The sequence below is a fragment of the Notamacropus eugenii genome, chromosome 1 (assembly GCF_028372415.1).
Source record: "Notamacropus eugenii isolate mMacEug1 chromosome 1, mMacEug1.pri_v2, whole genome shotgun sequence".
Classification (NCBI taxonomy): domain Eukaryota; kingdom Metazoa; phylum Chordata; class Mammalia; order Diprotodontia; family Macropodidae; genus Notamacropus; species Notamacropus eugenii.
The window spans coordinates 433,287,867-433,432,045 of NC_092872.1; the positions used below are offsets into that span (position 1 = coordinate 433,287,867).

Below are 144,179 nucleotides of genomic sequence, written 5' to 3' on the forward strand. Positions count from 1 at the left end.
ATCGAATTCCCCGGGCACAGGAGAAAGGAGGAGAGGGTAGACTCTTCTGGGGAGGCAACTTCTAAGGAGACTAGGAGGCACACGTAGTTCTAGGGTAGGGGGAATAAAGCCTGTGCATACAGACTAGAGGCAAAAGAAAGGTCAAGCTGGGGAGCCAGGGAATGGGAGTAGTTCCTGAGGATGGCAATAGGGAGGAGAGATGAAGGCCAGGACCCTCTCCCACTGATATCCAGTTGTATAATCTTGTCTATCTGTTCATAACCCTAAACACTCCTACTTTTTCTTCCTTCCTTCCTTCCTTCCTTCCTTCCTTCCTTCCTTCCTTCCTTCCTTCCTTCCTTCCTTCCTTCCTTCCTTCCTTCTTTCCCTTCTTTCTTTCTTTCCCTTCCTTCTTTTCTTTTTTTCTTTACTTCTGATCATTTGAAAAATGTCTCATACTACTAGCCCCACCTTGTGCTCTTAAGAGAAAGATTCCAATCTCAGCTCTGCCATTAACTGACAAGTCATTTATCCTTTATGACCCTCAGTTTCCTTCTCTGTATAATTGAGGGCATGAACCAAATTGCTCCCAGGATTATCATTCTATGTTCTTTATTTGAATATCTCATCTAGATCTGGAATTCTATGTTCTGTGGTCTAAGGCCCTTCCTAGTTCTAACAACCTATATTTTAAGGTTCCTGCTAGACTTGAAATTTCAGGATTCTGAGGTTTTGGGATTATTTCATTCTGACCTCATCTTCCTTGTATCATTCAGCCTTTTAGGACGTTCTGTGTAATTTGTGGAACCCTGGAGTGTCTGGTGGGAGAGATACCAAGACATTCTGAAGGCTCTTCCTAAGACCTCATGTAGTATTGCGCAGGGTAGAGTTTTGGGACATGATGTCAGGACTCTTGGAATGATAATACTTCTGCTCCTTTTGCTTCCTGTTAGGCCAGTCCACTCTCCATCCCTCCATCTAAAAACCATCTTTGAGAATCAATAGACATTTTTAGAGGACATTGTTTATGTCCTGAGATTTCACTGAGGACTAAAGGCTGGCTATTTCTCATTGTAATTGTGACTGTGGTCTTGGTTTTCTTTCCGGAGGCTAGACCTTATTATGGGGCAAAATTGCCTTCTCATCTTTATATTCTTCTTTTCCTTATGAGACAGATGGTCACGATACTGAGTAGCAACAGTGCTTTCAGCCCCAGGAAGACAGTCACAAAGAAGAAAATGAAAATCCCTGGATCTTCTGGACATTGGAGAGGTGAGACTGAGCCAAGGGATAAGAGGATCCATTAGATGAGATAAGTAAGAGGAATAAAGATAGGTTGAGGAGTGAGTAAGTGGAAATAAGTTGATGCAAAATCCTTCCAGGTCTTCTACTCTCCCCATCTAAGCCATGTGATCAGCTTAACCCCTGAGTTCCTATAGAATTTCAACAGGAAGAGATCATAGGATCATTGCATCATGCATCATGCTTCTAGATTTGTCATGGCCCTCAGGATTATCTAGGTCAGTCCTCCAATTTTACAAATAAGAGTGCTGAGGCCCAGAGTGGTTAGTGTGATGCCCAAGGTTACTCAGCTAGTTAATGACAGAGCTGATTGTAAAGCTTGTTGTCTGGCTCCAAGTGCAGGGCTCTTATACCTATACTTTGAAGCTCCCCAAGGACTTGGGTTTGAGTTCCAGCTCTGCTACTTTCTACTTGTGTGACCTTTGGAAGATAACATAGCCTCTCTGGGCCCCAGTTTCATCAGCTATAAAATGAGGAAGTTTTATCTAGATAGGCCCTATGAATCCTTCCAGCTCCAAGTCTATGATCCTATTAATTGCTCTCCCCATCTCAGGGCTCTCTCCTTCTGAACCATCTTGCGGGAAATTTCTTCTTAATGTGTCATCCTGATCCTGGTCCCCCTCTACTAAAAAGCTCACCATTGTCTACAGAAAAAAATCCAAATTGCCTTTCATTCCAGACCTTTCATGTTCCAGTCTTATCTTCCATTACTTCCACTCTTTTGCACTATATTGCACCCAGCACAATCTCCTTATTCCATTTTGTGCACTTCCCACCTCCTGATATTTGACCATATTCTGTTACTATTTAGGATACTGTACCGACCTCTCTCCACCTGTCCAAATGTTCCCCATCTTCAAATCTTACTTCCTCCAGGAAACCTTTCTTGACCATCCCAGTCTTCATCCAGTGAACTCTGTCTTCTGTAGTTCTGTCAATATAATTCATTTGCCCTTAATAGGTACCTGCATTACTTAACCTACAGTTGTAAATTTCTTCATGTACTTAAATATTTTCTCTCCAACTAGACTGAGCACTCCCTGAATATATGCTTTCAGGATGTTGTTGTTGAGTTGTTTCAGTCTTGTACAACTCTCTGTGACCTTGTTTGGGGTTTTCCTGGAAACGATAATGGAATGGTTTGTCATTTCCTTCTCCAGCTCATTTTACAGATGAGGAAACTGACAGTGTTAAGTGATTTGCCCAGGGCCATATGTAAGTATCTGAAGCTAGATTTGAACTCAGGAAGATGAGTCTTCCTGACTCCAGGCCCAGCCTTCTGTCCACTGTGCCACCTTGCTGCTCCATTTTTGAAATGGGAGGGAGTAATCTTGTCTAATCTGTATATGAAAAGGAATCTTCTCTATGGTATCATCAGAAAGTGATCACTCAACCTCTCTTTGAAGATTTCTAGTGTTGAGTGAGGGAGTTCCATCCAGTGCAATGATTCTGCACCCTCTCCCTCCAGACCCAAATGGGTCAGGCATGTAAGTACTACTCAATGTAGCCTTTCAGAGAGAGAGAGAGGGAATGGACTTGTGTGTCTTACATGCTTCACATTCAGCCTAGGGATGGATCATCTGAAGAGTGGCTGGGAGAAAAGAATTCCTAAGAGCCAGGGTCTGGGGGATATGAGACTAGAGAACTCAGAGGTCATAGTAGAAGATAGGATTAAGAACTGGAAGGGACTTTAGAGATCATCTAAGCCAACCTCCAACCCTCAATTAATTTGACAGATGATGAAACTGAGGCTTCGAGAGTTGCTTTACCCAAGGTCACATAAGTAGGTAGTAGCAGAGCTGGGACTGGACTCCAGGTCCTCTGAATCCAATCCAGTACTCTCTTCAGTACACCATGAGGCCTTTACCTGCTTTGTACTCACCAACAGAGAGCCTGGTGCCTAATCCAGACTTAGACTCTACATAACTCCTACTATTTTGGTGGAACTTTACACAGTAGTAGACCCCATCATCCTGGGTGGTGATGTTGCTGATAAGAATGGTCATGTTCCTATGTGAGTTGGTTCACTCTCTGTGCTCTGGCAGAGGTGTGGTCTTTGTCATTGTATATAAGCTGTAGGCCCATTCCTTTTCCTTTGAACCACTTGGTAGGCCCATCAAATACATCATTGATCAGCACACAGGGCAATATTGCTGAACTTCCTTGAATCACTTCCAGTGGGCCCCAGGGTTGCTCCACCTCAAGTTCTTTCTGGGATTTTGTACCTGGGAAGGAGAATAGTTCACAAGGGATGATAAAATGGGAGAAGACAGGAACACCCTGGCATTTATGCAATGAAAGAACTTCAGTTAGTATTCAGGAGACTTAGGTTCTAGTCTGGACTCTAATAGTTACCATTTGGAGATGTAGAACCTCACTAAGGAGACAGTGGACTCCAATAAAGGGATGGGGCCATTTGATTCTAGAAGTGGCTATGCTACTATCCAATAGTGATTAAGTTTACTCCCACTCCCAGATCTGATTACTCCCCTTTCTAATTATAGTAGTGCAATTTTCCCAAAGTCTAGGAAGAAGAAGAGGCATTGAAGAAGGGGGAGGAAGAAAGGAAGGAGATCTTTATTTTAGGTACTAGAAAGATAATTTGGTAACTGTTGGAAATATACTTGATACTAATAATGTATCAAGGAAAATTTATTACAGTAGAGTTCAGAGGAGTTGAACACTTTGGCCAAAGCTAGCCCCCACCCTCTTTTCAGGAGGAGGGAGCACTGACTACAGAAGTGAGATGAGCTTTAAACCATTAGTTCAAGACAGATCTTCCCACCAAGAGATGGATTGGGCCATTCTCCATTAGGTCACCATCTTCTCTACATGCCCATTACATAAGTCCCCTTAGTATGATCCCACTTCCCAAACATGCTCTAACATAGGACTCATGATCAGAAAATGGAGGGATAATTTTATGTGGGGTGTGTCAACTTATATACATGAGGTTCATTAAGTAAGCGCAGTGAAGAAAAGCCTTCTCTGGGTTATTTTAGGTCATTTTTCTTGGCTAATTCCAGCTAGCTGTAGATTTGCTTCCTTTATCAAAAACTTTGTAATTTTCTGAAGGCCACTGTCTGTCTTTTGATTGGTTGAGTCCACCTGCAGTCTGCTGGCCTCCTTATTATCTAACTTATTCTCAATGACTTCATCAATTAACAATAATTTATTGTGGAATAGTAACTAAAGAGATGGAGTTGGAAATTTGATGCAGCTTTAAGACTTATGGACATGTGGAGTAACAATAAAAAGCCCATTTACATCTGGGTCTAGTTTTACTCCTCTGTGAAATGGGGTAGGGGATAGGGCGGTAATACTTAATCTATCTACTCTTTGCAAGGTAATGTGGCATAGTGTTTTGACTGAGCTGCCTGAATGGGGACCCAGCTAGCTGAGTAACTCAGCTCATCCTGTCCCTTCTGTCCCCCCCTTCCTTCTCCTCTCCAAAGGAAGGTAAATTTGGATGGCTCTGACTCCCAGTTAACTTGGGGTTTAGGGGCCAGATTTCTTTGTTTTTTTTCTTTTTTCTGCTGATTTGTTATCCAAAGAAATCTGGCCCACTATCTCTAACTCTGCAGGTAAACTCGAAAAAAACCCAACCCATTTCCTAGTCACAGGAGGGAAGGAGAGGGTTGTTGCCGGCCCATTTTTCCCAATTTCCAACAAACCATAATGTCTCTCATGCCTTGGCTCTGTAACCAGTTGTATCAATTTTGCCATTTGTGACGTTGAGCTCTTTTAACCAATCGTAACTTGTTCCCTGCCTACAAAGTCCTGTTCTTTGTTTTGTAGTCCTCCCAACTATAAAAAAATCTGTACCCCTCATTTAGAGTCTTAGCTTTGCTGAGGAAGCTGAGATCCTATTTATGGTAAATTCATGCTTTACTAATAAATGGATCATACTCAGAACTTTGTGCCTCATTTTACATTATTTTCACTGTAACAATACCAGACTCCCAGAGTTGTGGCGTATAAAGCATTTGGTAAACTTTAAAGCACTTGTCCACTTTTTTTCGTTATCTTCCTTTTTAGACTCATTTCCTACTGACTACAAACATACCCATGTTTCCCCTATAGTAGAAAAACCCTCACTTGATCCATCCCTGCTAACTATTGCCTTTTTTCTCATTGGCCCTTTATAGCTAAACTCCTGGGAAAGCCTGTCTGAAAAAGGTGCCTCCACGATCCCCTCCCTCTTCTCTTAATCCCTTACAGTCTAGCTTCTGACCTTATCATTCACCAAAAACTGCTCTCCCCAAAATTGTTAATGATCCAGTGGCCTTTCCTCAATTCTCATTCTCCTTGACCTCTCTGTATGTTTGGACACTGTTGATTACTCCTACCTTCCCTAGCTTTTCAGGTCTGTATTCTTTCCTGGTTTTCTTCATTCTTATCTGACTGCTCCTTCTCTGTCTTCTTTGCTGGATCCTCATCTAGATCATGCCCTCTAACTGTAGGTGTCCCTCAGGGTTCTAAACTGGGCCTTCTTCTTTTCTCCCTCTGTACTATTTCATTTGGCAATCTCATCAGCTCCCATAGATTTATTTACCATTTCTATACTGCTGATTCTCAAATCTGCCTTTTTTGGTCCAATCTCTCTGCTAACCTCCAATCTTACATGTACAAATGCCTTTCAGACATTTCAAACTGCATGTCCAGTAGGTGTCTTAAACTGAATATGTTAAGACCAGAAATCACTATCTTTCCCCCTAAACCCTCTTCCCCCTTCCCTGAAACCTTCCCTATTACTGTGGAGGGCAACAGCGTCACATCCTAGTGGTCATTCTGAATTCCTCATTATTTCTCACCTTCATATCCACATTGTTGCCAAGGCCTGTAATTTTACCTTTGCAACATCTCTTGAATAAGCCCCCTTCACTTCTTTGTCACCATCCCCTAGGCCCTCATCACTGGTGGGTCTGTTTGTCTCAAGTCTCTCCTCACCCCAATCCATCTTTCATTCAGCCACCAAAGTGATTATCCTAAAAAGTAGGTTCAATTATGTCAAACCCCTCCCCTCCCCTTCTTTCCCCCCCCCCCCCAATAAACTCCAATGGCTCCCTATTGCCTTCAGGATCAAATGCAAAATCTTCTGCTTGATATTTCAAGCCCTTTATAACCTAAATCCCTCCTCCCTTTCTAGTATCCTTACACCTTACTTCTCACTATGTACACTTTGATCCAATGACACTGGACCCCTTGCTGACTCCAGCTTTTGGTTCTAGGCATTTTCTTTGTCTGTCTCCTATTCTTGGAACACTCTCCCTCCTCAACTCTGCCTACTGACTTCTCTAGCTTCCTTTAAGCCCCAAGTAAAACCCCATCTTTTATAAGAAGATTTTTCCAACCTTTTAATCCTAGTGCCTTTTCTCTGTTAATTATTCATTTATCATATATATACAACATATATGTATATATGTACATACACACACATATGCATATATTTGTGTGTATATATGTATATGTATATGTGTGTATATATGTACACACATATATGTATAGCTTGTTCTTATATATTTATTTGCATGTTGTTTCTCCCATTAGATTGTATTCTCTTTGACTGTGTTTTGTCTCTTTTTTATACTAAGCACCTAGCACCATGCCTGGCATATAGTAGACACTTAACAAATATTGATTGATTGAGAGGGTAAATTTTACTACATTAATCCAACTAAGGATTACTTTTTTAGATCCTAATGGATAGTTTCTAGCAGCCAGTCCATCTAGAGGAGATGATGACTGGCATCGTGCATTCTAGACTTCTTGTCTTTTTTCTTTGTATTGGAAACAAAGGTCATCATCTTGAAGACAGGAACTCAGCTTCCAGAAGCCTTCCCTGAGTGCCTGTTGCCTCTCTGCCCCCCAACTTCTACCTAGTTGAGCTTGGTGTTTAGAAAAGAATTCCTGGAGAAGGGAGCAGTCAGAGGCAGGGTTCCTGAGTCTGGTACAGCGGATCTCCTAGGTTGGAATTAGAGAAGAAGGGATGGAGACAGAGACCATGATACTGATATTGGTGGCAGAGTTATAGCTAGGAATTTTTGTGCCTAGGACAACTGTCATACACCTCTTCCTAGGAAAGCTTTCAGAATGGCCAAATCAGGGGGGTGGGGGCAGGGAAATACACTGCCATCTAGGGGAGAGACCTTGGGAACATCTTCAGCCTACGGCGAAGAATCTGGACTACCATGAGGCTGCTGCTGCTGGGTCAGTCCCCTTAAGAAGTGGAAAACCACCACCTAGTAACTTCCTATTTTAAGTGCTAAGGTGGGTGCTAAGGCCCACTGTTTCTTCATTACTGGCATCCCAAAAGCCTGAACTCTGAGAGTTGGGAGTGCTTTGGGGAGGGGGTGAGGGAGTCTTGAATTCCTCACCTGTCTTTCTGGTTCTATTACTTAGGAGCCTGTGCCCACCTCCCATTAGCATTGAGGAGATTGGTGAGCCAGGGTCAGGGCCAGAATGGGGGCAATCTTCTCTCCCTACTTATAGACCAGCCTAGAAATCAATTAACATCCTCCACGCTCTTTTTGACATACCTCAGGGTGTTATTTCTTTTACTGTCCCATCAAGACTTCTCCTTTAGTGATGTTTCTGACAGATTTCCCATTCTACCTAGGACAAAACCATAGATGTGCTACCTTACTTCTGGTTCTGGTGATTCAGGTTACAACTTCCCACAAAAAACTCCAAAACCAAACAAACTTCCCCAAATAAAACAAAGCAAAACAAAATCCTCTGCACCCAGATATACCAAATCCTTTTACAGAGTGGGAAGTGGTAGGAAGAGCACTAGCCTGGGAGTCAGGAGCCCTGGACTTTGGTCTTGGTTCAGACAAGAAATTGTCATTAAATTAAGTTTGGGAAAGAGAAAGGTACTGAGGGGCAGGGAGATATGATAAATATTGCCCAGAGCAGAGCCTTTTCTTCTAGGTCTCTGAGAAAGAACTCCAATGTAATTAAAGCTTTATGGTGAAGGGTACTCCCCCCTCATCCTCACCGCATGGTGGATGATGATTTGGCTACTTCCCTGAGTTCTCCTGAGGCTCAGCATTGTGGTGGGGAAATTGAGAGAAATGGTTTTCTCTTCACTTTCTTCCAAGGATTAGCCAGTCAAGGCCTATCTATAAAGAGGTTGTGAAAGGAAGGTATCCTATCCTGATTCCCTAATCCCAGCCATCCCACCCTGGTACTTAGGGCTGGTCACATGAGCAAAGTGATTTTAGTTCAGTGTCCCACACCTCCCTTTATAAGCCTCTCTCCAATTTACAGTCTCCACAGGATGCCCATTCTCCATATCCAAGATATCTAGAAGAGTGTAGGGTATTAGTTTATAAGGGGCCCCTCACAAAACTGGCAAGAATCAAGGTCCCAGGCTCTGCCAGCTCCCCATTCTTTCTTTATCCCTGAGTTTCAAACTGTCTGCTGTCCTCTGTTTCATCCCAGTCATCTCAGGACTCACCCATGCAAGTTGAGCTAGTAAGTGTGGTCAACAGAATCCAAATCCAGAATTCCAGATGGCATATATTTGGTGGCTCCGACATTTCCCTGAACTCCAAGGGTGGATCTTTTGCTGAAACAAAATAGGGAAGTAGAATGATGTTGAAGTAAGAGCTAAAATTAATCATTCCAGCTTCCTAATTCCAGCAGGGTTGAGACAGAGACAGGGATAATAGCTTAGAAGGTCATCTTCCTCTTTTTCCCAGAAAGCCAACCAACTCACTATGAACTTGGGTAAGTCACTTCTTTCTAATAGGTCACAGTTTCCTCCCCTATATAAAAGGAGGGATTGGACTATGATTTCCGAGGTCTCTTCCAGTTGGCACTCCACATTGCATGTTCTAAGGTCCTTTCCAGATTTATGATTCTAAACACTTGACTCTAGAAGTGGTTGCTGGAATAAATCAAGCCTTCATCTGTATCATTTTCCAATTTCTGAAGAGTAAATGCTCGCACTGAAAATTTAACATTAGGCTCTCTGGAGCTTGTTTGAGCTGACACTGATATCCCTGAATCTGTGTAAATGTTTTATCTCCATTCCCCAGTAGAATAAAAACTCCCTGACCAAAGAGATTGTTTTGTATCATCACTTCTTGCACATGCTAGGCACTTGTTTTTCCTTTCTGAAGAACAATGACATCACAGAGTGCTATTTTGAGTTGTCTGTGAATTGGATTTCAGTGAGATGGAGTTGCTCAAAGTCATCAACCTCACTCTCTCTTCCTGAGTCAACTGAAGTTTGGCAGGACAAAAGTCAGGATGACTGGTGATGACCTGGGATTCAGTAGAAGACCTTGGCATTTTTTGATATCTGACCAAGGTCTAAATGCTCCACAAAGCCTGCTTCAACAGCCTTCATGGCTGTTGGAACAAATTGTTCTTCTCCACCCATTTTGTTGGGAGAACATGCTTGGGGTAGACATCTTTATAACTCACAGAGAGGTTTGCCAATTACTGTTAACCTGATTTAGCCCATCTGCAGAGAAGGTTTACTAGGGTGAGGCTCCTGTGCATGCTACAGATTCTTGGAGCCATAAGTGAAAGTTGGACAACAAAGCTGGATGAACATCTCCGCAAAAGGCTCACACTTAGAGGTGTAAGGCCCAGAAAGGAAAACTGATTTGCTGAAGACCATCGGTAGTCATCACATGACCCTTAAGACCCAAGGACTCCTTTTACTTAATGTGAAGATGAGAAAGGACTCCTGACTGAAAGGACAAACTGGATAGGGGCATTGTGGTGATTGTTGAGACTCAAGTAGAGATATCTGGGGCAAGGGTTCTTAACCAGGGTCCACAGACCACTAGGTCCATGGATAAATTTTGAGGGTGGGATCATTGACCTGAATGGGGAAATTTTACATATGTATTTTAATATAATTGGTTTCCTTTGACATTTTTTTAAGATTTGAATTCCAAATTCTCTTCTTTCTTCTCTCATTGACCCTGGCCCTGAGATAGTGAGCAAGTTGATATAGTTTTTATATAAGCATATTACGTAAAACATTTCCATATTAGTTATTTTGTGGAAGATAGCTCAAACAAAAAGATAGAAAAAAAGAAAGAAAGGAAAAAGTATGCTTTGGTCTGTATTCAGATGCCATTGGTTCTTTCTCTGGAGGTGGATAGCACTTTTCATCATGAGTCCTTTGGGATTTTCTTCGATCATTGTATTGCTGAGACTAGCCAAACCACTCACAGTTGTCCATTGTACAATATTACTGTTACTGTGTACAAGGTTCTCCCGCTTCTGCTCACTTCCTCTGTGTCTGTTCATGTAAGTCTTTCCAGATTTTTCTGAAACCTGTCTGCTCATCATTTCTTTTGGAATAATAGTATTCCATTACAGTCATATACTACAATTTGTTTGGCCATTCCCCAGTTGATGGACATCCCTTTGATGTCTGATTCTTAGCCACTACAAAAAAGAGTTGCTATAAATATTTTTGTACAAATAGGTTTTTTTCCCTTTTTTATCTCTTTGGGGTACAGACCTAGTGTTACTGCTGGATCAAAGGATATACACAGTTTTTTGGCCTTTTGGGCATAGTTCCAAATTGCTCTCCAAAATGATTGGATCAGTTAACAACACCAACAATGCATTAGTGTTCCAATTTTCCCACATCTCTGATATTCGTCATTTTCCTTTTCTGTCATATTAGCCAATCTGATAGGTGTGAGGTGGTATTCAGAGTTGTTTTAATTTGCATTTCCCTAATGAATAGTGATTTAGAACATTTTTATATGACTATTGATAGCTTTGATTTCTTCTTCTGAAAACTACATGTTCATGACCCTTGACCATTTATCACTTGGGGAATGAGTTATATCCTAATAAATTGATTCAGTTCTCTATATATTTGAGAAATGAGGCCTTTATCAGACATATTTGCTACAAAAATTTTCCCCAGTTTTCTGCCTTCCTTCTAATTTTGATTGTATTGGTTTTGTTTGTGCAAAAACTTTTTAATTTTATATAATCAAAATTATCCATTTTCGGTTTCTGTATATATGCTCTGCATATCTTGTTTGGTCATAAATCCTTTCCTTATCCATAAATCTGATAAGTCAATTATTCCATACTCTCTTAATTTGTTTATGATATCACCTTTAATGCCTAAATCATGCACCCAGTTTGACCTTATTTTGGTTTATACTGTGAGATGCTGGTCTATATCTAGTTTATGCCATACTATTTTTCATTTTTCCTAGTAGTTTTTGTCAAATAATGAATTTTTGTCCCAAAAGCTTGCAACTTTGGATTTATCAAACACTAAATTACTAAATATGCAATGTATTATATACCTAATCTATACCACTGATCTCCACTCCATTTCTTAGCCAGTACCAGATTGTTTTAATGACTACTGCTTTATAATACAGTTTGAGATCTGATATAACTAGCCTTTCCCTTGTAATGCATTTTATTTTATGTGTTTAAAAGCATCACTCCAAGGGTTCCATAGGCTTTACCAGACTGCCATGAGTCCATAATGTAAAAAAAAAGTTAAGAGCCTCTGGGATGTCCTGGCTCCATTTACAGAAAAGTCACAGTCTCAGAATCCTAAGCCAAAGAGGCTCCCTGGAGTCTTTGGGCTAGGGATGCACACAGGGCAGGTATTTCAATCTTGATATTAGGCTCTCTCATCCAGGAAGGGGCTCACAAAGAAGACCTCATTACTCACATGAACTTCACTCTAAGTTCTAAGCTCTAAGAATCATCTGACCTAGTCTCCTACCTTCTGATGCTATACTGTATATATGAAGACATTCCCTCAGGGAAGATAGGAATAGTCTTCTACAGAGATCTTTTTTTGGGTGGGGGCAGCGGAAATCTTGATTCCTCTGAGATGCCAATTATTCCTTCCACCTTTCTGTTATCGGTACATTGCCTATCACAAGTTGGGTGTGGAATAAGCCTCTATCAAATACATGACTGATGAGAGCTGCTAAAAGGTTTCATAACATCCAATTTAGTGGGCATTTGGTGGGGTCGGAGTAGGCTAGAGATCTGCTTTGATGATAATTTAATCCTTCAAAAGTTTCAGTGTGCATTTTGGATCTAATATTGACTATCAAGGAGTAACTTTGTGTTAAAGAAAGAAGGAGAAAGTTTCAGGGGAAGAGACATCAACTACATCCTAGAAATCATGAAAATGAAGGAGAGGAAAACTGATTATGAGCTAACATGCTCCTGAGATTCTGAAAGAGCATATTAAAAAAAGTTTTTTTGTATTGACAGTTTTTTTACATCACCTTCATTTCCAAATATAGCCATCCCATCTCTCCTCTCCAAATAGTCACCTTTTATAATGAAAAATAAAAGAGAGAGAAAGAGCAGCTTTAAAAAACCAGCTGAATCTAACAATACAGACAGTATTACAAAAACATTACAACATATACAACATTTATGGGTAGGAAAGCCATAATTCCCTACAAATTAAAAGAGCATATTTTAAAAGCATTCATAGAAAGGAGAGATAGGATACTTCTATAGGGAAAGTAGGTTTAGGAGGAAAGATAAGCTGTCAAGAATGAAATTCTGAAGAAACGGTAGACAGTATTGTAATGAGCTAGGAATCAGGAAGCATTCAGAGATCAAGGTCGATGCAGAAGATTGCACTGGACAATCAGGATACACACACATATATACACATATGTGTATATGCATGCATATTATATTTATTTAGCTAAATATTTCCCAATTACATTAAATTTTTTTGACATACATTTTTTCAAATTTTGAATTCCAAATTCTTTCCCTCCCTCCTGCTCCTTCTTTATCTCTTGAGAATATAAGCAGTATACAGATCATACATGTGAAGTCATGCAAAACATTTCCATATTGGTCATGAACAACTTAGATTTTTGAAAGGCATGTATATTTTTATAATGTGTGTATATATGTATATGTATGCGTTAGAAGCAGCAAGAACAGGTGATGATGCATGGATCAGTACACAATCATGGCAGGGTCTTTTGAGAATGGAGCAGAAGGTGAGAAAGCTAAGCATTTGCTGAGGCTAGTGAAGAAAGCTAAATACAACAAAAAGGGTTTTTTTACATGTTTCTTTTGAAGCTGTTAGACAAGAGAGAAGAATCAAAAAAGTAATGATGCCAATAAGGAGGAGATGAAAAGAAGACAGACTCAACTTATTCAATGGCTTCTGGGTTTTTTTTCCTAGCAAGAAGAGTTCTCTTTGGACAGAAGAGGAGAGAGCAAAATGGCTAAAAGGAAGTTGGAACCCAAGAGAAGTAAGGAGATAAAAAGAGAGCAGTTAGCTGCCTTTGATGAATTGAAGTCACCAGAGCCTATGTTCTAGGTTAGTGGAAAAAAAAAACCCAAGATGATTTTGATTGCTGAGACACTCTAAGTGATCTTTGAAAGCTTATGGAGTGATAGAATATTATTGTGCTGTAAAAAATGATGAGTGGGTTAGTTTTAGAAAAACATGGGAAGATTTGCATGAAATAATTCAGTGAAACGAGCAGAACCAAGAGAATGTTGTATACAGTAACAGCAATATTGTTCAAAGAGTAACTGAATGACTAAGCTATTTTGAATAATATGATCATTCAAATCAACTACAACTTATGAAGGAAAATGTCATCCACCTCCAAAAATGATATATAGAAGTATGCATTGTATGCTTCCACATAGGTATCTATATCACATACTTGCCTTCTATAATTATTGGCAAAATTCTAGAATCTTTTTGTTGGTATTTTGTTTCCTAAGAGGATCAATGACATCACAGGGTAACGTCTAGATTTGCACATGAATTAGATTTAAGTGAGGCAGCGCTGTGTAAAGTCTTCAGCCTTATTCTCTTCCAGAGTCATCAAACTCCATTGGGAAGACACAAGTCAGAATGATTGGGGATGGCCCAGGATACAGTACCTTAGCATCTTGTAGTAATGTAGTTATAAAGGGGCAGTTAGTGAGCATCTAGCAAAAGAGGAGGTGATGGAAAGGAGCAAAACTGGCTTCATTACAGACACTTCAAATCTCACTAACCTCATTTCCTTTTTAACAGGGTTGGCAGAATCACCTGGACAAGAGAATACAAAAGACTTAGGTTTCCTATGTAAATGATATGAGGTGTCACAAAGTTGATGCTGAGCCAGAGTGGGTTGTGATTGGATGAACATAGTGCCAAAATTCTGAAACATGTTGGGAAGAACACATACAGAGACAGAACACCACATACAGAGAGAACCAGAGAGTTAGAAACACAGATAGAAGAGGAGAGAGAGACACACCCACCCACCCACCCACCCACAGAGGAAGGGAGGGAGGGAGGGAGGGAGGGAGGGAGAGAGAGAGAGAGAGAGAGCTGCAAACAATCCCCAGTCCTAGGTAGGAATCTCTACTGTTACAGGCAAGGCACAGAAGCATCTGGTGAAATTTTCTTCCCATCCTGCCTAGTTAGGTTGCTAGGCAGTGTCCAAAATCCCTATACAGGAACACAGTAGATACAAGCTGTCTATGGGAATCAGTGCAAAAGGTACTAGTGACCAAGTTGAGAAGGATAATAGATAACCAGTATTTGGGTGAATTCTACCCTCATTCTCCAGATTGAGAATTGTTCTGAGGATGATGGATCAGATGCTGGATCAGAAGATGCTGGACTCTCAGCAACCCTGATTTTTGAATGTTTGAGTTGAGATAGGGAAAATCTGGAATCTGGGAGGTGATAGCTGTATTTTGGATATTACTGTGTTTTTATTTTTAGTCAGTTTCTTTTTCTGTAAAATGAGTGGGTTGGACTAGATGACCTCTAAGGTTTCTTCCAGATCTAGAAGTTATGAACATCTTATGGTCTTATCTAAGTTAAATGTTTTGCATTTACTACAATATGAACATCTTTTAAGTGCTGAAACTAAATTGGAGGAGTTTCCACTATGTGGGGCTGCCCCATGGGCATACTGAACCTGTGCTCCAATGAGACAACAGGGTTTGTATTGTTGAGACTGTCCACACTACATGCCACAATGGGAAAGTGGCTTTCATCAAGCCCTCACAGTAAAAAATGGAGAGGTTTGGGCTACAAGATATGTATATTTACTGGGATTTGGAACTAGCTGGTTGACTAGACCCCCCCAAAATAGTCCCTCAGGGTTCTGACTTCAAGCTCTCTTCTCTTTTCTCCCTATCCAGCTTAGTAAATGCTTACTGACCGATTGTATTCTCTCTATCCGCCCCCCACTTTGTTGAAGGCCTGAAGTGATAAATGACAGCTCCTCTTTGAGGTCCTCTTCTGTTAATCTGGTAGTTTATATTTTTGTAAATATTCATCCATTTCACTTAGATTTCAGTTTTACTGGCATATATGCTTGGGCAAAATTATTGCTAATTATTGCTTTAATTTTGTTTTCATTGGTGGTACATTTTATCCTTTTTATTTTTGAAACTAGTAATTTGGTTTTCTTCTTTTTAAAGCAAATTAATCAATGGTTTAATCCATTTTATTGTTTTTCTCCATAAAGCTAACTCCTAGTTTTATTTATTAGTTCAATGATTTTCTTATTTTCAATTTTCAGAATTTCCATTTTGGTACTTAATTAGGGATTAAAAATTTTTTTCTAGTTGTTTTTTTCTAGCTGCATGCCCAATTCATTGATCTGCTCTTTCTCTCTTTTACTGATGTATATATTTAAAGATATAAAATTTCCCTGAAGTACTGCTTTGGCTGCATCCCACAAATTTTGGAATGCTGTTTCAGTGTTGTCGTTCTGTTTAATGAAATTATGATAGTTTCTACGATTTGTTCTTTGACCCTTTCATTCTTTTGGGTTAGATGATTTAATTTCCAATTAGCTTTTAATCTATGTTTCCACATATGTAATATGTAATAATTGTAATATATAATTACGGGTGTAATTACATTTGTAATATGTAATGAATTTACATTTATTAAATGTAATTTTTATTGCATCATGGTTTGAAAAAGATACATTTTATATTTCTGCTTTTCTGTATTTGGTTGTGACATTTTTATGCCCTAATACATGGTCAATATGCAAAGGTGCCATGTACAACTGAGAAAAAGGTGTACTCCTTTCTATTCACATTCAAGTTTCTCTAGAGTTCTATCATATCTAGCTTTTCTAAAATTCTATTAACTTCCTTGACTTCTTATTTATTTTATGATTAGGTTTATCTGATTCTGAGAGGGGAAAGTTGAGATCTTCCGCTAGTGTAGTTTTGCTGTCTATTGCCTCTTTTCCTTTAAGAATTTAGATGCTATGCCATTTCATATAAATATATATGTATATATATACATATATGTACACAAACATATATATAATTTAGTATTGATATTACTTCATTGTATATGGCATCTTTTAGCAAAATATAATTTCCCCATTATCTCTTTTCATTAGGTCTATTTTTGCTTTTGCTTTGTCTGAGATCATGACTGCTACTCCTGTCTTTTTTTTAATTTTTATTTTACCTTAGCTGAAGCACAATAGGTTCTGCTCCAGCCCCTTATTTTTGCTCTGTGTATGGCTCTCTGTTTCAAGTATATTTCTTGTAAACAGAATAGTTAGATTCTGTTTTTTAATCTATTCTGCTATTTGCTTCTGATTTATGGATGAGTTTATTCCATTCACATTCAGAGTTATGATTAATATGCATTTCCCACATCTTATTTTTTCTGTTTATCTTTTTCTCTCTCTTTTTACCCTGTTCCTCCTCAAGTCTGTTTTACTTCTGACCAATACCTCCCTTAATACACCTTCCCTTCTATTATTCCCCTTCCCCTTCTGCATACCCCTTCCCTTTTACTTCCCTGCAGGGTAAGATAGATTTTTACAACCAACTGAGTATGTATGTTATTCCCATTTTCAGTCAATTTTAATGAGAGTAAGGTTAAAGCAAGGCCCACTACTCCCTACCCCTGTTATCTTCCCCTCCAGTATAAAAGCTTTCTTTTGCACCTATTTTATGTGAAATAATTCCCCTCATTCTTCCTCTCTTTTCCATTTCCCCCCCAGTGTCACTCTTTCTCACCTGTTAATTTTATTAAAAAAATCATCCCACACAGTTATCTTATACCCTTGTCCTCTGTTTATGTATACTCCTTCTGTCTGCCCTAATAATGATGAAATTAGTACGAGTTATAATTATCATCTTCCCATACAGGAATGTAAACATTTTAACCTTATCAGTTCCCCTATGATTTCTCTTTTATATTTACCTTTTTATACTTCTCTTGAGTCTTGTATTTGAAAGCCAAATTTTCTATTTAGCTCCACTCTTTCAATTGGGAAATGCTTCTTAGGATAATGCTTTATTCAGGAAGATCCTCTATTTCACTGAATGGCCATTCCCTCCCTCCCACTTACCCCCAAAGGATTATACTCAGTTTCGCTGGATAGATTGTAATCCTAACTCCTTTGCTTTATAGAATATCATATTCTAAGTCCTCTGATCTTTTAATGTGAAAGATGCTAAATCTTGTGTGATCCTGACTGTGGCACCATGATATTTGCACTGTTTCTTTCTGGCTGCTTGCAATATTTTTTCCTTGACTCTGGGAACTCTGGAATTTGGCTTTAATATTCCTGGGAGTTTTCATTTTGGGATCTCTTTCAGGAAGTGATGATGGATTCTTTCAATTTCTATTTTACCCTCTGGTTCTATGATATGAAGGCAGTTTTCCTTGATAATTTCTTAAAATATATTATTTAGGCTCTTTTTTGATCAAGGCTTTCAGGTAGTCCAATAATTCTTAAATTATTTCTCCTCAATCCATTTTTCCAGGTGAGTTTTTTTCCCAATGAGGTATTTCACACATTTTCCAATTTTTTGGTATTTTATTGTTTCTTGGTGTCTCATGGATTCATTAGCTTTCACTTGTTCAATTCTAATTCTTAAGGAATTATTTTCTTCAGTCAGTTTTTAAACCTCTTTTATCATTTGACAAACTCTTCTTTTTAAGGTGTTGCTGTCTCCAGTTTTTTTTTGTGCCTCTTTTACTAAGCTGGTGACTATTTTTTCAAAATTTTCTTGCATCACTCCCACTTCTTTTTCCAATTTTTCTTCAACCTCTCCTATTTGATTTTTAAAAATATTTTTTGAGATCTTTTAGGAATTCTTGTTGTGATTGTATCTAATTCACATTTTTTGAGGCTTTATTTGTAGCTGCTTCAACATCATTGTCTTTTTCTGGTTTTGTGTCTTGATCTTTTCTGTTACTATAGTAATTTGTCAGAGTTAGGTTCTTTGTATTCTGCTCATTTTCCCAGCCTATTTCTTGATGTTTAACTTTATGTTAAAGTTGGGCTCTGCTTCCAGGGTAGAGGAGGAATCATCCCAAACTTTAAGCCTTTCTTACTCTGTTTTCTGAGCTAGTTCTAGGGGTCTATAGGTTTTATGTGCTTTCAAGGTGGTATGGTGTAAGGAGAAGTGTGGTGGTCACTGTTCTCCTGTTCTGTACTCTGGTCTTTATGCAGGAAGGGACCTTATTCCCTTGTAGACACCACCACCAGTGTGCTCCTCCTGGCTCTGGGTCTGTGATCAGCTCCTCCTTGCTTCTCTATAGTCTCAAGTGCTATGTCTCCCTTTGAGTCTGGGTCTGTGAACTGGAACTGAATATGGGCAATGCCACAGGGTCCTGATCTCAGCACCAGCACCTGCAATTTCCTTTCAACTAGGTGTTCAACCCCTCCCCCATCCCCACCATCTGTGGTCTGAGAGCTCCTGAAACTGCCGCAGCTTTCTCCAAGGTATGACCTGTGCTTCACTCTTTGGGTCCACTACCATCCAGGTGAGAAAGATCTTTCTTGCCAACCTCCTAAATTGTCCTGGGCTGGAAAATGTTTCAAGCAACATTTATTGTTGGTTTTGTCACTCCAGAATTCAATTTGAGACATTATTTTAGAGTTGTTTGCAGGGCAGTACACAAATATATGATAGCACGGCTGAGTACACAAATATAAAGGATGATAAATAGACTGTTTTGTTTAAAGGTTAGAATATACACAAAAGGAACTATTTAAAACGAGGATGGAAAGGTATATTTGGGACTAGCTTGTGAAGGGACTTAAATATCAGGTTGGGATGTTTGGACTTGATCCTTCAGGCACTGGAGAACCATTGGAGATTTTTGAGCAGGATAGTGAATGGCAGTGTTAGATCTGGGCATTAGGAAGATGACTCAGATGGGATATTCAGATACACTTAGGGGAGAAGGGAATAAGCATCTTTTAATTGTCTACTATGTAAAAGGCATGGTGCTAAGCACTTTTACAAATATTTTCTCATTTGATCCTCACAACAAAGCTGCAAGGTAGACACTATTATATTCATGGTATACAGTTCAGGAAAGTGAGCCATACAGATACTAAGTGATTGTCAAGGTCCCACAGCTACTAAGTGTCTGAGGATGGATTTGAACTCAGGTTTTTCTGATTCTGGGCCCAGCCCTCTATCCATTATGGCACCTCACTGTGTCTGATTGAGGATGGGTGGTAAGGAAAATGGGGTGAAGACTGACAATTGGGACACCTGTTGGGAAACAATCACAGTAGTTTAGGTGGTTTCTGTCCTCAGAAGTACAAGCATTGTCTATTTCCTATATCCATAACCAGTCACAGGAAGCCTCTATGGTTCTTCCTCTTATGAACAGGTACAGGGATATTCTGGAATGCCCTTTCTCCACATTTCTGCCTCTCCATCCTTCAGGACCTAGTTTAACTCTCATCTCTTCTGGGAAGCCTACCCTGATCCATCAATGATCTCTCTTCTTCTCTTATCTCTTAGTATTGATTGCCTTTCCATGGCCTGATATGGCTGAAGATGCAGTGTAATTTATTCCAAAGAGTCTGGATCAAAGTCAAGAGGACTTTGATTCAAATCTAGCTGATCTACAGGATTCTTTCAGCTTTAAATCTTATGAATATGTCTTATTAGCTTATTAACTGCTCTCTGCTCTGAGGTAGTACTGCAATTGGTTCTCTTTGGTTTGGGGGTCCCTTCTGAGACATAAGCTGCAGGGAGAGAGAGAGAGAGAGAGAGAGAGAGAGAGAGAGAGAGAGAGAGAGAGAGAGAGAGAGAGAGAGAGAGAGGAAGGGAGGGAGGGAGAGGGAGAGAGAGAGTCTGTGTGTGTTTTCTTCTAGTTATAACCTCTGGAACAGAACAACCTCTATGGCTGGATAGGAGGGAAGAAGGGTCTATAGAAGACTCCCATTCTCCATTCACAGGTGGGCCCAACCTGCTTTGGATATTCAGAGTACTGTGATCCTCTGAGTTCCAGGTTGAGGCAAAAGAAAAAGGGAATGGTCTAGCAGAGAAGCAGGAAGCATGGGCATTATAATCTGAAAGAGATATCATGCTCATGTATATGCCTAACTCCCCACCTGATTTCTGTTCCAATTACAATGTCTGTAGCCTGGTCCACACTGGTTATACCTGCACTCCTGGTTTCCCACGAGAAGAGGAATCTGACAGTCTGTGAGAAGGACTTCCATATTGGGTATGTGGAGTATCTGAGAGCCTATCATGCTGACTAATGCCAACTCTTGATATCACTAGCATGATACAGGGAAAAGAAGATTTGGAATCAGAGTCACCTGGTTTCAAATTCCACTTCTGACACCATCTATCTAACTTGGTCAATTCATTTAACTTCTGTGGGCCTCAAGTTTCCTCATATATGAAGTGAAGGACTTGGAATAGATAACTTCTAATGGCCCTTCCAGCTTGAAATTTATGATCCTCTGATCCTTGTCACCAATATAGCTCTAACCATAAGGAATATGGACAGAGGAGATGGACATAAATGGAAAATATTAATTGATTATGAGTATATTTCAATGTTTCATTTCAACGAAACACTAAGTACCTAATGGGGACAGAATTAACCCTATATATAAGGCATGATTTGTCTCATTACAAAGCTCATAGTTTGAGTGTAGAGAAGACTCACATGAAAGACATATAATGTGATTATATAGTGTTCTAAAAGTCTTTAGTGCAGTTTTAAACTACTAAAGCTTAAAGGCAGGACTTGAAGACAGGTTTCCTTGAGTCCACGACCTAACACACTCCCTTTGGAGAGACAAGAAAATTGGCATAAGGGTTGATAGTTGCTGATATCCTCTAAGTTCCTTGTTTTTGCTAATAATTCAAAATGATTTCTCCCAACTGATTGACAATGATGATTAAACTAGAGAACTATGGATCATTGTCAAATGTGCTAGTTCAACTGCTGTCCTTCCAATTTTCTTTACCAAAGCTTTTGGAATACCCTGGCTTAGTTGTGTAGCATGCCAGGTTTTCTGTAGACTAACTGTCCTTTCCACTGCTTTCCTATACACACACACACACACACACACACACACACAAACATATACATACATGTTTAAGAAAATATTGCTCGTAATCTTCTGACATCCTTTTTAATGTTTTGCAACTGAGTTTGTACTCTGAACCAATGCAACCTTTGCCTGTCGTGTCTGTCTATCTTACGAGGAGATCATGTGTTTGCTGGCTGTTTCTTGGCTCATATACCCTCCACACCATAGCTGCTGCTTTACATAAGCTAAACTGTAAGAAAAGGAGATGATCAGTCAATGCCTTTGCTAGATTAGTTTCCTGTCTTTCAGATTCAGTAGCTTTTTAAGAATTACTTAGGCTGAAGCTGTTTTAATTAGCCAATGTGTCTTCTCATCTTTATCCTTTCTTTTAATTTGTCATAAGTTTACCTCTGATTTAACTAGCTGATGCTTGGACTGCTGATTCAGAAATGACTCTCACTTTAATAACCAGTTGTTTTCTTTCTATTAAATTCAATTTTTGTGATGTTGTTTAGCGATTGTCAATGCCATGTCCCAAACCTTCAAATTCCCTAACATGCAACCACTTTCCTCCTTGGCCGTTCTTTTCCATTACAACCTCTGAAACATCATTTAATTATTAACAAACTTCCCTTCACCATAGATTTCTTTTTCATTTTTCATCTTTATGTGCCTATGGAGACCTAGCTTTTTTCTGAAGAAATTGTATCTAGGAGACACTGGCCACCTACTTCGAATGCCAGCTATTGCCTTTTTTCACATACTTTGATTACACTATGGGCAGAAGTAATGGACATACTTGTTTTCGCCCTCCCCATGACTTACAGACCCTCCTTCTGTCACCATTACTCAATAACTTCTCTTGGGGTTCAAATCATCCATCTATACCCATCTTCCAGATTCCTGTTTCTGTAATCTACTGGTCCCCAGGTAAGACTCCTTTCTCAAGGAGTAAAGTACCTGACTTATAGTCTTATTCTCTAATACAGCTTCTAGTTGATGTCCTTCCCTGACCTCTAAACACCACTGCCTCTAAGTAAAAAACAAACAAAAAACAAAACTTCTTAAACTCCCATGGCTTGGAGCTTCACTCTACTCAGCTACCCACAGAGATGAACATGTAACATTTCACTGTCACCCATAAAGTGCCACCTCTATGATTTAGACTCTGACATTCCCCTTTCTGATTATAATAACCTGTCCTTCTGCCTCTTCCTCTGCCTTATTCTTCCTAAAGTATTCTTTGTCCTCATTGTAACCACCAACCATCCTTTCTCATTTCTGTAGAGGTTTTTTTTCCATCTTCATTGTCTTGACCCCATATTTCCTTTGTCTCTTGATCACATTATCATTTATACCTTGTCAGTCCCCCCACCCATAATGCCACTGGCTCCACTATAAATTCATGTTATCTTTTCTCAGATGTGTCCTTATTCTTCAATATGATAAAATTCTTATTTTTCCCTGAACACTTCAATCTCCTTAGCTGTTCAAACCTTCTCTTCTTGCCTGAAACCCCCATTGCCTCTTTCACCTTCTCTCAGTAGATGTTCTCACCTTCTACTTTGCCTACAAAAGAGGCAATTCACACAGAGTACCTTTTTCTTCCCTACTCCAGTACCTCAACATCTCTCCACATCATTCTTCCTCACCATCTCCACCCTTGGAGCTCTTCCCTCTGAATGGAGAGGGTGGTAAAGGATGGATAACTCCTCCCAAATGCTCCACTATTTAAGGGTGAGCATCTAGGGCATTTTCCTCATCATTTCCTCCCCTTCCCTTGCCCCTGGTACTTCTCTCTATGATGGGAGAAGGTAGAGGGTGGCCATTGGAGAATTTCTTCAAAGTCTTCCACTATTTAATTAATTAATTTTAATTTTCTCATCATTTCCCTCATTTCTTATCCAGCTACTTTCCTGAACTCCAGGGCACTCATCTCCAGAAACTCATCATTCTGCAAAATGAAATCAACTCAGAAACTCACACTTACTCAGCACTCCTCACCCCTCTCTCCCTCTCTCTTTCTGGTTGGAGAAAGTAGGAGGTGGGCATCTAGTTGCTCCTTCCTGATCCTTCTCCATTAAGGATGACACCCATGGAATTCTCATAGTTTCCCTTATGCATATTTTCCCGGGTTTCATCTTTTCCAGAAACTCGTCATTCTGCAAGATGAAATAAAAATGGCAAGTCACACTTCCATAGATTATTTCTCACCCTAGTCCCTGATTATTGACTCTGACCCATTCTCTACTTTTTTGCTCTTATTTGAGGAAATAGTGGCCCTTCTCCTTGCAAAGATCAAGTCTTATACCTAAACACATGATCCCATTTCCTCCTAACTCCTTCAGGAGCTTGCTCCATTGGTCATTACCTTTCTATCTATCATCTCCAATATCTCTCCATTTATTCTCCTTAATCTCACTGCCTAAAAAGAAGCTAAGGTTTATCTCATTAAAAAAACCCACCACTTGGTTCACCATATCTTTAAGCATCTGGCCCTTATCGCATTTTTGTTTTTACCAGTTCTTAAATCATCTGTGGTCTAGAGTTTAGTCAAGGATTATTAATTTTTTTTTGTGCCATGGCCCGCTTTAGCATTCTGGTGAAGCCTTTCTCAAAAAATGCTTTTAAATGCATAAAATGAAATATATAGATGACGAAGGAAATCGATTATATTGAAGTATAATTATCAGAATATTAAAAAACAAAACAAGTTCATGGATCCCAGGTTAAGAACCTTATTCTATTTTCTCACCATCCAACCCTTTTCCTCAATAATACATTGTGATCTGGCTTCTGACCTCACCACAACTGGTATTGCTTTCTCCAAGGTTACTAACAATCTCTTGACTGCTTCATCTGATAGCCTTTTCTCAGTCCTGGGCCTTGTTCTCTGCAGTTTTCTATAACAACGACGACTCCTTCCTCTTGGTCATTTTCTCCTTGGTTGGCTTTTATGACATAGCTCTCCCCTGATTCTCTTCCCACCTTTGTGACCATGCCTTAGTCTTCTTTACTGGATCATAATTCATCTTCTGCCACCTATGTACAGCTGATTCTCAGGGTTCTTTCTGGGTTCTCCTCTCTATTCTTCCTTCGTTCCTTCCTTTCTCTCTCTCTCTCTCTCTCTCTCTCTCTCTCTGTTTCTCTCTGTCTCTCTCTCTCTCTCTCTGTCTCTCTCTGTCTCTGTCTCTCTCTCTCTCTCTCTCTCTCTCTCTCTGTCTCTGTCTCTGTCTCTCTCTCTCTCCCTCCCTCCCCCCAATATCTATATATCCAGCCCCTATTTCTGATCTTTCATCTCCAATTCTTTATTATCAGCTCTCTTCTGGATATCTCCTAGGCACCTGAAACTCAACATGCCTTCCAATTCTAAATTTATTTTATACCCCAAATTGAATTTATTTCCTTTCATGCTAAGCCTATCCCTTGCAAACATTTCTATTTCTCTTGAGGGCACTACCAGCTCTGCTGGCACCCGGGCTGCTAACCTCAGAGAAAGAGGAGACAAAAAGGAAGAGGACAGAAGGGGGGAAAGGACATGAGAATGACAAAGGAGGAGGGAGAAAAAGAAAAGGAAGATGGAGAGAAGGTGGAAGGGGGAGGAGGTAGTAAAAGAGGGAGGAAGGGGAAAGGGAGAAGAAAGAGGAGGAAGGAGAGAAAGGGAATGAGAAGGGAGGGGACGGGAAGGAGAGAAAGAGAATGAAGAGGAGGAAGGGGAAGAGAGGAAGGGAAGGAGAAAGAGGAGAGAAAGAATGAGAGGAAGGGAAGAAGGAATGAAGAGGAGGATGAAAGGGAGGGGAAGAGAAAGTGAAGGAGAGAAAGGGAATGGGGAGGAGGGGGAGGAGAAAGAGGAAGAGGAGGAGAAGAAGGAGGAAGGGGAGGAGAAAAAGGCAGGGCAGGATGCGAAGGAGGCAGTGGTAGGGATGGTGCTGGTGGCAATCTTGAGAATGACTAGAGCTGGCTGCCCCAACATGAGGGAAGGAGCACGTCAGCACCTTGGTCTTCTAGGCAGCCCAGCTCCTACAGGAGCGTAAGCCAAAGCTCAGACCCTGATCCAGACAGCCGCGGCCTCCGCCCCTTCCCCTCCCCGCCTCCCTCCCGGTCTGGCCACGCGGGGAGAACGGTAGTCCGGGGCAGGAGGAGGAGGCGGGCCCGCAGCATAAGCACCAGTGCCGCTGCGGAGGGGGCCAAGGCAGAGCCCGAGCCGGAGCTAGAGCCCGAGCGAGCGATCCCGGCGGGGGCGGGGCGCGGACTGAGCGAAGCCGCTTCCCGGGCGTGGCGGGTGAGGTGAAAAAGCGGCCGCCCCGCCGCTGGTCCACTTAGGAGCCGGTGAGCGCGTAAGAGAGCAACATGTCAGCGCCGGCGGCCAAAGTCAGCAAGAAGGACATCACCGACCACCGCGAAGCCCTCGAGACCTCGGAGAGAGAACTCCAAGAAGCAATTGAACGAATCGATGAAGTGCAGAGCGAAATAGACAGACTGAACGGGCAAGCCAGTGCGGAGATTTTGAAAGTGGAACAGAACTATAACCAGCTCCGCCAGCCTTTGTTCCAGAAGAGGTCAGAGTGGATCGCCAAAATACCGGACTTCTGGATGACCACCCTCGTCAGCCACCCGCAGTTGTCCTCGCTGCTAGGAGAGGAAGATGAGGAAGCCCTGCATCACTTGACCAGGCTGGAAGTGATACAATTCGAAGACGTGAAATCGGGTTACAGAATAGATTTTTATTTTGGTGAAAACCCTTACTTTGAAAATAAAGTGATCTCCAAAGAGTTCCACCTTGATGAAAGTGGGGATCTGGCTTCAAAGTCAACTGAAATCCATTGGAAATCTGGGAAGGACTTGACCACACACCCGAGTCAGATCCAGACTAAAGGTGGAGGAAAACGATTTCGAGAGGAGGTAGACAGCTTTTTCACTTGGTTCTCAGACCATACTGATGCTGGGGCAGACGAGTTAGGGGAGGTCATCAAAGATGATATCTGGTTAAATCCCTTACAGTACTACTTGATATCTGATATTGATAATGAAGACAGGGAAGGAGAAGGAGATGAGGAAGAAGGTTTGGAGGAGGAGAGTGTTGGAGATGAAGATGAGAGTGGAGAAGAAGAAGAGAATGGGGAAGGTGGTGATGAGGGAGAAGATGGAGGGGAGATGACAGGAGAAAATGACTAATAGAACCTTGATGGATTTCAAAACTCCTTTTAGCTTTAAAAAAGTCTCCAGTCCCTGGGCTCAAGTGTCAGTCTTTTTATTTTCATTTCATGCTCAATCACCTTCTTCTCTTGAGGGTTCTTTCCTCATATTTTCTTTTTTTTGGGGGTGGGGACAGGGAACCTCCAGCAGAATACAGTGGGACAAGGCTCTTCACCATTGTCTCTTCCAAATTCATGTTTACCCTTCTCTGTCCCAAAACAAACTATTTACAGATCAATGGAATTTTCATATTCATAAATTCATAGATTTAGAAGCTAGAAGGGACTATAGAGACCATTCTAGTCTAATTTGGTCTTATATATGGGGCAACCCATATGTAATGTGGGTGTAAAGTGTATGTAAAGTGATTGATGTTCGTTGACTTGCCCAAGAAAACACATGAATTATTACATATGAGGAAACCCATATGATACCCAAGGATAGTGTTCATTGATTTGCCCAAGGATACGCAGGTATTGTCAGATGCTGTACTTGAACTAGGGTGCTTTGATTCTACAGTTGGTGCCCTTTCCAGAAACACATGTGGTGCCCTTTTTTCAGCTTGGGGTGGGGGTGGGCGGTGGGAAGCAACTTCTGTGCTCACATGTGGCAGGAAGTTGGTGGGTAGTAGACTCCCCTGTAGTACTACATAAATTATAGTTTCCCATTCCCCTCTTTGTCAGATGTACTGTGCTTAGAGATTACTGTCTCTGTGTGGTTGTAGAAAGTTAGCATTTACCAACATGCATCTGTCTACTTTCTCTTAATGGAAAAAAAAATAATCTTTAAAAATCCATGGGGTTATAGCAGGTCTACAGAGTGGAGATATTTGAGATATTTGGATGGGTAAGTAGTCATTTTAACAACATCTTTTCTCCTTTGGTGCATTTGATTTCATGTGTAATGGTATTATTGAAGTTTAGGGTAGTGGTTTATAAAATAAAGTCGCTCCTAAGGATGAACACCAACAACAAACTGGATAGAGAGAAATGTAAAGTTCTATTCTTGGGTCCAAAAACAATCAACTTGACAAGTACTTTAAGATGAGGGACTGAGGGATGTGTGGCTAGATTTTGTTTTATCAAAGGTCAATATGCAGGCAAAAGTATAACCTGGAAGCAGAAAAGACCAATGGATCTCAGGCTGCATTAAGAAAAACAAGCATAGTGTCCAGAAAAAGGCAGGTGATGAAGTGGATTTTACTCTAATTTGGCCATACCACATAGGGAATATTCTGGGCACCACCACCTTTTAATAAGGACATTGACAAGCTGGAGCATGGTCTTGAAGAGGGCAACCAAGATGTTGAAGAATCATATCTTGTGCCATTTTGAAAGAACTGGGGTTATTTATTTAGCCTGCAAGAAGAGAGGCAGGACTCTTCAAATATTTGAAGGGCTGTGGAGTGAAAGAAGAATTAGATTTCAGAGAGATCTAGACTTGATGGAAGGAAATATTTTATTTTATTTTATTTTTTTATTATTATTATTATTATTTTTATTAAATTTATTTATTTAACTTTTAACATTCATTTTCACAAAATTTTGGGTTACAAATTTTCTCCCCTTTTTATCCCCTCCCCCCCCAAACACCAAGCATTCTAATTGCCCCTATGACCAATCTGCTCTCTCTTCTATCATCCCTCTCTGCCCTTGTCTCCATCTTCTCTTTTGTCCTGTAGGGGCAGATAGCTTTCTATACCCCTTTACCTGTTTTTCTTATTTCCTAGTGGCAAAAACATTACTCGACAGTTGATCCTAACACTTTGAGTTCCAACTTCTCTTCCTCCTTCCCTCCCCACCCCTTCCCTTTGGAAGGCAAGCAATTCAATATAGGCCATATCTGTGTAGTTTTGCAAATGACTTCCATAATAGTTGTGTTGTATAGGACTAACTATATTTCCCTCCATCCTATCCTGTCCCCCATTACTTCTATTCTCTTTTGATCCTATCCCTCCCCATGAGTGTCGACCTCGAATTGCACTCTCCTCCCCATGCCCTCCCTTCTATCATCCCCCCCACCCTGCTTGTCCCCTTATCCCCCACTTTCCTGTATTGTGAGATAGGTTTTCCTACCAAAATGAGTGTGCACTTTATTCTTTTCTTTAGTGGAATGTGATGAGAGTAGACTTCATGTTTTTCTCTCACCTCCCCTCTTTATCCCTCCACTAATGAGTCTTTTGATTGCCTCTTTTATGAGAGATAATTTGCCCCATTCAATCTCTCCCTTTCTCTTCCCAATATATTTCTCTCTCACTGCTTGATTTCATTTTGTTTTAAAGATATGATCCCATCCTATTCAATTTACTCTGTGCACTCTGTCTCTATGTATGTGAGTGTGTGTGCATGTGTAATCCCATCCAGTACCCAGATACTGAAATGTTTCAAGAGTTACAAATATTGTCTTTCCATGTAGGAATGTAAACAGTTCAGCTTTAGTAAGTCCCTTATGACTTCACTTTGCTGTTCACCTTTTCATGGTTCTCTTCATTCTTGTGTTTGAAAGTCAAATTTTCTTTTCAGCTCTGGTCTTTTCATCAAGAATACTTGAAAATCCTCTATTTCATTGAAAGACCATTTTTTCCCCTGAAGTATTATAGTCAGTTTTGCTGGGTAGGTGATTCTTGGTTTTAGTCCTAGTTCCTTTGACTTCTGGAATATACTGTTCCATGCCCTTCGATCCCTTAATGTAGAGGCTGCTAGATCTTGTGTTATCCTGATTGTATTTCCACAATACTTGAATTGTTTCTTTCTAGCTGCCTGCAGTATTTTCTCCTTGACCTGGGAACTCTGGAATTTGGCCACAATGTTCCTAGGAGTTTCTCTTTTTGGATCTCTTTCAGGCGGTGTTCTGTGGATTCCTTGAATATTTATTTTGCCCTCTGGTTCTAGAATCTCAGGGCAGTTTTCCTTGATAATTTCATGAAAGATGATGTCTAGGCTCTTCTTTTGATCATGGCTTTCAGGTAGTCCCATAATTTTTAAATTGTCTATCCTGGATCTATTTTCCAGGTCTATTGTTTTTCCAATGAGATATTTCACATTATCTTCCATTTTTCCATTCTTCTCTCTTTGTTCTGTGATTTCTTGGTTTTGCATAAAGTCATTAGCCTCCATCTGTGCCATTCTAATTTTGAAAGAACTATTTTCTTCAGTGAGCTTTTGAATCTCCTTTTCCATTTGGCTAATTCTGCTTTTGAAAGCATTCTTCTCCTCATTGGCTTTTTGAACCTCTTTTGCCAATTGAGTTAGGCTAGTTTTCAAGGTGTTAATTTCTTCAACATTTTTTTGGGTCTCCCTTAGCAGGGAGCTGATCTGCTGTTCATGCTTTGACTTCATGTCTCTCATTTCTCTTCCCAGCTTTTCCTCCACCTCTCTAACTTGATTTTCAAAATTCTTTTTGAGCTCTTCCATGGCCTGAGCCCATTGGGTGGGCTGGGACACAGAAGCCTTGATTTCTGTGTCTTTGCCTGATGGTAAGCATTGTTCTTCCTCATCAGAAAAGAAGGGAGGAAATGCCTGTTCGCCAAGAAAGTAACCTTCTATAGTCTTATTTCTTTTCCCTTTTCTGGGCATTTTCCCAGCCAGTGACTTGACCTCTGAATATTTTCCTCACACCCACCTCACCTCCTGATCCTCCCAGCCCGTGTTTGTGGTCTGAGATTCAAATGCTGCTTCCAGCCTCAGGGCTTTTGGCGGGGGCAGGGCTGCTATTCAGTATGAGATTATGTTCTGGTGCTGAGGTCCGGGGCAGGGCCACCTCTCAGGCTCAGTTCCCTCAGGGGGTTTATGCACAGACCTTCCACAATGGATTCAGGCTCCTGCCCGCTTGGGGAGCCCCTGTCTGCAGCCGCCTCTCAGCTTCTACCTCCCGGGGGGGGGGGCCTGAATTATGGGGGTACCCCACTCCCCTCTCGACCCGCCAAAGAGACTCTCTCACCCACCCCTGTCACCTGTGGGTGGAGGGACTTGTGTGGCCGCTGGAGATCCCGTCCCTGAAGCCTGCTCAGATCTGTTTCTCTCAGTGCCGCAGCCGTGACCGCAGCAGGTCTGGGCTGGGCTTTGTGTCTGCAGCGCGACGGACCTTTTGCGAGAGGTTTGCAGATCCCTCTGTGGGTGGAGGGACCCGCGTGGCCGCTGGAGATCCTGTCTGTGAAGCCTGCTCGGATCTTTTCCTCTCGGTGCCACGGCCGCAGCAGGGCTGCACTCAGCTCCCAGTCCCGGCGCCCAGTCTGCAGCGCGAAGGACCCCCCCGCGAGAGGTTTGCAGGTCTCTCTGGAACAGAAATCTCCCTCGCTCCAATGTTCCGTGGCCTCTGGGTGCGGAATTCGCCGTGAGTTACTTCCCTGTAGCCATTCTATGGGTTGTGGGTTCAGAGCTATGTGTACGTGCGTCTTTCTGCTCCACCATCTTGGCTCCGCCCCCCAGGAAATATTTTAATAAGAGCTAGTCAAGTGAGAGGTGAGCTGCCTTGGGAGAAGGTAGTGGGTTTACCCCTCATTAGAGGTCTTCAAAGTGGGAATGTTAAGGGAGTGTGTCTCAGGTTTTAGATTGTGCAAGATGATTTCTAAAGACCCTTCCCAATCTGAGAATTTATGATTCTTTGAAATATTACCTCCTCATGAAGGCTTAGCTAGTTGGGAGACCCTGGCTTTTTGTTCTACAGAGTTTGGAGTCTGAAGCTGAGAATCTCCTGCTGAGGAGATGAGAGGCCTCAGTAACTAAGATTCTGGAGGGAACAAGACAGGAAACCTGAAAAACTAATTATCTGGTTCCCAGGCAAAGGGTTTCTGCTTTTTTAAAAAAAGAGTTGGAAAAGCCTGTGAACTTTGGTGTGTGTGTTTATCCTTTGTTGCCGAAGAAGACCATGCCATCAGAGAACTAATGACATGACTTGCACTTGACTTTGTTTTGAGTGAGGGAGCACGGTGCAGGTCACCAGCCTTACTTCTGCTCCAGAGCCATCTGAATCCAGTGACCAGATATTCATCAGGGTGACTGGAGATGACCCAGGATGAGGCAATTGGGGTCAAAGTGACTTGCCCAAGGTCACACAGCTAGTGAGTGTCAAGTATCTGAGGTGAGATTTGAACTCAGGTCCTCCTGACTCCTGCACTGGTGCTCTATCCACTGCACCACCTAGCTGCCCCTGTGAACTTTAAGAGAGACTGGCAGTACCCTCTTTTTCCTAAAGAAGAGAGAAAAGTCAGAAGCAAGCAGTGTCTGATGTAGACTTTGGATCTAATAGAGCAGCATCCCAGAGAGACTCCAAGAGAGAAGACACCAGGAGAAAAGTGAGATGTGGCTCTATAGTGTAGGTGTGAGTCATTCCTCCATACATGTGTCTTCACCCCACGTGTCCCCTACATTGTACTTCTCCATATGTGTTCTCTATGTGTATCCACTTACCCACTGGCAAGTGGCAAGAGAGCCCCAGCTTTGTTGAGGGAGAGGGAGAGAGTTTCTTTTCTTTCTTTTATTTTGGCTACTTTGCTTACAATAGCCTTTCATTAGATGCCTTTACTTTAAACTAAATGTTTCTGATGGCTTATTAGTGAAGGCAAACATCTTGCTTCCCTTGTCTGAGCTATATATTTTAGTTTTTAGTTTTAGTTTTAGGGTATGTAGACCCACTGTGAACCTAGGGAATTGGTTCCGGGTGACCCATCCTGCAGCCCAGCAAATTGGTTGGGAGTAGGTTGCTTCCAGGCACCACACTAAGTTATCTATATTTTTGTCCCTTTAGTTTAATCATTCAGGTTTCCTTAGCAAAGATGCTGAAGCAGTTTGACATTTCCCTTCTCTAGCTCATTTTACAGATGAGGAAACTGAGGCAAACAGGATTAGGTGACTTGCCTAGAGTCACATAGCTACTAAGTGTCTGAGGCCTGATTTGAGTCAGGTCTTCCTGACTCTACGCCTGGCACTCTAGTTACTGTAACACCTAGCTTCCTTATCTTCCTATTATGTGGGCAGGGACTATACACCTGGGACAATGTTCTCTACATAGTAGAAATTTGGTCAATGTTTGCTGAATCGGTGAATGGTCATGGGGTTAATGAAGCTTTCCATCGGTATGAATGTGTGATATGTGAGTGTGTGTGGGGGGGTAGGGTGAGGTGGAGTGGGTGGGGATGGGGAAGGATTGAGGGGGGACAAGGAGTTAAGACTTCTTTGTAGGAATTTTCATTATGCATTCTCAGCAGGGCCTCATTTGTTGTCCTTATACCTAAACTCAGGTTCTGATATCCCATAACTTTCCCAAGGGCCACCCCCTCACTCCATTAGTCCATCAGGTGCCCAATGGCATAATTCCCCTCTGCATTCCCCAACCTCCTCAAAAAGCTCATGGATAGTGGGGAAAATCCAAGCTGGAACTGGATCTAAGACAGATTTTGTTGATTTTAATAAGGGATGTTGCCAGAGCTGAAGGCTCTATACACCTAGGCAGGTTGTTCCTCCCTTTACATATCCTTAAGAGTGTCTTTGCCAAATGCTTCTATGATTTCTAGGGCTGCCTGCTTCTCTCTGCTTCTGAAAAGAGGGGGACCAATTTGGTATCTGTTAGTATCTGGGTTCTGGGACCCTCTTCACCTCCTAGGTTTGTTTTCAGGGGCTCAAGCATGGAAGTACAGGAGGAGAGATGCTCTAAAGATGGAAGGGTTAGGAGCAGTGGCTGCTGGACATCCAAGAAGAGAAAGGGGAAGCACTCAGAAATATAGTTTTAGGATTTTGAGACTCAGTGGAGATCCCCTCTTCCACATCAGACCCCATGTTTCAAAACTGACAAGCTCAGGGGCAGCTAGGTGGTACAGTGGATAGAGTACTGTCCCTGAAGTCAGGAGGACCTGAGTTTGAATCTGGATTCAGACACTTGACATTTGCTAGCTGTGTGACCATGGGCAAGTCACTTAACTCCAATTGCCTTGCCCTCCCCGCAAAAAGACTGACAGACTTTGAGGGGACAGATAGCTCCATCAGTTGTAAGAGGAAGCAAAGAGAGAACTGAGGCAAAAGGTCCACTATCCTCTACCTTGATACACCACTACTACTATTCTGATGGCAGCCCTCTTTCAGCTTTCCATTGCCACTCCTTCCACAAAAGTTCAGCTTTTAATTTCTCCATGGGGTCCATGGGGTCCGACAGGAGGTTGCCTAAATGAGGGGGTGGTATTCTCCTTAAGCTATGTCTGTTCTATCAAATAGATAATTTTAAAAGCTCTTTGTGCCAGGAACTGTGCTAAACACTGTGAGTACAAATACAAGGAAAAAGCAAGAGAGTCCTGCCTTCAAGTCCCTTGCCTTACATTCTGATGGGGGAAGACAATGCATAAAGCCCTGAATGTTTTACTAACAAACCCCATGATTAGATCCTCCTGAGAGGGGAGAGCTTTAATGATGGACAGTTCCCAGGAAATGGTGGAACATCCACTAGCTGCTTATATCAGTTGTCTGGGGATCCCTTGAGACAGGGTCAGTAGTCCTGACTTACTCAAGGCATTGGCATTATGACTCTTCAACTCCAACTTGAAAACTGAGGATGGAAGTCAGGAAGTTGGAATGGAGGGTAGCCTGGCACCCATGTCCCATACCCTTGGGTCTCCCTTTTCAAGTCCTGAACCTGTGCATTTCAGGGAAGAAACCCCAATTTACCTATTAAATCTGGTGCTTCCTGATAATATAGATTGTTGAAAGGCTGAGCAGGAATAGGATATTCATCTCTAAAACACTCACTATAAACTATTTATCAGCTTGTGAGAATCCAGAATCACATGGAGAGGAAGAAATTATTAGACTAAGTGAGAACACATGCAGGAAGTTGAAGGGGTTGGTGTATAGAAGATAAATCTGCCTTTACTTTTCCATCTGAGACAACATGTGCCCAGCCCAGTACCTGGTTTTTTAGTTGCTCTTCAGCTTATAAGGCCTATTCCCTCCTGTCTTGGAAACACTAAGAGCTACCTTCAACCCAGTTCACATATTCATTAGCCTATTCCATTAAGTCACTTGGAACACCTGCTTTTTGTCATCAAATTCTTCTACATCTTTAAACTTTTAATTAATTTTTCCTTTCACCTCTTCAATTTAAAGAAAACCTGGATCTCCCCTGTGTATAGCCATTCCTTACAACTCTTCTCTTTGATGGCCACTCCTCTTGCTGTACACAGACATATTCCTTGCTGCCTGCAAAAATATTTATATCTTGACCATCCTTAAAAAACCCTTGCTTAATCCATCCATCTCTGATAGCTATCATTCTGTATCTGTCTTTTCTTTCCTGTCTATATCTCTTGAGAAAGCCATTTACAATAAGTGTTCCTCTTCTCACATTCTCTTCCCAACCTTCTGAAGTCTGGCCTCTGACCTCATCAATTGAAATTCTACTCTCCAAATTGACAGGTGACCTCTTAATTGCTTGATCTATTGGTCTTTTCTCAATTCTCATCCTTCTTGGCATCTCTGTAGCTTTTGGCAATATCATCCTCTGTTGGACATTCTAGGTTTTTTTGTTTTTTTTCATTTTCAATATCTTCTAGGTTTACTATCAATAACTTATTCATGATTAAAATTGTCAGTTAAATTTTGCAATATTAATATGAATTAAACTCAACTGATGTTAAAAATAGACTAGCATGAAAATTTTTTATTAATTAACTCCCTCTCCCTCCTCCATTGCCAAAACAGATATTAAATCAGCTGCTTCCAGTTTTATGCCCTTTATAAGCTATCTCCATCCACAGGGGTGGGAGGGGGACAGGTAGCATTTGAAACTTCCACCACTAATCTCAAAATGTTATTGAGATTCAAAAGATGAAAACATTTTATCACCTGCAGAGAAGGTATAGGAAATGAAAAACTTTGATTTAACTTTCCTTTGGCCATACCCATAGGGAGTAGAATGACTTGGGTAGTGACTCACTAGATGGGTGATTTTTCCCAGATCCCCATGATTTGGGGTCTCCATCCTAGAGTACCCAAAGATAGGCTACACAGGATATGCCCTGTCCTAGGAGGTAATCTCTTCCTTTTTTTCACTGGTTCTACAAATCTTGCCTTAGTGCTGTCGTCACAAGAAGCATCATCTTCTTCAGTTATTTTAGCATGTGAATAGACTTTTGACTATAATTTGCAAATTATCACCTCCTTTAGTCTAATTTATGTTTTCCATTTATTATTCATCCTCTTCAATGTTATGCTGCTTACTTCCCTTGGACCTTAATTGGAAATAACCAGAGAAACAAATTTTCCAGCATGCCAAATTGCATATTTGCATTGAAATTCAATATTAAATTATTGATGATGTAGCCTTATTAAACTCAAATAAGATTTTCTATTAACTGGATAGATGAAATGAACAATGAATATCACAAAAAGCAACATTATCCCACAAGATATTACATTTTGGAATGTAGATACTTAAAAACATTTAAGCTATATTACTTGTTTTAGTGTCTCTGCAAAAAAAACAACACAAAACTGTGTGTGTGGAACACCATATTCTATTTTAATTTCATTCTCAAAATATTTTACAAAGAATTAATCATGATTTAGTTGGGGATGCAAAAGTTTCTTTGCAAAGAATTCTAAAACATAACTTAAGCATAAAATTGTGAGGAAATAGATTCTATTGCATATTTTATAAGATGTGAAGTTTCTTGTATTCAAGTAGTGACTTTAATTGAAGGCTGAAATATAAAATAAACCTTTGGTCCATATAGAATTCCACAGGGCATCATGACCTAGGAGATCAGTTTGTGTGCATTTATCTACTCTTGATAGTGAAAGTGAAAATGTGAAGTAAGACAACTTGTCTGAAGCAAAGAATTTATGAGACTGAGTAATGTGGAACCAGTCTAGAAAAAAAGTTATATATATCTCTCTCTCTCTCTCTATATATATCTTATTTTAGATGCAGTAGGTACTCACTGAAGTTTCTTGAGCATAACCCAACTGTACCTTTGCTCAGGTTCTTCTCTATGTCTGAAATGATCCTCCCCACCCCAACTTGCTTGTTGAATGCCTATGGTTTTGTACTCTCAAATGTACTTATTGTTTAATAGACTCTGAGCCCTTTGAGGACAGGAATGGGTCTTACCTATATCTTGCACCTTCCCCAGAACTAAACATAATGCTCTGGATTCAGTAGCCACTTAATAAAGATTGGCTGAATATGTCTTATGTTTCTGGGAGAGATCAAGAAACATCCTGCTCAGATAGAGGGGGATCTTTGAGTGGAACCTTTAAAAACACACTTCTGGGCAAAAATCATACTGAATATTTACAACTCAGAGGCCTTTGGGTGCCCAGTATAGCCAGAATTGAGCTCACCTAACTCTGTCCTTCCCTAGATCATGTATCATAAAATTTTAAAAATGGGAGGGACCTTGGAGTTCCTCTAGACCCACTCATTTTAGAGGAGGAAAGTGAGACTCAGAGAGGTTAACTTGCTTACAAGATTATATAGGTAATACTAGGCAATGCCAGGTTTTGAACCCAGGTGTTCTGTCTCCAAATCCAGCTTTTTAATGTACCATGCATCTGCCTTATCCTCAGGAAAAAAGGCAGCTCTTTGTGTCTCACTAACACTGACCAGATGCTCCAAATCATGCTCCATCTGACAGGTGATGACACCATCTTCTTTCAGCAAAAATGTATTGACCAACATTGAGTTCTTTTGAGTAAGGGTCTCATCATCATTCTTTGTGACAAGTATCCATTCGCCTTCTAGATGACCACACTTTGGGGATAGAACATCTTCATGTGGCAAGTGACATTTGCCAGGTTCAAGAGGACTGGTTGTGTGGAAACAATTACTTTAGGTGGAATTAGAACACAAAACAAAGACATTCTTTCCAAAAGAAAGCAGTGCCCAATATGGGCAGCCCCTTTGATAAGTTCTACCAGACTAGCAGGTAAATAGTCTTTTTGTGAGCAGGCGAGAAAGAGACTGATGGCAGGGGAGGAGAAAAACACCATTTCACAAGGGTTCTTGACAACAAGCCATCTTTAAGCCAAGAAACATTTATATCAGAACCATGAATACATCTCGGAAAGACTTACAGATACAAAGATTCAGGGGGAACTGAAAGAAATAATCTCTTCAATTATGGGAATGGGGAAGTATGGTCAAATTAAGGAATGATTTGTGAACTTGAAATCAAATGAGAACACAAATTGTATTTAGATGTTTTTAGTTGCTCTAAACTATGCATATTATCTGACATGTCAGTGTTTAGGAGTATGTAAAGTTAACAGATCTTAATGAAGATTAAATGAATTAACACATGGAAAGCATTTTGTAAACCTTTAAAGTATTATGCAAATGCTAGCAATTGCTACCACCACTACCACTACCATTACTACTCTATTGCTTCTACTATTACTACTACTACTGCCACTACTGCTGCTGCTGCTGCTGCTGCTGCTACTATCCCCAGTATATGAAAAAACTTAGGGTTAGGGAAGTAGCATGGTCAAGTAAATAGTACAGCTTCTAGCAGGCTAGCCTTTCAAAAAAAATCCTGTTACACAGAGATTCTTTACTTTGGTTGTGTCATGGATGCCTTTGGCTAGCAAAGCCTATGGACCCCCTTCTCAGAAGAATGATTTTTTAAAATAATTGAAGGAAATGCCAAATTTCATGGTGAAAGTAAAGATGTGATATTTCCCCCATCCAGCTTCATAGACCTACAGAAATCTATCCAAGGACCTCTTGAGGAGGGTCTGCGGATGCCTGGTTAAGAATCCCTGTTATATAACATCAAGGCAAAGCACCACCTTCATCTCTTTCCCCCCCCCATCCTCTGGTCTGTGAGGAGAAGGGACAAACTAAGAAAGCCCCCTCTACCACTATCCTTGGTGTTTAGGACAAATCTCCTTCATCTCTGGGCGTGAATTTCCTCTGTGCGAGAGAGAGTTGGATTAGATCAGAAGTGTCAAACTCCATAGTGTAGCCCAAATCAAATTGAAATGTAATTGGGAAGTATTTATCAAAATAAATAAAAATACAATAGAGCATAGATAATAATACATTTGAAAATTAAGTCAATATGCAACCAACAGGGATCCTTAGCCTCCATTTCTATTTGAGTTTGACATTACTGGGTAAGATGATCTCTAAGTCCCCTTTGGGGTATTTAGGTCAGTGGACAGAGTACCAGAACTGGAGTCAGGAGGAGTTTTGTTCAAATTTGGTCTCAGACACTAGCTGTGTGACCCCAGATAAATCACTTAACCTCATTTGCCTCAGTTTCCTCACATGTAAAATGAGCTGGAGAAAGACACGACAGACCATTCCAGTATCTTTGCTAAGAAAACCCCAAATGGGGTCACAAAGAGTCAGCTACAACTGAATAATAACAAAGAATCCTTCTAGATAGTAATCACACGAATTTTGAACTTCAGTCTTAGTCTCAGTATAGGAGTGGTATCCTTCCCCAGAAGGAGCCTTCCTAGGGTCTAAAGTAAGCTGCATAAGCAACTCTAGCCCTGTTTTTATTTTTGGTTCCTACTTGAGAATCTAAGCCACCTCCTTCCTCTGTTCACTTGTTTAAACCTGAAACTGAAGAGATATTACCAATCTGGTCTGAGAACACCATTCTGTCTTTCTACTTCACCTTCTTCCCCTCCTCCCCACCCTCAGTATGGGATGCTTTTAAAGTGGAACTTGTGCAGACTCTTGCCTTGGAACAGTCATTCTTGTTCAACATGACTAGAAGGTTTTAGAAACAGTAACAGAAGGAAGAATAGGAAAAAAAGGTTATAGAATTAGAAAGTATCTTAAAGACTATATAGCCAGTCCGGTGTGATGGGAAAAGTGTTGAATTTAAGCTAGGAGATCTGGATTCAAATCCCTGGTATGCTGTTTACTAGGAATGCCACTTCATTAATGTGAAATTTCTTCATTATACTGGGGGTGGTAGTAGTAATGATAACAATAATAATAGCTAGCTAGCTAGTATTTAAAAATGCTTTATATATGACTGAATAAGTTGTGGTATATGATTGTGATGGAATACTACCATGCTATAAAATATGAGCTCTGTGATTTTATTTATTTTTTTTTCCAGAGAATGTTTGATTCTATTTTCACAACATTTTGGGTTACAAATTTTCTCCCCTTTTCTCCCCTCCCCCCCCAAACCCAAGCATTCTAATTGCCCCTGTGACCAATCTGCTCTCTCTTCTATCCTCCCTCTCTGCCCTTGTCTCCGTCTTCTCTTTTGTCCTGTAGGGCCAGATAGCTTTCTTGACCCCTTAACCTGTATTTCTTATTTCCTAGTGGTAAGAACATTACAGTTGATCCTAACACTTTGAGTTCCAACTTCTTTAGCTCCCTCCCTCCCCACCCCTTCCCTTTGGAAGGCAAGCAATTCAATATAGGCCAAATCTGTGTAGTTTTGCAAAAGATTTCCATACTAGTTGTGTTGTATAGGACTAATTATATTTCCCTCCATCCTATCCTGACCCCCATTACTTCTATTCTCTTATGATCCTTTCCCTCCCTATGAGTGTCGACCTCGGATTGCATTCTCCTCCCCATGCCCTCCCCTCCATCCTCCCCCCCACCCTGCTTGTGCCCCTGTCCCCCACTCTCCTGTATTATGAGATAGGTTTTCCTATCAAAATGAGTGTGCATTTTATTCTTTCCTTTAGTGGAATGTGATGAGAGTAGACCTCATGTTTTTCTCTTGCCTCCTCTCTTTATCCCTCCACTAATAAGTCTTTTGCTTGCCTCTTTTATGAGAGATAATTTGCCCCATTCAACTTCTCCCTTTCTCCTCCCAATATTTCTCTCTCACTGCTTGATTTCATTTTTTTTTAAATATATGATCCCATCCTCTTCAATTCACTCTGTGCACTCTGTCTCTATGTATGTGTGCGTGTGTGTGTGTGTACTCCCACCCAGTACCCAGATACTGAAATGTTTCAAGAGTTACAAATATTGTCTTTCCATGTAGGAATGTAAACAGTTCAACTTTAGTAAGTCCCTTATGACTTCTCTTTGCTGTTCACCTTTTCATGGTTCTCTTCATTCTTGTGTTAGAAAGTCAAATTTTCTTTCCAGCTCTGGTCTTTTCATCAAGAAAATTTGAAAATCCTCTATTTCATTGAAAGACCATTTTTTCTCCTGAAGTATTATAGTCAGTTTTGCTGGGTAGGTGATTCTTGGTTTTAGTCCTAGTTCCTTTGACTTCTGGAATATCCTATTCCATTCCCTTCGATCCCTTAATGTAGAGGGTGCTAGATCTTGTGTTATCCTGATTGTATTTCCACAATACTTGAATTGTTTCTTTCTAGCTGCTTGCAATATTTTCTCTTTCACCTGGGAGTTCTGGAATTTGGCCACAATGTTCCTAGGAGTTTCTCTTTTTGGATCTCTTTCATGCAATGTTCTGCGGATTCCTTGAATATTTATTTTGCCCTCTGGTTCTAGAATCTCAGGGCAGTTTTCCTTGATAATTTCATGGAAGATGATGTCTAGGCTCTTCTCTTGATCATGGTTTTCAGGTAGTCCCAGAATTTTTACATTGTCTCTCCTGATTCTATTTTCCAGGTCAGTTGCTTTTCCAATAAGATATTTCACATTATCTTCCATTTTTCGAATCTTCACGCTATGTTCTGTGATATCTGTCTTTCTCATAAAGTCCTTAGCGTCCATCTATACCATTCCAGTTTTGAAAGATCTATTTTGTTCAGTGAGCTTTTGAATCTCCTTTTCCATTTGGCTAATTCTGCTTTTGAAAGCATTCTTCTCCTCATTGGCCTTTTGAACCTCTTTTGCCAGTTGAGTTAGGCTAGGTTTCAAGGTGTTAATTTCTTCAACATTTTTTTGGTTCTCCTTTAGCAGGGAGCTGATCTGCCTTTCATGCTTCTCTTTCATCCCTCTCATTTCTCTTCCCAGTTTTTCCTCCACCTCTCCAACTTGACTTTCAAAATTCTTTTTGAGTTCTTCCATGGCCTGAACCCATTGGGTGGGCTGGGACACAGAATCCTTGATTTCTGTGTCTTTGCCTGATGGTAAGCATTGTTCTTCCTCGTCAGAAAGGAAGGGAGGAGGTGTCTTTTCTCTGAGAAAGTACCCTTCAATAGTTTTATTTCTTTTCCCTTTTCTGGGCATTCTCCCCAGCCAGTGACTTGACCTCTGAATATTCTCCTCACACCCACCTCACCTCCTGGTCCTCCCAGCCAGCGTTGGGGGACTGAGATTCAAATGCTGCTTCCCGCCTTAGGGCTTTTGGTGGGGGCAGGGCTGCTATTCAGTGTGAGAATTAAGTTCAGATGGTCAGGTCGGGGCAGGGCCGCCTCTCAGGCCCAATTCCCTCAGGGGGTTTATGCACAGACCTTCCACAATGGATCCAGGCTCCCGTCCGCTTGGGGAGCCCCTGTCTGCAGCCGCCTCTCAGCTTCTATCTCCTCGGGGGGCCTGAGCCATGGGGGCACCCCACTCCCCTCTCGACCCGCCAAAGAGACTCTCTCACCGACCCTCGTCACCTGTGGGTGGGGGGGCTTGTGCCGCAGCTGGAGATCCCGTCCCTAAAGCCTGCTCGGATCTGTACCTCTCGGAGCCGCGGCCGCCGCAGGTCCGGGCTGGGCTCCGCGTCTGCAGCGCGACGGACCTTTTGCGAGAGGTTTGCAGGTCCCTCTGTGGGTGGAGGGACCCGCGTGGCCGCAGGATATCTCGTCCCCGTAGCCCGCGCGGATCTTTTCCTCACGGTGTCGCGGCCGCTGCAGGGTTGCACTCAGCTCCCAGTCCCGGCGCCCAGTCCACAGCGCGAAGGACCCCCTGCGAGAGGTTTGCAGGTCTCTCCGGAACAGAAATCTCCCTCGCTCCAATATTCCGTGGCGTCTGGGTGCAGAATTCACCGTGGGTTGGTCCCCTCTAGCCGTTCTGTGGGTTGTGGGTTCGGAGCTATGTGTATGTGTGTCTTTCTACTCCACCATCTTGGCTCTGCCCCCCCAGAATGTTTTATTCTAGACAAGAGTAGTTGGTGTTCTTAGGACACCTTTGGGATCGAGCTCTGTGATTTTATAAAAAACATGGAAAGACTTGCACAAAATAGTGAAAAGTGAAATGAGCAGAGCAAAGAGAACATTGTATGCAGTAACAGCAATTGTTTTAAGATTTTGAGTGAATAAGTTATTTTGACTATTATAAATACCCAAATTAACTATAAAGGACATATGAAGAAAGACACTATATGCATCCAGAGAAAGAATGAATAAAGAGAAGTATGCATAGAATAATTTTACATATGTATATGCATACATGTATATCTATATTTGTGTATATATCTATATCTACATAGATACGTCTATTTGTGTCTAATGGTAGCCATCTCTACAGTGGTAGGGGGAGGGAAGAAAAAAGAAATTGACATGATAATTTTGTTGTATATTTGAAAGGAATAGTAAGTTATGCATAGCAGATTTGTAGTTTCATATGCAATCATCTTTTTATTGCATTTTATTATGGAAATGCTTTTCATTTATACATATTTATTTAAATATTATTTAATTTAATAATTTAAATTTATTTATGTTTTATTAAATTAAAAATAAAATAAAATAAATGTTTTATATATGTTAACTCATTTGATCTTCACAACAGCCCTGTGAGATGGATGTTATTATTTTCATTGCCCTTTTACAGATGTGAAGCCTATACTATCAATCTCACAGAATTGTTATGAGAAAAGCACTTTTGTAAATAATAAAGCTCATTAAGAAATGTAAGTTATTATTGCCTCCTTCCCTAATTTGACAGATGGGACCATCAACATGGCCCAGTATTTTGGGGAAAAGAGCCCTTTTCATAAGCATGGTCGTAGGCCAAGTCCAGTTGGCTTCTTTTCATGGTGCTGGTGGGGGACCATGGAAAGGTGTCACAATGGTAGTAACTTATCCAAAGCCACATATCAAGTAAGTTAGGGAATCTGGAGTTAAATACACATTTATTGACCTTCAAGCATTTTTCAGTGTGACACTTATGGGAGAACTGGGTATGTGCTTTGGCTATACTAGCCCCTTCTGTGAGAAATGTGCTCTGACCCCTTGTTAAAGGGCTTGCGGGACCCAGCAATTCCTGGCTGGTCTCTTGGTAGCCATGAAGTGTGTGTGGGAGGGTGGAGTGATGAAGCATTATGTAAAGGTGCTCTCTTTTCATTCAGCTGCTGGCTTTATTCCCCTTTACACAGAAAACACTGGCAGTCTTTAATCCTAGTGATGATAGAGGTTTGGAGAAATGTTGGGGTTTGAGGAGAAACTGAGAGACACTTCTTTCTTGATCATAAATTGTAGGGACATAGCAAAGAAGAGCCAGCCATGAAATAAGGTCTTTTCCCCTTTTGGGGGCATATCCAGCATCAACTCTTGCTTACATATCTGTATTGGAATGTGGAGGCAGGGAAGGGATTTCTTTCACCTCCACCCTGCCCCCATCTGTAGCAGTTGCTACAAAAACATGAAAGCTAGAACATGTGTTTACCTGGGTAAGCCTGAGAAAGAATGTCAAGTCCCTAGTTTCTTCTTCTGAGTTGTTTCTTTCCCTGAGAATAGGTCATTGAACAGTGATCCTGAGGGATGGGTATTTGCAGCTTTGGTGGCTCCCTCATGAGCTTGAGAATTCTTGTTTTCTTTTTTTTTTTCGCTGCCACTGATTTTCCCATCAGGAGGTGACTCCTGCAACTATGCCACTTCTTGGTGGAGATAACCACTAACATAGTCATCCAAATTGGAAGGGGACTAAAAAGCAATACTTCACCAGCCAGAAGATCAGGACCTTGTAAATGGCTCAGACAGTATGAATCTAAGGTGAATATGAAATATCTGTTCAGCAATCCCACAGTTGTCTTTACCTCTCAGGAGAATATCACTCGGATGTTATGGGTAATTGCTTTGCCTTAAGTATTTTTAATGTATGTTTATGAGCATAATTTTATGTTTAAAGTATTTCCTTGGTAGTGGAGGAAATAAATAACTGTCTTAGAATCTGATAGCTATTTTGCAAATTAAATGCTCTTTTAGAAGGCAGATTATTAATTCCCTGTGGGAAGAAGGCTATAGACATGAATCATGCTGTAATGTTTGTTTTAGAGATTTGCTTCAAGGTTCTGCTCCAAAATGCAAATATAAGGAGCTGGAGATTGAGAGAAATCTGATGCCTTCTCTTTGGAAGAAGAATCCAGGGCTCTGTGTGAAATCGAGAGCAGGAGTCACTTGTGGGAGAAAGCACGCTGAGCCACCATTTTGCAACACCGTTTCTCCAATTTTCCAAGATTTGTAATGTGTTCCATTACTTCGAGATAATATCGGTATCAGAAGAGACCTTAGAACACAGACCATCAGAACTAGAAAGTCTTAGAATAAAAAATGCAGGAGGTAAAAGAACTCTTCTAGTCCACCCACCCCTATTTTTTAGAATCGAAGTGGGAAAAGGGTATCGTCATCAATGGAAGGTACAGATAGACCTTTCCTAGGACATAGCATTTGGAACCAGTGCCTGAGTTGTTTCTGCTCCTCTCATGCCCACCTCAAACTGAACAATAACAAGAAAGAAGATTGGGATTATCAGCTAAAGAAGACCAGAGGCTGTTGTATGCATAGTCAGCACAAATGTCTCCATTAGCACCAGAATGAAGGGGTCAGATGAGCTAGGATTGTGCCCACGCCTGGGGGAAGGGCACAAGACCACCTTGGAGTTGGTCACTCAAATACTTTGCCTCATGAAAAGGGTTCTGTAATATGCTGCATGTCACTTCACAAGTGGCTTGGAAGAGGATATCTTTTGCAGTTAAGAACATCTGTACATCACTGATGAAATTGTAGGTGATAGTATCTCCAAAAGAAACCATGTGGAAGTGTGGAGAGTTATTTCCTTTCTTTTTTTTTAATTCAGTCAATTGTTTCAAGAGTAATTGCTTTTACCTCACTTTGTAACATGTCCAGTTTTTGTCCCTATCATTCCCCACCCCCCACTTCCTAATACCTTGTATTCTGATTACTCCTTCTCTCAATGTACCCTTCCTTCTATCACACCCCACCTTTCTCTTATTCTCATCTTCTCTCTTTTCTTGTAGGGCAAGATAAATTTCTATACCTCATTCCCTGTATTTATTTCCCGGTTATATGAAATAAAAATTCTCAACATTTGTTGTTTGAATTCCAACTTCTCTCCCTCCCTCCCTCCCTACCCAACCCCATTGAGAAGGCAAACAATTCAATACAGACTAAATATGTGTTATTTTGCAAAAGACTTCCATAATAATCATGTTGTGTAATACTAACTATATTGTCCTCTATCCTACTCTATCTCCCTTTTATTTTTTCCCCTCATTGGACCTTGTCCCTTCCCAAAAAATTTCTAGTAACTCCCTTCTCCCATTTGTCCTCCCTTCTATCATTCCTCTCACCCCACTTGTCGCCTCCTCCCCTACTTTCCTGTGGTGTAAGATAGATTTTCATATCAAATTTAGTGGGCATATTATTCCCTCCTTCATCCATATGTGGAGAAGAGTAGCTTCACTTTTCCTCTCTCCCCTTCTCCCTTTTCTTCTCCATTGAACAAGATTTTTCTTATTTCTTTTATGGGTTATAGCCTGCCCCACTCCATTTCTCCCTTTCTCCTCCCAGTATTTTCCTCCCTCACCCCTTAATTTTTATTTTATTTTATTTTTTTTTGTGTGGATATCATCTCTTCTGATTCAACACAACCTGTACTGTCTGTCTATGTATGTGTGTGTGTGTGTGTGTGTGTGTGTATGTGTGTATGTACAATCCCTCCACCTACCCAAATGCTGAGAAAAGATTCAAGAGTTATAAATATTTTCTTTCCATGTAGTAATGTAAACAGTTCAGCTTTAGAAAGTCTTTTATGATTTTTCTTTCCTGTTTACCTTTTCATGCTTCTCTTGATTCTTGTATTAGAAAGTCTAATTTTCTATACAGTTCTGGTCTTTTCCTCAATATGAATGCTTCAAAGTCCACTATATCATTGAATGACCATTTTTTCCCCTGAAGTATTATACTCAGTTTTGCTGGGTAGGTGATTCTTGGTTTTAATCCCAGTTCCTTTGACTTCTGGAATATCCTATTCCAAGCCCTTCGATCCCTTAATGTTGAAGTTGCCAGATCCTGTGTTATCCTGATTGTATTTTCACAATACTCAAATTGTTTCTTTCTAGTTGCTTGTAGCATTTTCTCCTTGATCTGGGAACTCTGAAATTTGGCCACAGTATTCCTAGGAGTTTCTCTGTTTAGGTCTCTTTCAGGAAGTGATTGGTGGATTCTTTCAATATTTATTTTGCCCTCTGGTTCTAGAATGTCAGGACAGTTTTCCTTGATAGTTTGATGGAAGATAATGTCTAGGCTCTTTTTTGATCATGGCTTTCAGGTGGTCCCATAATTTTTAAAGTGTTTCTCTTGGATCTGTTTTCCAGGTCAGTTGTTTTTCCAGTGAGATGTTTCACATTATCTTCTCTTTTTTCAAACTTTTGGTTTTGTTTTTTAACTGCTTGGTTTATCTCATAGTCATTCATTTTCCTGAACTCAATTCTCTCTTTCAAAGAATTGTTTTGTTCAGTGAGCTTTTGAACCTTCTCCTCCATTTGGCTAATTCTGCTTTTTAATGCCTCTTTCTCCTCATTGGCTTTTTGGACCTCATTTTCCAATTGAATTAGCCTCTTTTTGAAGGTATTATTTTCCTCAGCATTTTTTGGTTCTCCTTTAGTAAGTTGCTAACTCGCTTTTCAAGCTTTTCTATTGCCTGAGCCCAGTTTAAGTTCCCTTTGGAGGCCCTGGAGGCAGGGGCCTTGACTTCTTGTGACAGTATGCCTTGTTCTTCCTCATCTGAAAGGATGGGAGGAGACACCTGTTCACCAAGAAAGTAACTTTCTATGGTCTTATTTTTTCCCCCTTTTTTGAGCATTTTCTGAGGCAGTTACTTGACTTATGAGTTTCCTCTCCACAACCACCTGGCCTCCAGTTCCACCAAGCCAGCACTGGGGGCTGAGATTCAGATGAGCTGTTCCAATACCTCAGGGCCTTTAGGTAGGGGCAGGGCTGATATTCAGTGTGAGATGAAGATTAGCTGCTCAGATAGGGGCAGGGCCACCACACAGGGCTCAGTTCCCTCAGGGGTTTTACGATGAGGCCTTCAACAATGGATGCTGGCTACCGCCTGCCTTGGGAACCTCTGCTGCTGCCTCTGCTGCTGCCACCTGAGGAGGCCTGAGTTATGGGGACACCCTGCTCCCTTCTCGGCCAGCTGAAAAAACCCTCTTACTGACCTTTAGTGCCAGTGGGTTGAGAGATCTGTGCTGCTGCTGGAGATTCCGTCCCTGAAGCCTGCTCATTTCTGCTCCTCCTGGTGCTGCGTGGCCAAGGCTGGGCTGGGCTCTGCTCTGTGTCTGGTGCAGCAGACCTTTCCCATTGATCTTTTAGGACACTCTGGGATAGAAATCTCCTCCACTCTGTTGTTCTGTGGCTTCTGCTGCTCTAGAATTTGTTGAGAGTCCTTCTTTACAGGTATTTTATGGGCTGTAGGGAAAGAGCTAGTGTATGTGTGTTTTTCTACTCTGCCATCTTGGCTGTGCCCCAGTTATTTCCATTCTTAAACCACGTCAGGGTGATGTCTCTGGGAAACAGTCTTATTGCTATGCAGGTGAAAGTCACTGTCTAATTTGAATTGAACCTTCCTGAGAGGCTGGACACTAAGGAGATACTAAGGAGACACTAAGGCTTAACTGTAAAGAGAAGGGTATAGGAGCTGTTGAAAGGGAGAGATATCTCAGGGTTCTGCTTCTACAGTCCCAAGTACTTTCTCTTCCCATTGTGGTGTGTTTATGTGTGTGTGGGGTGCATACGTGTGAGAGAGACACACACACACTCACAGACACACATAGACAGAGACAAAGAGAGAGAGACAGATGGAAAGATGGAGATAAGAGGTAGTAAAGGGGAGAGATCATATGTGTGATGAAATGCTAAGCTTCCCTGATAAGAGACTCCTTTTCTCCCTTCCCAGTCACTGCTTTCATCCCTTTCTATGCCATCTTTTTTTTTCTTTTCTCAGGCTTCCACAGCAACATATCTTCAGATCAGCTTAGTAACAACATCCAGCTTGACCTGATTAGGAGATGTCTCACAGATCTGTGGCCTGCCTCTATTTGGTCACCCAAATCTGGTGCTTTCTTTATCTGTGCCCATTTCTCTGAGGAGTCTACCTTCCCTTCTTTATTCCATCACCCAGGCCAAAGTTAGATTTCTTTTGTCCCACTGGTTCAATAAGCTGTAGGACTCTGTCTATGGTTGCCTAGGCCCTAGTTCCTGGCACAATCTACAATAGTTTTCACTCTTCCCCTCACCTCATTTTCTTATATTTCCTAATAATTTATAAGAAAATCCAGAAACCAGAGGGAGTGATGTGGTGGAGATTATTTCAAAAGTCAGTGGAGGCAGAAAGAGAAGTGATATCATCAGAACACCCTACACATCACCAGGACAGAGAGAGGAAACTGAAACAAATTCCAGATCATAATTCTTGCCTGGAGGGAAGAACCTAGAAGTGAAGGGAGGCTCCAATTATCTGGGTATCTGATGGAATTCTCTCTGCCAAAAATAGCTCACCCAATACAGATGTGCCTTGTTTTAAAGATAATCTCTTTCTTTAAAAGACAAAGAAATCAACAAAAAGAACTGCTGTTGGGGATATTTTTCTCACCAAGTTGGAGGGAACTGGTTTCTGAAGTAGAAATTATAGGAAATTTTAAGGGAAATGACATTCCAGATTTTACATGTCATGATAGAAGAGAAAAAAGCTGAGACTATCTAACCTTCTGTTTATTGATAGGTTTCTGTTCTTTCCTCCATTGATTGGGTCCTACCTTTGAACAGGGAGAATCCTGAGTGGAACAGAATCTTGTGGGCAAGGACACCGACAAGTCACTTTAGGAAGGCTTGATATTTAGAGCAAGGAAGGAAACAAGTATTTATTATATTCCTACTATGTGCCAGGCACATACTAAGTCCTTTACAGATATTATCTTGTCCTATCCTTACATCAAACTTAGGAAGTAGGTTATTATTATTTTTGTAGGCTAATTAAAACTTGGCTATTATTATCTTATTACAGTTGAGGAAAGTGAGGCAGACAGAGGGTAAGTTACTTGCCCAGGGTGACACAGTAATTATCTAAATCTGTATTCTACTCTGATGTAACACATCTAGTTTACTATATTCAGTTTGGGGCACCACATTTTAGGAAGGGCATTGATAAGCTGGACAGCATCCAGAGGATAGATGACCCTTCCAATAAAGGGAATCAGTTGAAGGAACTAGGAATGATTTGGAGAAGAGAAGACTTGGTGGGGCTGAGGATGTGATAGAATAGAACATCAGTCTTCAAGTATTTGAAGAACCGTCACATGGAAGAGGGTTGCAGAACTAGGAGCAATTGAAGAGAGGCAGTTTTGAGCTCAGTATAAGGAAAAGCTTCCCACTAGTTGGAGCTGTCCAAGGTATAATGGGCAACCTCTACAGATAGTGGATTCTCCTTCACTTAAAGTGTTCAAGGAAAAGTTGAATGGATACTTGTTGAGGAGAGGGGGATGGGGAAGAAGTAAAACTAATTCTCAGCCAAGTCCCCATTAAATAACCATGAAGGTTCTTTCCAATTATGGGAATTTGGCTTTTTGAATTCCTACCCTTCAAATCACCTAGATAGCAAATCCTATAGAACAGAGTTGCCTAACAAGAAGCCAGCTGCCTGAGTGCAGCTGAACTAGATTAAAATGTAATTGGAAAATATTTAACAAGATAAATAAAATACAATGAAACAGATATTATATTTTAAACCTGTCAGTATGAATTGGACACCACTGCTACAAACCCTTCACAAAATTGGGAAGGAGGTTAAAAAGTCCAAATGAGAAAAGCCTTGGGCTGAGAGTCAGATTCTAGTTTTAATTTTGCACTTTGACTTTTTGTGTGACCCTGGGCAAATCACATCCTCTCTCTTCCTCTCGGTTTCCTCTTCTGTAAAATGGAGTTGGACTAGATGGTAACTGTGGTTCCTGAGTGAACACTTAAGCCTGCACAAAGCAGAGGTGAGAATACAGACAAGGTAGTTCCTTAGGGAGGCAGACAGGCTGGCAGTAAGCATTTATTAAGCACTTACTTTGTGCCATGTACTGTGCTAGACATTGGAAACACAAATACAAGCAAAAAGAAGGACAGTCTTTGTCTTCTTATAAGAAGCATACATTCTAATAGGAAAGTACAGCACATACAAAGAGTAGGGAGAGAGCATGCTCATCATTAGTAGGCTTTTTTTTTCCCTAACCTGTGACTTATGTAGGGAGCTCCTGGAGCAAAAATACCTTCCAACAAGCTTAAGGTAGGGGTTTCCTTACTTCCACGACCACTTAGAACTCCAGAGCCCGCTGCTGAACTTCTGTGGTGCTCTAGAGACACCTGTAACTGCCTTCACCCTTCTCTGACCTTTCTCCTGCCATTCCTCTGGCTTTTATAGTCCTCTCCTGGAAGTCTTTTAAGTTGTGGTGGCAAAGGGGAGCATTTAAGTCCTACAGGATGTTTCTGGTGACCCTGAGTCTCCCTCTTTCTGCTCAGGACTTTACCACCATTACCCTGCTGCCTTCTCTTGTGGACCTCCTCACCCTGGAACAACCCTCTGCCATGGGGACTGGCTCATGCTTCATTCCCTTCTTAAATTTTGTCACTATGCCATCATATGGGCAGTCTCAGAAACTCTATGGTCCTTGTTTCCCCTTAAGAGAGTCAGGAGAATTCTAGAATGATCTTCCCTCTTTTTCCTTTTCAAATTCTTCTTTATTCTTTAAAAGCCAATATAAATTTTACCCACTCTATTCTATTTTACCCACTGTATTACCCATTCCTGCTCTGACCCTTGAAGAATCTCTTTTCCACTTTCAGCTCCTCCAGCTATCTTCCATTCAGTAATCTGGTAAGCTTAAATCTTTCTGTGCTTCACTGAATATTTTATATTCATCATTTGTTTCATCCCAGTAATATTTGTTTCCACGTGATATGATGGAACAAGAATGGAATTTGGAGTCAGGAGTTCTGGATTCAAGTCCCAGCTCTGTTGCTTACTACTTGTGTGATTGTGTGAGAGTCACTTCCACCTCTGAGTTTTTTTGGTTATAAAATGAGAGGACTGGACTAGTTGATCTCCAAGATTTCTTATCAGTCAATATTGTGAAATGTCTCTAGACATAACCTAAGTTGTAACTGCCTATGAGGTGATATAACCTCTGTGCCCAGGTACGAGCTGTTGCTTGTAGGCTTATGTCTTCTTTTCTCAAACTCTGGAGCAGACCAAGCACCGTAAGTAGATAGAAGATAGAGACAATTTTAGGTTCTGCTTTGAGCCCACATCTGCCATACACTTCAATTTGATTCTCCTCCCAGTGGCAATCTTTATATCTGAGGCAGATGAGAAAAGGTCATAAGATCCTAGATGTAGAAATGAGTGGATTAGTTCATAGGGGAAGCAGTAAGTGTGGGCACCCATCACCTGTGCTGCATTAGGCTAATGAAATATTACTGAGATGAAACAAATGATGAATGTGAAAAATTTAGAGAAGTGTAGAAAGATTTAAATGAATGGATGCAGAGGAAGGTAAGCAGAACCAGGAAAACATTTTAAACCTTGGGTTGTTGTGGTTTAGTGATTTCAGTTGTGTCTGACTCTGTGACTCCATTTGGGGTTTTCTTGGCAAAGATACTGAAGTAGTTTCCCATTTCCTTCTCCAGCTTTTTTTTTTTTTAACAGATGAAGAAGCTGAGGCAAATTGGGTTAAGTGACTTGTCACAAAGCTAGTAAATATTTGAAACCAGATTTGAACCCAGATCTTTCTAACTCCAGGCTTGGTACTGTATCGACTGCTCCATCTAGCTGCCCCCATGTGTTGTCAAGCTGCTTTCTACTCTGAGTACAAACCCTGAGTACAAAAGTGTAAGTAGTAAGAACAAAGAACCTTGAGAGCTGTGTAGTTATAATACTCAAGTTTGTTCCCAGATAAGAGATGAGATGCACAAGTCTTCACTGATGGACTAACTTAATGGACTTAATATGAGGAAGAGCCTGAACAATGTGTATTCTTAATCCACTCTCCTTGTCCTAAATTGTTAATCTATGTGTTTTGTGTGGTCTTGGATTTCATTGAGGAGGTTTTGTAGTTTTATGGGGCTTGATTAAATCCTCATAATATCATAGGGGGCAGCTAGGTGTACAGTGGATAGAGCACCAGTGGAGGAGTCAGGAGGACCTGAGTTCAAATCTCACCTCAGACACTTGACACTCACTAGCTGTGTGACCTTGAGCAAGTCATTTAACCCCAATTGGCTCATCCTGGGTCATCTCCAATCATCCTGATGAATATCTGGTCACTGGATTCAGATGGCTCTGGAGTGGAAGTAAGGCTGGTGACCTTGCACAACCCTCCCTCACTCAAAAAGAAAGTCAAGTGCAAGTCATTTCATCATTTCTCTGATGGCATGGTCTTCTTTGGCAATGAAGGACAAACACACACATAATGTCATATGCAAACAGAATCATCCTTTTGGAAGGTCTCACCATTTCTTTTTTTAAATGCAATTTATTTATTTTTCAGTTATTAACATTTACTTTCACAAGAATTTGAGTTTAAAATTTTGTCTCCATACCTCCCCACCCCCACCCTAGGACAGCATGCACTCCATCCACCCCTTCCTCCAGTCTGTCCTCTCTTCTATTAGCCATCCTGCTTCCATCCCCCTTCCCCTCTATTTTCCTGTAGGGCAAAATAGATTTCTATACTCCATTGCCTGTATAGCTTAATTTCCAGTTGCATGCTAAAACAATTTTTAACATTCATTCTTAAAGCTTTGAATGCCATATTCTCTCCCTCCCTCCTCACTCACCCTCATTGAGGAAACAAGCAATTCAATATAAATCATACATGTGTAACAATGCAAAGCACTTCCATAATAGTTATGTTGTAAAAGACTAACCACATTTCCCTCTGTCCTATCCTGCCCTTCATTTATTCTATTCTTTCCCTTGACCTGTCCTCCCACAATAGTGTTTGCTTCTGATTATCCCTTTCCCCAATTTGCTGTTCCTTCTATTATCTTCCTTCTCCTATCCTCTTCCCCCTTACCTTCCTACAGCGTAAAATAGATTTCCATATCCAATTGAGTGTGTGTTATTCCTTCCTTAAGCCAAATCCCATGAGAGTAAGGCTCAATTATTTCCTTTCATCTCCTCCCTCTTCCCCTCCATTGTAAAAGCTCTTTCTTCCCTCTTTTATGTGAGATGGTTTGCTACATTCTACCTCTCCCTTTCTCTTACTCCTAATACATTCCATTCAAAAGTAAATTTTATTTTTAGGTATTCTCCCTTCATATTCAGCTCACCCTGTGCCCTCTTTCTATGTGTATATGTGTATACATACACACACAACACACATATACAATACACCCATGTACATATACATACCTACACATATATAGTATATACATGCACACATACCCATATACACCTACATATATATATATATATTTCCTCTAACTACCCTAATACTGAAAAAGGTCTCATGAGTTACAAATAACATCTTTCCATGTAGGAATGTAACCAGTTCAACTTTAATGAGTTCCTTAAGGCTTGTCTTTCCTGTTTACCTTTTCATGTTTCTCTTGATTCTTGTATGTGAAAGTCAAATTTTCTATTCAGCTCTGGTCTTTTCAATAAGAATGCTTGGAAGTCCTCTATTTCAATGAAATTCCATTTGTTTTCCCTGAAATATTATACTCAGTTTTGCTGAGTAGGTGATTCTTGGTTTTAATCCTATCTCCTTTGACCTCTGGAATATCATATTCCAAGCCCTTTGATCCCTTAGTGTAGAAGCTGCTAAATCCTATATTATCCTGATTGTATTTCCATAATACTTGAATTGTTTCTGTCTGGCTGCTTGTAATATTTTCTCCTTGACCTGGGAATGCTGGAATTTGGCTACAATATTTGTAGGAGTTTTCCTCTTGGGATCTCTTTCAGGAAGTGATCAGTAAATTCTTTCCATTTCTATTTTACCCTTTGATTCTAGAATATCAGTGCAGTTTTCCTTGATAATTTCTTGGAAGATGATGTTTAGGTTCTTTTTTTGATCATGGTTTTAAGGTAGACCAGTAATTTTAAAATTATCTCTCCTGGATCTATTTTCCAGATTAGTTGTTTTTCCAATGAGATATTCACTTTGTCTTCTATTTTTTCATTCTTTTGGTTTTGTTTTGTAATTTCTGGGTTTCTCATAGTCATTAGCTTCCATCTACTCTATTCTAATTTTTAAAGAACTATTTTCTTCAGTGAGCTTTTGAACCTCCTTTTCCATTTAGCCAGTTCTACTTTTTAAAGCATTCTTCTCCTCATTGACTTTGTGAACCTCTTTTTCTATTTGGGTTAGTCTATTTATAAAGGTGTTATTTTCTTCAGCATTTTTTTGGGTCTCCTTTAGCAAGCTGTTGACTCATTTTCATGAGTTTCTTGCATCCCTCTCATTTCTCTTCCCAATTTTTCCTCCACCTCTCTTACTTGATTTTCAAAATCCTTTTTGAGCTCTTCCATGGCCTGAGACCATTGCATTTTTTTTTGTGGAGATTTTGCATGTAGAATCCTTGACTTTTATGTCTTCCTCTGATGGTGTGCTTTGTTCTTTCTCATCCAGAAGAATGGAAGAAAATACCTTTTCACCAAGAAAGTAACTTTCTATAGTCTTATTTTCCCCCCTTTTTGGGCATTTTCCCAACCAGTTACTTGACTTTTTAGTCCTTTATCAAGTGGAGGGTATACTCTAGGGGCCTGCACATTCTCAGTTCCTCCAAGGTGTCACAATCAAAGGGGAGGAATTTATTCCTCTCCTGGGCCTGTGTTCTGGTCTATGGGCAACCACAAGCACTCTTGGTGCTCCTCCACACCACAGAACTGCCACTCAGGTCTGAGATCCAGATCAGCTGCTTGATTCCCCCAGAGTCTTTAGGCTGAGGGCTCCAAAAGTGGAAGCTGTGGCCACCCTGGGGCTGGAGCTGGGGCCAGACCTGTACTCCACTCTCACCCAGGTGAAAGAGCTTTTTCACTGACCTTTGAAGCTGTCTTTGGCATTTGTGGGTTGAGAAATCTGGAAGCTGCAGCTGCTACCAGTGATTCAGTGCTCTGAAGCCTGCTACAGTCCTGTCCATGCCATGCCATGCCATGTGGCCCATGCTGGGCTGTGCTTTGCTCTGAGCCTGGTGTAATAGACCTTTCCTCTCAGGCTTTCAGGCTGTCTTGGGCTGGAAACCTCTTTCACTCTGTCATTTTGTCATTTCTGCTGCTCTAGAATTTGTCTGGAGTCATTTTTTACAGGTATTTTATGGACTATAAGGAGAGAGTTTCTACAGGTCTGTCTTTGCAGGTCTCACCATTTCTAGGAAATCCTTTCTTTATTTGTATTCAACATCCTACAGCACAGTGGCCCACACTTTTATTTATTGATCAAACATCTTTATGTTTTATTTCTTACTTGATAGAGAGTCGTTGAATGAATTCTTTTTGTGGTTGGATTTATCAAGACATTTTGTATGGTCTTAACATATACATGATTGAAGCTTTGTTGGAGAATATGTTTTGCTACTCAGATGCTTTTTTTACATAACCAACAAAAACAACAGCACCAAAAAGATGATTAACTAACTAACTAAATAAGGATGATCTTTGTAATAGGGACAGCCAAATGCATAGTATGTATCTCATGTCATTTCTTCATGTGACAGAATCTGGGAACCTAATTCTTGGAGAGTTGTGATGACATGTAATGGAAATGCCTTGAAGAGACCCTGGAGCATGCATAAGTCTTCTCTGGCTGGTTCTAGTCTGCTAATTACATGGTTAGGAGTAGTCTTTTCAACTGGCTACACATCTGGACCTGGGAATATCTTCATAAAGACACCAGCAATAATAGTGTCAACCATTTTCTCCTTGGCTGTGCTCTCAGTGGATTTCTTGGTGTATGTTGATGGTGTTTAGTCAGAGCCAATACTGTGAGGGGAGAGGCCTTTGGTCTTCTCCACTGAGACACAACATATGGCCTATGAACATAGACTTGGGTTCTTTACTTGCCTTGATGTTTGTTCTTTTCCATTTTAGGACTCCATTTTGAGTTCCAAATTCTCTCCCTCCATCCTTGAGAAGGAAGCAATTTGATTTCAATTATATGTATGAGGTCATGCAAAACATATTTCCATATTAACCACATTTCAAAAGAAAACACAAAAATAATACAATTATAAAGCTAGAAAATGTTTTTCAATCTGCATTCAGAGATCATCAGTTCTCTCTCTGGAGGTGGATAGCATTTTTCATCATGAGTCCTTTGGAATTATCTTGGTTCATTGTCTTGATCAGGGCAGCTAAATCATTGACAGTTGGTCATATTGCTGCTACTGTGTATAATGTTCTCTTGGTTCTGCTCCATTCACTTTGCATGACTTCATATAAGTCTTCCTAGTAATTGGTAATATTGTCCCTATTAAGACAATAAATTCATTTTTTTGTGGTACAAATTACTGCATGAAAAAACACTTTGTTGTTGAGTTGTGTCCAAATCTTGGTAACCCCATTTGGGGTTTTCTTGGCAAAGATAGTGGAGTGGTTTGCTACTTTCTCATCTTATAGACAAGGAAACCGAGACAAACAAGGTCACACAACTAGTAAGCATCTGAGGCCAGATTTGAACTCAGGTCTTCCTGACTTCAGGTCCAATGCTCTATCTACTGAGGTACCTAGTTTAGCATTCTCCAGTTCTCTAATGTTCCAGGCCCTTTCCTCCTCTGTCCTCCATTTCCCGCATATTTTTTTGTAGCCCCCACAATATTACTAACAAACTTTTCTTTACTTTGTATTTCTTTTCATTCTCTACCTCCTGTTGCACACATGGAAACCTGACTTTTTCCAGAAGGGTAGTAGTGTAGTCGTCTACAGTGTTAGTTGCTGTTTCTTCCATATATTTTGACACAGTGAGCCAAGAGGAGTTGGCATACTTCTCGTTCCCCACTGCCATTTCTGGATTCTTCTTCTGTCACCATCACTTGGGAACGTCTTTCGCATTGAGGTTCAGTTCAAGTATCTATATCACACTGTGCATGTCCTGGATGCTGTTATTTGTTGGCCATTATATCATACTTATCCTTTATTAAAGGGTTTTGCACCTGGGTCATAGATAGTGTTTTCCCCCAATGCAATCCATGGTTTCGTACTTGAGGACTTCAGTATGCATACTGATGTCTCCTCAAACACTATGACCCTCCCAGTCTGTTAACTTCTGAACTACTTTATGATGATGTACACATGTTTTATCTTGACACCCATGCAGATGGTCATAGTTCAGACTTTCCTGTCACCTATGTCAGTGCTGCTTTCATGATTCTGAACTCGAATATTCTCCTCCCTGATCATAATCACCTATCCTTCCATAAATATCTTTCCCTACTAATTCATTTCTCCAGAATCTATTCTTAGCCCTCATTCCAATCTCCAGTTCTTCTATATTACCCTGTTCTGAACCATTACCCAGGCTCTGGGCTCACTTTCCTCTCCTCATAGTCTTGACCATATGGTACTTTGACCCCTAATCTCCTGCCGTTCCCACCTGGGTCACCCTCACCATTCAGTCTCCTTCTCTACTTGTGCTCTAGAGCTGCTGAATGTTACTGTAGGAAGTCATAGCAATGGGTCAAATGGGTCTACTACAAATTCATGTTACCTAATCTCACCTGGCCATTTAAGTACTGCTGCATGGGAGGACTTAGCCTTTAGAAGCACCAAGGTGTTAGGGTGGATAGACGGTTGGTCCTGGAGTGAAGAAAATCTGATTTCAAATCTGTTTTCAGATACTTTCTAACAGTGTCACCATGGGTAAGTCATTTAACTTCTGTCTGCCTCAGTTTCTCCAACCATAAGATGGGGATAATAATAATGCCTACCTTCCATGATTGTGAGGATCAAATGAGACAATATTTGTAAAATACAGTGCCTGACTCACAGCAGGTGCTTACCAAATGCTTCCTTTTGTTCTTCCTTAATTGTTTTCTTTGCTACTTGTCAGCTGTTTTAAAATCTCCATGCTTTCCCCAATACTGCCTCCAAAGCCCTTTGCCATCAGATGCCTTTTCCTCCTGTTTTATTCAGAAAAACAATGTCATCTGCCAAGGCTTGGGCACTGCTGTTCACAAAGAGGTATCTCCTTACATGGGGAGGGCCTGCAGTCTGCCCCGGTGGAGTGCTTCCTCAGAGGGACAAAATCCTCCATCTTCTGAAGTATGGAGGTAAATGTGGAACTGAGTGGTTGTCTGTCATGGAGATTTTAATAAACCTCTCTTTGGTTTTTATTTCTGAATTTGTTATGCAGCATACCTTTCACTCTAATGGCTCTTTGCCCCCACTTGCAAATTCACAGATCTCTGAGTCTTTGGCTGCCAGTGGGAGACTAGAGATGAGGGATGGGACTCTTCTGGACTTCCCCATCAGGCCCCAGGACCTTCTTAAGGCTGGAAGATCCCTTCAGTCCTGCACAAATCCGTACCTGAAATGCCTTCTGCTCTTGGGACCCTCCCTCCAATTAGCAGGTGAAGGGCTTCTCCCAGAACTGCCATTTCAATGGGACATCCAGGTAAGCCATCTCTTCATTTCCCACTAGACTGTGCTCCTCGGAACGTTTCCATTATGTCTCCATGCTAGGCACTTTGTACCTCTTTTCAGCTTCCTTTTATGTGTTTTCTTCCTCCTTTATATCTTAGGATATAAGTACTTTGAGGGCAGGGCCTGTTTTGCTTGTATGCATACTTCCAGTGCTTAGCATAGCGAGTGCCATATAGTAAGCCTAGTAAATGCTTGATATGCGGTAAACTTAACAAATATTTGTTGACTAACTGACAAATAAAAAGAGGACTGAGGTCTCTAGGACGGCATGGTGGTGACGGAATACCCTTTACTTTGGGTTTGCCAATGAGCCACACCTCCCTGCAGCACTTCCAGTGAGCCATTTCTTACAGAATATTTGGAGGTCCCTGTTAGCAAAAGGATGTTGTATATAAACCTTCAGTTTGTAAGAGTTTATAATAGGTCCCAAGCTCATATCCCTATGACAAAGGAGGAATTGTGTCCTGGATCCAGAGATCCTGAGTCTTCATTTAATCACAGGCCCTATTGGATTTGTGAACCAAACGTAAGTTGCAAAATGGCTTGTGATCTCTTTCCCAAATTTTGGGAGGTATAATCATGGGGACTAAGCAAGCTTATTTTTGTTATTTCCAAGAAAACCTGAATTCTGAACTGTCTGTGTATCTCTTAGGTACCAGGTATAATATTATATACACTGTGTATATGGCATATACACAGTACCATTAACAGTCTGACTCTGAGAGAGGCTACTAGTACAAAGTCCTGCAGCAGACGTTTGCAACCAGCAACTATTGCTGTCTGGCAAAGTTTGCAGGTTTAGGGTAGAAAGCAAAATGGAAAGGATGAAATACTTAGGCTTATAACTCCCTCCTCCCTTAGGATAGATAAGGCATTATTTCCAGGCTGCAGTTTTTCCTTTTTCTGGGCCAGTCAGGAGGTGAGAACTTCCCTTGTCCTCTTTTTACTTTGGAGGCCAGAGACTTTCTGAGATTCTTGTCAAATGAATCTGGTTCATCAGTGTCTCCATTATGCTACAGGTACATGACAAGTTTCTAAAATTTATCAATCCAATAAAAAGTTTAGAATCATCTCACAATTTCCCCATCCCCCAGTTGGGGAAACCTGAGTATTTCTGACATAGGTTTAGACCTCTGACTATTTTTAGTTTTACATGTGCCAAGATAGTCACTGCCATCTTGCTTTGTGCTGCCTCCTCCTTCCCCCATGAAATTAATTAGTAGATTGTCATAGATCAGTTTTGAGCAGTAATGATTCACAGAACACAAAAAAGTCAAGAAAAAGAAGCAGATTAAGGAAATATAGACAATCATGTTAAAAGTACTTTGAGGGATGAGAGAGAGAGAGAGAGAGAGAGAGAGAGAGAGAGAGAGAGAGAGAGAGAGAGAGAGAGAGAGAGAGAGAAATTTTTACTGTATTCTCTCTGACCACAAGGAATGACCACTATCTGCAGTGTCAATCTGTTCCAGCCAAGCCTTTCAGATTTCTTAGTTCTAGAGGTCAGTAACCTGGCCAGAAGGAACAGACAGCTAGGTGGCACACTGGTTAGAGCACTGGTCCTGGAGTCAGGAAGACCTGAGTTCTAATGTAACCTCAGGCACTTACTAGTTGGATGACCCTGTGCAAGTCACTTAACTCTGCTTGCCTCAGTTTCCTCATCTGAAAAATGGTCTGGAAAAGAAAATGGCAAACTGCTCCATCATCTTTGCCAAGAAAGCCCTAAATGGGTTCACAAAGAATCAGACATGATAGCAAGACTACTCTCCTCTTTGATACTGCATCACAGAACACCTGTAGAGACTTTCCCTTTAACTGCCATCTTCCATTGGTTGCTCCAGAAACCTTGAAATCTTGCTAGTGGATAGTCAATGCCAGTGCAACTTTGCACCCTTGGTCATTGTTGTAGAAAGTCCTCCTGCCCCAGTGGGCATTGTCCTGGTTCCTTCTTCCAGTGAAAATCGAAATGTCCCACCTTGCTGCTCCAGGTCATCATCTTTTCCATCATAGTCATAGAGCTCGATCTAGCAATCACAATCTCAGAGGTTCTCTTCTGACTAGAGCAACTTTAGCTTGCCTCATTTATTTCTCCCTGTGGCATTATAGTTTAGATTCTGTTTTCACGCTTTTATTGTTAAGAGTAAGTTGTGTGCCAAGGACACTTGTCATCCTTTTAGGAGGTGATGACATTTTACCAAGATCACTTGAGTAGTATTCAATGACGTGTAGTTAGTTGAGGGATGAGGTGAGGCTCCCAACAGGCTAGGGCCTCAGAGTTGACTTTGATGGGATAAATGCATGCGACCAACATCCCATACATGGGGTGCATGTGTGCATGGCCATTTTTGGGATCATGAAGTGCTTGTCACATCTGCTTAGCAATTATGGGATACATCTTAACCATACGAATGAACTTAGATCTTTCAATTCCTAATCAATACTGTTTAATAAAAAGAATCATGTAGTGAATAATGGTATTGCATGGTAGTTAAATGCCTACTCTGTCATGTCTTAAATACCCACCAGATCCTACTTCTGAGATCTGCAGTGGTCCTGGAGTCAGGGGAAGAGGAAACAAGAGAGCTATTTCTGGGTTTGACAATCAGTTATGTTGAAACATTTATAAAGGTCCTTGTACCATTGGTCTCTGATCCCAAGGCGATATGCCATTAAAAAGGTTCCTGATTGGCTTAGAGCCTGAGATAACAGTAAGGATGAAAGAGTTTTCTCATGAATTTATACCTGGACCAGTGACAAAGACTGTTCTGGAGTGGAAAATAGTATTATCCTTCTGGAGGCTAAGGTCTTGGGTCATGTTTTAGTGAAGGTTAAGAAGAGAGTGAAATATGAAAGCCTTATAAGAGGAGGCTAAGGTTCCTCAGATGATTCAAAGGGGAGCTAGACCCTGGGAATCTGATGTGGCTCAGGGAGTCCTGAGGCCCAGGGATACACCCTTAGCACATTCCCATGAAGGCTTTCTACTGAAGCTGGAACATCCTCTGCCCTGATCTGTTTCCTTAGCATCCCCAGGCAGATGGGAGGTCTCTTGAAGACCCGAGCTTGGGTCCTTGACTTTTGATTCCTCTTGGGACAGTACTGGGAGTCCCAGGGCTCTGTACTTACCCCTCACGGTCAGCTTGGTGCCCCTACAAAATTTATACTCTGTGTCAGGATTGTCCTTTGTGAACTTCACACAGTAATAAGTACCTGAGTTCTCTGCAATAATATTGGCAGTGCTGATGGGGAATTCTGTGTTGCTTGTGGTTGGGTTTCCCCTTTTATTTGGGGGTAGGAGACTCCTTTGGAATCATAAATTTCGTATCTCTAAGGCTCTTTACCACTGAACCATTTTGGTGGTCTTGGTGGTGGAATCTCAGGGATTGTGCAGTGTAGTGTGACTGTCCTTCCACCTGCACAAACATGGGATCCTTAGGCTGTTGCATCTGGACCTCCTCCTGGCCTTGGGATCCTGAAAGAAAAGGAAAGATTGGATGTGTGTTTCCTATCCTGGAATCCCCAGAGTTCTGACCCAGGATGGGGTCTATCCTGAGAGACCAGAACCAGGATTTGGGAAGAGGCCTGAGGGGGAAGAGGGAGGGAGAAGACTTGTAATTCTGAAACCAGTAATAACATGGGGCAGACACATTAGAGTCTAGTTTAAGCACCACCGCATGAGGCCTTTTCTGTTCCCCTATTGGCTAGCATCACCCTTCTCTTCCTGCCCGTCCCCGACAGTGACATTCCATTTACTTTGTATATTTTTTATTTATTTTTATATGAATATATTGTTTCCCCTAATGGAACATAGCCTCCTTGGGGCAGAGCTTTGTCTTTGCTCTTGTCGGCTCAGCAGACAATAGAGGCTTGTGGATTGATAGATGGATTTCTTTAGAGAAAGATCACTAGACTTGAAATCAGGTGAGGCCTCGGTTCAAATCTTATCTCTTTAATAAGTTGCTGTTTAACTCTTGCAATTTAAGTTATTTGAACCTGAAATTCCTCATGTTTAACCTGTAGATATTACCTCAAGAATCTACCTTATAGCGTTAGATTGCTAGGATCTACTTTATAGTTATCAGGATGCTATGAAATAATGTATGTAAAGCTATCTGAAAACCTTAAGATGCTGGATGTATTCAGTTATTATTGTTGTCGGTGTTATTTGAAAGTTTTTCTTACCTTTTTGATGGAATTCAGATAGTGACAGAGCAGGGGCAACTCACTATCCTGCTCTTATTATTTTCTAGTTGGTGTTCTTTGGACTTTTTGTAACTGGATAAAAGTATTCTGAAGCAGGCTCATCTTCTGTAGTCTCACCGAAAGCATTCTTGTTACAGTTCCAGTCCAGGTAAGATCATGGGAAGTGTATGTACCTCATTCCATTTGTTCCCTTGTCTTTCTGAATTCCTTTGCTAGGGCTCACCAGATTGGAATAGATCTCGTCATCATTTACAGTCCACAAGGCATCATCACAAAAGCTATTCTCATCATTTTAGAAAACCATCTCTTTGGGCAATTGGTGTAACTGGCTGAACTGTCCAAGTCTTTGCCAACCTGTTCTTCACAAGCCTCTGTTTCTCTTGGGGATGACAAATACTCTTGACTTGCCACTCCTTTACTAGCCTGGGTGGTCTAACCAAATTTGCCAAGGGGTCCTGGAGTCAATTCTGTATCAGTCCTTCCTGTTCACAGATGAGACCAGGTGGACTTGCTGCACATGTCCAACGGCACTGTGAAGGGAGTTGAGAGAGGAACTGAGTTGGAATTGTGCGAAAATGCTGGTGGGCACACAGTATACACTCTGTCAGTGTCTTGATTTATCATAGGATTTTGAGCTGCATAGACCATGGAGATCATCAACCTTTTAGACAATCTCCTTTTAGAAATGAGAAAACCAGAGTCCTGGGAAATTAAATAAATTACCCAAGGTCACACAGGTAATGTGAAGTAAATACTAATGAATAGACATACTGTGTGAATATTGATAATACCCTGTCACTGCCTTGATGAAAACTCTCGTGTATTTCTCTATTGCTTCTAGGTTAAAATATGCCCCATCTCTGCCTTATCTACTTCCCTGAATTGAGCTTTCAAAGCTCTTTACAATTTGACCTTAACCCTGTTTTATCAGTCTTATGTTATATTATTCCATTTTATATTTTCTATATTACCAGATGTTCCCTGATTTTATTCTGCCATATTCTACTCCCATGCTTCTACACAGGTTGTCCTTCCCCCTTGAAATGCACTTCCTCCCCATCTTTGACATTTGAAATCTTTCTCTTTTTTTCCTTTTTTCCATCTGCTACATAGAGTCTAGCTTGTAGCATTGCAGTTCCCTTACACCTGCAGGCTGAACTTGGCCACTGTCTACTACAAAAATTCTTCCTAAATCCTCCATCTGAAAGTGATTTCTTCTTCAGTTTCTTCTTCTGTTTTGCCCTATTATTTCATTCAGTCATTCATTCCTTCTATCAGCAAGTATTTATTATAAACATGTACTTTGTGCTAAGCACTATGGTAGATATTGGAGAGACAAAGACAGAAATGAAATGAGTCCATGCTCTCAAGTTCCTGTGAATGAGAAGTTAGGAGAAGCTGGACGTTAGCAGAGAGAGGAAGGAAGACTTGACAGTCACCTAAAGCTCAAGTTAGGGGAACTGTGGCTCAGGAACTTGGGAAGATGGGGGTCTTGAGGCCCATCAGGCTGAGTCAGGGGGTCTGGAGCTGAAAAGTCTGCCTTCTAGATTCCTAGAGAACTTTGTCTAGATCTCTTTTGATATAATCCCACCATTATCATCATCTTTGTTGCCATCATCATCATCATCACTTTTGTTATCATCATCGTCATCATAGCATTTACACCTACTGTGGGGTGCAGTGGATAGAACATTGGGCTTGGAATTGGGAAGATGCATTTTCATGTGTTCAAATCTGGCCTCTGACACTAGCTGTGTGACCCAGGGCAAGTCACTTAAGTCTGTTTGCTCAGTTTCCTCATCTGTAAAATGATCTGCACAAGGAAATGGCAAACCACTCCAGTATCTTTGCTAAGAAAACCCCCAATGGGTCAGAAACAACAAATATACCTACTATGTGCCATACACTGTGCTAAGAACTTCTCAAGTGTTATAGCATTTGGTTCTTACAACAACTTTAGGTGGAACATGCTATTATTATCCCTGTCTTATAAATGAGGAAACAGAGGTTCAATGACTTGCCCAAGTTACACAGTTAGCAAGAATCTGAAACTGAATTTGAACTGTCTTCTTGGCTTCAGACCTAGTGTGTTATCCACTCCACCATCTGTCTTTTACTTCCTTAAGTTGTATGTAGGTCACATCATCAAAGATATTGTTAGCCCTTAGAGCAGGGCTTCTCAACTTGGGATCTGTTAACTTTTTTCCCAATATTTTAATAGCTGCTTTTCAATATGATTGGGTTGCTTTTTTGTCCTGTGCATTTTATTTTATACATTTAGAAATATTATTGTGAGAAAGGGGCATAGGCTTTACCAGGTTGCCAGAAGTGTCCAGAATGCACAAAAAGTTAAGGATCTCTCTTCTAACAGGCTAGTGACCATGCTATTTCTTATCTGTGTATTGTTGATAGCTAGTCTAGGGCCTTACCCATAATAGGAAATTAATAATTACTTATTCAATTGAGTTGGCAAGGAAGTTAAAGATCATTGTATTTAAAAGAGCTGTATCACTTAGTACGGAATAGACCCTCAGGAAATTTACCTAAGTGCTCTGGCTCATTTTCTTCCCTAGTAAAATGGGGTGATAATAAATACATGATCTGTTTCATGTGGATATTATGTGTGAAATCACATTGCAAAGGAGGGGTAGCTTGGTGGTACAGTGGTTAGAGCACCAGGCCTTGAGTGAAGAAGACTTGTAACTTCTAAGAGTTCAAATCTTCCCTCAGACACTTACTAGCTGTGTGACCCTGGGCAAGTTATTTCACTTGTTTCTTTGCTTTAGTTCCTCATCTGTAGAATGAGCTGGAGAAGAATGTGGCAAACGACTTCATTATTTATGCCAAGAAAACCCCTAATGGGGGTCACAATTAGTTAGATATGACTGAACCTTTGTAAAGAGCAAAACAATTTTAAAATGTCTGATTGTTGTTATTTTATTATTATTGTCTAGTGCCATTCTCTCATTTTATAGATGAGAACACTGATACCTAAAAGGGTTAAATGATTCACCTAGGGTAAGACACTGAGCTAGTGGCAGGACTCAGACAAAGTCCTGCGTTTCCTGACATTCAGTGCAGAACTCTTTCCACCATGCTGCACTATCTCCCTGTACCTATGATGACACCAAATACTCAGAGGAGAACATTTCACCTATAGAAAGTTCCTAAAGCACAGACAATGGGGCTTCTCATTGTAACAGAAAGCCCTCTGGACATGAGGCCAAGACAGCTTGCATTCTTTATCATCATAGATTACCATCTGTATGACTCGAAATAGGTTTCTTTGAGCATCATTTTCTCTATCTGAAAAATGGGGGTTTAATGCCTACTTTACTTCACTCAGGACCCTGGAAGTAAAGAGTTCTATAAACACTGAAGTGATAAAATGAGTGAGCTACATGTGAACTATATGAGCAAATAGTTTCTAGTCCTTTCTCAGAGCTTTTCTGAAGAGATGGGAACATTGGCAGCTACCCGTCTGTCAGCCTAGGCTGGTCCATCCAGGTGTGCCAGGAATCTCTGCAGTCTAGTCTGTGGCATCTCTGCCTCCTCCCACCTAGTCTGAGTGGGCCTGGAAGATCACGCTCTACCCTTGGGATCCCCATTGACCAGAAAGGCCAAGGAAGAGAGTTAGTAATATAGCAGAGTAGAGCCGGGCAGGTAGATAGGAGTAGGTCTGGTGACAAGTGCCTTCTACTTTCTGTCAGTTTGTCTATAAAAAGAGTGATAGAAACTTTTAACAGAAGGAGCTAATCATATATCCTTGAGATAAGAGAAGGGGTCTGAAGTTACCATATTCCTATTATTGGCTAAAGGAAGAGGAACTGAGTGAGATTTAATTTAACCTTAGTCCAAGGTGGTATACTATCTTCCTTGTCACTGTCTTCCTCAGACTTGTTGTGATTGGTGACTACATCCTTTCTATTCTGCATAAACTGTGCCACTTCCAAGCTAAAAATAATCTTCAATGGCTACTTATTGCCTGTAGAAGAAAATAGAAGGTCCTTAGCCTGGAATTTGTAGTCCTTACTTCAATTGGCCTTTGTTTCCTTCTTGTCTATTTCTTATTTCCCTTTGGGCATTTTGGTCACTTAATTCAAACGTCAGTTTCCACCTTGGTAAAATGAGGACAACAGTAGCTCCGACCTCACAGGGCTGTTGGTAGGATCAAATGAGATAACGTCTATAATCGAAGCATCTGGATGTTCACCCCAACTCTGCTATTAATGTACTGTTTGACTTTGGGCAAGTCACTTCCTTTCTGTAGAACTAGATAAACTCTAAAGTTCCTTCCACCATAAACATCCTTTGTTCCATATTTAAAACTTCTCCAACTCTAACATTAATTTTGGTGTGTTTTTTGAATATTTTATTTCCCCCTTCTTACATGTTAAAGCATTTGAAAACTTTAAAAAAGTTTTGAGTTCCAAATTCTATCCCTTTCCCCCTCCTTCCCTGAGATGGTAAGCAATCTAAGTTATATATTTGTGTGTGTTTTAAGGTCCCTTTCTTCCTTGTCCTTCTAGAATTCTGGGATTCCGGATTTATTCTGACCGTATGACCACCCTATCTTCCTCATATAGTCAATCACCAGTAGTTGTATCAACCTTGGGATACCCTGGGAGTAAGAGGTGAGAAGTGACAGGATGTGGGATGAGTCATGCTTTCTCTCATATTGTGGGAGAACTAACAGGGAGATCAAGGTGATCATATCAGCACTATGAGAAGCATTCTTCTGCTCTCCTCATTGCCTATACAGCCACCCTGTTTGCTCCTTTCAGTGAAAAGATATGTCTGAGAGGTAGGGGCCTCTCAGAAGATCTAGTGAATATAAGAGCCTGTGCTCCTTGGAGACTGGGCAATGTGAGTACGTCCTTCTTCTTCTTTCTGGTCCAGGGCTCCCACTGGTCACTAAGGAGGTATCTGAAACTTCTCTGTAATTGCGACAGAGGCTGTAGCACTCCCCTCCCATGCGCCCAGTCTGATTCTCTTGTAAAGGGAGTAGAAAGCTTGAGTCATTTGTTACAACTTCCCTTTCCTATGGTTATAGATGGTTGAAAGGTTGATTGTAAACCACAGCTTCATTTCTTGGGGGACAGTCATAAAGATCATGTCCATGGACCTACTGGCTCAATGAATAGGAGAGCCAGCTGATAAGTTGGTAGACTGAAGGAACAAGAATTCAAGAATTGAAGGAGAAGGCACAGATGGATTAGAGATTGTGGGACCCTTCCTTTATCCTTGTGAGGCCATATGTGACACATCCGGACTTTTGGTTCCTAGCTCCTCCGTGGCTTACAAGGTCTGGGTCCCACCTTGGTGAGAGGCAGAGCCATCCCCAACACTCAGGCTGGGATAAGAGCAGCTGCCGCTGCAAAGGAGGCATCTACCTTCTGGCAAGGTTTCATGAATACTATAATCCTTATGTTACCCAAGTATCTATTTGGGTTTCTAGACCTCTCTCCTTCTTGGCAACAGAGCTAGCTTCACTCTCTGGGGATTTATTGAGATCATTTTTTCTAATTTCTAATTCATCTAATAGCATCAGTATATTTCCAGGCTTAGGAAGCCCAGCACTGTGAAATGGTGCCATGAAAGGTCCCCTGCAGTATTTTCTGACACCACGAGGGGGCAGGAAGCACAACCACGCAAACAGTCATAGGTCCTAGCAGAGCCACCTCCTAAGGAGCATCTCTTACCCAAGTGGCATCTCTTTTTTTTCTTTTTTTTTCAGCAATGAAATTGACGTGTCTATTAAACTATCACTTAAATAAAAAAGCACATAGAACATAAAAGTTTAAAAACTCTTTTTACAAGTATGCACACTTTTTGCTTTTACATTCAGTCTTTCATAGAGAGCTTTCAGCATTATTATTTTTTTAACTATTAAAGTATTTTCCTTCATCCCTGTCACAGGGAGTTAACACTGATGGACTTGAGACACTTTCCTTTTTTTTCTTCCCCCCACCTAAACCAGAAACTTGGAAGAACACAAGGAAAAAATAAAAACAAAAAGGTCTGTTATACATGATAAATTTAAGAAATGTCTTATTTCCAGAACAGAATTTTGTCGTCTGTTCAGTTTTTGACACAAATATTCAACTGCCTGTGTTTGCTAAAGAAACTGTTGAAAGCTCAATAAAGGAAACACCACAAGTATATTTTCTTGGTTGATAGGCAAAAGTAGAGTACCTCAACAAGCAGCGTTTCTTCATCTTGTTTAAGTTCCCTCTGGAGCAACTTTCCAAATACTCTGCCCCTGTAAGTATGGCATCAAAACCCTCCTATTCCCAAATTAATGAAACTTCACTGGCTGCCCCTCACCCCTACCCCTGAATCCTCTCTGTCTCTCTCTATGTCTCTATTCTCTGTCCTTCTCTCTTTCTCTCTCTCTCTCTGTCTCTCTCCCTCTCCCTCCCTCTCTCCCTCCCTCCCTCTCACTCTTTCTTTCTCTCTGTGTCTCCTTTTCTCCTCTCTGTATCTCTCTCTGTATCTGTCTCTGTCTCTCTCTTCTCCCTCTCTCTCCTCTCTCTGTCTTTTTCTTTGTCTCTCTCCTCTCTGTCTCTCCCTCTGTCTCTTTTTGTCACTCTCCCTGTCCTCTTTCCCTCTCTGTCTCTATTTCTCTTTCCTTTTCTCTCTCTCTGTCTCCCTTTCTCCTCTCTGTCCTTCTCTTTCCCTCTCTCTGTCTCTCTATTTCTCTATCCTTTTCTCTCTCTCTGTCTCCCTTTCTCCTCTCTGTCTCTCTCTTTCTCTCTGTCTGTCGTCTCTTTCTCTCTCTCTGTGTCTGTCTGTCTCTCTCTGTGTCTGTCTGTCTGTCTGTCTCTGTCTGTCTCTCTCTGTGTCTCTCTGTCTCTGTCTCTATTTCTGCCTCTGTCTATCCTCTGCCTCTCTCTCTCTCCTTCTCTCTCTCTGTCTCTCTCTCCTCTGCCTCCATGCTTTCCTGCCTCAAGTCCCAGCTTCTATAGGAAGTCTTTCCCTATGCCTCTTAATTCTATCCTGCACACAGCTTATTTGTACCTATTTGCTTGCTGTCTCTCTCATTAGATTAGTCAGCTCTCAGAGTGCAGGCTGAGTCATTTGCCTTTCTTTATATAGGTGTCTGGAACATAGTAAATGCTTAATAGAATCTTATTGACTGACTGGCTGGCATGATAGTTAGAGCACTGGACTCGGGAGTCAGAAAGATGTAAGTCTGAATAGTGCCTCAGACACTTACCGAATGGCAGGTCCCTTAACCTCAATAATTTCCTTAGCTATAAAATGGCGCTAATAATAGCATCTACTTCACAGGGTTGTTGAGAGGATGACATGAGATGATATTTGTAAAGCACTTTGTAAATATTAAAGTGCTATAGAAATCCTAGCTATTTTATTTGTCATTGTTATTTACCATTGTATGACTATGGAAATTGAAGATCAGAGAAGGGAAATGAGACAACCTCGGCCATGTAGTCACAGAGATCATGTTTGAATTCTTCTGCTTTAACTCCAGGACCAATTCTCTTTCCCCAAGGCCAACTGTACAGGTTGGGATTTAACCAGAGACGTGTCTTCTCATCAGTTTCTTTGAGGTGATCTCAGTGAAAATGGTGCCAACTTCTAAAGTTAGAAAAGTCATCCCAGCAGCCCCCTCCTCTGAATGGGACATCCCTCCAATTATCCCAGAGAGGGATAGCCTCTCCCAGGCTGTAGCCCCTCCCAGGCTGTAGCCCCTCCCTCTGTTAGCTATGCCCCACCATCTGCCCTGGTCCCCTGACAGAGAAAACTCTCAGCAGTCATGTTCACCCCCTCTTGCTCCTGGGTTCTCTTCTCTTTTCTTTCAATACTTTCTAGCTGTGTGACCCTGAGCAACTCTTTTTTTTTTTAAATCTCTCCTGGCCTCCATTTCCTCACCTGTAAAATCAGTGGGCTAGACTTGATGCTAAGTCCCTTCCAGCACTGTCTCTATTATCCTATGATCTCACTTGAGGATGGCATCAGCTCTCTTGGGGTAGGGGTAAAGGATGGACAAGCACTTATTAAGGACTTATTATGGGTTAGGTATGTGTTGTTGTTCAATCATTTTAGGCATGTCTGATTTTTCATGATCCCATTGAGGTTTTCTTGTCAAAGACACTGGAGCGGTTTGCCATTTCCTTCTCATTTTTACAGATGAGGAAACTGAGGCAATGAAGGTTAAGTGACATGCCCAGAATCACCCATTTAGTAAGTGTGGGAAGCCAGATTTGAACTCAGGAAGATGAGTCTTCCTGCCTTTTGGCCTAGAACTCTATCTACTGTGTCACCTAGCTAAGCGCTTTCCCAATATTATCTCATTTGGCTCTCACAGCAATCCTGAGAGGCAAGGGCTGTTATTATCACAATTTTATAGATCAGGAACTAAAGCAGACAGAATTTAAGCAACTTGTTGAGTGTCATGTAGCTAAGAAATATCTAAGACTGTATTTGAACTCAGATCTTCCTGGGATCCAGGCTCAGCACACTATCCGTTGACTCTACCTAGGTGCTATAGGTTTAATGACCATTTGTATGCCGATGGTTCTGATATCTGTATATGTAGCCCTTGTCTGTCTTCTGAGCTCTAGTCCTCTATTTCTGGCTATTACTGGGCATGTAAACTGGATACACCAAAGGCATCTCAAACAACATGTGCCTAGTCCATAGTCAGTAACTAATAATAATTAATAAAATAATTAATGCTTGTTGACTTGACTTGCTGACATATCCAAAACAACTCATTATCTGTCGTCTCAAATGCTTTCCTTTTCTGAACTTACTCTGAGGTCAAAACCCTTCTTTCACTCAGCTTCAAAATTTCATCTTCCACCCTTCCTCCTCACTATTAGCTCACAAGCAGTTTGGCAACAAGTTGCTAAATCTTATTTCTGTTTTTGAAACATCTCTCAGATATGTCTCCTCTCTGTTCACATGGCTACCCCCCCAGGGAAGGTTCTCATCTCTCACCTAGATTACTGTAGTAGCCTTCTCATAGGTCAACCTGCCATAATCCTATCTTCACCCTGATGTATCCACACAGTTACCAAACTGATTCTCCTAAAATACAGATCTGCCTATGTTACATACTCCTCCCCCCATACAATGAATCTAATGGTTCTCTATTTCCCATGAGAAGAAACTTGATGCTCCATGCACCCCATCTCTGGTCTCTTTGCCTTTGTACTGGCTGTCCCCCATGCCTGGAGGGTTCTCTCTCTTCACTTCTACCACTTTGGCATCCTTCAAGATTCAGCTCAAATACCACCTTCTATGGGATGCCTTTTTCAATTCTCCATACCACTGGTGACTTTTTCTCCAAGGTTACTTTCCTTTTCCTCTATGTTTTCTGTCTACCTATATGTTTTCTTCCCCATTAATATATAAGCTTCTTGAGGGCAGGAGAAATTTTTATGTTTGTTTTTGCCCCCTTTCCTTTGTATCCTTAGTGCTTGGCACTTAGTATCTGGCACATAGTAAGTAGCTGACAAATACTTGTTGATTGCTTTTTTCCCTTCAAAGAACAAAGTCTAGCCCAGCAGAGCTGAGGACCCGGTTGGAGATTCTTTAGTCCTAGCCCCAGGGATAAAAGGAGTGATTCCCACAAGTAGCAGAGATACTGGGAATATAGCTGGGCTAGATAAAAGTAGGAAATATAAGGAGAGTGGAGGTTTCAAGGACATCTAGGCATTCCCTATATCTTAATCCTTTTACCATCCTGCATCTGCACCCACTTTTTCTGATGCTTGCTTTGGTTTCTCTTGCCCACCATGGGCAGCTTGGACCCTCTGGGGATTTTATTCCATGCGATGCAGATCCTATTTCTCTGAGATCTCTCTGGGTCCTCTATGTTCAGGAAGCATAGGAGAGGATAGGTGAGATTGGATTTCTGAGGAGATACTTGGACTGGTAATGGAGCTGATAGCCTTCCCCTGGCTAGAGCCAAATGCTGAGTCAATTTACCCTGCTCCAGGATAGTCTGGCTGTACCCAGAAGAGGTGGGCAATTAAAGGCAACAAGCGTTGGGTTGTATGCCCTGAACTGAGGCAAGATCCTGAGTACATCCATCCCCAGTGCTCTGAGTCCTAGATGCTGATTCCTCCAGAGTTTCTACCTCTGTTTCTGACAATCAATTCTCCTGGAAGTGTAAGTTGAATATCCTTAGCAAACCAGAATGTTTATACTCTTTTGCTTGCTTTTGAAGTGGACCTAGACATAGAGAGCTAGACAATCTTGAACTGTACATTCCCTAGAATTTCTGTGTCTAGACCAAAACTTCCATCTAGGGCATTTCCAGTGTCTAGGAGAGTAGTTCTTATAGCCACTTGGCAGATATTTGATAATGCACTATATGCTAGTTATTATGTACTCTTTATTTGCTTATAGATTCTATGCTAAGAAAAAATGCTACATGGGGAATCCTTCAATATATGTCTTATTTCTGTAGAAAGTGAGTTCAATTCTACTATGTCAATATCACAATGACTAATGGTCACTGAAATACTGAAAGCAGTCAGAAATGTCAAATCAGTGGGGAGGGGGTTCAGAGCTTTTAAAATTAGATATGTCTAAAAAATTCACTTTCTCCATAAACAAAAGTCAAATCCACCCGACCGAGGGGCAGAGCTGCTAGACAAAAGATTTTTTGGCTCTCTGAGAACCATAGAGAATGAAGCAGGTGTCATGCACAGACCACCAGGATGGTGATGGAACATCCCAATCAGATATTAACAATGGCACCTGATTGTTATGTGCCAAATGGTAGTTCCATTACCTCCTTCATAGATTGTTGTGGGGAAAGTACTTTGTAAGGCTTCAAGTATAATAGAAATGTGAAAAGTCATCACCACTGGCACTACTGCTGTAGTAGAAAGGCCTGTCATTAATGTAGAATAACTCACAATTGCCCAGGAATGGAAATTCTGCTAAGAGAAAGCATATGTTAAATCAGAAATAGGGACAGTTAGGTTCTGTGCTGGACAGACTATAACACAAAAGCTAGGTGGTATTTTTTTTTCTCTAGCAATGTGGGTCTTGTAGTTTGTGAGGAATGTGGATTGGAGAAGGTAGGGGAAGAATCAACAGCAGAAAAGCCAAGTTGGAGGTGAGGAGGGCTTGAACTAGTGATGTGGCCTGGTGCTCCTCTCCCACCAGCAGAGTTAGAGTTGATAGGTCTTGACAATTGGTTGGATATGGGTGGGAATGAGAGAGGGAAGAGTTGGCAAAGATACAGAAGTCACAAACTGGATGACTGGAAGGATGTTGCCTTGGGAGCCTCACAAGACCTCTCCAAAATCCCGTGTGGGGGGGTTCAACCCAAGCCTGGGCACCCCATGAGAAGATGTGCACAGTGGGAAGGGCTGAGGACAGATGCAACCAAAAGCTCTGGGGCAGGGTACCCTTGAGCAGTAGTCACAGTGGATCTCCTAGCCCTGAGAACACAAAAATTGCAGGGCCATTACCTCTCCTCTCAAGCCCAAAACTCTTTTTGTACTTGATACAGACCTCAGGGACATGGAGAGTTTGAAGACCTTTAATCTATATTATCTCCCAAGCTATGGTTAAAGATAACCTCCAAACCTAAACAACCACAACAAAACTTGGAACACATTCATTTCTTCGTTCTCATTAACAGACATTGTCATGGTCAGAGTCTAATCATTTGTGAACAAGCCCTGACTCATGCCCTAACACAATGAGAGATTATATGTGCTCCATCCCTTTTAGACAGGGCATTGTCCACCGGGACAGATTGACTAGGAAAGTTGGGGGGGGAGGGGGTATGTCCAATGAGCCTATTCTCCATTGACTGCTGAGTTCTCCTCTGACTTTCTTGTTATTGACTTGTTTGGGGGGAATGTCTAGGGTTAGGGACTACTATGGTAGAAAATTTTGCAATCAAGATGGAAACCACTCTAATATCTTTGCTAAGAAAACCCCAAATAGGTTCTCCCAGAGCTGGACATGACAGAAAAGACTGAACCACAACAATAAAACCTTGGTTGAAAGCAGAGACATTGAGAGGCAGAGATAATGATGGGGAGGATTTGAGGCATGGGGAACAACTAGTACAAAGGCATGGAGACAGGAAATAGGGTGTCATGTGTGGAGAGCAGCAAGCATGCCAATGTAGATGGAATTTAGAGAGTGTGAAGGGGACTAAAGTATAAAAAAAACTGGAAAGGTATGAAAAGGCCAGGTTATAAAGAGCTTTAAATGCAAAACAGAGTGTAGTTTTAAGGGAAAACTGGTGATGGTGAATTCTGGTTTAGACATGTTGAATTTGAGATTCCTATGAAAGACATCTAGTTTGAGATGTCGAAAAGGTAGTTGGTGATGCGAGGTCAAAGAGAGAGAGAGAGAGAGAGAGAGAGAGACAGAGAGAGAGAGAGAGAGAGAGAGAGAGAGAGAGAGAGAGAGACAGAGACAGAGAGACAGAGACAGAGAGACCGAGAGAGACCAAGAGAGACAGAGAGAGACAGAGAAACAGCAGAGAAAGAGCAGAGAGAGACAGGGACGATCTGCAGGGGACCATGAAGGGTTATGGGATCAAGGATGCGTATGGAGGGCGTTGGCCTTGGCAAGGGAAAAGAATCTCCTTTTGTGTACAACTGGAATGGAGGAGATAGTCAAGGATAATTTTTGAGTGGTGTGTGGTGAGAAAGAGGGCAGAGTCGGGAGCTCTAGGCTAGTGCCCTTAATTGTTTGCTGTACTATATGCCTACATCATGACCTGAGAGGTAAGGAGACAGTGATATTCAAACTCATGAATGAGCAAATATGGCAAAATATGGTAGTGATCACTATTTGAAGGTTTTTGAAAGAAAGGCACATTAATACATTATTGGTGGTACTTCTAATTGAGCCATCTCAATTAAGGGAAGATTTAGGCAGATTTAGAGTGGGGATAAGGTATATACATCACATACAATTGTGCATCTCAATTGGGGAGCAAGAAAGCATAATAAAGCAATTTTTAAGTGGAAAAGATGAGATAAGGTATCAATTTTGGGGGAAAGATGAATTTTTTTTATTTTAACAAAATAATAATTAGGGTCAAGATTAATGAATTTACCAACATTTAAATAAATAGATGTTTGCATCACAGCATCACATATATACACAACATGAAACACATAATATTCACTTAAAATACCATTTGAAATAAAGAAAAATAATAGGCTGGAAAAATTAATGGCATGTGTGATGATGAAAACTTGACAAAGGAAATTAACACACACACACACACATATGTGTGTGTGCCATTCTCCAAAGAATGTGAACCAAAGAATAACGTGGCCAAAGAATATGAACAATTATTAAAAGAACCACAATGAAGTATTTTAAAATATTAAGAAACATAGGAAAAATTGCTCCAAATCACTAATAATAAAGTAAATGAAAATGAAAACAACTGTGATGTTTCGTTCATGCTCAACAAATTGGCAAAGATGACAAAAGATGGCAAGTATTGATTGGAGAGGGCATGCATTGTTGGTGGAGCTTTATGTTGGACCAACTGTTCTGGAAAACAATTTGGAATGATCTTAAGAAGGTGACAACAATGTACACACCCTTTATACCAGATACCCCACTGCTAGGCAAGTATTCCAAGGGAGTCCAGACCAAAATATTTATTCAAAGCAGTTTCTTGTAGACGTGAAGAATTGAAGACAAAATAATACTCAAGTAAATTGTTGTACATAAATGTTATGATATTTCTGCAATGTGAAAAGCAAAGGATGTGAACTACACAATGAGACATGGAAAGACTTATTGAATTAATCAGATATACATACTCACTACACCAATATAAACAGAAAAAAATAACAATGGATTAAAAGTGAATGCTGTATAATTTCAGTACTGAAATGTGGCCTTGAAGAGATGATATGAGAAAGCACCTCCCCCATTCTTTGCAGAGGTGTGGGGACTGTAGGTATGGAATAGTACACATACTGTGAGCTTTGGTTTATGCATTGGCTAGCTCTGCAGAACCAGTTGTTTTCCCCTCTTTTTTCTTCTTTGTTTTAAAAGATGGGTGTCTTGGTGGGTGTGATGACAGAAATCATATTGGGAAATAAAACTGATGTAAGAATGAAAGATGAGGAGATATGGCTATTCTGAGAAATCCATAGATATCTACGTAAAATGGTTGTTTGGGTTCTGCAATTGGATAGTTCTCTCTTGCTGATGGGAAAGAAAACAGTTGCAGAAGCTTAAAAAATCAGGGCTTAGTAAGTAGTTCCTTCCCTTTTTCCCTGGAGTGTGTATCAATGCTGAGAGGCCAAGCCCAGCCTGTCTGCCACAATCTTCCTCAGGCACAGCTCTTGGATCAGAGGCTCCCAGAGGAGAACTTGAGGTTAGCTGTCCTTTGCAAAGAGCAGAGGGCACCTGGGAGCTGCAGAATATTTTACAGGGGTGGAGAATGCTTTGTTTCTTGGGTTTCCAAGCCTAGGTCAGCTCTCTGGATAAAGGCAGGATGAAGTTGAAGCTAAGTAGCTGGAGCTGAGGAACGTGGGACAAAGTGGACAGCCTCTGAAACAGGAGAAAATAGAGAACTGAGATAAAACCGATTCTCCATTAACACACCCAGCCTCCCCTCCCCGTTCCCCACCAATAGTGCCTCTCTGCCCCAATCTGCCCTTTCCATCTTCTATCTCTCCAGTAAAATGTCTCTCTTGAGAGCCAGGAGCCATTGTGAGGATTCCAGGAGAGTGTCAGGAAATCTAGGAGACCTTGGACAAAGTATGGCTTACTGGGGTCCTCTCCAGCCACTGCTTTGAGGTTGAAATGCCTGAACCACAATAGTGAGGCACAGTTTGCTGCTTCTTTACACTGGTGGTGACAAAGTTCTGGGGCCTTTCTCCCTCAGTTCCCAGTTGATCAGTTACAAGCTAAACTCCCATCTTACCTTTAATTTTTTTGTTTTTTGAGGGCAAGAGACAGGATATGCCAAACAGCAATAGCACCTTCAGTCCCAGGAGGAAAATTACAAAGATTTGGCCAGAAACTTCTTTTTCTGAAGGTTAAAGTGACAAAAGGAACTGTCATGTAGAGGTGGGTAGGGCATGTGAGCAACTGATGGCAGATAATTTTTAGATATCTACTTTCCCACTTTTAGACCCCTTGTGTCCAGTCCAGTCCCTGGATTCTCAGACAATCTGCTTTTCTGTCAGTCTCCTAGAGTTATTCTCAGGTCAAAAATCAATAATTAATCAGTGAATAAACATTTATTAAACACTTGTTATGGTCCATTCACTGTGCTAAATGCTAAGATTCAGGGTTTGGGCCAGGATTACAGGGAATGATTGCCCTTACCCCATTACTTATGTGACCCTTCAGGGTTATACCCTGTTCTAAGAAAGAGATGAGGGTGACACTTTTTAATGTTGTTCAAATCCAGAGATCAAAAGAAGATCCCAGTTTTGTTACTTAGTACCAAGACTACTTTGGCAAGTTCACTCATGTTCGCTTAGCCTCACTTTATTCATCTTTGTAGCGTCTAGGGACACCTTCCAGTTCACACAGATCCTCTCATGACAAGCTATGTGATGAGCCTTAATATATTTACTTTTAATTAAATCAAAAAGTAAAATTATTTATAATTAATCAAAAAGTAAAAAAGGCATTTAATGAAATAGTATAGTGTAGGGTGACATAAGTAATGGGACAAAGGCTGTCATTCCCTGTCATATTTGTCCAAGACCTGGACCTTAGCACTTATCCCCTCTAACATTTGCCCTTTCCCTTTTCTGTCATGTTAGCCAGTCTGACAGATGTGAGATGGTACCTCTGAGTTGTTTCAATTTGCATTTCTCTAATCAATAGTGCCTTAGAGTGTTTTTTATGTGATTATTGATAGCTTTGATTCCTTCTTCTGAAAATTTCCTTTTCATATCCTTTGACCATTTGTCAATAGAGGAATGGCTTATATTTTTCTAAATTTGGCTCAGTTCCCTTTATATTTGAGAAATGAAGCCTTTACCCAAGAAATTTGCTAAAAATCCTCACTCCCCCTGTTTCCTGCTTTCTTTCCAATTTTGCCTGCTTTGGTTTTGTTTGTACATTTGATTTAATTTCACGTAATCAAAATTATCCTGTTTACCTGTTATGATCGTCTCTATCTCTTGTTTGGTCATAAATTCATCTCTTATCCATAGATTTCACAGGTAGTTTTTTCCTTGCTCCCCTAGTTTGCTTATAATATCATCTTTTATGTCTAAATCATGTACCAACTTTGACCGTATCTCTGTGTATGGTACGAATACTCTTCTATGGCTAGTTCCTGCCAGACGGCTTTCCAGTCTTTTGGTCTAGCAGTTTTTGTCTAATGGTGAGTTCCTGCCCCAGGACCTTGGATGTTTGGGTTTATCAAACAATAAATTACTATGGTTATTTCTGCATATTGTGTACCTAATCTGTTCCACTGATAAACCGCTCTATTTCTTTACCAGAACCACATTGTTTGATGATTCCTGCCTTATAATGTAGTTTGAAATCTGATACAGCTATGTCTCCTTCCTTCCCATTTTTTCATTAATTCCCTTGATATTCTTTATTTTTTGTCCTTCCAGATAAATTTTGTTATTTTTTCTTCCTCTATAAGATAACTCTTTAGTAGTTTGATTGGTATATCACTGAATACGTAAATTAATTTAGGTAGAATTGTTATTTCAATTATATTGACTCAGCCCACCCATGAGCAAAATGTTTCTTCCATTGTTCAGATACTTTATTTGTGTGCAGATTGTTTCTTAATTCTGTTCATTTTGTATATGGTTATTAACACCTAAGCAGAGAGGATGATACCTTTATGAGTTATTTTGAGGCTGGGGGTTCATGAGAACTGGATCAAACAACGGATCTGAAAGAGCTTTGTAAATCAAAAAGCCCTTATACCCATGTGAAGGATGATACTAAGAACAATTCCATCACCATCCCTGGTCAGGTAAGCCATATTGGGTCTGAATGGACCCACAAGGTTGACCCTATTCTGATTCTTCCCAAATTGAGCAGCATAGAGCTAGACTCTCCTAATGAAAGCAAAGATGTACTCACCTGATTCTTTTTTGTCTATAGTCCCAGAAAAGGATGTGGATTCAATTGTTTTACTGGCATTGATTGGAGGCTGGGAATCATGCAGCACCAGACAAGTCATCTCCTGGTCTTCCTTTTGAGCAGACACATTTACCAGGAGTGGGGTGTTGAGGCTATAGGTACCATCTTTGTTCTCTGTGAGTTTAGATATAATCACTTTCACAATCTCTTTGCCATTCTCTAGCCAGACGACACTCACATTCTTCGGGTAGAACTTCATAACATGACAGGTGATGATGATGTAATTGGCAAATAGCTGAGAAGAAACGTCCACTGCAGGTTTAACTAGAAGAAAAGGCAAAGCTCTTGGATTAACTAAGTGAACACCTGTCTGTCTCCAACCCTTTGGGCCATCATAGAGCCACAGGGATGGGAGCAGGAACGAAGAAGGGCTGGATCTCTACCATAGTGGTAGGTGTCCTTGGGCCTAACTAGGGAATTCCTGACATCAGGGATTTTCCCATTAGACTTCAAGTTCCTTGTGGGTAGAGAGTGTTTTTTTTTCTGAATCCCTAACACCTGAACTGATTGTCCTGCACATGGTTTGTGGCAAATGTTTGTTGACTTGAATTGGCTGAAAACCACTAAGGATGGAGTCTAACCCTCTCCATCAATTGCCCATTTCTTCTCAGATCTCAAACTTTGTTCAGTGGGGCTGCTTTCATTGAATGTATGGATAGTAACATGTTCCTTACAGTGGGATTGAAGGACTGGATTTTCAGGGATGTGGGAGACAGTTTCCTGTCACAGCTCCTGTGGTCTGCTTTCCCCAACACAAGCACAGGATATATAGATTTGTAGCTATGGGAAATTTCTTCTTCCGGGATGAAGAGAGAAGGAAAGAACCCCTTTTCATTGGATTATACCAGGCTGTTTAGGACTTAAGGAAAACAGACACAACTATGTTCATAGGAAGCTGTTCTACTTATGATGTATATCAAAGCCAGGGAGAACATGAACCAGTCTGTGCCTCTTTCTTCTTGTCTTCAGGATATTCTATGCCACATGTGGGGTCCAACCAGAAGTTGATCCTCTCTGTCAAGGCTGTAGACTGACTGCAATGGTTCTTAAACATAGGGGGTTGCATGTAGTTTATGCTCAGGAAAGGAACCTTTGTTCTAGCATAACCTGAGGGCAAGCAGATCCTCAAGACACTTGTAGACAACAATCATGGAAAAGCTAGATAAGAAAGCAAATGCTCAGAGCTTAGACTAATTATCAGTCACCATCACTCTTACTGTCTGCAGAAACTTGTCTCTTTGGGGGAAGCGGTCAAGTATGACCAAGTAGTCCTTAGAGGTATTTGTAACTTGAGATAAGAGTCTAGTCTGTCATAGATGTTAGCCCTTGCCACACACTTCCTTTAGTCACTCAATCAATGAACAAGCTTTATTTAGCACCTATTATGTGCCAGGCACTGTGTTAGATTCTTAGGCTATAAATCTGAAAGTGAGACAGTTCCAGCCTTCCAGAAGTTTACCTTCTACAGGGGAATACAATTAATTCAGGGATAAGTAAATATGGTATACCTGCAAAATAAATACAATGATGGGGGGCTGTACAGAGGGGGAAGATGGAATGTATGGAGAACAGTAAATAACCCAGCATGGCTGGAACAACAAAAAAAAAGCAAGAAGAAGTTTAATTTACAATCCACTGGTAAAGTTAGGCTGGAACCAGATTGGGAAAGACTTTAAAATGCTAATTAGAAGAGTTTCTATTTCAACCTGAAGGCAGTCAGGAGGCATTGAAGTTTCTTGTGCAACGTGGCTAGACCTGCACTATAGAAATATCACTTTCATAGCTCTTTGGAGGATAGATTAGAAAAGGGGAAAGAATAGAGAGAAAGCCAATTATAAGAGGCTACTGACAAAGGCTAGGTAAGAGGTGATGAATTGGATTAGAGTACTTATGGTAAGACAAGAGAGAATAATTAAGTCAATAAACACTTATTAAGTGCCTATTGTGTGCTAGGTACTATGCTAAACACTGGAGGAGAGAAGAGGACAAAAGCAAGAGTTTGGAGGTGGAACTGACAAGTGTTAGCATAATGGAGGACATATAGCCCTGCATACAGAGGCAAGTGAAAGCAAGAGCAGCAGATGACTGTAGTTTGCTGATCTAGGTGCTTAGAAGAGTGATGATTTTCTCAAAAGGAAAATAGAAGTTAGGAGGAGGTGTACAACCAGGAAGCTTTTTAATGAAAAGTAATAATGAGTTCTGTTTTAGACATGTTGAACTTGAGTTAACTAAGGGCCATTGAGGGAGAGGTGTTAAATAGGCAATTGGAGATTCAGGACTAGAGCCCTGGAGAGAGATGAAGGTTGTACATGTAGGTTTTGGAGGCATTTATATAGAGATGGTAGTTAAATTCACAAGAGGAGAAGCACACAAAGAGAGGAATAGACATAAAAGAGGATAGCCCTAAGGTACACCCATGCAGAGATGGCTGGACAAGAATGAACTTTTAAAGGAGAAGAGGAAGGAAAAGAGCCCCAAAAACTCAGGAAGAAGAGTGTCTAGAAGGGTATAGCTGACAATTCAAATTCTGCAGAGAGGTCAAAAAAGGTTGAGGACTGAGAAAAGACCATCAGATCTAGCTATAAAAAGATCATTGGTGACCTTGGAGAGAGAAGTTTCAGGTGAGGTTAGAACAGGGAAAGAGTGACTAGAAAAGCTAATAATTGGAATTATACTACTGAGAGGTGAGAAGTGAGAGGTAAGAGAGAAATTGAAAGCAGGGAGATAGCATCTTTTCCTGGGTTTGGCTATGAAAGTGTACAGAGACTGTGAAAGGAAGAAGAGATATGCGATAATAGCTTGAGGGGATGGTAAAGTCAAATGAAGATTTTTTTTTTCTTTTTTAAGAATGGAAGAGATTTGAGCAGATTTGAAGACAGGAGGGAAGAACCATTGCCTTGGTTGATATGTGTGTGTGTGTGTGTGTGTGTGTGTGTGTGTGTGTGTGTGTGTGTGTGTGTATATATTTCCATTGGAAACTCTGTGCATCCAATGGAGTCTCAGGCTCCCCAATCCTATTTTCTTACTCTTGAGGCTTATGATTCTAATATTCTCTTAATATAATAGCTATTTGTGTGAGCAAGAGGCATGTAGTTGTTGAAGTAGAAAGAGCACTGGACCTGGAGAGAGGAAGACTTGAGTTCAAATGTGGCTGCAGATACTTACTATGTGACCCTGGGCAAGTCTGTTTGTCTCATTTCCTCCACATGTAAAATTGGAATAATTGCAATACCTACTTCACAGGCTTGTTCTGAGATCATATTGGTGAAATGTTTAGTACTGTTCTTGGCACATAGTAAGAACTTTATGAAAACCTTTTCTTCTTTCCCCTTATTCTCACCAGCCTTCGCAATGCCAGGTAGATAGAACTCAGCCATGCCTAGAATTCCTCTAGCCGTTTCCTTGTCAGCCACAATGCAAACAAGCAGGTGTATCCTCTATGCCAATCCCCTTGTCTTTGTACCTGAATCAATAAATCCATAAGCCTTTATTAATCACCCACTCTGTGCCAGACACTGTGCTAAATGCTGGGGATACAAAAAGAGGCAAAAGATACCTTTGCTCTCAAAGAATTTACCATCAAAAGGTGGCAGCAACAAACAAGCACACATGTAGAAAGCAAGCTGTATACAAAATAATTAGGAAATAATTAGTAGAGGGAGGGCAATAGAATTAAGAGGAAGGCTTCCTGGAGGAGGTGGGATTTTACCTGGGACTTAAAGAAAGCCAGGATGATCAGTCATCGGAGCAGAGGAAGGACAGAATTTCAGGCATGAAGGACAGCTAATGTTGACACCTTAAACAACTGAACTTGGTGCCCTGTGGCTCCGTGGTATGTTTCAAACCTAATTATTCCTCCCATTGTAGCTATGCTTCCCCTATATGTGTTGTATCCCCTGTTGGAGGAGGTTTAGGACCTCCTTAGAGGGCAGGGTCTGTCTTTGCTTTTACTCCTTCCTCAGCTTGGCATATGCACTTGGCACATAATAAACAAATTTTTCTTCATTATTCGAATCCACCTTTAACAATGGCTCACATTTCTCTAGAGCTTTATATATATACATATAATCAATATATAATCTTTTTCACAATCACTTTGGGATATTTTTGCTGTTATTTAGTCATTTCAGTTGTGTCTAACTCTCCGTGAACCCATTTTGGGGTTTTCTTGGCAAAGATACTGGAGCCAATCACCATTTCCTTCTCCAGCTCATTTTACAGCTGAGGAAACAGAGGCAAACAGGATTAAGTGACTTGCCCAGGATCACACAGCTAGTAAGTGTCTGAGGCCAGATTTGAATTCATGAAGATGAGTCTTCCTGACGCTAAGCCCAGTGTTCTATCCACTGTGCCACTTAGCTGACCCCTTTGAGAGTCAGGTAAGACAAATATTATTATGACCTATTTTGCAGATGTGAAAATAGTCTCAAAAAAGTTAATTGTCCTGCCCTGTGTCAAATAGTTGGCAAATGGCAGGCGTTGATCCAAATATTCTGACTCTTTCACTGTGCCATACAGTGTCTTCCTCTATCCTACCATTCAGAAGCCAGATGCCTTGGTGGTATATGTCTCACTCTGGTGCCCACAACAACCCCAGTATCAAGTGCTGAATTGGGAAGCAAGTTTAGAGTATCATGGTAGATTACCAGTTGGGGATCAGACCCAAGATGAGTGACCCCCAAGGAAGTCAATTTCAGTGCTTAAACTTGTCATTTCCTCCTGTGTAAAGTGGGGATCGTTAACACTTGCACTTAGACCATGAGAGGAAAGTTCCAAGAGCTCTCAGTGGATTAGGAACTATCTTTATCACTACTGTTTAAAGGACTGTCTTAAGAGGCAGGCTCACAGATGCTGTGAGCAAGGGTTAAGGCTGTATGGGAAGCCAGTTCCCAAGACTTCAGACGATTATATTTGGGCTTTATAGTTCATGGGTAAGGGTTAGTCTTCTTGGGTAACTCTCAAACCAGTTGGTGAATGAGCAGTTAAAGACATATTCTGTACCTGACACCATGCTAAGAACTAGGCATACAAGGAAATGCAGAAGACAATCCTTTCTCTCAAGGAACTTGTGGTCTAATGAGTGTCTGGCCTATGCCCTAGAACCAACTGGGGAATGTAGGGTAGGACGCAGGGAATGTGCCCAGCATGTGGGTTCACCTACCTCGGACGACATCTGACAAATTTTTTGTTCCTCGAAGAGGAAATTGTAATGTGACGTGATTCACTTCACAGATGATCTCGGAGTTGATATCACTAGCTTCTAGTTTCACCAGCACAGCGCTGCTGATGTTGTAGGAGACACTGTTGCCCTCAGGGAAAATTTTGGTCCAGTGGGCATGGATCTCATTCCCATTTTTAAACCATTTCAGGGTGATGCTTTTCGGAGAGTAGCCTCTTGAGTTACAGAAGAAATTCCTCGTGTTCTCAGAGTTTATTCTCTCCTGGGGGCCAGACACCACAGGTACAGAAGGTTTGGCTGGACATAGAAACAATAAACACAATGAAATAAAAGTTCTAAATCAGCGTTAATAAAAATACTAAAAACATAGAAAAGAATATTACCAATGCCCAGTCTCTCAGTTGCTTCTTTAAATTACTTCAAATTTAAATTAATTAAAGTAATTAAGTTACATTAAATTACTGGCTTCATCTTCATATTCTTTCCCTTTCAAAAATAAATGTTTTTAAAACCTGTAAATATGGTGCATATGGGTGGCACAGTGAATAGAGCACCGGCCTAGAGTTAGGTGGATCAGAGTTAAAATCCAGCCTCAGACACTTACTGGCTGTGTGACCATGAGCAGGTCATCTAACCTTGTTTGCCTTCAACCCCGCCCCACCCCCCAAACAAACCAAACCTATAAATACAGTAGAAAATGGTAAGAATATGAATCTATCAATTCTATAAACTTCACCTATATAAAGTACTTCTTTATTGTGAGTGTTGGGGGAAGGAAAATATCCTTAGGTTTCCTCAATCTTAAGAAGGAATTTCCAAAAACTAAAAACTGTGGAAAGAACATACTTTTGGAGTCAGAAGATGTGGGTTCAAATTTGCTGTCAGGTGTTTACTGCTCATATGGTTTTGTGCAAGTCACTCAACCTCCCCTCTCTCTGTATAGATGAGTTTCCTTATCTATAAAATGAAGGGCTTGAACTAAAAAAGCTTCTAAGATTTGTGCCAGATGTAGACCCACAATTTTGTGATCTTATGTCTCTCCTCTCAGTGAACTTCTTGGAAAAGCTGTCTATACCCATTGATATCACTGCTGTATACTATGTGTACCCCAAAGAGATCAAAGAAAGAGGGGAAAAGACTACAAGTATTTATGACAATTCTTTTTGTGATATCAAAGAAGTGGAGAATAAGAGGCTATACACCAATTGTGGAGTGACTGAACAAATTATAATATATGATAGAATTTTATTGTGCTGACAGAAATGATGAAGGGTCAGTTGGGGAATGACTGAACAAGTTGTGGTACATGATTGTGATGGAATATTATTGTGTTGTAAGAAATGATGAGAAGGATGGTTTCAGAAACACCTGGGAAGACTTCTTATGTGAACTCATGGAAAGTAAAGTAAGGAAAACCAGGAGAACTTTGTACATGGTTATAGTAATATTGTACTGATAGCCAGCTGTGAAAGCCTTAGACAGTGATTCAAGTCAGTTCCAAAGGACCCATGCTGAAAAATACTATCCACCTCTAGAAAGGGAAATGATGAACTCCAAGTATAGATTGGAGCATACCTTTTCTCTTTCTTTGCTTTTCTTATGTTTTCTTGCGTGTTTTTTCTTTTGCAACATAAATAATATGAGAATATGTTTTGCATAACATCACATGTATAATCAATATCTATTGTTTGCCTTCTGAAGGGGTTGTGAAGGAGAAGTAGGGAGCGAGAGAATTTGGAACTCAAAAATTTTAAAAAGTGAATATTAAAATTTTTACATGTAATTAAGAATATTTGATGAAGCAAAAGAAAATATTTAAAAAGAAATGATGAAGGGGGTGGGAACTGGGAAAGGAATAAGCACTGATATAGCACTTTTGTGCCAGGTACTATGCTAAACACTTTTTACAAATATTATCTCATTTGATGATCACAACAACCCTTTGAGGTAAGTGCTAATATTACTCTCATTGTATAGATGAAGAAACTGAGGCAAACAGAGGTTCAGTGACTTGCCCAGGTTCACAAAGCTAGTAAGTATATGAAGTTGTATGATTTTAGAGAAACCTGGGAAGATGTGTTTGAAATAATTCAGAGTAAAGGGAGCAGAACTAGGGGAATGATTTTCAAAATAACAGCATAACAAATACTTCTGAAACTCTTAAGAACTCTGAAAAATTCAGTGATCAGCCACAATTCTACAGGACCAATGAGGAAGCTTGCTACCCATCTTCTGACAGAGAGCCAATGAATTAAAGATGCAGAATGACAAATGTATTTTTGGTCAATGTCATTAGGGAAATTTTTGTGGAATGTTTTTGCTTGATGTTGCATATTTTTTGCAAGTGTTTCCTCCTCTACCCCCATGAGCTTGGGAAGTTTGAAGTGAAAGGTAGAGAAAAAATGCTTATTAATTGAAAAAAGTAAAATAAAATAAAAATCACAGAAAAGAGAAAAAGTCTGTCTGTATTTGGTGCTTATGATTTCTGGTCATCCATGATTCTCCAAACTTGTAGGATCTCAGGGTTTGAATAAATATCTAAGAAGATTTATGCCAAACTCACACATAAGCAAGAATCTCCCCTACAACTTTGTCACAAGTGACTTATTTAGCCACTCTTGATAATCTTTAGTGATGGGGAAGTCATGACCTCCTAAGGCAGCCTAGGATTCTTTTAGCCATCTCTGGATAGGATGTTTTACTTATAATGAGTTGAAATCTGCTTCGAAATTTCCATGCATTGCTCCCAACTCAGAACCCCAAAACTAGTTCTAAAAACAGCAACATTGAAAAAGCCTGAAGTTTGAGATGGTCCCTCTCCACCAAATTTCAAAGTCAAGAAAAATGTAGAAAAATTAGCAAACAGCAAAAAGAAGAGCTTGACCATAAAAATCTACTACAGAGGCAGATAAGACCAAGACATACACTCTGAAGAAAACAATATGAAAACAGCTACTGAAAAGTCCCAAAGAAAATTTCTAATTGGACCCACGCTGAGGAAGAATTCCTGGAAGACTTAAAGAAAGAGATAAGAATGGTAGTGGAAAAATTGAGAAAGAAATGAGAGGCATGTAAGAACATTTTGAAAAGAGAGTCAACAGCTTGGCGAAAGAGGAACAAGATTAACAACGAAAAAAACCCCTTAAAAATAGGCTAAATAAAAAAGGTACAAACACCTCACTGAAGAAAATATTCCTTAAAAATTAGAATTGGGAAAGAGGAAGCAAATAACTCCACGAGATGTCAAGAAACAATAAAAACAAAGTGGAAAGAATAGAAGAAAATATAAAATATCTTACTGGAAAATAAATCAAGGAATTTAGGAAAGAGATCAATAGATATTTTAAGAGTTATCCAACTACCTGAAAGGCATGATGAAACAAAGAGCCTAGACATAATATTTTAGAAATTATAAAGGAAAACTGCCTCGATATTTTGGATCCAGAGGGTAAAATGGAAAGCAAAAGAATCCATTAGTCAGCTTCTGAAAGAGATCTTGAAATGAAAACTCCCAGGAATATTGTAGCCAAATTCCAGAGGTACCAGGTCAAAGAGAAAATACTTGAAACAGCCAGAAAAAACAATTCAAATGTTGTGGAGCCAGAGTGAGGATCACACAAAATTTAGCAGCTTCCATGTTAAAGGAGTGGAAGGCTTGGAGTATGATACTGCAGACCTCAGAGGAGCTAGGATTACAGTCAAGTATCGCCTACCCAGAAAAACTGAGTATAATCCTTCTAGGGGAAATGGATATTTAATTTTATTGTTGGAGAGAACCAGTTGTTAAATATTTACCAGCACATCCCTGAGTGCATTACTCCTTTTCTATGCACACCCAGATCATGCTTTTCAATTTATGAGTCCTAGGTCTTTTCAGCTCTGTTAGAAAGACTTAGAAGATTTTTCCTGATTGCTTAGGTTCAGACATTATTGAAAGATGGAAAGAAACAGGCTTCCCAAGTGCCACATTTTGGAATAGAAGTCAACAGGAACTATGAACACACACTCTTACGGAACTCACCAGGAAAAGCAAATCCAAGCATGATTTGAAGACTAGGTGTTTATTGGCCAGTCCCCCCATTACATATTAATATTTCAGAGTAACCTTTGTGAAGCATAGGAAAGGGAGAGAAATAGAACACATTGCCTTGTTTGAAATACTTATTCTGAAAACCTGTGGGCCTAAAGGAATCTGAGTCACTTAACTTTTGCTATAAAGTGTGAAGAATAAACCTTTCCACTATTATCTATGCTAATATTTACACTATAACTTCCCTTTTCCCCTGTGCAGGTTTCTGATTCAAATTCTTTGTTAATACTTGAACCCTGTCTTTGGACAAGAGTTTCTTTTCCTAAGAAATAATCATAGTTCACCTCTGACACAAAGTTCTTCCTCACTATAGCTTTCTGTAAGGTAGCTGGTATAAGGATTATCACTGTTAGACAAATGGGGAAAGTGAAGATCAGAAAGGTGAAATGATTTACCCTAGCCTAGATCATATACCCTTGGTAATTGAGAGATCCAGAACTTGATCACAGACCTTCCTTCAGATTCTAACGCTTAACTACCTGTCTAACCCTGGAAAAGTAATTCCAATTGCTGCAAAATAAGGAATTTGGACTAGATGATATCTAAATTTCTATGGAATTCTAAGTCTTCTGATGCTCCTCCTTTTCCTCCTAATCCTCATCTTCTTCCCCCTCCCCTCCCGGATAGTAGGGAGGGGAATGGTCCCTGACTGTGATTCACTTACCTCAGATAATATCTGACAACTCTTTTTCTATTCAGAGGGTTTTGTAGTGACTGTGATGAACCTCCCAGATGACCTCAGAGTGAACATCACAGGCTGTGAGCAGCACCTGTACAGTGCTGGTGAGCTTCTAGGAAACACCATTTTCTTCAAGGAAAAGATGGTCCATTGTTCAGGGGAACTCATTCCCATTTGGTACATTCCAGGGTAATGTCTTCTAGAAGGAGCCTGTTGTGTTATGGGAGAAACTGATTGCTGGTTGATGCTTGCTCTCTCCTGGGAGCCAGAGCCCAAATGGGCAGAGGGTTTGGTGGGAAACAGAATTTCATGATACATAACTCTCTGACCTTAGACCAAATGTAGTGACAGCTATAAAAGCATTTCATTTTTCAATTTTGAAGTGCCACATGAATGAAAACTGAGGAATTGCCACGGAATAAGCCACAGCACAGATTCTTAACCCCATCTCATTGCTCCTATCTGCCCATATGCTGATACCCTCCCTATGTCACGAAAAAGTTTTAAAAATTGGAAGTGTTTTAGAAAGTGCATTTTATAGTCCTGGTCTACCAGGTTCTTCAGCTTTAGAGAACTGCTACAGAGGAGAGAGATTCAGATACTGTCTCAGAGTGCAACATTTGGTATTGCTTTTTAAGTTGCAATTTCTGGGACTGTGTTTTGGAGGCTTCTGCAAGAGATAAAAATCTAGAAATTACATAACTTTCATTTACTTTTTGTACTTCTGTATCTAGAAAAAGAGAAGAAAGCAGCATGAATACTTTAAAAGACTAATAGAGAAACTAGAGGGAGCCCAGGCCTTGAGTCATTGTTGGTGTAAAGTGGTACAAATGCCACCAGCCTTGTCGATCTCTTCTGAAGTTCTTGTGACTTTAATAAATATGAGGAGCATTATGGGGGGCTGTTCGAAGCTGTTTCCTTATCACAATTTTACCCAATTTATTTTCTTTTTCTCTTTAAGGAAGCAGAGATCTTGAATAACTTGTTCCAGCCAGGGTCACTCTCTTGTCCTTGATACTATCTTCTCTCTAGGTTGCCTTGACACCACTCCCTTTTGGTTCTCCTCCTATTATCTTATGCCTGGACTATTGCAAACCTGTTGGTGGGTTTGCCTGCTTCAAATCTCCTCCCTTTCCTGTTCATTGTTCATTTAACCATTAAAGTAATTTTGCTAAAGAGTAGGTCTGCTCACATCTTCTCCTTACTCAATGAATTCCAGTGGCACCCTACAGCCATGAGACTCAAATACAAAATCCTCTGGTTGGCATTCAAAGCCCCTTACAAGGTAGCCCCCTCCTACCATGATGGTCTTCTGACACTTTACTTCCCAGCAAGTACTCTTTGAGTGAAGGACACTAGCCTTCTTGCTACTCAAACAAAATACTCCATCTCTAGGCATTAGCCAGTTTCTCTGCCTATACTCCACATGTGGAATGTATTCCTTCCTCTTCTTTATCCCCTTGTTTCATTTAAGTCTATTCAAAAATCTCATTTTTAAATAGTAAGTCTTTCCCAACCTTTCTTAATTTTAGTGCCTTCCCAGTTTTTATAATGTCCCATTTATTCTATATATGTTTCTATATTTGTTTCCTTTTTGTCTCCCTCATTAGTTGTGAGCACTTTGAAAGGGACAATTTCTTTGCCTCTTTTCCTCTCATTTATCCCAGTACCTGACAAATAGTGGGCACTCAATATTTATTGACTGAAGCCCTAATGTGATCCTTTCTGTGTGACCCCTGGGCAAGCTACTGAGTCTGGTACTGGACAATTTTTAATCAGTAGATGTATGGATGACATGCTTATCAACTCAGGCACTGACACAAAGTAGGGAGAGACAGCTAAATGAATGGATGACAGTTGGGATGTACAAAGATGTTTACAGGTTTGAGTTAAATTGCAAAATAGGAGCTGGTAGTCCTGTTTTCATTTGCAATGGCTGAGGCAGGTCTGGTTTACCCTTTTGAATCCTTGGTGTTATATCTTAGGAAAGGCGTTGGTAAACTAGACAGTATCCAGAGGAGGGTGACCACAAGGATGAAGGGTCAGCAAAAGCTGCCACAAAGGTAAGAATGATTATTAGTCTGGAGAAGAGAAGACTTGGTGGTGGGGTTTGGGTGAGATGGAACAGAATATCTGTCTTCTAAACTCTGAAGAGTTATCATGTGGATGATGGCAGGTAGATTTAATCTACGTCAGCCAGAGGGCAGAATTAAGACTAATTACAGAGACAGGTTTGAGCTGAGTGTAAAAAAAAAAGCTTCCCAAAGAGTAGAGCTGTCCAAGGTAGAAAGGACAAGCTCCTGAGGTTCTCCTTCAGTTGTGGTTTTCAAGGAGGAGTTGGGTAGCCTCTTGTACAGGGATACAGGTTAGAATAGATTTTGAGTCAGGTGTATACTAGTTATTCACTAAGGTTCTTATTAAAAGACTCTGAGGGTTTTGAGTTCTTACCCTTTACAGCCCAAAGGGAGGTCTGACAAAACTAATAAGGAGGCTAAATGGTGCAATAAAGAAAGTCCTGGTCTGGAAATATGAGTAACAATAATAATCCTAGTAAGGGCAATAATGGCAATTGCATTTATATAATTTCTTTAAAGTTTGCAAAGTGTTTTACACCTATTGTCTCACTGATACCTACAAGAACCCTCTAAAATGGGTTCTATAATGATTCCCATGTTTCAGATAAAGCATCCTGAGACTGAGGGGTTAAGTGACTTGTCTGAGGCAGGTTTTATACTTCTTGACTTCAAGTCTAGTACTCTAACCATTATGGGCTTAGTTAACCTCTAGTTTTGGCTCTGCTCCTTAGACTTGCTGTGTGACTTTGGACACGTCACTTTCCCTCTCTGGGTCTCATTTTCCTTCTCTATAAACCAAATAATTGAGCTGTATGGTCTCTGTACTATCTATCTCTGACTAGGCTGGAGTGAGCAGAGCTTTCACACTTGGAAGACAGTTAGAGGGTGTTGACACTTGTAGGATTTGGCAGTGGAAAAACAAGGGAGTTTTACAAACTGTATGATGTAGTAGACAGAAAATTGGTTTCCATCAAGAAGTTCTGGGTTCAAGTTCTCCTTATGACAAAGAGAAGACAGAAGGAAACATCTGAAAGTATGACTGCTAGATTGAGCTCCCCTACTGACAGGAGGAGGACAATGTACTGAAGTGGCTTGGAGGGAGATTTGATTTCACGTTGTAAGAAGTGAGTGCAGCATCATCCATTGTGTCCTTTTCTTACAGGAGTGATAGGAGGAAGGCCAAGAAAGATTACAGATTATCCTCATGCCTGGATTCTTCTCTGCTTTTCTAGCCCCTTTGTCATTCATCCCAAGGGCAGGAGAAACTGAAATATGTATTTCTGCTCAGGACCCCAGAAGCATCTGTCCAGTTGTCCCCCTTACTATCTGTGATCCCTTGGGCAAGCCATTTTCCATCCTTAACCCTCAGTTTAATTCTTTATAAAAAAACCTCCACAACAACTGGAATAGATGATATCTAAGGTTCCTTCCAGCTTTAACATTCAGTGCATGTAGTAAGAGTTTAATCTGTTCAAATAGGCTGCAATCGATCTTCTAAGGGTACTTCTTACCTGTGATATGCTATGATTCTAAAGGCTTTACATTCCTATGACATCAGGATGGAGCAGCCCAGAAACCTGAGGGAAGGACAGCCTGCAGCATTGCTCAATGGGATGGTATCCCAGGGGGTGGCAGGGGCAGGATCATGTTAGTCCTAGAACTTTCTTAGGGAGGGAGGGAGGCCACAGGTCAGCCATCCTTTATTTCTGTCCCAGTTCTAACATTGATTCTTTGAACTTTGACACCTGTGTGGGTACCTTCTCTGAGACACAGTTTTCATTTCCCTTTTCTGTGTTGATTTCCCCAGTTGGCATGTAAACTTCTTGAGGACTTGGCCTGTCTTTCTTTTGCTTGTATTTGTTTGTATCCTCAGGGTTTAGGCCTGTGCCTGGTACTGATAAAGTGAAAAATAAATGTTTGTTAACTGCCAGGTGTGGTGGCACATGTCTGTAATCCCTGTGACTGGGAGAGGCTGAGGCTGGTGGATCTCTTGAGTTCTGGGGGTTTGAACTACAGTAGTGCAGAGCTGATCAAGTGACCACACTGAGTCTGGTAAAAATTTGGTGACCCCTGAGCAGCAGGGGAGACCACCAGGCTGGTCAAAATGAACCAGCTTGGAAAAGAGGAATAGGTCTGAGCTTCTATGTTGATCCTTTGGCATTGGGCCCATGACTATGAGTGGACACTACACTTCTAGCCTGAGATAGGGAGGCACAGTTTCAAAAATAAGTGAAACAAACCAAAGAAAAAACTCCAAACTTATTGAAGTGGCCTTACAGTTAATCTCTTAATCTCTCTTGACCTCAGTTCCTTTGTCTGTAAAATGTGGATGATGATAGTATTATCACAGTATTATTTTGAGGATGAACTGAGATGACCTCTGCAAAGTGATTTTCAAACATTTAAACTATATTCAATCAATAAACAATTATTAATCACATAGTATATGACAGGCTGGAGATAGAAAAAGATTCAAAAGATAGTCCCTACCCTCAAGGATATTATAATGTAATAGAGGAGGCAACATACAAACAAGTTTATGCGGAGCAAGCCAGATACAGGATAAATAGTAAATAATTAAGAGAAGGAAAACCCTGGAATTACAGGGGTTAGAGAAGGCTTCCTTCAGAATGTGGGATGTTAGTTGAGACATAAAGGTAGCCTCTTTGGATTGGAGGAGAGAGCATACCAGGCAAGTGAAATAACTAAAGAAAATGTCAGGGGCTGGAATCTGGAGTCTGTGTGTGTGTGTGTGTGTGTGTGTGTGTGTGTGTGTGTGTGTGTGTGTGTGTGTATGTGTGTGTGTGTGTGTGTGTGTGTAATATCAGAACGCTACCAGATTACAGAGCACATGTAGGGGAAAAAGGTATAAGAAGACTGGAGAGGTTGGAGGGGGCTTAGTGATGAATGGCTTTGAATGACATACATAGCATTTTGTATTTGTTCCTGGTGTGAATACAAAGCTACAGGTGTATGTTGAGGTGGCTGTGAAGAGGAAGTTTGGGATGACTAGACCTGAGTTTTGGGAAAATCACTTTAGTGGCTGAATGGAGAATAGTTTGGTGTGGGAAGAGACTCAGTGATTGCAGTAATCCAGATGTGAGGTGATGAGGACCTTCAGTAGGGTGGTGCCAGTGTCAGAGGAGAGAAGGGGCATATTAGAAAGATGTTGCAAAGGTAGAATTGACAGACCTGGACAACAGTTTGGATTAGGGGTTGGCACTGAGAGACAGTGCAGAGTCCAGGATGACTCTCAGGTTGTGAGCCTGAGGGATGGGAGGATGCTGTTGTCCTCTACAATAATCGGGAAGGTAGGAGGGGGAGGGTTTAAGGGGAAGATAACCAGTTCTGTTTTGGGCAGAGTGACTTTAAGATCTCTACTGGACATCTAGTTGAAGATGCCTGAAAGCACTGCTGTCTATCATTATTAGAAAGGTGAAGGCCTTCAAGGGCTCTGCTGGCTTTTACCTTTACTCCTGTGCCCTCTGTTCCCACTGCACCCTCTTGTACCTCCTCCCTCACCACCACTCAATCATTTACAAACCTTCCTTTTCCATGGCTTTCTCTTTTTCATGTTCTACATCATCTAGCACACAGGAAAGTCTGACTGTCCATCAAAGACTACATTCCTGGACAAACTCCATGGTTCTTTGTCCTGTTTCTTCCAGGTTTCCCGACCCTCAGGCCCGGAGGAGTTGGCATCCTGCTTGTTCCTCTCTGTCTTTCATATCTGTGCTCTGTCATCATGGCTCAGCAGCCTGTCTTCTTTTGAAGATTCTAGTCAAATGTTCATATCACAGTGTCCACAACCCTATTCATGTGACCTACTGACCTCTAGAATCATTTGCTCTTTTCTAAAAGAGTTCAGAACCAGTCACAACCATTGTCTCCAACCCAACCCAGCCTTCATACTTGGGGACTTTAATGTACATATTAATGTCCCCTCCAACATCATCACCAATGAGTGCATCAACGTTCAGAATTTGTATGAGCTATGTTTCCTTTCCTTTTTCCCCTCATTTTTTCTCCCCAGACTCCCACATCGATGGTCATACTTTAGACCCTGAAACCATCCATAACTGTGCCACCATCACGATTTCAGACTGTTTCTCTGATAATAGTGGCCTGAGTTTGGAGGAGGAATTGCCAAAGCAAAAAAAGTATTATGGAGCAGAAAACATCATTGTTCCCCACACCAGGAGGCCAGTGCCTTGGGCTGGGATTTAGTGACCAGTGAAAGTTAAGTAGAGTGAAAGGTGAAAACCTAGGGAGGGAAAGGCTAAGGTCCTTAGGATGGGTTTAAAAGGGGCCAGTACCTTTAAAGCTGGTTTACTGTCAAAGAGGCTTAAGGCCCAGGCCTGGATATATCATACCTTCCTCGGTTTGGTGTAGCTTGTCCTGAAGTTTGAACCTCCCTTGTCCTACTGTGGTGGTAAGAGGTGTGTGTCATGGTGTTGTCATGAAAGAATTCAGACTAACACTATCTCCAGACCAACCAAAGACATGCATTTGAGGTAAGTCACCTCATGTGCTCTTCTCCTAAAGGCAGGCAACAGCCCAGGCAGGGTGAATGTGATTGCTTTAAAGAGGAAGGTTGTCTAAATTTGACTGATGAAAATAGGATAGCAAGCCAGGATCATGGGAAAGACAAAAGGGGGCAGTGTGAGTGATTTCCCCGGGGCATCATGGTCTCCCTCCAAGGTAGGGGAGATTGTGATACCAATTATATGTTATTGAACCAAACTCAGGGAAAGGTGAGTGAGAGTTGGTTATATGTAGGCATCATTTGGGAAAAGTCCCTTTTGTGATTTTATAGCTAACATCCTATGTAAGGATTACAAGGAAATTTCATGTTTTATCACTGAAAGCAGAAAGGCTTCCAATGATCCCATCAGTACTTTCCTTCCTCAACATCAAGAGAAGACAACCAAAAACTCTGGGCAGAGTGCTGGTCTTGCTATTCCTCGAACAAGTAAATAAGTCAGAGGGATCTCTACTTACCTGTCACAGACAACATGGTGCCCCCACCAGATTTAAGCTCTGTGTCAAGATTCCCCCTTAAGAACTTCACACAGTAATAGGTGCCACTGTCTTCTGGAGTGATGTGACTGATGCTAATGGAGTAATCTGTGTTGCTCGTAAGTGGGACTGCTTTCTTTATCCGGGGGTAACTTCCTCCTTTGAAATTGAAAATTTCCTGTCTCTGCGGCCCTTTCCCCTTGAACCATATCACTGGTCCTGGTGGTGGAATGCCAGGCACTGTGCAGTTCAGCGTGACTGTCTCTCCCTCAGCCACAGACACGGGATCCTTAGGCTGCAACACCTGGACCTCCTCCTGGCCTCGGGATCCTATAAAGAAATATAAGTTTTAACATTGTTTTCATGTCCTGACCCTCCCAGGATTTTGGCCTGGGTGTCAGTGTCTAGTTTGGGTAATATATGAGGCATCCAGATTCTGGGTCTGGGAAGGAGAACTGAGAGGGAGTCAGGGAGAAGGCCTGTATTGCTCGAGCTGGAGATGATGCCAGTCAAAGACATGTGAGCTCAGGTCAAGCCCCACCTCCCATGTCCTCTTCCCTCCTCCAACACTCATCCCACTCCCTGTTAATGCCAAAAGGCTTTGTATTGTTGGGCATATTTTGTTTCCTTTTCCAGTGTTTGTCTTGTTTCCTCCATGTCAGTGGGAGCACCTTGAAGGGAAGGGCTCTTGTTTTCTTTGTCTGTGAGGTACACAGTCAGTACATAATAAAGGCATGTTTGATGCTCTTGTCTGACCAGCAAGCAGTGGACTTGACATGAATTAAGAGCTGACTTCAAATCTAGTCTACCACAATCATGGTATAACCCTTGGAATTCCCTCTCTTTCTTCCTCAGGACAATGAAGTTAAGAAGACTTCAAGGAATTACCTCAAAATTCAATGTGTTGATCTAATGAAAAAAATCCCTGTAGCTCTTAAAGTGCCATTTAAGTGGGCAGCTCTAATTATTCTTCTTCCTGTGTTTATGATTGTTTCAAAATTCTTCTCATTTCAGGGAGAGACCAGCAATAAGTCACTGTCCTATTTTGTTCTTCTCTTTCACATTCTAGGAAATATTGCCCAGGTAGTTATAATAACTACTTCTCATGGTTGAATTAAAGTATTCAAATGAAAACTGTTTTTAGTAGACTGACTGATAGCATCCTCAGTTAGAGCATCCTAAAACAAACAGAGTACCTGAGCTGGGATACATCTCAATCTGCCTCATACAATTTTGATCCATTTTTTGAGGTCTCTGATTATTTATATCATTTTGGAGTAATATATTAGTATCTCTCTGTACAATTCACAAGACATTTACTACAAAAGATTTTCTTATCTTTTTAGAAAAATCATCTTTTGATGATTGATGACATAAATTATCTTTATCTCTACCGACATGCTCACAAGGTTCTTGTGTTTTTGGGACTGGACAATGTTGGGGGGTATCCTTCTCCGCATCAGTATGAGATGATCCATCCAGATATTATAGGGGACCCTGGGTCCACTCCATACACCATGCCATCTTGGTCATAGGAGTACCGGGTTGACTACCTCCAAATGTCCAAGAGGAGAGTCATGGAGGCCTTGTCCAGTCATTTCCATCCTTTCTGACCCCTTGTGGCTCCATTTGGGGTTTTCATTGCAAAGATACTAGAGTGGTTTGCCATTCCCTTCTTCAGTGGCTCAGACCCTCAGACTAGGGTCACACAGCTAAGCAGTATTTGAGGCTGGGTTTGAACTCAGGTGTTCCTGACTCCAGGCCCAGAAAACTATCCATTGAGCATGATGAGCTCTCTCTTTCAGGAAGACTAGAAAGGATTCAAATGGGTGGGATTGAGCACAGTGATGAAGACCCAATGCACCCTTGGTTTCTGTCCTTGCCTCTTATAGAATTTTGAGCTATAAGGAAATGTAGCAATCAGTTAGTCCTATCCCTCCTGGGCCCCATTACCCATGAAGGAACTGAGGCCTAGAGAAGTGCCATAACTTACCCGAGGACATATTATGTAGGTTATGAAAAGAATGTGGCTACATTATGACATTCTTCTGATTAAAACTATTATGTGCCTCTCTGTTTCTTCAACCATAGAATATACCCCCCATCTACCATATGAAGTGGTTCATAGTCTGTTTCCAATTACTCTACCCTCAGTTTAAATTATTTGACTCCATGCTTTCTATATACTATCTCTCTCTTGATCTTTTCCTGCCATCCTTCATTCCATGTAACTTCCATCACAGACTGTTCCAATGGCTGGAATGTATTTCTTCTTTTCCTCAATCTGCTAAAGTTTTCCTCTTCTTGCATGGATCAATTCAACTACCACACCTTTGATAAACTCTTTCCAAATCCTTCCCCTGAAAATAATGTCTCTTTCCCTTCAGATTTTCCTGTATATCTTTGTTTGAATCTCTCCTTTCATCCATGCATTCATTCATTTATCTAACATTTATTGAGCATTGATTGTGCTGGTGATAGAAAGATAAAATTGAAAAAGTCCCCATCTCTCAAGGACCTTATTTTATCATACTTCACCTGAGGTGCTCATGTAGGTGAGTAATGCTTCCTTTCTAGTAGAATATAAGCTTTCTGAAAGTAGGAGCGTTATCACTTGCCGTCTTTTAATACTCAAATTTGATCACAGTATCTGTACCTGTTATTAATAAAAATAATAATCACAACAGTAATAATAGCCAATGCTTACCTACCACTTTAAGATTTTCAAAACATTTTATGTATCTTAAGTCACTTGATCTTCACAGCAACACTGAGGAGTAGGTACTATTTTTGCAGATTCAGAATATGGGACTCAGAGGGGTTAACCAGCTTGCCCAGGGTCACACAGCCAGTAAGTGAGTAAGGCAGCATTTTAACTTGGGTCTTCCTGATCCCCATTTTTGCATTTCATCCACCATAGTAGGCATCTAACATGTTTACTGAGATGACTTCACTTGAGGATTCCAAGGTACTCTCAACCTAGGGCTGATTAACTGGAGTTATATGGTAAAGAGATAGCAGGCAAAGGAGAAGTGAAGACAGAAATTTTTGAGACCATGGTTACTAGGAAACTGGTAAGAGGCATGGGACCCAGAAGTCAAGGAAAAAGAAGAACTAAAATGGTGTATGAAATGGAATGGAAGAATCTCATTCATTTAGTGAATGAGAAGTTTTGAAATGCTAGAAGTTATAAGAGAGAGGGGAGATGGGGATCTGGGACTCAGGGATAATCATTTAGCTTCAGCCAAGTCATTCACAATTGGAACACCTTCCTTTTACATCCCTAGAGCACTTGACCTGGATGCCTTCTGCCCAATCACATTCTACTTTTTGTTATATTAATTTTTCTACCTCATATCCCTCCCCCAACACACTGTTAACTTTCTTGCACAGAGGGACCAAGATGTTTTATAACTTTGCATCCCTGATACCTAGCCCAGGAGTTACATATAATAGATACCTTAGAAATACTCAGATAATGGAGTTGGAAAAATCCACAAAAAATCAGGTCACAGGGCCCAGCTTCAAGTTCCACTTTTACTATTTCAGAGATATATGAGTTTTGGCAAGTCCTTTAACATCTCTGAGTCTTCAATTCTGACTGGTTCAATGGAAATGATCACATTTACAATATTTCATAGTTATTTTGTGTCAAAATTTTGTAAATTACAAAGCTCTTTAGACATGCCAAATACTGTTTATATATTATTGTTATTTAATGCTCTGCTCTCATTTTTGGTCCAGAGAGGTTCAATGATTCACCCAAACAAACAAGGCAGTTCATGGCAGAAGGAAAGCTCAATTTTATGCTTTCTGACACTCACTCTACAGCTCTTGCACTATACTACACTTCCTCTCTATACCTCTACTGATGCAGAACATTTAACGTTTTCCAAATCACCTATGGAAAGTTCCAAAAGGACTAACAATAGGGAAATCTCTTCCCATCAGAATGACCACTAGACTTGAGTCCAGAAGGTTGAGATTTGAATGACAGCTATTTCATTTCCCATCTATGTTACCATAAACACAATTTTTCTGAGTCTCGTTTTCCCTGAGAAATGGAGACAGTGCTCCTTGGGATTCCTATCTCTCTCTGCTTTGAGAAGAAACCATGGTATAAAGAGTAACACTGTAGAGAAAGAGAAGCCACGTGTCAGCTATGTGAACAAATCTTTTCTAGTGCTTTTCAGCACTTGACTGGCCCTGCAGGTCCTTGGGATGACACCATTCCCAGACAACCACCCTGCCAATCCACAATGATCTGTGGACATATGTCATGAATTTCTTTTATTCTACCCCTCTTCTACCCTGGAGTGCCCCACTCACCAGAGAGACTAATAAGCAGAATCAGCAGTAGAGAAGGCAGAGAGGAACCCAGTAGGCAGAGGAGGCTGGACATTTTAATGGGTCTTTGGTGCTTCCTCTCTGGATGTGACTCCTTGTTGACTTGAATTCATAGAATAGGTAGTGATCTTCTGCAGGGAGAAATAGGAGTCCAACCCATCTGCCTCTGTTCCTTGTGCAAACAGCTGGGGTTAAAGGGAACCTCTTCTTGGTTGAGAAATGGGAAGTGGGAGGGATTTCAGCTCAACTTCCTTAAACCTCTTTGTATAATAGTCCCTTTTTTATGTAATCAGATATATCACTCCAGTGGATCCCTATTGTCTAGAGACAGGACATTTACTCCTTGACTTGACCTTTAAAACTATCTACTGTCTGATTCCAATCTGGTTTTCCTATATTACATCATACTGCTCCTTTGTGCATTCAATAGCACAGAAAAATACAGACCTTCCCTGGTTCATAAGCTCATGAAAGCATCTCTTACCTCTGTTTACATGCACATGTCCCACATTCCTCATGATCCCTGACTTTGGAAATGCTTCCCTCTCTTAAGGTTCAATTCAGGAGGTGCTTTCCTTATGAAATATTGCTGAACACTGTCACCTTCTCTCCTCCTTATCTAAAATTGATTCTCATAAATTTTTTTTAAAGTTCTACCTGAATCTCTTGTTTTTCTCTATCACAGTCTTCTCCTGTGAGTCTCTGTCAGGACAATGACTCTCCCTATTTTCAACTTTGTATGCTTAGAATGCATTACATAAAGTAGGCAAATAAAACTATTTGTAAAATTGAATGAAATTGAAAACCACCATCTGGTCTACACCAAGGTTCATTACCTCCAGTTAAATGGCAAAGAGGTAATGGGTGGTGGGAAAGAAAAGGTGTAGACACATTAGACTGGCTCCTCTCACCACCCCTACGATAGGGCTACGACCCAGGAATCTAGGATACACTGTGTAGAGGGAAGGAAAGGATCATGAATAAAAGATGAGAAAAAACGAGTCACTGAATAAAGATTGTTAAGGAAATTGAGGCTAAGAAAGAGGTGAATGTGGACAAGAGCTCAGAGATTTAGGATAACAAAGATCAGAAATTCATGCAGCTTCATTTCAGCTGCAAAAAGCTGGAAAGTCTTCCAGGATGCCTTTGTCTTAAGGCTATAAATGCTCTTTTCACATTACTACTATTTGGTATTAAGCTTCTTGAGAGAAGGGATTGTGCATGCCATCTTTCACCTTTGAAGGAGTTCTGTTGAGCTCAAGACAAGTAGCTGAGGGCTGTGGTATTGGTTTTAATTTCATGTGGCATCTTGTATGGCATCAGTGGGAGCTCCAGAATTGGGATTGTCAGGGCTCTTGAGATATGGCTTTGAATAGATGAGTGCAGATGACTACAGTCCCACAGACATGGATATGTGAGTCATGAGGAAGGTGATCCTGGTGGCACCATAGATCATTGTGTTCCAGACACATTTGAGGAAGGAGAAAGCCATAATCACTCTAGATTCAGGGAATGCAGGGTGGAGAGCCTGAGTTGAGGATGTGAAGCCCAGAATGCATCCTCACAAGAGGCATAGCCTGTGTTAATGGAGGAGGGAAATATAATGATACCTTCAGGGAATAGTGACCAGTCCAGTTTGAATCTTTCAAAATTCTGAAGGAGAATAGTGGGAAAAAAGTGTTCAAAAGTAAATTGAAACTATGCTGTTAGAATCTTGTTGGCACAGTAGACAAAGCACTGGGATGAGACTCAAGATCTGAGTTCAATTCCGTAATCAGACACTTACTTGCTGTGTGACCCTGGCTAGGTCACTTAAACTCTGTTTTCCTCAATTTCCTGAACTGTAAAATGAGGATAATAACAGCACCTCGCATCCATGTTTGCTCTGTGGATCAAATGAGATGATATTTGCAAGTACCTGACACATAGTAGGTGCTATAAAAATTTATAGAAAATCCTTTACACTGAAGGGTCTGAAATGTTAGGTCATAGAGATTATGTTTCATTCTAGAGACAATGGGAAGTCTTTGATGAGCCTAAAGGAGGGGATGGAGCAGGGCATGTTCAGAACTAGATGTTAGGAACATTATTGTGATAGATTCCTGAAAGTTGGACTTGAGATGGAAGGATCTGGTGGTAGAAAGACCAACTGGAGAGTATTAGAATAGGCAAGGTGAGAAGTAAGGAAACATGGAACTAGGATGGGGGTCATGTCAGCAGAGAGAAGGGAACAGTTTATGACAGGCATTGCAGGACTGGAATTACCAACCTAGTGATTGATTGATTAGAGAGTTGATGGAAAGGGAAGAAGAGGCAGTGATGAGTTTCAGAATATGATCCTGAGTAACTAGAGGCATGATAAGGCCTTCTGAGTCTCACCTAAGTCCTCTCAAGTCTTAAAGGAGGAGCTTGTGCTCAGGCTTTGGGACCTGATGAGACCATATGTATAGTAAAGAGAAATGGGGAGAGACGGTACCTAGAGCCCCAGAGAGGGGGAGATCTGCAGTAACCAGAAGGCATCTCCTGAACTTAGAGAATACAAAAGTTGAGAAGCTTTCCATTATTATTCCATTATTATTACTTCTCCATGTACACTCTCAGCCTCTCTTGTAAATCCAGTATTTGTCATTTAGTAGAGAGTTCTTGGGAAAGCTATTCCATTTATTTTAATGAACAATTAAGTATCATGGCAGTAATGTTACCTGCCATGGGGGTAGTTGGGTTAGTTTTTCTTGGATGGCTTGGTAATTATTGTCTTCACATTTAATTAGCTGAGAGGATTATAAAGATGTCTCAGCTTCCTGGTAGCTTAAACACAAAAGCCCAGCCCAAGAGGATGCAAGAGTGGCCCTGCTGCTGGCATGACTATTCCCCCACTTTGGTGATATAAGGTGACTTGCTCTGACTATAACCAGATAGTCTAACATAGAAGTATCCTGCTTCCCCATGTTTTGTTACTATGTGGGTGAGAGTAGTTTACTTGATTTGATGCCTGGTATGAACAGGTTGCATCTTTATAACTGTTCAAGATGGATGCTTTTTTCTCCCATACCTTCCCTTTTCTTCTGGATCCAAAGGGTGAAGGATATAGTTTGCTCATAACATAAACAGAATTGGTGAAGGAAAGGAAGACTTCCTTCCTTCCCATGCTCTCCCTTTTACCTCTTGACTTGAGGAAACTGAGGCTCAGAAAGTTGAAATGACTAACCTTACATCATATGCCCTTGTTAAGTGAGAAGCTGAGAACTTAAACTGAGTTCTTATGGCAAATCTAAGCTCTTTACTACCTATTTAACACATGAAAAATAATTTAAATTTCTGCGGAACAAAGAAGTTGGACTAGATGATCCCTAAATTGCTATCAAAATCTAAGTTCTCTGATCCATAACTCCCCTCCTTCTGCTCCTCATCTCATTATCATGTCATTATCATATCTGCCATTGAACAAGCCACAGCCAAGTTTCTTAACCCCCTCTGATATTCCATGCCTGGGCCTATGCTGATATCCCTCCTAGTGTCAGAAAATGTTATCAAAATAGGAAGTCTTTTAGAAAGTATATTTGTAGACCTAGTCTGTGATGAGAGACTCAGAAGTGTTCTCAGAGTTCACCACCTGGCACTGTTTGTGAATCTTCAGTTTCTGGAACTGTACTTTTGGAGGTTTCTGTGGGAGAGAAAAGTCCAGAAATTACACAAATTGAATTTTCATTTTGTGCTTCTCTTTCTAGAAAAACCAGAAGAAAACAGTATATATATTTAAAAGGGTCAATAAAGAAGCCAGAGAGAGACCAGGCCATGAATCATTGCTGGTGGAAAGTGGAAGAAATGTCACCACTCATTTCAGTCTCTTCTGAAGCTCAGGAGACTTTAATAAATCTCAGGAACATAATGGTTGGGTGGGTGGCCTATGAAAGCACTTAACTTAATACCATTTCACTGAATTCATTTTTTCTGTTTAAGGAAGCAGAGCTCTCTAAATCTTTGTTCTAACCAGGGTTAGGGGACAGTTTGTGGTGGGCATGACAGATGAAAAGTAAAAATTAAGATGGGTTTCTGACTATGAGTTAGATAGGTGTCAAAATGAGGGAGTCAGATGATACAACAGAGAACAGAGCAGTGGAGAGAACAAATTGAAATCCAAGGTGATCATGATTAATCCATCTTCCTCAAGGCATTTGAAGGCAACTCTCATCTGTCCCTCCATGTCTACTCTTGCCCTTACCAAAAATAATCACTGCCACCTATATGGACAGGATTCCAGCATCCTCCTTATCTTCCAAATACAGCTTGTGTCACCATCAAAGCTAGACCTCAGTTTGTCAATGTCATCTTGTAACATGGTACCTGGAACCTTAATGAACTGTACATGGGACTGGAAATTGTGGCTATAGCCATCCTGGAAACAATGTGGAACTAGGCCCAGTTGTGAACTTGGGATATCCTTTGACCTAGCCATACCAACAGGAGGTTGATATTGTATAAGAGAGGAGAAACATCCCTCCCCAAAATTGTCATCGTTCCTCTTGTTATAGCAAAGAATTGGAAATTAAGTGGGTGGCCATCACTGAGGAACTGAGTGAAGAAAGTATGGGACATGAATGGAAGGGAGTAGTATTGTGTTGTAAGAAATGCTTAAATATATAGTTCCCGAAAAAGTTGGATTGCCCCTATGAGTTGATGCAGAATTTGAAAACTACAAGGTTCTTAGTCTGGAGTATTGCACAAGGGAAAACCACAGGAATACAGAGAGGCAGATGCCCCTTAGGTCCGAGACTCTTCCTTCATTTTTTTTATTCCTTTTGGTTTACTCAAAAACCCCTCCCTATTCTAAGTGGAATTAGAAGAATATTATATGCAATAAGGACAACATTATAAGAATAAACAACTTTGGAAGCTTTAAGAACTCTGATGGAGTCCAATGATGGCCCATGATTTCAGGGGACCCATGGTGCAACAAACTATCCATCTCTTGTGAGAGCTAATGCAGATTTAGACATATTCTTTTCTGGACAATGCCAATAAGGAGATTATTTTTGCTTGTCCTTGCAGGTTTGTTATAAAGGTTTTCTTCTTCCCACTCCTAATTGTGATGGGGTGTGAGTGGCAAGTGATAAAGTCGTTTTTTTTAAATTAGAAAGTAGTTAAAGTTGAAAATAAAGTAGTGCCAAGGACTGAAATTTATACTCCAACAGTAGTCAGACCAGGTCAGAAGACTCTAAATATGCTCCTTTTCTTGTTCTGGACATTATGCTTCTATTAATATAGCCCAAATCATGTTATACGGGTAACACCATTGTTTTTATTTTGATCTTTTAATTGTAAAAGACTCTACGTAGTAGGAATCACTGTCATCTTTCATTACAGCACATGAGTCAAGTTGACAGGGTTCTGATCACTGTCTTCAATCCACAAAATTCTTAGATCTCTAGAGATAATTCCACTTAAAATTACAGGGTGCCCAGACCGGATCATTGTGCAAGTGAAAGACACAGAGACACTGAAAGACAGAAGTTCTCTTGGATCATAGACTCTTCCTTTCTTTTCTAATTCCTTTTTGTTGACTCAGAAATCCCTCCACATTCCGAGACAGGAGGAAGTAATAAAGCCCAAGGCCTCTAACGTGTACTGAATGAACAGAGTATTTGTAACAATCCACAAACATTTTTAAAAATTATTGTAAAGAGGCAACTTTTGTCTAAACATTATCAGAAATGTTTGAATGACACTCATAACTGGAAAATGAATTGGGAATGGTCCATCTTATTGAACAATAGACTCTTTGAGAGTAGAAATGGCTTCATTCTTCTGTCTATGTGTCACCAGTTTCTAGAATAGTGGCTGGAATAAAGTTGGAACTCAATAAATGCTTAATGAATTTTTTGATTAGCAAGAAATAGAACAAATAAAAAGCAGTAGGCTAGTATACTGTAGATGGTATAACCTTGACAACTTTGCAAGTTTGAAAATGTGATATTTCTTTGGAAACTTAGGTCTTATTTATAAGTACTAATATTTCCATTGATTACTGGAGTCTTGATGTGATTTAATGGATCAATTTATTTTCAAAAAGAAACTTCTTTTTGGACTAGACCCTAGAAAATTAAGTAAACAAAGTAGTTCATAGAGTTGGAGGGAAGATAGAGAGCTGAGAACAGACAAAAGTGCTGTCTTAAAGCCTGACCCTCTATCCAGTCCATCAGGAAAATAATAATAACCATGATAATAATAATATAATAATAGCAGCAATAGCTATTTATAACTCTTATATGCTCACGCACTTTGTATCATTTTGTGTAAGTCTTTGCAGATTTTTCTGAAATCATCCTGCTCTGTCATTTCTTGATCCCACAATAATATTTCATCTCAATCATATATCACAGCTTGTTTAGACATTGCCCAGTTGATGAGAATCCCTTCAATTTCCAATTCTTAGCCACCAAACAGAGCTGCTATAAATATTTTTTGTCAAAGGAGGCCCTTTCCTCTTTAAAAATATCTTTGGGATATAGACCTAGACCTATTGCTGGGTAAAAGATTATGCACAGTTTGATAGTCCTTTGGGCATTGTTCCAGATTGCTTTCCATAATGTTTGGATCAACCCACAGCTCCACCAGCAGTGCACAATTTTAGGAAATCCTTGCGAACGTCCATCATTTTCCTTTTTTTTGTCATATTAGCCAATCTGTGAGGTATGAAATGATACCTCAGTATTCTTAAATTTGCATTTCTCTAATCAGTAGTGATTTAGAACATTTTTTTATATGACTATAGATAGCTTTGATTTCTTAGTCTGAAAACTGCCTCTTCATATCCTTTGACCATTTCTCAGTTAGGGAATGATTTGTGTATTTTTTTTTTTAATAATTGTGACTCAGTTCTTTATGTATTGAGAAAGGCAGCCTTTATACTTGCTCTAATTTTTTTTCCTGTTTTCTGTTTCCCTTTTCATTTTGGTGGTATTGGTTTTGTCTGTGCAAAAGCTGTTTAATTTTATAAAATCAAAATTATACATTTTACATTTTGTCATGCTCTCTACATTTTCCTTGGTTGTATATTCTTCTATTATCCATAGACCTCACAAAAAATCTATTCCATGCTTTCCTAATCATTTAATGTCATTTCTTGTATCACCCTTTGTGGATAATTCACGTACCCATGTTGGCCTTATTTTGGTATGTGTTATGAATGGTGGTCCTTAGCTAGTTTCTGCCATACTGTTTTTCAGTTTTTCCAGCACTTTTTGTGAAATGATGTGTTTGTTCCAAAGGCTTGGGTCTTTGGGTTTATCATGTAGTATATTAGTATGGTCATTTACCATAATGTAATGCATAACTAATCTATTCTACTACTCCAATGTTCTATTTCTTAACTAGTACCAGATTATTTTGATAGTTACTCCTTTGTAATAGCTTTTGAGATCTGGTATGGCTAGACTACTTTCCTTAACATTTTTTTTCATTGATTCCCTTGAAATTCTGGACTTTTTCCTCTACCAGATAAATTTTGTTATTTTTTTCTAGGTCTATAAAACATGTTTTTTGAAAGTTTGATTGCTACAGCATTGAGTAAAAAAATTAATTAAGGTACAATTATCATTTGTTTTATATTGGCTCAGTTTCCCCTTGAACAATTAATATTTTCCCAATTGTTTAGATCTGAATTTATTTGTGTGGAAAATGTTTTATAGTTGTGTTCGTATAGTTGAAATATGACATATCAGAAGGCAAAGTAGTTAGGATTACAACCAAGAATTACCTACCCAGCAAAACAGAATGCAATCTTTCAGGGAAAATGGATATTTAATGAAATAGACAACTCTCAAGTATTTTTAATTAAAACATGAGAGCTGAATAAAAAATTTGATCTTCAAATACACAGTCTACCTCTCCCTGAGGGCAAGGTGGAAAGGATAAGCTCCCAAGGTTCTCCTTCAGTTGAGGTGTTAGAGGAGAAGTTGGGTGGTTTGTTGTACAGGGAGATAGGTTAGAATAGATTTTGAGCCATATTTGTACTAGCTGTCCACTAAAGTTCTTTCCTACTATGGGACTCTGAGGATTTTTGAGTTCTTGCCCTTTAGATCCTAAAGAGAGGCCTGATAAAATTAAGAATGAGGCTAAACGGTGCAATGAAGAAAGTCTTGGACTGGAAATATGAGTAATAATATTAATCATAGTAAGAATAATTATAACAATAGTATTTGTATAATCCTTTAAGGTTTGCAAAGTGCTTTACATATATTATCTAACTGATTCCTAGAAAGAATGTCTGATGTAGGTGCTATTATTATCCCCATTTTTCAGATAAAGCCCACTGAGACTGAGAGGTTAAGTGACTTGTCTGAGGCAGGATTTAAACTTAGGACTTATTGACTTCACATGTTGTAGTCTAACCATTACTGCACTTATGTGGCCTCTAGTTTTGATTCTGCTCCTCAAATTTTGGACAAGTCACATTCCCTTTCTGGGGCTCAGTTTCCTCCTCTATAAAGTAAAGAATTTAGACTTGATGGTCTCTGTGATCTTCAGCTCTGACTAGGTTGGGGGTGATCAGAGCTTTTACATGTGGAGCACATTTGGAGGGGATTGACAACGCTTGTAGGATTTGGCAGTGGAGAAACAGGGGAGTTTTGCAAACTGTATGATATAATAGATGGAGAACTGGCCTCTGTCAAGAAGTCCTGGGTTCAAGTTCTGCTTACAACAAAGAGAAAACAGAGGGAAAAATCTGAAATTATGACTGCTAGATTGAGCTCCCCTACTGACAAGAGGACAATGAGCCGAAGTGACTTGGTGGGAGATTTGATTTTATGTTGGAAGAAGTGAGTGCAGCATCATGCAATGCATCAGTGTCTTACAGGTGTGATAGCAGGAAGGCCAAGAAAGACTACGGATTATCCTACTGCCCAGATTCTTCTCTGCCTGTCCAGCCCCTTTATCATTCATCATGAGGGGAGAAAATGAAGTTTGAACCTATGCTCAGGACACCAGAAGAATCTGTCCAGCTGTGCCACTTACTATCTATGATCCCTTGGGCAAGCCATTTTCCAACTCTAGCCCTCAGTTTAATCCTTGATAAAAAAAACCCCCACAACAACTGGAATAGATGAGTCCTAAGGTCCCTAAGGTTTAGTGCCTTGTTAATGTGCTAAGAGTACTGTCCACATAGGCTACAGTCTGTCTTCTAAGGATGCTTCTTACCTGTGATATTCTATGATTTTAAAGACTGTACATTCCCAAGAGCTCCCCAGAAGAAGATGGAGCAGAAGACCAGCCCAGAAACCTCAGGGAAGGAGAGCCTGCAGCACTGTCCAATGGTACAGTATCTCATAGGTGTGACAGCAATAAAATCGTATTTGTCCTAGAACTTCCCTTCTGAGGGAGGAATCAGGCCAGTCATCCTTCATTCCTCTCCCAGATCTAACTCTGATTCTTTGATCATTGACATCTATGTGGTTACCTTCTCTGACACACATTTTTCAGTTCCATTTTATGTATTGATTTCTCCAGTAGGAATATAAGTTTCTTGAGGACAGGGCCTGCCTTTCTTCTGCTTGTCTTTGTATTCTCAGGGCTTAGTCCTGTGCCTGGCATACATTAAGTGCTAAGCAAATGCTTGTTAACTGTCAAGTGTGGTGGTACATGTCTATAATGCCTGCTACTGGGAAAGGCTGAGGCTGGTGGATCTCTTGGGTTGAGGGGGTTTGTATTACAGTTGAACAAAGCCAATCAGTTGTCCACATTGAGTCTGGCAGAAATTTGTTGAGTGCTTAGCAGCAGAAGAGGCCACCAGGCTGGTCAGAGTGGGCCAGCTTGGAAAAAAGAAGCAGGTTTTAGCTTCCACGTTGATCCTTTCGTATTTGGCCCATGGGTGGCCACTGCACGTCCAGGCTGAGATAGAGAGAAACATTTTCAAAAAAAAGGAAGGAAAGAAGGAGGAAAGAAAGAAAGAAGGAAAGAAAAGCAGGAAAGAATGAAGGAACAAAGGAAGAAACCAAACAAAAACTCCCAAATGTGTTGACTTGGCCTTGGGGCAAATTTGAATCTCTGTTGGCCACAGCCTTCCTTTTCTGTAAAATGGGGGTGATAGTACCCACCTCACAGAATTATTTTGAGGATCATCTGAGATGTCATCTGCAAAGTCATTTGCAAACCTTTAAACTACATCCAATTCAACAATATGTATTAATCACATAGTATATGCCAGGCTGTGAATACAAAAAGGTTGAAAGACGGTCCCTAGCCTCAGGGATATTATAGTCTAACGAAGGAGACAACATGCAAACAAATATACATAAACCAAGCTAGTTACAGGACAAATAGTAAACAATCCAGAGAGGGAAAGCACTGGAATTGAGGTGTTAGAGCAGGCTTCCTCCAGAATGTGGGATGATAGTTGGGACATAAAGGTAGCCAGGGAGGTCAGTTGTTGGAGTGGAGGAGAGAGAGCATCCCAGGCATGGGAAATAGCTGAAGAAAATGCCTGGGAGTGAAATCTGGAATCTTTTTTTTGTGGAAAAGCCTGGAGATTGGTGTCACTAGATCAAAGAGCACATGTAGGGAAAAAAGGTGTAAGAGGACTAGAGAGATAGGAGGGGGCTTGGTGATGAATGGCTTTGAATGACAAACACAGCATTTTGTATTTTTATTTGGCATCCTGCTTGTTCCTCACTGTCTTTCAAATCTATTCTCTTTCATCATGGCTTAGCAACCTTTCTTATTTGGAGATGCAAGCCAAGTGCCTATATCATACTGTCCATACCCTTGTTCATGTGATCTACCAACCTCTAAATCTTTCTCCCACCTTCCTGAAGTACCTCAGAATCAGGCTCACAACCATTCTCTCCAATCCAACCCAAACCATGCCTTCACACTTGGGGACTTCAATGGACATGTTAATTTCCTCTCCAACATCATCATCTATCAGTTCATCAGCACTCAAAATTTCCATGAGCTATATTTTCTTTCTTTTTCATTCTTTCTTCATTTTTTTCTACTCAGACTTCCACATAGATGGTCATACTTTAGACACTTATACAACCAGTAACCGTGCCATCATCAAGATTTCAAGCTCTGGTTCTCTGATCATATTGGCCTGAGTTTGGAGGAGGAATTCCCAAACAACAAAAAAGTATTATGGGGTAGAAGACATCATTGTCCCCCACACCAGGAGGCCAGTGCCTTGGACTGGGGGCTAGTGACCAGAGAAAGTTAAGAAGAATGAAAGGGGAAAACCTTGGAGGGAATAAGGCTAAGTTTCTTTGAATGGATCTAAGAGGGGCCAGTACCTTTGAAGCTGGCCTACAGTTAAGAAGGCCCAAGGCCCAAGCCTGGGTATTTCATACCTTTCTAGATTTGGGGTACCTTGTCCTGAAGCTGGAACCTCTCTTGTCCTACTACTTTCCTACCTCAACCTCAAAATGAGTCAATAAAAGAGAGATCTCCCTGGGCAGAGTCCTGGACCTGGGATTCCTCGAAGAACAAGGACAGGAGTCCCAGGACTCTGAACTTACCTGTCACAGACACCATAGTGCCCCCACTAGATGTAAGCTCTGTGTCAGGATTCCCCTTTCTGAACTTCACACAATAATAGGTGCCACTGTCCTCTGAAGTTAGGTGGCTGATGCTGATGGAGAAGTCTGTGTTGTTCCTAAATGGGGCTGCTTTTCCTTATCAGGAGGTAAGTTCCTCCTTTGAAATTGAACCATTTCCCCTTGAACCATATCAGTGGTCCTGGTAGTAGAGTGCCAGGCACTCTGTAGTTCAGGGTGACTATCTCTCCCTTAGTCACAGACACGGGATCCTTAGGCTGCAGCACCTGGAGCTCATCCTGGCCTTGGAATCCTACAAGAAAATGTAAGTTTTAACATTGTTTTCCTGCTCTGGATCCCCAAGGATTTTGGCCTGTGTGTCTGTGTCTAGTTTGGGTAATATCTGAGGCATCCAGATTCTGGGTCTGGGGAGGAGAAGTGAGAGGGAGTCAGGGAGAAGGCCTGTAATTCTGGGGCTAGAGATGGTGTTGGGCAAAGACATGTGAGCTCAGATTAAGAACCATTTCCTAGACTTTGAGAAAATCTGAACAGATTTATATAAAGTGATGCTGAGAGAAGTGAGCAGAACCAGGAGAACATTATACACAGTAACAGCTACAGTTTGTGAGGACTGATTTTGATAGACTTAGCCCTTCTCAGCAATGTAAGAACTTAAAACATTTGCAAAAGACTCATGATGCAAAATGTCATCCACATACAGAGAAAGAAATATTGAGTTGGAATTCAGAATGAAGCAGACTGTTTTCTTTTATGTTATGTTTTGTTTCATTTTTCTCATGGTTTCAACCATTTGTTATAATTCTTCTATGCTACATGACTGGTGTGTAAATGTGTTTAATAGGAATGCATGTATAAAGCCCATGTATGATTGCACACCATCTGGGGAGGGAAAGGGAGAAGTCAAAGCTTATGGAAGTAAATGTTGAAAACTGAAAGCAAATAAAGTGATAAATTTGGGGAAAAAAAGAAAAAAAGGACTACCACCCATGTAGGGTGTGTCCTCTTCCTTCCTCCAACACCCATCCCACTCCCTGTCTATGCCAAAAGGCTTTGTATTTATTTTAGGCGCATTTTGTATTGTCTTCATGTGTCTGTGTCCTTTCCCTCTCAGTGGGAGCACCTTGAGAGTATGCGCTCTTGGTTTTCCTTTGTCTGTGAGGTATACAGTCGTCACATAAAAAAAGCTTATTGTTTGATGCTCTTTGACGAGCAAGCCTTGGACTTGACCTCACCTAAGATCTGGCTTCCAGTCCAGTCCACCACAATCATGCTGTCACATTTGGAAGCCCCTTGCTGTCCTTCCTCAGGAAAATGAGGTTAATAAGATTTCAAGTTAACTCCAAAATTTGACGTGAGGATCACATGAAATAATCCGTACAGTTCTTAGAGTGCTGTGAAAATAGGCAGCTCTAATTGTTCTTTGTGCTGTTTGTATTATTATTTGAAAATCCCTCTCATCTCAGATAGAGACCAGCAATAAGTCACTCTCCTGTTTTCCTTTTCTTCTTGACATTTTAGGAACTGCTGCCCAGGTAGTTAAAACAACTACTTCTCATGATCGAATAAAAGTTTTCAAAGGGAAACTCATCTTGGTAGCCTGACTGATAGCATCCTCAATTAGGACACTATTCCAGGAGCAGAGAAAGTGCCCCAGATGATACACACCTCATGCTGCTTCACACAATTTAGTCGTCTCTTTGAGGTCTCTGATTATTTGTATCATATTGGAATAGGAGATCTCTACATCTCTGTACAACTCACAAGGCATTAACCCCAAAAGATTTTCTTATCTTTTCACAGTAATCATCTCTTTAGGTGACTGGTAGTATGAACATCTATATCTTTGCCAATGTGTTCACAACAAGGTTCCAGTTTAGAAGGTTTGTATAATGTTGGGAACCTCCTCTCCCCCAACAGCCTGAGACAATCCATCCAGATATTACAGGGGACTCTGGGGTTCACTCTACATCATGCCAGCCTGGTCACAGGAGAAGCAGGTTGACTACCTGCAAACACCCAAGAGGAGATTTAGGGAGGCTTTGTTCAATCATTTCTGTTCTGCCTGAGCCTTCATCATTACATTTGGGGCTTTCATAGCAAAGATATTGGAGTGATTTTCCATTTCTTTCTCCAGTGGATCCATTCTGTCAAGAAAACAGAGGTTAAGTGACTTGCCCAGGGTCACACACCTAGGCAGTATTGGAGGCTGATTTTAACAGGTCTTCTTGACTTCAGGCCCACTGCTGTATCCACTGAGCTAGGAGCTGCCTCTTTCAGGAAGGCTAGAGAGGATCTATGTGGGTGGGAGTGAACACAGTGATAAACATTCAATGAATATTCAATTTGTGTCTTTGGGTATCATAGAATTTTGAGCTGTAAGGAAATTAATGATCATTTAGTCCAGTCTTCTCCTTCTTTATAACACATGAAGAAACTGAGGCCTAGGCTCAGATTGCCACGGAGTGTTCCATTTAAATCATCTCAGTAAACATGTTAGATGTCTGCTATGGTGAGTGGAATGCAGAAATTCAGGTCAGGAAGACCTGAGTTAAAAGCCTGCCTTAGCCACTTCCCATCTGTGTGACCCTGGTCAAGTTGCTTAAGCTCTCTGTGCCTCAGTTTCTTCATCTGCAAGAATAGTGCCTACACCTCAGGGTTGCTGTGAAGGTAACCCAAGGTGATACAGATGGTTAGGATTAAAAATTAAGTTAGCAGAGATATGATGTGTGTCATGAAAGGACTGTGGTTAGATCATGACCTTCCACTGATCCAAACTCCATGATTCCTCAAACGTAAATTAGACCCTCTTCACTCCATCTCCCTGTCTGCCACTTGAACCCATCACAGTCTGTTTCCAATTGCACTGCCCTGAGTTCACTATTATTCGATTTCATAGTTTCCATATACTAGTTCTTTCCTAATCTTTTCCTGCCATCCTTCATTTCATTTATCTTCTATCACAGAGTGTTCCAGTGCTTGGAAAATATTTCTTCTTTTTTCTCAGCCTGCAAAAGTTTTTCCTCTTCCTTCATGGTTCAACTCAGCTACCATGTCTTTCATGCACTCTTCCCAAATTGTTCACAAGAAAATCATGTCTCCCTCCTTCTTTCTTCCCTCACTCCCTTCCTCTCTCCCCTCCTCGTTCCTTCCCTTCCTCTCTCCCTCCCTTTCCTCCTCTTCTTCGCTCCCTCCTTCCCTTCCTTCCTTCCTTCCTTCCTTCCTTTCTTCCTTCTTTTCCACCTTCCCCCCTCCCTTTCTCCTCCCTCTCTCTTCTTTCCTTTCTCTAGAATTTCTTGAGCCATGGCTGTTCTGGGGATAGAATGAAAATTATAAGAGTCTCCATCTGTCTTGGTGACATTTTCTTCCTAATGGAATATGAGCTTTTGTAAAGTAAGGGCTGTGTCATTTGTCATCTTTAAAAACACAGATTTAATTCCCATATTCTCACATAACAACAACTACAGTCACCACAGTAATAATAACCAGTGCCTACATAGCACTTTAAGTTTTGCATAACACTTTCTGTAGTTTAACTCACTTGATCTTCACAGCAACACGGAGAGTTAGCTACTATTTTTGCAGATGCAGAAACTGAGACACAGAGAGGTTCACCAACTGGCCCAGGGTCACACAGGCAGTAAGTGACTAAGGCAGCATTTTAACTGAGGTCTTCCTGACCCCAATTTCTCATTCCATTCACCATAGCAGACATGTTTACTGAGATGACTTAAACTGAACACTCCATCCAATCTCTCAGTAGGGTTGATTAACTAGATTTACATGGTAAAGAGATAATAGATAAAGGAGAAGGAAAGGCAGAAAGTTTGAGACCAGGTCCCTAGGCACCCTACCAAGAGGCATGGGACCAAAAAGTCAAGGAAAGGGAGAAAAGAGAAAGATATATGAAAAAGGTGGCAGAACCTAGTGAATGAGAAGCTATGAAAAACTCAAAGTTACTAGAGAGAGGAGATGGGGACCTGGGACTCAGAGGTGGTCATTAAGCCTGAGCCAAGACTTAAAATTGGAATACCTTTCATTTACTTCCTTAGAGCATTTGACCTGGATGCCTTCTGCCCCAATTACATGCTACTTTTGATTATATTATTTTGTATCTGCCTCATATCCTCCCCCAACACACTGTTAACTTTCTAGCACAGAGGGAGCAAGTTGTTTTACATCTTTGCATCCCTGGTACCTACTAGCCCAGAATTTTACATATAATTGTTGGGGGTGTAAGCTCAGTTCCATGTGGACAGTCTCGGGCGGGTAAAGGTGAGAACTTCTAAACCTTAGAGTTCTCATGAGGCCCCCCAGGGAACAGCAGGGAATTGAGGTGTGAGACCGAGCTATCTCGTGCATTTCCGCCTCTTCCCGTGAGAAAAGTGATGGGAGAGAGCATCCCCGCCTTTGAGATTGGCCCGGGTCTGAGCACACCTATTGTTATCTAACAGGCATGGTATTCAGGTGCAACTATGTGGCAGGAGAGCTTAAGTAGGGTCAGGAAAGCCTGAAGGCGCTCTTAGCGCTGAGGGGCCCTTACAGGACAGAAGGCCCCTCTTCCTTCCTTCTCTCTTTGCTCTTCCCTCTCCCCTCTCTCCCCACTTCCACTTCTGCTTTCATTCTCTTACTGTAAGATCTTTGCCTCCTTGGGAGATTTCTCTCTCTCTCCTAAGGAAGAGTTCCCCCTGCACATGTAACCAAGACCCTGAATAAAGCCTAACCCTTGTTCAACTCCAGAAGGTCTCTTCTCTCATACGTTTATCTGGTTTGGCCAGCCGAAGACCTGCGATAAGTAAGGTAAGACTCGGGTAGCCCTCAGGCCTCTAGGCCTGGCATATAATAAATAGTTAAGAAACACCCAGATCATTGAATTGAAAAGATCAAAAAAATCAGGTCATAGGATCCAGGTTCAAGTTACAGCTTTACTACTTCAGGGATATGTAACTTTGGGCAAGTCCTTTAACATCTCTGAGTCTTTATTTCCTGATTGGGTTAAATGAAAATGATCACATTTGAAATATTGTGCAATTATTTTTGTCAAAACATTGTAAATTATAAAGGCCTTTAGACATGCTAAATATGGATACTATATTTCATTATCTAATGCTAAGCTCTCATTTTCGGGCCAGAGAGGTTCAGTGATTCACTCAAAGGAGCAGAGCAGTTAGTGGCAGAGGAAGTGTTAAATTCCAGGCCTTCTGACACTCACTCTACAGCTCTTGTCATCATACCATACCCCTACTGATACAGAACATTCACAGCTTTCCAAGTCACCTATGGAAATTTCCCAAAGGAGTAGCAGTGGGGAAATCTCATTCCATCGGAATAACCGGTAGACTTGAGTCAAGAAGACTGAGATTTGAATGACAGCTATGTCACTCCGCATCTACATAACCATAAACACAACTTTTCTGAGTTTCATTTTCTGTATCTGAGAAATGGAGACAATATTACATGGACTTTCTATCTCACTGTGCTCCTGAGAGGAAACCATGGTATAAAGAGTAACATTACAGAGAAAGAAAAGCCACATGTCAACTATGTGAACAAAACTTTTCTAGTCCTTTCAAGTACTTCACTGGCTCTGCAGGTCCTTGGGGTGACAGCATTCCCAGACATCCACCCTGCTAGTACATAATGGTCTATCCAGATGTGTCATGAATTTTCTTATTCTACCCTCTTCTGCCCTGAGGTGCCCCACACACCAGTGAGGCCAAGGAGGCAAATCATCAAGGCAGAGAGGAACCAAGTAGGTAGAGGAGGCTGGACATTTCAATGGGTCTTTGGTGTTTCCTCCCTGTATGTGACTCTTTGTTGGCTTGGATCAATAGAATGGACAGTGGATCTTCTACAGGTAGAAACTGGAGTCAAACACATCTGCCTCTGTTCCTTGGGTAAAAAGTTAAGGTTAAAGGAAACCTCTTCTTGGCTGAGAATGGGAAGTGGGAGGGATTTCAGTTCAGCTTCCTTCAGGCTCATTCTTTCAGGTCTTTCAGTAAATGGTAATAATAGTCCTGTTTTTACACAATCAGATATATCACTCCATTTTTAAAATTATGCAATGGTTTCTTTCCTGTTGTCTAGGGAGAGAACACTTCCTTCTTAATATGATATTCAAAGCCTTCTACATTGTGGCTCCAATCTATTTTTCCTACATTACATAATACTGCTCTTTTGTGCATCTAATATCCCAGCAAAATATTCCCTGATTCATAAGCTGATCCAAACACCTCTTGCCTCTGTGTACATGCACATATCATACCTTCCTCCTCATCTCTGACTTTTGAAATGCTTCTCTTCTCTTAAGGTTAAATTCAGGGTTGCGTTCCCTATGAATTAGTGATGAATGTTGTCCGATTCACCATTCCCTATCTGAAAGTGATTCTCACAAACTTTGTCTCTATCAAATTCTTCTTGTAGTATGTTTTAATTGTTCAGTCATTTCTGTCATGTCTGACCTTCTGTGACCCCATTTGAGGTATTCTTGTCAAAGCTACTAGTGTGGCTTGTGTGATGACAATCAAAATAGGATCTTTTGCTGTTTCTGTTTTAGTATAATCAAATACCTCTCAAGCAGTCTTGCCTTTATCAATCAAGAGTGTTTACATGCAGTAAAGTACAAAAACAAGAGTTTCTTTAACTAGAAACAGTATATGTACTTGAGTTGTTAATTATTTTATTGTGATCAAAGAAGATCTTTCCCATCCATTGCTGGGTCTGTCCATTGTGGGAAGCTTGATTAGGAGAATTGTTCTGTAGGAGGGTCCCAAGTACCTTTTGTTTTTTGTATTGAGGCACAAGTTCAAAGGGTTGTGATGCCCTCTGGCTCTAAAAAAGGTATAAATACTCTGAGTTGAGGTTTTACTTTGGGACTTAGTTTTTGGTAAGAAAGTTTGAGTGCTAGATGAGGACTCTGGGAATCCACTAAGGAAACCTGTGGGCTGAAAGTCTCAGGAGGTGCTGCGTTGATATCTGGCACTCAGCAGCTGTCAGTGGCTAGGCTCTGCTGGTCTCTCTCCCTGGGCTGAGGCTCTGTTGGTTCTTCCTGCTGCTGTCTCAGGTTTCCTGGAGCCCTCCTGCTCCACTGCGCTGGATGCACTACGCTGTGCATTGTAGGCTCACCCCCATAGAACAGATCCTTCCCGTGAACCTTCCAGTTTGTCCTGGCCTCCGAATCAGCAACAGTCTGTCTCCCACTGCATTCAGCACCTCCAAAATTTGGTCAGATTCTCCTTTCAGAGGTATCCGAAGGAGTTTGTCCAAGAGTTTAGGTGAGTGGTTGCTCTCATTCTGCCATATTGGCTCTGCCCCCCCTCCCCCAATTTGAATCTTTCAAAAGCATGAAGAGGAGTAATAGGACAGAATCTTCAAAGGTAAATTGGAATTATGTTGTTGGAAGCTAGGTGGCCCAGTGGATAGAGCACTGGGCTCAGAGTTAAAACCTGAGTTCAAATCTGGATTTACATTTACTAACTCTATGACCTTGGGTAGGTAACTTAACCTCTGTTTGCCTCAGTTTTCTGAATTATAAATAACAACAGGATAACAACAGTACCTAGCACCCATTGTTGTTGCGTCGATCAAATGAGATAATATTTCTAAGTGTCTGCCATATAGTAGGTGGTATAGAAATGCTACAGAAATGGTCTGAAATGCCAGATTATAGAGATTGTATTTTATTCTAAGATCCATGGGAAGGATTTTTGATGAGTTTTGAAGTGGATTTGGGGCATCCCAGATTTTAGGAACATTATTGTGAAAGCTGCATGAAAGGTGGACTTGAGAGGGAAGGACCTGGTGACAGAAAGACCAGTTAAAGACTATTGGAATAGTCAAGGTGAGAAGTAAGTAAAAATGGAAGTAAGACTGGGGTCATGTCAGCAGAGAGAAGGGGACAGCTTGTGATAGGCATTGTAGCATTGCAGTTACCAAGACCTAGTGATTGATTGGATAGGAACTGATAGAAAGGGAAGAAGAGTCAGTGATGACTCTGGGAATATGATCCTGGGTAACTAGAAGGATGATCATGCCCTCTCAGTCTCATCAGTCCCTTCTCAAGTCTTAAGGGAGCAACTTTTGCTAAGACTTTGGGACCTGATGAGACAATGCATATAGTAAACAAAAAGAGGGAGATATTGTACCTAGAGCCCCAGAGTGGGGGAGATCTTGTGCAGTAGCCATAAGGGAACTGCTGGACTTGGAGAACACAAAAGTTGAGAGGCTTTCCATCACTTCTCCATCTACTGTCTAAATCTCTCTTGTAAATCCAGTATTTATCATTTAGTAGACACCAATTCCATTTAGTTTACTGAACAATTAAGTGCTATGATAGTAATGTTATCTGCCATTGATGTAGCTAATTTAGTTTTTTCTTAGATGGTCTGATATTATCTTCAGACTTAATTAGCTTAGGCAATTAAGCCTAGAAATGTCTCAGCTTACTGGTACCTTAAACACAAAAGCCCAGCCCAAGAAGACACAGGAGTGTGTTCCACCAGTATGGTGGTATAAGGTGGCTTACCTTCAGTGTACCCAGATAGCCTACCATAGAAGCACCCTGCTTCCCCGTGTGGGTAAGAGTAGTTCAGTGTTATTGGAAACCTAGCCTGAAGAGGTTACATCTTTAAAAAGGGTCAAATGTTTGCCTTCTTCTTTCATGCTTGTTTTTTCCTGCTGGGTTCAAAGGGTGAAGAATATAGTTTGCTCACAACACCTACATCATAAACAGAAATGATGAGGGGAAAGGAAGACTTCCTTCTGTCCAGTGCTTTCCTTTTTATTTCTTTACTTGGTAAATCTGAAGCTGAGAAAGGTGAAACGACTTGCCCTAGATCATATGCTTTGGTAAGTGAGAGTTTGAGAACTTGAACCTATATCTTATTTCAAATCCTACCTCTTTATTACCTGTCTAACCCTGGAAAAGTAATTTCAGTTGCTACAAAATAAGGAAGTTGGCCTAGGTGATCTCTAAATTGATATCAAATTCTAAGTCTACTTCTTCCTCTCCCTTCTCCTCTTCCTCACCCTTCTTCTCTTTCATCACCTTCACCTACTACTATAATATTGTCATTTGAGGGATGATCCCTGTCAGTGACTCACTGACCTCGGATAATGTCTAACAACCTCATTTTTCCTCAGCAGAGGATTTTGCAATGACAGTGATCAACTTCAGAGATAACCTCAGAGTGAACATTATTGACTGTGAGCAGCACCTTCAAAGTACTGATGAGGTTCTAGCGAACACTATCTTCCTCAGGGAAAATATGAGTCCAGAGGGCAAGGACATTTCATTCCCATTTTTATTTATTTTTTCTTGGATAAAATATGCAGAACAAAGTCTACTAAATTTTCATTATTTTCCTTGCCCCTTGCAATCTAGTTCTATGGAACAGTAATTGACTGTAGTCAACTGTACTTTGAGGAGTCATTCAGACCAACTTTTGGAGTTTCAAGAATAGATTTTCCTAAATTAGAGTGATCCAAGTTTTGAAAAATATTTAAGGAAATAATCACTACTTCCCCAGGAATATTGTCCTCAGCAGAATTTTAAATGGATGACATTTTTCCTAGGTCAAGTGCAAGGTAGACGGGAAGAAAGAAAAGTCTAAGATACATAACAGTGGGTTCACCAGGAAAAGCAACTTTACTCATATGTAAAAGGAGCTTTAGAACCCTATAGGAATCAACACATTCATGTTTCTTGGTTTGATGTTACGGGTTCATGGAGGTTGTTTCTTTCCTTCCATCACTGGAAGGTCCATCTTAGGTGGCTTGAAGACTTGTTGGTCTTCGGCAGTTCTAGTCACCTGAACTTGAATGAGCTCCACTGGTGATGGCTTCTGAGTGTCTCTGTAGAACTGGAAACTGAAACCCAAGTCTGATTTCTGAAGGCTTCTTGGTCCAAAAAACCTCCATTTTTCAGATGAGGGTTAGACCATGAAATCCTCATTTGAACCAGGATTAGGTGATAGATTGTAGTGAGTATGATAGATAGAGAGAACAGAAGTGGGAAAAAACAAATAATTCTGCCCTCAGAGTGCAAGCTGAACATGCTTAATCTATCTTGTGATATTTTAAAAAAATTAAAATAATTATTTATTTTTAGTTTACATCATTCAGTTCCACAACCTTTTGAGTAACAAATTTTCTTCCTCTCTTGCCCCACTCCCCTAACCAAGATGACATGCAATCTAACATAGGCTCTACATATACATTCACATTTAACATATTTTCACATTAGTCATGTTACAAAGAAGAATTTCTTTCTCTATTTCTTTCTGCTTACTCAAAACCCCTCCATATTCCAAGCAGAATTAGAATATTTTATGCAATAATGACAACATTATAAGAACAAACATCTTTGAAAGTTTTAAGAACTCTGATCAGTCCAAGCCTTCTCATGATTCCATGGGCCCCAGAGTGAAACATGCTGTCTCAGTTGTCAAGGAGGTGATGAAGATTTAGAAATAGTTATTTTTGGATGATATCAATATGGAAATTTTTTTGCTTGACTTTGTAAATTTATTATAAAGATTTTCTTTCTTCCCTGTCATAATTGTGTTGGAGGTGAGTGGCAATAGATAACACAGCTACTTTTAATTTAAAAAGAAGTTAAAGTTGAAATGAAAGAGAGTGGTGCCATGCACTGGAATTCATTCTCCAACAGCATTCTGACCAAGGCAGAAGACTAGCAAAGTTTTTTACATTCTGGACATTATGTTTCTCTTAATAGACCATGTTAAATGTGTCACAGTATTCTCTTTATTTTGAATTTTTTAATTGTAAAAGATTCTTTCCATAGTAGCAATCACTCCTGACTTTCATTATGGAGCATGAGTCTAGTTGGCAGGATTCTGATCACTGTCTTCAATCCAAGAGATTCTTCGATCTCTAGAGATGAATCCAATTGTGAAGATTTGAAAAATGACAGGGTGTCCAAGCTGGGTCCTTGTACAGAGGAGCCAGAATCACAGAGACAGAAAAGTCTCTGTTCCTCTTAGGCCAGAGACTCTTCATTTTCTCTTCTTATTCCTTTATGTTGACTCAGAAATCTTGCCTTATTATAAGACTGGAGGAAGTAACAAAGCCCAAGACCTCTAATGTCCTTAATGTATGAAAAGAGTATTTGTAACAATCCAGAAAATTTAGAAAAATTCATCATAAAGAGGCAAATTTAATGTAAACATTATCAGAAATGATGGGATGGGACTCATAACTGGAATATGGTTTGAGAATTGTACATCTTTTTGAACAATAAACTTTGAGAGTAGAAATGGTCTCATTTTTCTATCCTTGTACGTCCAGTGTCTAAAATAGTGCCCAGAATAAAGTAGGAACTCAATAAATGCTTGATGATTTACTGTACAGTAAGAAACAGAATAGATATAAAGGATTAGGCTATTATTCAGTACACGGTATCAGAAATAAACTTGATAACTTAGCAAATTCCAAAATAAGGCATTTCTTGAGAAATTTATGTCTCATTTGTTACTACTAATATTTCCATTGAGTATTTGGGTCTCAATATGATTTGATTGGATCAATTTATTTTCAGAAATAAATTTCCCTTTGGACTAGATCCTGGAAAATTGAGTAAGCTAAACAATTCATAGAGTTGGAGGGAGGGCAAAGACTTGAGAACAGACATAGGTACTAATGTGTAGAACCTGTTCATCTACCTAATCAGCCAGGAACATAAAAATAATCATGATAATAGCAAAAAACCTAATTCAAATATTATATGTTCATTATTTACATCATGTATAACTCTTGATGACTACATTTAGGGTTTTCTCTGGAAAGATTCATAGTGGTTTGTCATTTCCCTCTCCAGCTCATTTTACAGCTGAGGAACTTCATGTTATTTTGTGACTGTCATATTCTGAAGTGGAATTTCAGTTTTTACAAATCAATTTTGATGAAGTGCTAGCATTACTCCAGCTTGCTGCTGGAGATGAAGTAGATTAAAAATGTGGATGTGAGAACCTTTTTGTTGGTATTGACTAGATACCACAGGACTTTGGGAGACAGCCATAGGTACTTAGGATATACTGTGGAAAAGACTTTAGGTTGACAATTTAGTGTAGAGGCACATAGTGGCCAAATTATAAACATTATTCCTTTAGAGATTGCTTAATTAAGTAACTTAAAAGGAAAGTATCGAACAGCTTTTCTCTAGACTTACAGAATCTCTAACATGGGCGGAGCCAAGATGGCAGAGTAGAAAGAGACACATACGCAGGGTCTCCCCACAGAGCACATAAAATACCTGTAGAAAGGGACTCTCAACAAATTTTGGAGCAGCAGAAGGGGAGAACAACAGAGTGGAGGAGATTTCCAGCCCAGAGGGACATGAAAGGCCCACGGGAAACATCGGTTGCACCTGACGCAGAGCAGAGTGTGGAGCCCAGCCCAACCTTGGCTGGTCACACAGTCTGTAAACACCCCTTGGGGCATAATCTCCAGTCGCAGCAGAAGGTCTGCAGATCTCTCAACCCACAGGCGCCAAAGGTCTGTGACAGGGGTTTTTTCAGCTGGCTGGGAAGGGAGAAGGGCCTTCCCATAGCTCTGGCCTCAGGCAAGGGCCTGCAGAGGCCACATTGGGTAGGTGGCAGGAGTTCTCATGGCAGCCCCTACAGCAGCCTGAAACCATTGCTGGAAAAACCCGTGGGGGCACTGAGGAAGCTGGTCTTTGTCTCACACTGAATGGTGGCCCTGTCCCCACAGCATGACTGAATCCCACCCACTCAAACGCTAGCTTGGTGGAACTGGAGGTCAGGTGCCTGTGGAGAGCAAACTCTACTAAGATTTTGGGCATAAAAATCCTTCCCTGCACCCAGACCAGTACACGCTTGATTATGCTACCTTGGAGGAACTGACATCTTACAGGTCCCCAGACTGTCCTCTACTCTTGACAAAGGACCCAAAAGTCAAGTCATTGGTTGGGAAAATGCCCAAAAAAGGGAAATAAAATAAGACCATAGAAGGTTACTTTCTTGGTGAACAGATATCTCCTCATATCCTTTCACATGAGGAAGTACAATGCTTACCATCAGAGAAAGACATAAAAGTCAAGGCTTCTGTATCCCAAACATCCAAAATAAATATTCAATGGTCTCAGGCCATGGAAGAGCTCAAAAAGGATTTTGAAAATCATGTTAGAAAGGTGGAGAAAAAAAGTGGGAAGAGAAATGAGAGAGATGCAAGAAAAGCATGAAAAGCAGGTCAACACCTTGCTAAAGGAGACCCAAAAAATGCTGAAGAAAATAACACCTTGAAAAATAGGCTAACTCAATTGGCAAAAGAGGTTCAAAAAGCCAATGAGGAGAAGAATGCTTTCAAAAGCAGAATTAGCCAAATGGAAAAGGAGATTCAAAAGCTCACTGAAGAAAAGAGTTCTTTCAAAATTAATGGAACAGATGGAGGCTAATGACTTTATGAGAAACCAAGAAATCACAAAACAAAACCAAAAGAATGAAAAAATGGAAGAAAATGTGAAATATCTCATTGGAAAAGCAACCGACCTAGAAAATAGATCCAGAAGAGACAATTTAAAAATTATGGGACTACCTGAAAGCCATGATCAAAAAAAGAGCCTAGACATCATCTTTCAAGACATTATCAAGGAAAACTGCCCTGAGATTCTAGAACCAGAGGGCAAAATAAGATTCAGGGAATCCACAGATCACCACCTGAAAGAGATCAAAAAGAGAAACCCCTAGGAACATTGTGACCAAATTCCAGAGTTCTCAGGTCAAGGAGAAAATATTGCAAGTAGCTAGAAAGAAGCAATTCAAGTATTGTGGAAATACAATCAGGATAACACAAGATCTAGCAGCCTCTACATTAAGGGATCGAAGGGCATGGAATAGGATATTCCAAAAGTCAAAGGAACTAGGACTAAAACCAAGAATCACCTACCCAGCAAAACTGAGTGTAATACTTCAGGGGAAAAATTGGTCTTTCAATGAAATAGAGGACTTGCAAGCATTCTTGATGAAAAGACCAGAGCTGAAAAGAAAATTTGACTTTCAAACACAAGAATGAAGAGAAGCATGAAAAGGTGAACAGCAAAGAGAAGTCCTAAGGGACTTACTAAAGTTGAACTATTTACATTCCTACATGGAAAGACAATATTTGTAACTCTTGAAACTTTTCATTATCTGGGTAGTTGGTGGGATTACACACAGACACACAGACACACACACACACATGCACACACACACAGAGACAGAGAGCACAGAGTGTATCGAATAGGATGGGATCATATCTTAAAAAAATGATATTAAGTGGTGAGAGAGAAATATATTGGGAGGAGAAAGGGAGAAATGGAATGGGGCAAATCATCTCTTAGAAGCAAGCAAAAGACTTTTTATTTTTTACTTTTTCTTTTTTTTTAAAATTTATTTAACATTCATTTTAACAAAATTTTGGGTTCCAAATTTTCTCCCCTTTTATCCCCCCCCAAACACCAAGCATTCTAATTGCCCCTATGACCAATCTGCTCTCTCTTCTATAATACCTCTCTGCCCTTGTCTCCATCTTCTCTTTTGTCCTGTAGGGCCAGATAACTTTCTATACCCCTTTACCTGTATTTCTTATTTCCTAGTAGCAAGAACATTACTCGACAGTTGTTCCTAACACTTTGAGTTTCAACTTCTTTACCTCCCACCCTCCCCACCCCTTCCCTTTGGAAGGCAAGCAATTCAATATAAGCTAAATCTGTGTAGTTTTGCAAATGACTTCCATAATAGTTGTGTTGTATAAGACTAACTATATTTCCCTCCATCCTATCCTGTCTCCCATTACTTCTATTCTCTTTTGATCCTGTCCCTCCCCATGAGTGTTGACCTCAAATTGATCCCTCCTCCCCATACCCTCCCTTCCATCATCCTCCCCACCCTGCTTATCCCCTTATCCCCCAGTTTCCTGTATTGTAAGATAGGTTTTCATACCAAAATGAGTGTGCATTTTATTCCTTCCTTTAGTGGAATGTGATGAGAGTAAACTTCATGTTTTTCTCTCACCTCCCCTCTTTATCCCTCCACTAATAAGTCTTTTGCTTATCTCTTTTATGAGAGATAATTTGCCCCATTCCATTTCTCCCTTTCTCTTCCCAATATATTTCTCTCTCACTGCTTGATTTCATTTTTTTAAGATATGATCCCATCCTCTTCAATTCACTCTGTGCACTCTGTCTCTTTGTGTGTGTGCATGTGTGCATGTGTGTGTGTGTAATCCCACCCAGTACCCAGATACTGAAAAGTTTCAAGAGTTACAAATATTGTCTTTCCATGTAGGAATGTAAACAGTTCAACATTAGTAAGTCCCTTATGACTTCTCTTTGCTGTTTACCTTTTCATGCTTCTCTTCATTCTTGTGTTTGAAAGTCAAATTTTCTTTTCAGCTCTGGTCTTTTCATCAAGAATGCTTGCAAGTCCTCTATTTCATTGAAAGACCAATTTTTCCCCTGAAGTATTATCTTCAGTTTTGTTGGGTAGGTGATTCTTGGTTTTAGTCCTAGTTCCTTTGACTTTTGGAATATCCTATTCCATGCCCTTCGATCCCTTAATGTAGAAGCTGCTAGATCTTGTGTTATCCTGATTGTATTTCCACAATATTTGAATTGTTTCTTTCTAGCTGCTTGCAATATTTTCTCCTTGACCTGGGAACTCTAGAATTTGGCCACAATGTTCCCAGGAGTTTCTCTTTTTGGATCTCTTTCAGGTGGTGATCTGTGGATTCCTTGAATACTTATTTTGCCCTCTGGTTCTAGAATCTCAGGGCAGTTTACCTTGATAATTTCATGAAAGATGATGTCTAGGCTCTTCTTTTGATCATGGCTTTCAGGTAGTCCCATAATTTTTAAATTGTCTATCCTGGATCTATTTTCCAGGTCAGTTGTTTTTCCAATGAGATATTTCACATTATCTTCCATTTTTTCATTCTTTTGGTTTTGTTTTGTGATTTCTTGGTTTCTCATAAAGTCATTAGCCTCCATCTGTTCCATTAATTTTGAAAGAACTATTTTCTTCAGTGAGCTTTTGAATCTCCTTTTCCATTTGGCTAATTCTGCTTTTGAAAGCATTCTTCTCCTCATTGGCTTTTTGACCCTCTTTTGCCAATTGAATTAGCCTATTTTTCAAGGTGTTATTTTCTTCAGCATTTTTTTGGGTCTCCTTTAGCAGGGTGCTGACCTGCTGTTCATGCTTTGACTGCATGTCTCTCATTTCTCTTCCCAGCTTTTCCTCTACCTCTCTAACTTGATTTTCAAAATTCTTTTTGAGCTCTTCCATGGCCTGAGCCCATTGGGTGGTCTGGGATACAGAAGCCTTGACTTCTATGTCTTTGCCTGATGGTAAGCATTGTTCTTCCTCATCAGAAAGGAAGGGAGGAAATACCTGTTCACCAAGAACGTAACCTTCTATAGTCTTATTTCTTTTCCCTTTTCTGGGCATTTTCCCAGCCAGTGACTTGAGTTCTGAATATTCTCTTCACACCCACTTCGCCTCCAGATCCTCCCAGCCAGCACTTGGAGTCTGAGACTCAAATGCTGGTCCCCAGCCCCAGGGCTTTGGGCGGGGGCAGGGCTGCTATTCAGTGTGAGATTAAGTTCAGGTGCTCAGGTGGGGGCAGGGCCGCCTCTCAGGCTCAGTTCCCTCAGGGGGTTTATGCAGAGACCTTCAACAATGGATCCAGGCTCCTGCCTGCTTGGGGAGCCCTGGTCTGCCACTGCCTCAGCTGCTGCCTCCCGAGGGAGCCTGAGTTATGGGGGCACCCCACTCCCCTCTCGACCCACCAAAGAGACCCTCTCACTGACCCCCATCACCTGTGGGTGGAGGGACCCGCACGGCCGCTGGAGATCCTGTCCCTGAAGCCTGCTCGGATCTACTCCTCTTTGTGCTGCGGGCGCGGCACGGCTGTACTCGGCTCCCAGTCTGCGGTGCCCAGTCTGCGGAGTGAAGGACCTTTTGCGAGAGGTTTGCAGGTCCCTCTGGAACAGAAATCTCTTTCGCTCCACTGTTCTGTGGCCTCTGTTGCTCCAGAATTCGCCGTGAGTTCCTTTTTACAGATTTTCTATGGGTTATGGGCTCGGAGCTATGTGTATGTGCGTCTTTCTACTCCGCCATCTTGGCTCCACCCCCCAAAAGACTTTTTAGTGGAGGGAAAAAGAGGGGAGGTGAGAGAAAACATGACATATACTCTTATCACATTCGACTAAAGGAAGGAATAAAATTCACACTCATTTTGGTATGAAAACCTATCTTACAACACAGGAAAGTTGGGGAGAAGGGAATAAGCAGGGTAGGGGGATGATGGAAGGGAAGGCAATGGGAGGAGGGAGCAATGTGAAGTCAACACTCTTGGGGAGGGGCAGGATCAAAAGAGAGAATAGAAGCAATGGGGGCAGGATAGGATGGAGGGAAATATAGTTAGTCCTATACAACATGAGTATTATGGAAGTCATTTGCAAAACTACACAGATATGGCCTATATTGAATTGCTTGCCTTCCCAAAGGGAATGGGTGAGGAGGGAGGGAGGAAGAGAAGTTGGAACTCGAAGTTTTAGGAACAACTGTTGAGTACTGTTCTTGCTACTAGGAAATAAGAAATAGAGGTAATGGGGTATAGAAAGTTATTTGGACCTACAGGACAAAAGAGAAGATGGGGACAAGGGAAGGGAGGGTTGGTAGAGGAGAGGGCAGATTGGTGATAGGGGCAATTAGAATGCTCGGTGTTTTAGGGTGGGGGAGGGGACAAATGGGAAGAAAATTTGGAACCCAAAATTTTGTGAAAATGAATGTTAAAAGTTAAATAAATAAATTTAAAAAATAAAAGTATATTACATTTCCTTCCCCCCAATTACATATTAAAATATTTTTTTGAAGACATTTTTGGTAACATTTTAACATTCCAAATTCTCTGTCTTTTTCCTTCTCTCTTTCCATTCCACCCTGAGATGGTGAGCAATCAGATATAAGTTGCACACATGCACATATATAAAACAGTTCCATAGTAGTCATTTTGTACAAGGAGACTTGAAGAAAAACAAAAGAATGAAAGAAAGAAAATGAAAACAGTATGCTTCAGTTTGTATTCAAATAATATCAATTCTTTCTCTGGAGGTGGTTGTTAGTCCTTTGGGATTGTCCTGATTCATTGTATTGCTGAGAATAACTAAGTCATTCAGAGTTCTTCATCGTACAATATTCCTGTTACTGTGTCTCCTAGTTCTGCTTATTTCACTTTGCATCAGTTCACATAAGTCTCTGTAGGTTTTTATGAAATTTTCCTACTTGTCATTGCTTGTAACACAACAATATTCCATCCCAATCATATATCACAGCTTGTTTAGGCATTCCACAACTGATGGGCATTCCATCAATTTCCAGTCTCAGCCACAAAAAAAGAATGCTATAAATGCTAGTGTACAACTAGGCCTTTTTCCCTTTTTAAAAAAATTATCTTTGGTATACAAACCTAGAAGTAGTATTGTTGTATAAAAGGCTATGCTCAGTTTTATAGTCCTCAGTGCATAGTTCCAATTTGCTCACAATAATGTTTGGATCAGCTCATAGTTCCACCAGCAGTGCATTAGTGTGCCAGTTTTCCCAAGTCTCCACCAATATCCATCATTTTCATTTTTTGTCCTAGTAGCCAATCTGTGAGGTGTGCGGTGGCATCTCAGAGTTGTTTTAATTTTTATTTCTCTAATTAATAGTGATTCAGATAATTTTCTCCTATTACTATAGATAGCTTTGATTTCTTTGTCTGAACACTGCCTTTTCATATTGTTTGATCATTTGTCATTTGGGGAATGACTTGTATTTTTTTTATAAACTTGACCTACTTCTCTCTAAATTGAGAAAATTAGCCTTCATCAGAGATACCTGCTCTAAAATTTCCTCCCAACCCATTTTCTGCTTTCCTTTTGATTTTGGTAGCATTGGTTTTGTTTGTGCAAAAACTGTTTAAGTTTATATAATCAGAACTATCTGTTTTTCATTTTGTCATGTTCTCTCTGATACTATGTTCTTCTCTTATCCCTAGATCTGACAAATAAGCTATTCCATGCTTTCCTAATCTTTCAATACCATTTTCTTAACCTACCTCCCTTTATGTGTAAATAATGTGCCCATTTTGGACTTATTTTGGTATATGGTGGGAGATATTGGCCTATACCTAGTTTCTGTCATACTTTTTTCTACTTTTCCTAGCAGTTTTTGTGAAATGATGTGTTTGTTCCAAAGGCTTGGATCTTTGGGTTTGTCACATACTAGATTTCTATGGTCATTTGCTATAATGTAATATATACCTAATCTTTTCTAGTAATCCACTACTCTGTTTTTTAGCCTTTGAAGATTATTTTGATAATTATTGCTTTATAATACAGTTTGAGATCTGGTATAGCTAGACTATTTTCGTTCACAATTTTCTTTTCATCAGTTCCCCTGAAATCCTTGAGCTTTTCCTCCTGCAGATGAATTCTGTTATTATTTTTTTCTAGCTCTACAAAATATTTTTTTCAACAGTTTGATTGGTATGTCAGTGAGTAAATAGATTAATTTAGATGGAATTGTCATTTGTATTATATTGGCCCAGCCTATCCATGAACAATTAACATTTTTTTCAAATGTTTAGACCTGATCTTATTTGAGTGAAAAATATTTTGTCGTTGTATTCATATAGTTGGAATATGATATGCTAGAAGGCAAAGGAGTTAAGATTATAACCAAGAATCACCTTTCCAGCAAAACTAAATATAATTTTTCAAAGAAAAAAAGCTATTTAAGGACATAGAGGACTTTCAAGCATTCCTAATTAAAAGATGAAAAGTGAATAAAAAATTTGATCTCTAAATATAAGATCAAGAAAAGCAAAACAAGGTTTAAAAGAAACAAGAAAAAGAAAACAAGAGATTCAATAAGGTGAAACTTTGTTTTTCTATATGGCTAGAGTAGTTCTTAAGAACTTTAGTACTATAAGACCAATTAGGGGGAGTATACATAGAAAAATAGAATATAAAGTGGATAATACCCCAAAAAGAAAATAAAGGAGTGAGAAAGAAGATTTCACTGGAAGAAGAAGGAAGGAGGAGATAGAATTGGGTAAATTATATTACATAAAAGGGGCATGAAAGATCTATCTTAATGGAGAGGAAGATGGGGGGCTTGTCATGCAAAGCTTAAACTTTAGTTTCATCAGAACTGGATCAAAAAGGGAATAAGATACACACTTAGCTGAACACAGAAATTTAGTTTTCCCTTTAAAGAAGTTAAAAGAGATGGAGATAATAGAAGTCAGGAGACTGATAAAAGGAAGGATGACTTAGGGGATGGGGTGATGAGAAGTAAAACACTTGTGAGAGGAGGGTGGAGGTGAGAGAGAGAGAGATGCGGCAGACAGCCTGAGTCACCAAGTGGCTCAGTGACAGCAGCCAGAAAGAAAGACACACGGGCAGTCAGGAGAAGATAGGGGAACTCCATTTATTGATCCTAGGATCAGGGTATTTAAAGACAGAAAGTGCAAGTCTACGTGACAGTCTACTGTCTCCATCCTAGTAATTTGGCCAGTCTTATTGTCTTAAAGAATGTTAGCCTACAGGGTGTCTATTTTACATATCCCTTGCATTTTGTAGTTCTCTTGTTTATCTCAGGGAGACACCAACGTGGCAGATGGCAATCATGGTCTCAATCAAAGGAAAGGAAAATTTGATCTAATTGAAAGAGATAAGGAAGGAAAGAATATCTTTCTGAAAGGTACCATAGACAATGAAGTAACATCAGTACTAATCATATATGCACCAAATGGCATAGCATCTAAATTTTTGAAGGAGAAATGGAATGAGTTACAAGAGGAAATAGACAATAAAACTCTACTAATGGAGGCAATCTCAACTTTCCCTTCTCAAACTAGAGAAATCTAACCAAAAATATAAGTACGAAAGAAGTTAAGGAGGTGAATAAAATTCTGGAAAAATTAGTTCTGAGAGAGGTCAGGAGAAAATTGAATGGGAATAGAAAGGAATATATTTTTCTCAGTGTTACATGGCAATTACACAAAAATTGACCATGTACTAGGACATAACAACCTCACAACCAAATATAGAAAAGGACAAATAGTAAATGCATCCTTTTTACTGCATGATGCAATAAAATCACATTCAGTAATGGGCAGTGGAAAGAAAGACTGAAAGTTAATTGGAAACTAAGTAATCTAAAAAAAAAAGTGGGGCAAAGAACAAAGCATAGAAACAATTGATAATTTGAATAAAGAAAAGGAAAACAATGAGAGAATATACCCAAATTTATGGGATGTGGCCAAAATGGCACTTAGGAATAAATTTACATCTCTAATTGCTTGCGTCAATAAAATAGAGAAAATGAAAGACCAATGAATTGGACATGCAATTAAAAAAACTAGAAAAGGAATAAATTACATATCTCCAATTAAACATCAAATTGGAAATCATCTATGTCAGTGCTTCATGATTCTGAACTCGAATATTCTCCTCCCAGATCCTAATCACCTATCCTTCCATGAATATCTTTCCCCATTAATTTATTTCTCTGATATCTATTCTTAGCTCATTCCATTCTCCAGTTCTTTGATATTACCCTGTTCTGAACCATCGCCCAGGCTCTGGACTCATTTTCCTCCCCTTATGGTCTAGACCTTATAGTACTTTGACCCCTAATCTCTTGCCATTCTCACCTGGGTCACCCCAACCATTCAGTCTCCTTCTCTACTTGTACTCCAGAGCTGCTGAATATTACTGTAGGAAGTCATAGCAATGGGTCAAATGGGTCCACTACAAATTCATGTTACCTAATCTCATCTGGTCATTTAAGTACTGCTGCATGGGAGGACTTACCCTTTAGAAGCACCAAGGTATTAGGGTGGATAGAGTGTTGGTCCTGGAGTGCAGAAAATCTGATTTCAAATCTGGTTTCAGACACTTACTAACTGTGTCACCATGGGCAAGTCATTTAACTTCTGTCTGCCTCAGTTTCTCCAGCCATAATATGGGGATAATCATAATGCCTACCTTCCATAGTTGTGAGGATCAAATGAGACAATATTTGTAAAACACAGTGCCTGACTCATGGCAGGTGCTTACCAAATGCTTCCTTTTGTTCTTCATTAATTGTTTTCTTTGCTATTTGTCAGCTGTTTTTAAATCTCTGTTCTCTCCCTAGTACTTCCTCCAAAACCCTTTGCCATCAGATGCTTTTTCCTCCTGTGTTATTCAGAAAATCAGTGTCATCTGCCAAGGCTTGGGCACTGCCGTTCACAAAGAGGTATTTCCTTAGATGGGGAGGGCCTGCAATCTGCCCTGGTGGAGTGCTTCCTCAGAGGGACAAAATCCTCCATCTTCTGAAGTATGGAGGTAAATGTGGAACTGAGTGGTTGTCTTTCATGGAGATGTTAATAAACCTCTCTTTGGTTTTTATTTCTGAATTTGTTATGCAGTGTACCTTTCACTCTAATTGCTCTTTGTCCCCACTTGCAAATGCACAGATCTCTGAGTCTTTGGCTGCTCCTGGATGACTAGAGATGAGGGATGAGACTCTTCTGGACTTCCCCATCAGGCCCCAGGACCTTCTTCAGGCTGGAAGATCCCTTCAGTCCTGGAACTCACAAACCCATACCTGAAATGCCTTCTGCTCTTGGGACCCTCCCTCCAATTAGCAGGTGAAGGGCTCCTCCCAGAACTGCCATTTCAATGGGACATCCAGGTAAGCCATCTCTTTATTTCCCACTAGACTGTGCTCCTCGGAACGTTTCCATTATGTCTCCATGCTATGCACTTTGTACCTCTTTTCAGCTTCCTTTTGTGTGTTTTCTTCCTCATTAGGATATGAGTACTTTGAGGGCAGGGCCTGTTTTGCTTGTATGCATACTTCCAGTGCTTAGCATAGCGAGTGCCATATAGTAAGCCTAGTAAATGCTTGATATGTAGTAAACTTAACAAATATTTGTTGACTAACTGACAAATAAAAGAGGACTGAGGTCTCTAGGACGGCATGGTGGTGACGGAATACTCTTTACTTTGGGTTTGCCAATGAGCCACACCTCCCTGCAGCACTTCCAGTGAGCCATTTCTTACAGAATATTTGGAGGTCCCTGTTAGCAAAAGGATGTTGTATATAAACCTTCAGTTTGTAAGAGTTTATAATAGGTCCCAAGCTCATATCCAAAGGAGGAATCGTGTCCTGGATCCAGAGTTCCTGAGTTTTCATTTAATCACAGGCCCTATTGGATTTGTGAACCAAACATAAGTTGCAAAATGGCTTGTGATCTCTTTCCCAAATTTTGGGAGGTGTAACAATGGGGAGTAAGCAAACTTATTTTTGTTATTTCCTGGAAAACCTGAATTCTGAACTGTCTATGTATTACCTTGGTACCAGGTATAATATTATATACACTGTGTATATGGCATATACATGGTACCATTAATAGTCTGACTCTGAGAGAGGCTACTAGTACAAAGCCCTGCAGCAGATGTTTGTAACCAGCAACTACTGCTGTCTGGCAAAGTTTGCAGGTTTAGGGTAGAAAGCAAAATGGAAAGCATGAAATACTTAGGATTATAACTCCCTCCTACCTTAAGATAGATAAGACATTATTTCCAGGCTGCAATTTTTCCTTTATCTGGGCCACTCAGGAGGTGAGAACTTCCTTTGTCCTCCTTTTACTTTGGAGGGCAAAGACTTTCTGAGATTCTTGTCAAATGAATCTGGTTCATCAGTGTCTCCATTATGCTACAGGTACATGACAAGTTTGTAAAATTTATCAATCCAATAAAAAGTTTAGAATCATCTCACAATTGCCCCAGTCCCCAGTTAGGGAAACCTGAGTATTTTAGACATAGGTTTAGACCTCTGACTATTTTTAGTTTTACATATGCCAAGATAGTCACTGCCATCTTGCTTTGTGCTGCCTGCTCCCTCCCCTATGAAATTAATTAGTAGATTGTCATAGGTCAGTTTTGAGCAATAATGATTCATAGAAGACAAAAAAGTCAGGAAAAAGAAGCAGATTAAGGAAATATAGACAATCATGTAAGAAGTACTTTGAGGGATGAGAGAGAGACACACACACACACACACAGAGAGACAGAGAGAGAGAAAGAGCAAGGGAGATAGAGAGGAAGAGAAAGAGTGAGAGAGAGAGAGAGAGAGAGAGAGAGAGAGAGAGAGAGAGAGAGAGAGAGAGAGAGAGAAATTTTTACTGTACTCTCTCTGACCACAAGGAATGAGCACTATCTACTGTGTCAATCTGTTGCAGCCAAGCCTTTCAGAATTCTTAGTTCTAGAGATCAGTAACCTGGCCAGAAGGAACAGACAGCTAGGTGGCACACTGATTAGAGCACTGGGCCTGGAGTCAGGAAGACCTGAGTTCCAATGTGACCTCAGGCACTTACTAGTTGGGTGACCCTGTGCAAGTCACTTAACTCTGCTTGCCTCAGTTTCCTCATCTGAAAAATGGTCTGGAAAAGAAAATGGCAAACTGCTCCAGCATCTTTGCCAAGAAAGCCCTAAATGGGTTCACAAAGAATCAGACATGATAGCAAGACTGCTCTCCTCTTTGATACTACATCACAGAACACCTGTAGAGACTTTCCCTTTAACTGCCATCCTCTACTGGTTGCTCCAGAAACCTTGAAATCTTGCTAGTGGATCGTCAATGCCATTGCAACTTTGCACCCTTGGTCATTGTTGTAGAAAGTCCTCCTGCCCCAGTGGTCATTGCCCTGCTTCCTTCTTCCAGTGAAAATCAAAATGTCCCACCTAGCTGCTCCAGGTCATCATCTTTTCCGTCATAGTCATAGAGCTCAATCTAGCAATCACAATCTCAGAGGTTCTCTTCTGACTAGAGCAACTTTAGCTTGCCTCATTTATTTCTCCCTGTAGCATTATAGTTTAGATTCTGTTTTCACGCTTTTATTGTTAAGAGTAAGTTGTGTGCCAAGGACACTTGTCATCCTTTTAGGAAGTGATGACATTTTACCAAGATCACTTGAGTAGTATTCAATGACGTGTAGTTAGTTGAGGGATGAGGTGAAGCTCCCAACAGGCTAGGGCCTCAGAGTTGACTTTGATGGGATAAATGCATGCGACCAACATCCCATACATGGGGTGCATGTGTGCATGGCCATTTTTGGGATCATGAAGTGCTTGTGACATCTGCTTAGCAATTATGGGATACATCTTAACCATACGAATGAACTTGGATCTTTCAATTCTTTAATAAAAAGAATCATGTAGAGAGTAATGGTATTGCATGGTAGTTAAATGCCTACTCTGTCATGTGTTAAATACCCACCAGATCCTACTTCTGAGATCTGGAGTGGTCCTGGAGGCAGGGGAAGAGGAAACAAGAGAGCTATTTCTGGGTTTGACAATCAGTTATGTTGAAACATTTATAAAGGTCCTGGTACCATTGGTCCCTGATCCCAAGGCGATATGCCATTAAAAAGGTTCCTGATAGGCTCAGAGCCTGAGATAACAGTAAGGATGAAAGAGTTTTGTCATGAATTTATACCTGGACCAATGACAAGGACTGTTCTGGAGTGGAAAATACTATTATCCTTCTGGAGGCTAAGGTCTTGGGTCATGTTTTAGTGAAGGTTAAGAAGAGAGTGAAATATGAAAGCCTTATAAGAGGAGGCTAAGGTTCCTCAAATGCTTCCAAGGGGAACTAGACCCTGGGAATCTGAAGTGGCTCAGGGAGTCCTGAGGCCCAGGGATACACCCTTAGCACATTCCCATGAAGGCTTTCTACTGAAGCTGGAACATCCTCTGCCCTGGTCTGTTTCCTTAGCATCCCCAGGCAGATGGGAGGTCTCTTGAAGACCTGAGCTTGGGTCCTTGACTTTTGATTCCTCTTGGGACAGTACTGGGAGTCCCAGGGCTCTGTACTTAGCCCTCATGGTCAGCTTGGGGCCCCTACAAAATTTATACTCTGTGTCAGGATTGTCCTTTGTGAACTTCACACAGTAATAAGTACCTGAGTTCTCTGCAATAGTATTGGCAGTGCTGATGGGGAATTCTGTGTTGCTGGTGGTTGTGGTTTCCCCTTTTATTTGGGGGTAGGAGACTCCTTTGGAATCATAAATTTCGTATCTATAAGGCCCTTTACCATTGAACCATTTTGGTGGTCCTGGTGGTGGAATCTCAGGGATTGGGCAGTGCAGTGTGACTGTCCTTCCACCTGCACAAACATGGGATCCTTAGGCTGTTGCATCTGGACCTTCTCCTGGCCTTGGGCTCCTGAAAGAAAAGGAAAGATTGTATGTGTGTTTCCTTTCCTGGAATCCCCAGAGTTCTGACCCAGGATGGGGTCTATCCTGAGAGACCAGAACCAGGATTTGGGAAGAGGCCTGAGGGGGAAGAGGGAGGGAGAAGACTTGTAATTCTGAAACCAGTAATAACATGGGGCAGACACATTGGAGTCTAGTTTAAGCACCACCGCATGAGGCCTTTTCTGTTCCCCTATTGGCTAGCATCACCCTTCTCTTCCTGCCCGTCCCCCACAGTGACATTCCATTTACTTTGTATATTTTTTATTTATTTTTATACGAATATATTGTTTCCCCTAATGGAATGTAGCCTCCTTGGGGCAGAGCCTTGTCTTTGCCCTTGTCTGCTCAGCAGACAATAGAGGCTTGTGGATTGATGGATGGATCTCTTTAAAGAAAGACTGCTGGACTTGAAATCAGGTGAGGCCTGGGTTCAAATCCTGTCTCTCTAATAAGTTGCTGTGTAACTCTTGCAATTTAAGTTATTTGAACTTGAAATTCCTCATGTTTAAACTGTAGATATTACCTCAAGAATCTACCTTATAGCATTTGTTGCTAGGATCTACTTTATAGTTATCAGGATGCTATGAAATAATGTATGTAAAGCAATCTGAAAAACTTAAGATGCTGGATGTATTCAGTTATTATTGTTATCTGTGTTATTTGGAAGTTTTTCTTACCTTTTTGATGGAATTCAGAAAGTAACAGACCAGGGCCAACTCACTATCTTGCTCTTATTCTTTTCCAGTTGATGTTCTTTGGACTTTTTGTAACTGGATAAAAGTATTCTGAAGCAGGCTCATCTTCTGTAGTCTCACTGAAAGCATCCTTGTTACAGTTCCAGTCCAGGTAAGATCATGGGAAGTGTATGTACCTCATTCCATTTGTTCCCTTGTGGTTCTGAATTCCTTTGCTGGGGTTCACGAAATTGGAATAGATCTCTTCATTATTTACAGTCCACAAGGCATCATCACGAAAGCTATTCTCATCATTTTAGAAAACCATCTCTTTGGGCAACTGGTGTAACTGGCTGAACTGTCCAAGACTTTGCCAACCTGTTCTTCACAAGACTCTATTTTTCTTGAGGATGACAAATACTCTTGGCTTGCCACTTCTTTACTAGCCTGGGGTGGTATAACCAAATTTGCCAAGGGGTCCTGGAGTCAATTCTCCATCAGTCCACCTGTTCACAGGTGAGACCAGGTGGACTTGCTGTACATGTCCAAGGGCACGGTGAAGGGTGTTGAGCAATTCACTGAGTGGAAGGGTGTGAAAATACTGGTGGGCACCCAGTGTACACCCTGTCAGTGTCTTGATTTATCGTAGGATTTTGAGCTGCATACACCATGGAGGTCATCAACCTTTTAGACAATCTCCTTTTAGAGATGAGAAAACCAGATCTCTAGGAGGTTAAATAAATTACCCAAGGTCACACAGATAATGAGAAGTAAATACTAATGAATAGAGATAATGTGTGAATATTGATAATACCCTGTCACTGCCTTGATGAAAACTCTCGTTTATTTCTCTATTGCTTCTAGGTTAAAATATGCCCCATCTCTGCCCTATCTACTCCCCTGAATGGAGCTTTGAAAGCTCTTTACAACTTGACTTTAACCCTGTTTTATGAGTCTTATGTTATATTATTCCATTTTATGTTCTCTATATTACTAGATGTTCCCTGATTTTATTCTGCCATATTCTACTTCCATACTTCTGCACAGGTTGTCCTTCCCCCTTGAAATGCACTTCCTCCCCATCTTTGACTTTTGAAATCTTTCTCTTTTTTTTCCTTTTCTCCATCTGCTACATAGAGTCTAGCTTGTAGCATTGCAGTTCCCTCACACCTGCAGGCTGAACTTGGCCACTGTCTACTACATAAATTCTTCCTAAATCCTCCATCTGAAAGTGATTTCTTCTTCAGTTTCTCCTTCTTCTGTTTTGCCCTATTATTTCATTCAGTCATTCATTCCTTCTATCAGCAAGTATTTATTATAAACATGTACTTTGTGCTAAGCACTATGGTAGATATTGGAGAGAAAGACAGAAATGAAATGAGTCCATGCTCTCAAGTTCCTGTGAATGAGAAGTTAGGAGAAGCTGGACTTTAGCAGAGAGAGGAAGGAAGACTTGACAGTCACCTAAAGCTCAAGTTAGGGAATCTGTGGCTCAGGAACTTGGGAAGATGGGGGTCTTGAGGCCCATTCAGACTGAGTCAGGGGATCTGGAGCTGAAAAGTCTGCCTTCTAGATTCCTAGAGAACTTAGTCTGGATTTCTTTTGACATAATCCCACCATCATCATCATCTTTGTTGCCATCATCATCATCATCACTTTTGTTATCATCATCGTCATCATAGCATTTACACCTACTGTGGGGTGCAGTGGATAGAACATTGGGGTTGGAATTGGGAAGACGCATTTTCATGTGTTCAAATCTGGCCTCTGACACTAGCTGTGTGACCCTGGGCAAGTCACTTAAGTCTGTTTGCCTCAGTTTCCTCATCTGTAAAATGATCTGGACAAGGAAATGGCAAACCACTACAGTATCTTTGCTAAGAAAACCCCCAATGGGTCAAAAACAACAAATATACCTACTATGTGCCAGACACTGTGCTAAGAACTTCTCAAGTGTTATAGCATTTGGTTCTTACAACAACTTTAGGTGGAACATGCTATTATTATCCCTGTCTTATAAATGAGGAAACAGAGGTTCAGTGACTTGCCCAAGTTACACAGTTAGCAAGAATCTGAAACTGAATTTGAACTGTCTTCTTGGCTTCAGACTTAGTGTGTTATCCACTGCACCATCTGTCTTTTACTTCCTCAAGTTGTATGTATGTCACATCATCGAAGATATTGTTAGCCCTTAGAGCAGGGCTTCTCAACTTGGGATCTGTTAACTTTTTTTCCAATATTTTCATAGCTGTTTTTCAATATGATTGGGTTGCTTTGTTGTCCTGTGCATTTTATTTTATGCATTTAGAAATATTATTGTGAGAAAAGGGCATAGGCTTTACCAGATTGCCAGAAGTGTCCAGAATGCACAAAAAGTTAAGGATCTCTCTTCTAACAGACTAGTGACCATGTTATTTTTTATCTGTGTATTGTTGATAGTTAGTCTAGGGCGTTGCCCATAATAGGAAATTAATAATTACTTATTCAATTGAGTTGGCAAGGAACTTAAAGATCACTGTAGTTAAAAGAGCTGGATTCCAGACCAGCTGTATCACTTAGTGCGGAATACACCCTCAGGAAATTTACCTAAGTGCTCTGGCTCATTTTCTTCCCTAGTAAAATGGGGTGATAATAAACACATGATCTGTTTCATGTGGATATTATGTGTGAAATCACATTGTAAAGGAGGGGTAGCTTGGTGGTACAGTGGTTAGAGCACCAGGCCTTGAGTGAAAAAGATTTGTAACTTCTAAGAGTTCAAATCTGCCCTCAGACACTTACTAGCTGTGTGACCCTGGGCAAGTTATTTCACTTGTTTCTTTGCTTTAGTTCCTCATCTGTAAAATGAGCTGGAGAAGGATGTGGCAAACCACTTCATTATTTCTGCCAAGAAAATCCCTAATGAGGGTCACAATTAGTTAGATATGACTGAACCTTTGTAAAGAGCAAAACAATTTTAAAATATCTGATTGTCATTATTTTATCATTATTGTCTAGTGCCATTCTCTCATTTTACAGATGAGAACACTGATACCTAAAAGGGTTAAATGATTCACCTAGGGTAAGACACTGAGTTAGTGGCAGGACTCAGACAAAATTCTGGGTTTCCTGACATTCAGTCCAGGACTCTTTCCATCATGCTGCACTATCTCCCTGTACCTAGGATAACATCAAATGCTCAGAGGAGAACATTTTACCTATAGAAAGTTCCTAAAGCACAGACAATGGGGCTTCTCATCCTAACAGAAAGCCCTCTGGACTTGAGGTCAAGACAGCTTGTATTCTTTTTCATCATAAATTACCATCTGCATGACTCGAAATAGGTTTCTTTGAGCATCATTTTCTCTACCTGAAAAATGGGGGTTCAATGCCTGCTTTGCTTCACTGAGGACCGTGGAATTAAAGAGTTCTAT

General features: G+C 40.7%; 2 protein-coding genes, 2 long non-coding RNA genes and 1 pseudogene across 5 annotated transcripts; 2 read left to right on the top strand and 3 right to left on the bottom strand.

The window, feature by feature from the left end:
• Window positions 1-3,286: 3,286 nt before the first annotated feature.
• Window positions 3,287-24,786, bottom strand: LOC140519039 (uncharacterized). 2 transcript variants are annotated; one of them, XR_011972074.1, is made up of 5 exons: window positions 24,389-24,786; window positions 23,578-23,749; window positions 8,744-8,854; window positions 7,821-7,892; window positions 3,287-3,506 (listed from the first exon to the last, which is right to left on the bottom strand). It is a non-coding gene; the product is annotated as an uncharacterized lncRNA (long non-coding RNA). The 2 variants fall into 2 exon arrangements; XR_011972075.1 differs by lacking the exons at window positions 3,287-3,506; window positions 7,821-7,892; window positions 8,744-8,854 and adding an exon at window positions 21,655-21,837 and having other exon boundaries at window positions 24,389-24,783.
• A 681-nt stretch (window positions 24,787-25,467) lies between these two features.
• LOC140519038 (protein SET-like) lies at window positions 25,468-26,826 on the top strand. Its single transcript, XM_072631712.1, has one exon. It carries the CDS (start codon window positions 25,938-25,940, stop codon window positions 26,760-26,762), a length of 825 nt encoding a protein of 274 aa, XP_072487813.1. The 5' UTR covers window positions 25,468-25,937; the 3' UTR covers window positions 26,763-26,826.
• Window positions 26,827-48,352: 21,526 nt separating this feature from the next.
• Window positions 48,353-73,497, bottom strand: LOC140518137 (signal-regulatory protein beta-1-like; annotated as a pseudogene).
• A 3,163-nt stretch (window positions 73,498-76,660) lies between these two features.
• On the bottom strand, window positions 76,661-102,412 carry LOC140519040 (signal-regulatory protein beta-1-like). The gene is made up of 6 exons (XM_072631713.1): window positions 102,218-102,412; window positions 97,871-98,218; window positions 86,008-86,322; window positions 80,787-81,110; window positions 78,640-78,747; window positions 76,661-78,263 (listed from the first exon to the last, which is right to left on the bottom strand). The coding sequence occupies exons 1-6, from the start codon at window positions 102,288-102,290 to the stop codon at window positions 78,220-78,222; spliced, it is 1,212 nt and encodes a 403-aa protein (XP_072487814.1). The 5' UTR covers window positions 102,291-102,412; the 3' UTR covers window positions 76,661-78,219.
• A 33,575-nt stretch (window positions 102,413-135,987) lies between these two features.
• Window positions 135,988-140,938, top strand: LOC140526522 (uncharacterized). The gene is made up of 3 exons (XR_011974410.1): window positions 135,988-136,174; window positions 136,306-136,523; window positions 140,838-140,938. It is a non-coding gene; the product is annotated as an uncharacterized lncRNA (long non-coding RNA).
• Window positions 140,939-144,179: the final 3,241 nt, after the last annotated feature.

What these genes read in the sequence shown, in the direction of transcription:
- LOC140519040 (XM_072631713.1), bottom strand. Translation starts at nt 102,290, where the DNA reads ATGTCCAGCCTCCTCTGCCTACTGGGTTCCTCTCTGCCTTCTCTACTG. An exon ending in CACCATGTTGTCTGTGACAG is followed by an intron (nt 86,323 to 97,870) that starts GTAAGTAGAGAT and finishes TTCTATGTCCAG; the next exon opens with CCAAACCTTCTGTACCTGTG. An exon ending in TTTGTCAGATGTCGTCCGAG is followed by an intron (nt 81,111 to 86,007) that starts GTAGGTGAACCC and finishes CTTTTCTTCTAG; the next exon opens with TTAAACCTGCAGTGGACGTT.
- LOC140519038 (XM_072631712.1), top strand. Translation starts at nt 25,938, where the DNA reads ATGTCAGCGCCGGCGGCCAAAGTCAGCAAGAAGGACATCACCGACCAC.